Genomic DNA, 143,874 nt, shown 5'->3' with positions numbered 1-143,874 from the left:
CGAGTCCCATCGAAGAGAAAGTGGTTACCTCCAATACATTTTCCAATATCAATATCTTCCACATAATTACATATTCACATATGAGTTTTTTTTAATCTCGATATTTCTCCCTATGTCGATGGTTTCCTCGGTCCCTTCAATCTACATGCATTTGGGCATTCTACATCTCGAAAACCTCCCTATCTCGATTGTTTCTGATCATATTTGGTTCAGGATTCACTCTCCTTATGTCGATATGTTCAAATTTTTAGGCTACTAGACCATTATAGGACAATAACAAACACATCATCAAAGAAAACAACATTTTCTTTGTTGTTGTTTTTCATAGCAACGATGTCGTTGGTAGTCGTATAGAAGAGTCATGGTGGACTTTTCAGATTGGTACGCATGAGGAGGCATGTTTGCCAAACAGTTATCACGAATGTGACGATCGATAATACATTCTAAGCATTTCAGAAGAAATGAGGTCAGACTGATGGGTCTAAAATTCTTTGCTTATTAATACAATAGGTACGTCCTGCTGTACTTTTTCTCTGCTATCTCTTTCTGTCTTCTGAAAATTTTATTTTGGGAGATTAAATGAATCTACTCATTTAAATGAGTAAATTTACTTATTCTCCCAAAATGGGTAAATTTCTCAGCAGAGAGAAAGAGATAGCGAACAAAATGTACTTATTTATGAGTAAACGATTTTCTCCGGGTAATGTTTCTTGATCAAAAGAAGTGTAGGGGAAAGTATGGGGCAAGGCAGCCAACCTTGATTGTGACTTAGGTGAGCATTATATCTACATTATTATTACGAGCGATGGTCACTTGTTCTTAAAATACTGATTTAACTGATGATTTTACTGATGGTTTAGCTGGAATTCGAATTTTATTATAATTTTGTAGTTACATAATTAAATCTCCTTTTAGTTTCTGTTTTACATTTCGTGCCGATCTTCTGATTAGCTTAGATTGCTGATTATCTTCACTTCTATATAATTCTTGTTCGAACGGAGTGTTGTCTCCATAAATAAACGATTCCGCGGGGAATCCATAAAAATCCTCTCATCGTCAGAAACACCTTCTATCTCTGTTGGAGTTTCTCTGTACCGTCTCCTCTATAACATAGCGTTGAATCCTTGTTACAGAAATTTGGTTCTTTTCTTCTTTGCCAAATATTCCGATTGAAGGTTTGTGGTCGGTGTATATTATGAACTTCATATCAAAAAGAAATTTATGAAATTTCTTAACCGCACAAACTACCGCCAAAGCTTCAAGGTGAAGAATGGGATATTTCTTTTGCGCCTCGTTAAGACTAAAAGATGTAAAGCAAACTAGAAATACTAGAATAAGAGATCGGCGAAGACGCCATCTTGTTTCCAATCGAACCGTCAAAAGCGATTCCAATTCGACTTGTTTACTTTTTGCTTCCATAAGAAGCAAGCAAAAAGTTCAAGTGCTGCCAGTATTATTTTGACGATTTCATGCATTTTCATACGTTGCCATTTCTACAGTTTTTCACTCCGCCGGTCTCTGGTTATAGGGTTGCTAAAGCAAACCGGTCTTTCTTCTGTATCCACTAGATGCGACATCACTCCGCCTAATCCGTAACTCGACGCATCCGTTGGGTCGTTGGGTCGAAATACTCTAACAAACATGGTCGAAGGAGATAACTCTTACAGTGCAAAAAAGTTTGTTGACATTGGTCTGTCCATGTAAATTTCACGTTCTTCCTCAACAAAGCATAAAGACACTGGATACGAGACGACAGATTGGGAATACATTTTGAATAAAAATTTAATAGTCCTAAAAAAGCTTTAAGTTCTGACACGTTTTGTGGAGCTTTCGCCTCACTTATTGTTTCTATTTTTTCAGGACAAGAAAGTAAACCTTTATCTGTTAGTATGTGTCCAAGGTAGGGAAGTTCCTTCACACAAAAAAATACACTTTTTTAAATTAACTTCGATGTTAGCTCCAGCTAATCTTTTCAAAACTAAATAGAGTTTTCTTTTACAATCTTCCAAATCAAAACCCGAAATTAACACGTCGTCTAAGTAACAAGAAACATTTTCCAGGTCGTGTAAAATTTGATCCATAACTTTTTGAAATATAGATACGCTTGACGACGCCCCTTGTGGCAATCGGTTGTAAATATATAAACCTTTTATTGTATTTATTACCATGAACTTTTTGGAAGCTTGGGACAACAAAAGCTGCGTATAAGCACCGTCTAAATCGAGTGAGCAGAAAACTTTGGATCCCGAAAGAGAGGCAAAAAGGTCCTGAGCTACCGGTAATGGGTACGTATTAGGAATAATCACCTTGTTGATCGAAACTTTGCAATCGATTACTAATCGAATGCTTTGATCCTTTTTCATCACGATTTCAACCGGTGACGCCCACTCACTGGTATCTATAGGTGTTATTACCCCATCTCTCTCTAACGAATCTAAATGCTCAATAACATTATCCCTCAATCTCAATGGTACTCCATATGCTTTTTTAAAAATCGGCCTATCCTTTTTCAAAACCAAATCTCGCTTAACTTTTCAAAAGGACCTAAGTAACATTTTTTTCATGAATTAATTTGAATAGCGCAATCAACAGAACAACATGAAAGCTTTTGATTGCGGTACTCAAATTAATTCATGACAAAAATGTTACTTAGGTCCTTTTGAAAAGTTAAGCGAGAAATCTTTTTTATACCCAACTATTGGAGTTGAAAAATCCCCATCAAATACAGTTGAAAACTTACTTTTCAACTCGTCAGTTAAATTTTCGGCGTCAAGTTTATGAACTCTCAAGGGATTAGAAAATATGTTCCTCCATCCAACATAAAAACAGTCCAACCAGGTGCGTCCCATCAGTGGTATGAAATCGTTGTCGCATCTGAGCACTATCATATACAGCTGTTGTTTATTTCCTTTCAAATAAACCGAAACGCTCAATCTCCCAAGAATCTTAAACCTTTTGCCATCAATCACTGCCAGCTTTTTGTTGCAAGGTAAAAGTGTACAACTCCTAAAACTTCTTGCAAAAAGTTCTTCTGAAACGACGGTCGCTGCTGAGCCGCAGTCTATCTCCATAGTTAAAGTGCTTTTCTCGACCAAAACGTCAACAAGGCAAGCCTCATTGATACTTTTTTTTGGAGAACCCAGAAATTTAATATCTGCCTGATGTATTCCTCTACCATGCAATTTATAACGCACAAATATAACGGTCTCTCTGAGTCATACCTCCGGTCAATGTATGTTCCTAACTTATTTCTAGGCGAAAAGGATACACTACCATGACTGCTTCTACTTCTACCACGATATCTTTGCTTAGAGCGAGATCTAACTTCCTTTCTACCCAAACGCGCTACTAACGACATGTTGTGATCATCATCGTCCTTCAAAACACTAGTACGGTTACTAGAAATCTCATGATTTAGAATGAGCTTCTCAGCTCTAGCAGCAGATAAATCATCTTCGTCGCATAATCGTTTCTGTATATCTCGGTTATACACTCCAATCACCAGAAGATCACGAATAGCCCTATCCTTAAAAGTTCCAAAACCACATTGTTCTGCTAAAACTGCGATAACAAAATCCTCTGAGTTCTCATTTCTACCCTGTCTTCTGCTCCAGAATTTGTAGCTGTGTATAACTTCTGAATCGCATTTATCAAACCTTTTCTTCAACGCATCCGTGATCTGCTGATATGATAAGTTTTTAACATCTTGACCGGGAAAAAGTTTTTTGATCTCAGAGAAAACTGTTACACCACACACGGCTAAAAAGGAAGTTTTGTATTTATCTTCCGGCACATTGGTGATTGTGGTCGACGATCGCAAAATCTAATCGCCGCGCCGTAAACAGACTGCACTGCACACTAGAGGCAACGATGTATTCGTGAGTTATTCAATCTCGTTTGAACGGTTTGAAGGTCGGCGAAGGCAAGTGACTTGGCGCGTAGCTGCAGTTACTTTACGTGATGATGTTGGTGTTGGTACAGACTTGGGGTTCGGCTAGATGAGGGTAGTTCACCGTATGTCAATATTCGAAACCTCCCTTTCTCTGGTGCTTTCTAAGGTGCCCGCCAGAGTAAACGCGACGTGCGATGCGACGCGACGCGACAGTGCAATTTGACAGCCTGTTGATAATGATTGTTATTCTTTTACGTGAGTCGCGTCGCGTCGCATCGCTCGTCGTTTACTCTGGCTTCGCCCTAAGGCGACACTAACACTCACACATCCAGTGCCTTTATGGAGCACTGAGCGAAGCGGATGAACTCAGCGGTGTGAAATAGCTGGGCGATGAACTTCGGAGTCTCACAGTTCACAAAATGGAGTAGTATCGCTTTAAATGCACAAAGACAAAAGAAACAAAAGGTAAAAAAAATGAACACTACGCTTAATAGTAACACACTTTTCTCTTTACAAATCTTTTTATATAATAAATTTCTCTCATTATTTCTTCACAATTTGCTGTTAAATACATAAAAACGTGGGATGCCACATTTCCGAGCGCATCAAAAGATATTCTTATGGGCCGAACACAATGGATACGTTTGCGTGCGTTTTGACAGTTTTCTCATGGGAAAACTGTCAAAACGCACGCAAACGTATCAATTGTGTTTGGCCCATTACCAAAAACCTTGTCACAAAGCAATACTTATACAAAATTCTAACAAAAGCGGATGACAATGCTTTTACACAATAAAACTTTCTCAGAAGAAATCTCCTAACTTTTCCCAGGTTAAAATGGCACTAAACTTTTCACAATGTAGGGTGAAATTATTTCAGCACTAAATAGGTACAATTCCACTCGCGAAACTTTACTTTAATATCGTACTTTTCCTCGTCGCCACTTGATTTATCCACAAAAAGGAATCGAACAAGGCGGACAGGCGCGAACAGTAAACCGTGATATTGAAGAGGGGCTTGAAACACGTCTAGCTTGGATCTTGCACTGCCATAAACTGAATTGTATTTCTGATCGAGCGCCACTCATAACGTTAATATTCCTCTTTTATCTCTCATACTGATTGGCTCTCTTCTGAGCTTTAATTCTCTTCAGCATTTGTATACAACATAATATACAAGTGCGATAGTTTTGTTTTCTTGTTGCTTGTTATGATTCGAAGAGGGTTTTGCCTCTCTTTTATCGTTGTTCGTTATCTATTGAGAGCGATTTCTGCAAACCCTGGCCAACTGTAATAGGAACAAAGTTATCTCCAAAGATCATCAAATTAGTTTCTGTCTGAATCAGAGATGATTTATACAAGGGATATGGTTTTAATCGTAAAAAAAGTTTTAGGCAAATTCAGATATTGTCCTGTAGTAGGCTAGATCCTAAAATGAGCTCTACCACCACCCTACGCAGCCATTCACCCAAGTTGAAGAGAAGTGGACAGTGGAATAGAAGTCGGTGCCGTGGACATCAGAACCCCGCCGTTTTTGGAATAAGAATACACAATGATAGTAATATCCCTCATCGTGAGAGGATTGTGAACCTTCCAAGTCTTAGCAACTCCTGGCTGATGAAGCTAGGGAGCACCACTAGGAGTTTTAGGTACCAGACAAAGGCTCGCAACGCGCACTGTACAGGGTCGTTTCTGTTGGGCGATCTCTGGATAAATCCTAATCAATTAGGTGGACTGACTTACCACTTACCTTTCGATATCGGCGAACAATGGATAAGGGAACAAAAACACCAATGCTAAATTTCTGTTTAGTTATTAAAGAGCTACTATAAATTGACTTGTAGTAACATTGTGGGAGTTTATTTAATTAACAAATCGTACTAGCACGAAAAATTGATTATTCTAGGTTTAGTATACTTGCGCAAATCATTAATTGGGGACACTTTTCACTGTTGCGGCCGGTGCTTGTTGGTCGGCATGGATGTGATGCACTGGGACGGACTTTGACGGCGGGAACTAATGGCACCGACTTGGGTACCGGCGTGGTGATGCTGAAGACACGTGGTTCAACTTTCCGGCGGCAACTCTGACCGTGTATCGGTGGGCCTGGCGTTTCACTGATTCTGCAGGCCCGGGGAGCGGTACCTTGTGCACTGTTTTCGCGAATGTTTTCTGATCGGGTGGGAACGAAGCAAATTGGTCGGAAACAAGCAGTATTTTAGGCGGTCACTTCACTAGCGTCTTTTGCTACTAGTCCCGATACACACTATGGTGGAACCTTACTGGGTAATGTTCACATCCACTTCGGATGCACTCGCGACGTACGACGTACGATTTTGTTCTTTCGGACCGCAAAAACGTCGTTTACTGCCACACAGATGCCACCTGATCGACCGGATTAGAAAATTCACTAAGTTTCCGATCACTTGATCCTTAGGATCGTTATTAACTAACGGACTACCGAAACGCGTGTTCAGAAAACTTGACTATCTGAAAAGTCGCTGCCGCAATCGTCGCTCCTCTGGGCTGGTTTCAAAGATACAAGAGAGCCACATCTGGGCTCCCAACCTTTTTATACAATCCCGATTCCTCATTCTATCCTATTTCGTTGGTGATCTTCATTCACCGCCCCAGTATGATGAAACCGCTGCGACGATGCTTGCATTCCGGATCATTACGGGGGGTTACAAATTTTTGTTTTGTGTCGGTTTGAATTTGAATTTCTTGCATGCAAGTCGTTTTATTTTATCATTTTAGATTAGATTATTGATTTTAATTGGTTTATAGAAATAAATTTAAGTTTTATATAAATAAGTTTAAAACAAAATAACAATTTTTTTATAAACTGAATAACATTTTAAATACATTGAATTTTTAACAAAAACTAACAAACTCATAGAACAAAATATCAAGTCGATGTTCGCCGATAAAGGTTTCATTGTAACCTACAAACGGTTGGTTACAAGAAGCAAGCCGTCCCGTATTTGGAAGCCCACATAAGCTGTCGTGCACCGTTCTCGACTGAAACTGGCATCGCACCCGCCGAAGGCCAATCCATCACCGACATTTTCGACTCGAAAGCTACGACGGACACCCAAGCCATCCCGGAAGACAGTGAGACGCCATCGCTAGTCGTCAGCGTTCTGGGACAAGCCACTATTGAAGGAGAGGAAGAAAGGGAAGGAGCTGTGGAAAGAAGACAGGGCCTCGAAGAAAAAGATCAGATTAGTAGATAAGAAAGTGGGGAAGAGAAGAAACGGAAGAAGTGGTAGAAAGAGGAAGAGAGGGAGGAGAGATAGGCCGAATAAAGTGTACTGTCCTGTTTTATATTGTGGTTTTTCTATTTCGATTGCGAGAATTACCTGTCCGCAAGTTATTAGAGGTGAGCGTGCCGACCCTGAGGCCATTTGATTCAGGGAGTCTCTGTATTGTTCAAGGGATACTTAACCATTAATTACAAAATCACCATGGAATACGACATTTTCAAACGAAACATCATTTGAACATAATCCATAGAAGTCAAGGAACGTGTCACCGGCTCTAAATAAATTTAAATATTTTTAATATAATTTTTGTTCCTCGCTCGTCTTGCCCCGAGGGGGTGCCCATGTCGCCCCATATGATAATTATACTGCCACTAACCGCAAGTCAAGTACATCTGTATATGGAGCCCCATATACAGATGTGCTCGACTTGCGGTTAGCGACAGTAATAGGCATCATAAAAACACCTTTTTAAAGCCAGTTTATAAGATACTGAAACGGCATTAATCAATGTTTATTGATACTTATGTCAAAGGCAGGTCAACATAAAGATGGTTCATGGACAAATTAGCAAAATTTGAAGGAGTTTCACTATTCTACAAAGATTACCGCTTAGGATGGCCATCTTGCCCCACTTTCCCCTAGTTGCCATTTGGCTCGCTTTTTTGGCGAATTGGAAATCCTTGGATCTCGCAAGAATTTTAATTAATCGACTGACTTCTCTCAATTTGGAAACATTAGCACAAACACGCTTAAAATCAATAACACAGAGATATGTTTTCTTCACACAAAACGGACCTAATTTACAATGTTATGAAAACTCATATGTGAATATGTACGTTATGTGGAAGATATTGATTTGGAAAATGTATTGGAGGTAACCACTTTCCCTTCGATGGGACTCGAACCCATGACCCTACAGTACGCTAGACTGGTGCTTTAACCAACTAAGCTACGAAGGACCTCCGTCGGCCTTCGCAACCTAGCGGCTACTGAACGAGCTCGAGATTCCTAAATTGGACGCATAGTCAAATCACTCGCAATCCATTTCTCAAGCCAATACTTCCACATGTGTATTGTACACGTCCACATTAGAGGAGCGTGAGTATTTAGAATGTCTGGCGGCTATACACATTCTTCATCAGCAACGGTACTGATCAAGTGAGGTTGTGTAAGCTATTTACCAGTCGGTCGTCAAGCTCAGACCCGACCGCATGTGTATAGCCGCCAGACATTCTAAATACTCACGCTCCTCTAATGTGGACGTGTACAATACACATGTGGAAGTATTGGCTTGAGAAATGGATTGCGAGTGATTTGACTATGCGTCCAATTTGGGAATCTCGAGCTCGTTCAGTAGCCGCTAGGTTGCGACGGCCGACGGAGGTCCTTCGTAGCTTAGTTGGTTAAAGCACCAGTCTAGCGTACTGTAGGGTCATGGGTTCGAGTCCCATCGGAGGGAAAGTGGTTACCTCCAATACATTTTCCAAATCAATATCTTCCACAAAACGTACATATTCACATATGAGTTTTCATAACATTGTAAATTAACGTCCAAGTCGGGTGGTTTAATCCCCGGAAATAGGCAATTACCTTTGATTGAACTGACGGACCTAATGCAGAACATCCCCTAGATGAGCGACAGTTACACAGCCACAAAAATAACTCGTGTGGTTTTATTGAAGCTTGGATTTCAATATTTTCAACAGTATTTAGTGATTTTAAGCGTGAAGGTTCCCCAGGTTCGCTCAGCTCTCTCTCTCTCTCTCTCTCTCTCTCTCTCTCTCTCTCTCTCTCTCTCTCTCTCTCTCTCTCTCTCTCTCTCTCTCTCTCCTTCTCTCTCTTTCTTTCTCACTATCTTCATCGCTACATCTACTTTGATTATTTAAATACTACTTCGCAGACCTACCTTACCTTGCGTTTTAGAAATCCCTATTCAACTAAATAGGGTCTTTACATAAGGTTCGTTTAATTTACTTTATTATTGTTATTTTTTACTAAGGAATAAGTTCATCACCTTTTAACACAGAGTTGAGAGAAAGAGAGAGAGAGAGAAAGAGAGGGGGATAGGGATTCATTCATGAGCTAACATGACTTTTTTTGTGCCCGAGGCTGGCTCGTCTCCAGCTAATATGACTGATTAAGGGGCAAGCCAGAGTAAACGCGACTCACGTTAAGGTATATCAATTATTTTCAATGAACTGTCAAATTGTACTGCAGCGTCTACTCTGGCTTCCCCCCAATATTCATGACTCATGACTAATGAGCAGGTTGAAGTCCCTCGAAATTACTCCCATTCTGCTCGTTCTTTTTTGTTCTTGAGTTCTTGAGCGACTTCAACCTGCTCACTACACAGGACTATAATAGTGCTGTCCAATGAGCAGTTCGAAGTAGCTCCCATGGACATGATAGGGTCCATTGGTTAACAAAAAAGAACGAGCATGATGGGAACAACTTCGAGCTGCTCATTGGACAGCACTAATGTAACGTACTCCACAGGTTCTCTGGGCATTACATGAGAAGGACATCAAATTTACAAAATACGATATCGATGTCGCCAACGACGAACACTTTTCCGAGTGGTTTCTCGAGCTGAACCCCCGGGGCGAGTTACCGGTGTTGCAGAAAGGTCTACTCATTGTACCAGGCTCGAACCGAATCTTGGACTATTTAGAAGAGAACTTTCAGAACAGTAAGTGAAAGTGCATAAATGCACATTCAGATAAGCTTAACATTGACATTTCTTATTCTTCAGCTAAACCTCTGAAATTACCATGGAACACGGGTACGAACATACGGAATCTCAAAAACACCCTGGATAAATTACCCATAGGCGTCATAACGATGGGTTCGTTCCTACATCCGAGGACGGTCGTGACTCCTAAATCTCCCTTTGTACAACCGGTCCGGTACACTATTTTGGAACGGGACGAAACTGTTAGTAGCCGCTTGAGAGGCTACGCAAAAACGTTTCCAGCATTCGGGGAGGTTCTACATAGGAAGGCTGACTTCCACGACCGTAAACGGCTGGTGCTCACCAATGAGCAATACTTTTTAGAGCTGCTGGATATCTTGGATGCTGTTTTGACAGACGCCGAAACCGAACTGGTAAATTTGGATGACGACACCACGTGGATCGCAGGTGCAGATCTCAGTTTGGCCGATATTTCTTTGGGATGTTTGTTGTACCGCCTATACGTACTGGGCTTGGAGGATCGCTTCTGGACTGGTGGTAAGAAACCGCAACTGGAGAAGTACTTCAACCGAATTTTGGCCGCGGAGAACTTCCAGCACACTTTGCCCACGAAGACGTCACTGCTCAAAACAATCTGGTTGAACACACCATCCACGTACAAAGCCGGTATAGCAGCCTTCTCATTCTCGTCTATGATCATAGGGTCGACTCTGCTCAAGAGATAAGGATTTCTTTCGTTTCAAACACTGTTGAACAACGATTTTATAAACTTTGGTAGATTTATTATAAACCGTCTTAATATTAACCGCTCAAAAATAGCCGATCACCAAATGTCATAATTTTCACATTATATTAAATCGATGGTTATTAACTTTTAAAATCGTGCTCGTTTTATTTTTCTTTTATGTCTAAGTAGGTATAATAAGAAAGTAATAATTATGATGAATCTCGTAGTCTTTTGAAATGAAAATATTTCGCGTAACTTTTATTCGAGGAACCACTGAATAACTAACTACAAATAAGTTTCGAAACGCAAAAAAAAATCAAAGCATGTGACTTATTTCGAACGTGTAAATTTTGATGTCATTTTTGACGAACGTATGCCAAACCATCGCTCTTGAACCGAATCGCGACTGAATCACACCCAGAAAAGTGGACTATGTGTTTGTACACATCATCGTGGTAAAAGCGTTGAACGATCGGATAACACACGGGGTTTAGGTACTTTTAATCAGTTTTTCCATAGAACAGCTTTGAAAATGTTCTAACAATTATTAATTTGATATTATTTGGATATTTTTTATGAACATACATGCTTGAAGAGAAAAACGAAGTTCTTCGAAACATTCACCTAATTGTTTTATCAAATGATGTCTTACAAATTCTTATTGACAACAGGGATTCCCTAAAAAATAAAACAATCTGTTCAACAGATCATAATTTCGAATCCGATACGCGCAAGTGGGTGGCATAAGCTAATTTCGACAAGTTGATTCGAACACAAAACAATGATTGTGTTGTTAATCAGCTATTAGGGCATCGAAATACCATTAGCAATAGTATACACTATGTATTTGAAATAAGAAAGATAGCACCTATGATTTCTTTTTAAACATTTTGATTTGATGACCCTAAACCATCTAATTTATATTAACTTCAAATTATATTCAATAAATAAAGCAAATAAAAACTATAACAAAAGAAACATAAACAACAAAACAGTAAAATGCCTTAATCTGTGCTCGATTAGACCTATGCTATGTTCAATCAATTAGTTTGTATAAATTGTATGAAGGAAAACTCCTCAACCTTTTATTTCGATTATTTTGATGCGTTCACTAATAAATATTAGGTCACAGTTCATTGATGATGTTTGTTAAGCAAGGAATTAGGCAGTTCTGGTCTTTTTCGTAAAAAAATTCTAGTTGTAGTTATACTCGTAGTAGATAATAGTAGATTTAGTACTAAATGACTGTTAAATATCTTGGCTGTGCATATGCACAGCACATGTTTCGAAATGGACAACTGATATGAAATTTGCAAAAAGGATCCACGTGTCTTGGACTCGAACACTATCTAGATAGGCGTGATAAACCCTACACAACAAGACCACTTGAGGTCACTCCTGACAGAATCCAAGTTTCAAAGTGCTCGCGTTTTCGGGGGCACACCACTCGATACGGAAGCAACGCACAACTGTCATTTTTATTTTTTCACGCATGCTGCAACGCAGCAAAGCTGAATCAACCAAAATGACAGTTGACCGCCGCCTCCGTATCGAGTGGTGTGCCCCCGAAAACGCGAGCACTTTGAAACTTGGATTCTGTCAGGAGTGACCTTAAAGGTCAACCTACACCCACATTGTTTATTATCGAGAACTTCACACACTATGCCCCAAGCAACGGGCTGGGCTGATTTGTGTAGACTATAGAGTGTGAATCAATCATACTCTGCTATGCCAAAGACTTGCTTGGCCAAAGCACTTGATGAGTGTGACTGTTCTACGCAGCAGTCGCGATGTACTCAGACGACTAAAGACGGTGGAAGACGAACACTTATGGATATACAACAGTAAAGCTCATGTGACGACTGATGATTGGACAAATCAAGCCTTCGAAAGATATTTAATTTGTAAAAAACAGCTAACAGTGGTGAAGCTTGGTACTCGAATTCTGATGACTTTTCCGCAAACGTGACCTTGTTTGGTCGCATAAGGCGAACCCTCAATGCCCCAGAACAAAAACATTTTAATTAAACTTTTCAACATGGATTTATAAAAATAGTTCAAAATCTGTATGCCAACGGCAAGCAATAACGAAAATTCCAGTCTTTTTTGCTATCAAACAAAAATGCTGGGGTCAAACAGTGGGGAAAAATGGGTCACCTTTGAATTCTACAATTATTATTGTTTTTTTCACGATATTTAATTACACACAGATAGATAGGAGGGCTACAAAATGGTGTGTCGATATCAAGGAAAGAGCGTCCAACATAGCTCTGGTCTCCACAAGTTCCTATCTTACGCGTGAGAAGGTACGCCACGAGCGTCTGTTCACCAGAAGGTGCGCCTATAACAGCGTCTGCCTGGTACCCAGCGATTAACGAAACGCTGTATCGTGCCAGCTATACCTAAGGTGGCAGGCCCACTAGCACGATGTAGGTAACGCGACCCCGGTAAGGTAGCTTACTGAAGCCTCTCAAATACCACGAAAAATGAAGATAGAAGAAAAAGAGAACGTTATTTTTGGCTGTAGTGACCACCCTATCGACACATACTGGCTGCTGGTCCAGCCAGGCCAATAGAAAAAATAAAGTTTTAGTGGTTTTGATTTATTACTGACTGAACGCACGCGTACCTTTTGTGAACTTCTATATCACACACCCGTCTTTTGGGTCTAGTTACGCGTGCATGTCTGTCTGGTTGTAACCACTAATGACAGACATAACATTGGCCACCGGCCCGGCAACGAAATAAGGACTATGATTTGAAAACCACGGTATGTACCCGACAGAATAAGCTTTCCTCTATCAATGAAGGGAATTCTTTATTTAATGAACGTTTCAATTTGTCTGTGGTTTTAACCTTGTCAGATCTAAAGTGCGTTAAATTAGGGTACTTCACGGTACATGTTTATTCATAAAATGTACGAGAAAGGCAAAAATATTCTAAACCGCAACAAACCATCTTGAAATTTGAAATAGAGATAAAATCTCTTGCGGAAACACTCACATTCATTTCATTTATTTAGTCTACATCTAAACAGATAACACTGAATCAACAATTTGATGCCACAATACACGGTTCGAGGCCGCATCTCTCCATCCACGAATACGCCCCACGATCGCTAAGTCGTTTTGCACCTGGTCTGCCCATCTCGCTCGCTACGCTCCACACCGTCTCGAACCTGCCGGATCGGAAGCGAACACCATCTTTGCAGGGTTGCTGTCCGGCATTCTTGCAACATGTCCTGCCCATCGTACCCTTCCGGCTTTAGCTACCTTCTGGATACTGGGCGAGCTCGTGGTTCATTCTTCGCCGCCACACACCGTCTTCTTGCACACCGCCAAAGATGGTCCTAATCACCCGTCTCTCGAATACTCCGAGTGCTTGCAAGTCCTCCTCGAGCATTGGCCATGTTTCATGTCCGTAGAGGACAACCGGTCTTATTAGCGTCTTGTAATGACACATTTGGTGCGGTGGCGAATCTTCTTTGACCGCAGTTTCTTCTGGAGCCCGTAATAGGCCCGACTTCCACAGATGATGCGCCTTCGTATTTCACGACTAACATTGTTATCAGCCGTTAGCAAGGATCCGAGGTAGACGAATTCTTCGACCACCTCGTAGGTATCCCCGTCTATCGTAACACTGCTTCCCAAGCGGGCCCTGTCGCGCTCGGTTAGGCCCACAAGCATGTACTTTGTCTTTGACGCATTCACCACCAGTCCAACTTTTGTTGCTTCACGTTTCAGGCGGGTGTACAGTTCTCCCACCTATGCAAATGTTCTACCGACAATGTCCATGTCTTCCGCGAAACAAATAAATTGACTGGATCTGTTGAAAATCGTACCCCGGCTCCCCGTATGATACCTTCTAGCGCAATGTTGAACAACAGGCACGAAAGTCTATCACCTTGTCTTAGTCCCCGGCGCTATTCGAACGAACTGGAGTGTTCGCCCGAAACCTTCACAAAGTTTTGCACACCATCCACCGTTGCTTTGATCAGTCTGGTAAGCTTCCCAGAGAAGCTGTTCTCGTCCATAATGTTCCATAGCTCTACGCGGTCTATACTGTCGTTTGCCACTTTGAAATCAACGAACAGATGGTGCGTTGGGACCTGGTATTCACGGCATTTTTGAAGGATTTGCCGTACAGTAAAGATCTGGTCCGTTGTCGAGCGGCCATCAACGAAGCCGGCTTGATAACTTCCCATGAACTCATTCACTAATGGTGACAGACGACGGAAGATGATCTGGGATATCACTTTGTAGGCGGCATTAAGGATGGTGATCGCTCGAAAGTTCTCACACTCCAGCTTATCGCCTTTCTTGTAGATGGGGCATATATAACCCTTTCCTTCCACTCCTCCGGTAGCTGTTCAGTTTCCCAGATTCTGACTATCAGTTTGTGCAGGCAAGTGGCTAGCTTTTCCGGGCCCATCTTGATGAGCTCAGCTCCGATACCATCCTTACCAGCTGCTTTATTGGTATTTAGCTGTTGGATGGCATCCTTAACTTCCCTCAAGGTGGGGGCTGGTTGGCTTCCATCGTCCGTTAAACTGACGTAGTCATCTCCTCCGCTGCCTTGACTTTCACTGCCTGTACTCTCAGCGCCATTCAAATGTTCCTCGTAGTGCTGCTTCCACCTTTCGATCACCACACGTTCGTCCGTCAAGATGCTCCCATCCTTATCCCAGCACATTTCGGCTCGCGGCACGAAGCCTTTGCGGGATGCGTTGAGCTTCTGGTAGAACTTGCGTGTTTCTTGAGAACGGCACAGCTGTTCCATCTCCTCACACTCCGCTTCTTCCAGGCGGCGTTTCTTCTCCTGAAAAAGGCGGGTCTGCTGTCTCCGCTTCCGTCTATAACGTTCCACGTCCTGCCGGGTACCTTGCTGCAGCGCGACCGCCCGCGCTGCGTCCTTCTCCTCCAGAATCTGTCTGCACTCTTCGTCGAACCAATCGTTCCGTCGACTTCGTCCCATATACCCGACGTTGTTCTTCGCTGCGTCGTTAATGGCTGCTTTCACTGTATTCCAGCAGACCTCAAGAGTGGCCCCATCGAGCTCACCCTCTTCCGGCAGCGCTGCCTCGAGACACTGCGCGTATGTAGTGGCGACATCCGGTTGCTTCAGTTGCTCTAGGTCGTAGCGCGGCGGTTGTCGGTACCGAACATTGTTGATGACGGATAGTTTTGGGCTCAGTTTCACCATCACCAGATAGTGGTCAGAGTCGATGTTAGCGCCACGATATGTCCTGACGTCGATAATGTCGGAGAAGTGCCGTCCATCAATCAGAACGTGGTCGATTTGTGATGCTGTCTGCAGTGGTGATCTCCAGGTGTACCGATACGGAAGGCTGTGTTGGAAGTAGGTGCTGCGAATGGCCATATTCTTGGAGGCGGCGATCTTAGTCGTAGGAGGTTTTCGTTCGTCAGTCGGTGAGCGCTGAACTTATCAATAGTCGATCTAAACTCCTCCTCTTGGCCAACCTGAGCGTTCAAATCTCCTATGATAATTTTGACGTCGTGGCTTGGGCAGCTGTCGTACTCACGTTCCAGCTGCGCGTAGAATGCGTCCTTATCATCATCAGTGCTTCCGGAGTGTGGGCTATGGACGTTGATTATGCTGAAGTTGAAGAACCGGCCTTTGATCCTCAACCCGCACATTCTTTCATTGATCGGCCACCACCCGATCACGCGCCTTTGCATATCGGCCATCACTATGAAAGCTGTTCCCTGCTCGTGTGTGTTGCCGCAGCTCTGGTAGATGGTATGATTACCTCTAAACGTTCGCACCATTGATCCCTTCCAACAAACCTCCTGCAGCGCTACGATGGCGAATCCACGATCCTTGAGCACATCGGCGAGTATGCGTGCGGAAACACTCACGTTGCTGAATTTTCTTTCCAATAAGCAGAATTTAGTGGGTTGAACAGTACAATGTACATGTAGAGGACCAGGGGGCATTATGAACACCCGGGACAGATTGGACACCCCCAATATTCTTGTTAATTCAATCATTTTTCTACTTTCAATGCAGCGAACTATATAATCCTTTCATAAACAACTAATTTATAGCGTAGAAGTCATTGTTTTATTTTCTTAGCGCATAAATTTGACAAAAAAGTTAGAATGTCTTAAAATTATAAGTCCCACCTCCCCAATAAGCTTTACATTACCATAGAAGATGATTTCTCAATTATTGGTCATCCCATAGCAAAACTCTGTTATTTACAGTGCTCTGGCATGCATTTGTGACAAGTTTCCTTGATTTTTACAAAATTTCCAACAGTTTTTAAATATCTTCACCTGTTGGGGCAAGTAACAAGTTGCCCAAGTAACCATTAAGCAGTCAAAATCGGCCTTATTTTGGTTCCATAGTCGCATTAAAAACCAGGTCGACAGTTCATGAACACTCTATCTGGGGTAGAACTGACACCTTAAAAATTAAAAACATAACCTCAAACTCATCGAACTAGGCTTTCGTATCGTGTTATTTCCGTGTTATCATGGTGCGGAATTATGAATCGCTATAAAAGTTCTAGTACATGACAGATATACCATAGAAGTCGCTGAAAGTGCAACAAAAAAGGAAGTGTTTTGTATAGATTTGGCAATCTCGTTGGCAAGTTGATCGGTACAACTTATTGGAAGGATTGGCGATGCCAGTATAGGGTGGACAAGAGCATGCATAGATTATACAATGCTTAGAGCAGAGACGATTGGGAAGGGTCTTGCAATTAGTGTGAGGATCCATATAAAAAATCATATGCTTCATACAAAAAGTTCGACATACATGTATGAGGCCGGCTGAAAGTGGCAATTTTTTCGTTACATAATCAATCTTCTTCTATTCACCATGGAATTAAAATAGAAAACGACCATATATGACCTCGCTTAAGAAGAGGGAAATAGATTTTCGGATGTTGATGATCCAAACACAATTTTAGGTGTCTCATACAAAAACATGACAGGAAGATGAACAATTGTGTAATATTTTTGTTGGATGATCCATAAAATAGGTTACGATGGCATACAATCACGAGTAAGATAATTTTCTTCATATTTTATAAGGGTGTCCATTCCCGAGAGTTATGAAAAATTAACTATTACAAAATCGTCCTATTTGATTGAAATTGCTTTATTTTCAATACGATTCAAAACAGAACTGGTAGTTAACGAGTAGTAGTATCATGTAATTGCTAGAAATCGAGTTATATTCAATTTAAATCACTTAATATTGATAAAAAACATTAGGGTGTCCATATATTGCCCCTTTTTCCGGCAACGAAACAGTCATTGTCATACGAGAAATTAAAATGTGCATATCTTCACATTTAGGTGTCTATTACTTTTTTTTCCTTTTTTCCCTTACTAGCCGTTTGTTTATACCAAACTCAAAATTGATAAAAATCAAGATAAAAATGGTTGATGTACAACGGTTCATATGAAGGTTTACAACGATAAAAATTATCGTGTGACGAGTAGGCATAGTAGGCTAAGGTTTGAGCCATATACCCTAAACAGTTATTCCATGATTTGGTCGAGGTTCTGCCAAATCGCACCAAGCACCTTAAAAAAAATACCAATTTTTCTGTCCAAGCTTTCGTTTAGCAGATTAATTGATCACAAATCGTATAAGATATCGCTCTGATCCATAACTGAAGATATTCTACAACAAATGTATATATGAATTGTTATGAAATGAAAATTTCTTTTACAAACAAAATATCACAAGACTAAAGCCGCTTGGTGCGGGTTGGCTGAACCCCGAGCATTTATAATAGCTCGGAAAGCTATTTTCCGTAAAATTGTTATTCGAAGACTTTTCAACTCAACAGAGTATAATAAAACCTGGCTGCTCAATATATATATTAGTTTTATTATTGATATGAAAATTATCAAAAAACTCATCCATTCTTATTTGACCTCAACTCCCACGATAAAACAAATCGGTTGCAAAATAAAGACCAGAATATGCCTTGTAATCGAGTAGCGACTAAATTTAGACTCATTAAATAATTGTCAAGCTATTGCCTTATAAGTTTCTAACGAACAATTATACAAATCTCAATCAAACCTACTGCGGTGTACATTCCCTTGAAATCGAGTATAGGGAGGACTGTTCACCTCGCCGAATGCTGATCCCAATCGCCCCGCATTCAAATTACTCACATAAGATGTCGTTGGCGCTGTGGAGGAAGATTGTCCCGGGCTTCCGGCGGTGTCGACCGGTGATCCGAGCCCGGCAGCCGATGCACTGGCGTTCTGCTGCTGTCTCGCTGTGTACAGTGGCATTCCCATGAACTTGGGGATGTCCTGCGTTTGGGAAGTATTCGGTTGCAGCAAGCTAGCTCTTCTCCGGAGGCCAATCTCGGCCGACTTTGCTGCCGACTGATAGTTGAACATTCCCTTACCAACCGGGTCGGGAAGTAGCGATGATGCAGGATACCATGCGCGGTACGTAATGAACCACGTCAGAATTGCGATTATGCCACTAAGAACCTTTTCTACCATTCTGTGATAGTAAAGCATGGTGCCGACAAGCATAATGTCCCAAAGGAGCTGCAACATGGTCATCCCCACAAACAACAATCGAATCGTAGGAGTGAATCTTGTGTAAAAGTATTTCAACGCCTTTAAATCATCGTCCTTAAGGTTCTTCAACGGATTCGTGGTTTGTGTGCTGTCTTGCTTTGTACGATTGTGCTCTTCATTTCTGAGGTGCTCTTTGATACTCTCCCAGCCAATAATAGATCGTGCCTCTTCCATAAGAATTAAGCTGGAGTAAATTAAAATAAAAGCATGACCAGAAATATCAAACCCATTCCAAAGATGTCCTGCCTTGAGGCAACCAGATTTTGAGTCAAATCCTCGAACACTACAGCGGCCATAAGACGATTCGATCAAGTTGAACAGTTTGGTCCATACAAACCAAAATCCGGTGGCTATTCCCAATCGGGGGAGATGATTCCGTACCAGTCTCTGATGATTCCCACAACACACCGTCACGGAGGTCATGGCCAGGAAAGGCAACGAGAATAACAATGTCCATGCCCATCCCATTTTGACAAAGTACACATTGAATAAATTGTCCGATCTTGCTAAATACGTTTTAGGGTACGGCAAGAAATCTCCAACCAGTGACACGAAGAATAAGCTCCCCAGATATAGCGGCACTTTGAGGTTCGTGTCGAAGAAAATAACTTTTTTACAGACGTGCAGAACCATCATTGTGAGAACTTCTTGAATCGATGTTGGCGTTGCCGTTGGTCGGGTGCCTTTAGCCTCGGCTCTAGCCGTTGTGTCGTTTATTCCCGGTCGAAAGTTCATGTTCGGACGCTGGGATGCGGCCCCCATTTGTGAGTGTAGCGGCTTCCTCTTGGTTGCCATTTGTTATTCGCGTGTTCTGCAATGAAAGGTGAAAACAAAGAACGTTGAGCTAGAATATGCGTATCAACTTTGTCATGCTCAGCTTGTGGTACGAACAACCTTTATTGGACTATTCTGCCGTGAATCACATATCTGTCCCATATTTGCTGGGTTTCCTATTCATATGGGACAAATATGCGATTCACGGCAGTATTCTGATTACAAGTTTTTCACATAATATACTGCCGTGAATCGCATATTTGTCCCATATTAATAGGAAACCCAGCAAAGATGGGACAGATATGCGATTCACGGCAGTATACTGCCGTCATACCCATATTTGTCCCATGTTTGCTGGGATTCCCTATATACATGGGAAAGTGATGCGTATAACGGCAATATAGAGTAACAAAGTAAATCTAATTCTAACATCACTGGAAATAGTGTAGGTATATGACGTTTCATATCAATCAATCTGAAACCTGGTCCCAACATTTTAATTTTTGAATTTTAGTTAGCAAAGCCTCATTGGGACAAATTTAAGGGCAAACAGTTATACAACAAAACCTGCTAAAGCCGTAATTTCCCTTATGTGAAATCCAATAATACATTATTCTGTATTTGTTGTTACGATTTTCTGATTTATTTTAATCGCTTGTGATTTTTGAGTTTATTTTTCTACCGGTATTATTAAAAATTCTAATCATGCAATTTCGAAGAATAACGAAAGCCTAAATATGAGTACCTATAGCATATTACACGCCGGCAGCGTTGACATCGTACTTTGTTCAACTTTCTTTCAACTCAAGTGAGTGGAATGGAGGTGTTTCGACATTTATAATTCAAGTAACTTGTTGAATTTACTTGAACCTCCTGAGTTAAAAAAAAAAGCCAATAACATCTTATTTGAATGCATATTAAAACTAATGAACCCAAAAAAATGCTTTACTATGATACATTTACCCCTTACTTCAAATAGAGAAAGCACTACTCCCGCGACGTAAAGTACAAAAATGGCATAAAATTGATTATGAAAATTTCTAATCGAAAAGGAAATTCGCGCGATGATTAAAAATAAACATCAGGCCTCCTGAGCCCGTGTTAGAAAGAGAAAGGATGAGGATCCAGCTGGTTGAAGATGTTCCAAAAATAAAAACGCAACGATGACGACGAATGGCTATCAGGAAGTCCTATTTGGTGCGAAAAGTATGGTACTTACATCACTTTGTTGACGCGTTCAGGCAAAGGTCAGGGCTTATTTGCACTTAATTAATGTAACTTCAAACTAATCGCTTTGTGTAGTGATGGTGAAATGTATGAATGTTTAAAATCAGTCTATCATTTCACAGAATTAATAATCGCAACACAATTTCATTCATGAGACTGACTGACTGACGTAAATCCCGAATCGCTCTCGGTCTCGCTCACCAGTCACCATCCACCCTATCCACATCATCCACATCAAATTTTATTAACAATCAGGCACAGGAATGCTATATCTCGAACGACGTATGATTACGGCCGAAAAGAGAACAACACGGTTACTGGCTAAAACCCATTAATGGGTAAAAAAGTATACATTTTTCGATGGTCCATTAATCTGTCAAAATAGGGGTAAATTTTTAAACTGACAAATGGGTGAAAAAATACCCATATTCAAATCTTGTTTGGAGAGAAAAAATGTATATTTTTTTACCCATTAATGGGTGAAAAAATAGTTGTAACCATTTCTTCATCTGTACTCCCGTTTTTTTACTGCTAGGGAAATTAAATCAACGAACTCACGTTAAATGTAAGCAAAGATAACTGGAAGGAACTTATAGTCATCTTTGATGTAAGTAAACGACTACAGACTACAGTCTTTTAAATACGATTTATCGTTATTACTAAAAATTCTTAATTGCTCCAAGGTCTTCGGGTGCGGAATTCCAGAGAAAAATAGAATCGACCATCTTATATTTCTGCCTGACGATTCCGTAATAGGAGAAATGGTAAGTCTTTGAAATAAATATGTGAACAGTGCTTTAGATTCATTAGAATTTCGTTACAGGTAAATCGTGGGGTAATTAATCCATGAAGGACTTGGTCCAGAGAAGCCTGAAAACCACCTGAAATGCGGACCACTAATGGAAGAAATCATTCGGAGACTAACCGTTACCATCTAAGAAGATTTCATTAAGCGTTATTTGCATGCGGGGCACATAATTAGGTGTACATAGTAGATATATTTGGTGAATAAAAATGTGTTTTTGTTGATTTCGTTTTTGTTTTCATGTTTAAGAATCTGCAAATAATCTGTATCAAAGCAAACGCAATTTCATTGCCGGAAAAAGGGTATTTATTTACCCATTTTGCAAGAATTTGAGCTTGTCCCGATGGGTAAAATAATACCCATCTTCTGACAGAAACATGACTTACCCATTAATGGGTAAACCGGTTTTACTCATTAAATGAGTAGTGGCGGTTTTGGCGAAAATGGGTGCCATAGTACCCATTAATGGGTTTTAGCCAGTAACCGTGAATGCCGTATGAGAAAAAGATTCTCACAAAACTCTTGTAAAGTAAAGACACTAGTGCTGTCCAATGAGCAGCTCGAAGTAGCTCGAAGTTGTTCCCGTCCTGCTCGTTCTTTTTTGTCAACAAACGGGCATGAGCGTGACAGGAACAACTTCGAGCTACTTCGAGCTGCTCATTGGACAGCATTACTATAAACAAAGACGGGAAATGTTCCAATTGGAATTCCAAATTTACTGTCAGTGCCATTCCTATCGAGCAAGAGACCTGTAATTCCAAAATATCGTGCGCAACATTTGGCAAGGGTTCATTTGAATCAGCACGAATAAATATGTTTGTATTATTATTTGAATATTTTTTGATGGATTTAGGTGAAAAAGTGTTCGTATGTGGTTGAAAATCAATTAAACATGTTTATAGTGAGTTGTGGCTTTTTATTGGGTGGTTGAACACGATACAAATAAAATATTTTTGAATTATGAAATTCGTATAGACCAAGTGGAAAATATATCCAGCATCAGCAGTGTTGCGCACGCACAGTTGCCTGGTGATTTATTTGTTCAGGGATCAGACTTCCCGTCTTTGTATATAGTGTCTTTATTGTAAAGTGCAAAAGGCGCAAAGGCAAAAAAGTATATTAGAAATCTCGATTAACTTTTCATAAGGACCTAAGTAACATTTACCATGAAATAATTTTAATATTGCAATCAACAGACTAACATGAAAGCTTTTGATTGCAGTGCTCAAACTAATGTATGAATTAGTTGCATTCATGCATGAAAAAATGCATGCATATATCGTTGGTAAAATAAAGAAAACGTTGGTAAAATTAAGAAAAATAGATAATGATTTTCAGTAGAAAGTAAAAGCATTGACGAATACATGGTACGAATGCCACCAGTGTGTCATTAGTATTACACCTCGGGAAAATTTTCCGCCGGAAATTGGTCCCCATGTATTTTAAAGGGGGCCGGGTTTTTGATTTTCCGTGCCCAAATCCCGAAAACATCGCATACGCAAAAACACATGGGGAAAAAATCCGCGTACCAAATTCCCGAGGTGTGAGCCTAGGCTAAATTATTTAAAATGCACGGGACCAAAATCCGGCGGAAAATTTTCCCGAGGTGTAAGGTGGCCTTTAAATTACATGGGAGACCAAATCCTATAGGACACGTTTTCCGAACTGTAAACTAGCCTTTACACTGAAGAAAAAGCTACCAGATTGAACATTTTGCATCTAATTTAAACATTTTAGCATTCAATAATACTAAATTTTCCTAACTTTTAAAATAAGCTTAGAAAATGTAAAAATTACAACTTTTTTTGGTTCTGTGATGAAAATAATGTTACTTAGGTCCTTTCGAAATGTCAAGCGAGAAATCTTAATAAGGGTCTATTCAAATATTACGGTTGGGGGTTGGGGGGTTGTTTGATTGTTGTTACGTTTTGTTACGCAAAATATAGGGGGTGGGGGTCTTTAGAAATATTGCTTCGGGCTTAGATAAATAATATATTATTAATCTGCTTCGGGTAACAAATTATTTGCATAGAGAAAAAATATTTAGAAAAATTCAAAAAAATATTCTTTATCTTTTAAAAAGCATGAAATATACAATAGATAATAATTTATTGCACCGCAAATTCTACACTGACAAAAATCCAATCATATCCATTATGTGTGGGACACATAAATTTTGACTATAGCATTTCCCACATAACGGCTATGTGAATTCGCTTAGCATATATGTGGAAACACACATATCCGTTATTAACTAATAACATTTATGTGGATTCTCCTACAGCGGGTGGTTATTAACGCACACATAAAATTTATTTGCATTTTTTTTTAGATTTTTGCCAATAAAAATGTGTGGATTTTTATTAGTTTACCAAAATCAGGATCTTTAAAAAAATAGCATTTGTTAATTACGCGGGGGGTTCTTTAAAACAACGTTTTCCGCGTTACGTCTCGCCTAACTTTTCAAAAGGACCTAAGTAACATTTTTTTCATGAATTAATTTGAATACAGCAATCAATAGCTTTCATGTTGTTCTGTTGATTGCGCTATAGACGAATCCAAGTAAAAATAAGAAGAAGACACACGACGGTGTTAACTTTGACAGATCCTACAGCACAGCATAGGAAGTTCATTTTAAAATTCTTATAATAAATTCTAAACAAAATGTAATTAAAATCTGATTGAAGTATGATACGGAAAAAGTTCCAAACTATATATCAAGACAAAATTTTCAAAACGACTTATCTGCTTTTGTAAACAAAGATTCAAACGACGATTTGACGAATCTGATAGCTCTCCCACGCAAACCAACACCATCAATAGGTAGGTGAAGGTTTCCGCTACCTGTTAATGGTGTTGGTTTGCGTGGGAAAGCTATCAGATTTGTCTAATCGTCCTTTGAATCTTTGTTTACAAAAGCAGATAAGTCGTTTTGAAAATTTTGTCTTGATATGATAGATATATTTTTGGAAAATATTCAAAAAATTGAGATAAGCTTCCGAATATGTAATTCAGAACTTTTTCCGTATCGTACATCAATCAGATTTTAATTACATTTTGTCTAGAATTTATTATAAGCATTTTAAAATGATCTTCCTATGCCGTGCTGTAGGATCTGTCAAAGTTAACACCGTCGTGTGTCTTCTTCTTATTTTTACTTGGATTCGCCTATTAAAATTTATTCATGAAAAAATGTTACTTAGGTCCTTTTGAAAAGTTAAGCGAGAAATTTTTTATACGTGTCGTTTCGCGAGGGATAAGAATTTTATAAATATTATTCGTATCAAAATCCCACTCCAGAATGACGTTTCATCAAATGAAAGTTGCAAATGTGACAACCAATGAAGATTTTTCGTTTTATCCTTTCCACTGTACGCTGGAAATTGCTTGGCTGCGTGTCTAGTTTTATCGGTGAATTTTCCTGGTTTTTATCGTGAAAACTTCATTTCCGGGTGCAAAAATGTATTCCAACGAAAACTACGCTGAAGAGGTAAGTAAAGGTTATATTTTCACTATCATTATGTTTAGATTTAGTACATTTTCCCAATGTTTATCAGTTACGAGCGGAACATAACCTGAATTTCAAATTTTAGGGCTATGACGACTACGGATACGACAATGGAATGGTCGAGGATGGAATGTACGACCGGTCATACTATCCGATGCACGAAGACGTTAAGAAATTCTTGGTTTACTTCTGCAGCGTTATTAAGGGAGGCGTCGTATATGAAATCCAAAACTTGTATGAAAACACTTTCCCGAAACTAAGCGAGCAACACTTCGAGAAAAAGGCTTGGCCAAGCGAGGATGAAGTGGCTCATCTGGTCGATAATGATAGCTTGTTCATGATCCTGTATAAGGAACTATATTACCGCCATTTACATGCAAGAATTCAAGGTGGACCGTCGCTGGAGCAACGTTTGAGCTCGTTCTACAACTATTGCAACTTTTTCAATTACATTCTTCCTTCAAAGGAACCGGTCCAGCTGGAGCTGCCTGATATTTGGCTGTGGGAGCTGATTGATGAGTTTGTCTATCAATTTCAAAATTTCGCCCAATACCGTGCCAGATTGACCGATAAATCGGAGGAAGAAATGGACATGTTGCTAAATAACAGCAATAAGGTTTGGAACATTCTGTGCATTTTGAACGTTTTCCATTCTTTGGTTACAATGTCAAAGATAAAAGATCAACTTGAGGCCGCTGCGGCTGGCCGTGACCCGGAAGAGGTAGCTGGAGAATTCGGACGCCATTCGTTCTACAAAATGTTGGGCTACTTCAGCTTGGTTGGTCTATTACGCGTGCATTCGCTTCTAGGCGACTATCATCAGGCCATCAAGGTTTTGGAACCGATCGAGATTCATAAGAAGAGTCAATATTCGCATATTCCTGCTTGTCAAATTTCGACATCTTACTACGTTGGATTTGCATACATGATGATGAGACGCTATTCGGATGCCATCCGCACATTCTCGTCAATCCTGTTGTACATCCAACGTACCAAACAGTTGTACAGCGCTCGTTCTTACCAGAATGACCAAATTAACAAGCAAACTGATCAAATGTATCACTTGCTTGCGATTTGCTTAGTCCTTCACCCACAGTGCATTGACGAATCTATCCAGCAAGTTCTTCGTGAGAAAAACTATCACGACAATATGTACAAGATGCAGTGTGGCGATTTGGATACCTTCCGTAACTTCTTTGTGTTTGCATGTCCCAAATTCGTGTCTCCGGTACCACCACCATCCGATGCTCCGGTCGATGATTACGTGAAAGAAGCTTTGGAACATCAAACCAACGTCTTTATGGATGAAGTTCGCCAACAGCAGGAACTGCCCACGATTCGCTCATACTTGAAACTTTATACCACTCTACCCTTGTTGAAGCTTGCCTCATTTATGGATCATATTCCCCAGGACGAAATCGGGGAACAGAAAATCGAAAACTTGTTGACGCATTTGTTGTGCTTCAAGCACAAAATGAAAAACATTGTTTGGACTAAGGGTGCCAGTGGCCTGGAAGGAAAATTCCAGTCCGGTTCCGAGCTTGACTTTTACATCGATAAGGACATGATCCACATCGCCGACACCAAGGTATCGCACCGTTATGGAGACTTTTTCATTCGCAAGATTTTGAAATTTGAAGATTTGAACCGTCGTCTGCACAACTTGAAGTAAATAGCGTGAAATATTATTGAAACATAAGTGAATAAGTGGACGAATTGAGCAGAGTTGTATGCGGGAAGTTTCCTAAACCGCATTCAGTGTGACCAGAGGTAGTTCAGTAATATATCGATTGGATATTTGTAATCAATACTTATAACAGAACGGAGACAACAAATAAAATGATGGATTTCCTACGGGATAACAAGGGCTTTTATTAAAAAAAAAAAGAAAATCAACATTAAATTGATCTGTTTGCTACAAGACAAATGGATTTACACCATTACAAGAACTCATAATAGTGGTTGTGCTTTTCGCACGCGGTAAAGAAACATTCAACAGTGTTCGTCAAATAATAGACCTACATGTTATATCCGATTATACTAATGCAGGGATTGCAGAAATCGCTCTCAACAGATAACGAACAACGATTAAAAAACCCAGATTAATCCACCTAGCGTTGGTGGTGCCTTTCTCGCATTTAGCTAAGACACCAACCTTATATGGGGTTTATATGGTCCGATGTACCATTTTCTTCATAACTTTTAAATGCAATGACCGATCGTTATAAAATTCAATAGTGATCAACAAGGCTTTGTCCCCTGTCGAATGAAACTTGTTGCGAGAAAATCGGTTAAGGATTACTATACGAAAAGTTGTCTAATGTTTTTTATAGCTTTTGTGCACACACATACACACACACATACACACGGACAGACAGACATGTGTTCAGCTCGTCGAGCTGAGTCGATTGGTATATAATACTATGGGTCTCAGAGGCTTCTATAAAAAGTTCGTTTTCGGAGTGAAATGATAGCCTTTCGGTACAACTTAGTTGTACGAGAAAGGCAAAAAGCAAAAACCTCTTCGAATCATAACAAGTCATGAAAACAAAACTATTGCACTTGTATACAAGTTGAAAAAAAAAACTAATTCGGAAATGATGCTGGTATTCGTACCGAGATTCGTACACGCAAAAAAATGTTGCGGTCGAAACTGGCTATAGCCCCACCTAGAATCAAGTTAGCCCCCCTAGAATTCCTACGATTTTGCATGAGTATGGCACATGTCTAGCGCTCTGATCAAATATGGGCGTAACTGCATAATGAATTCTTATCATCTTGTGAGTTGAATATATTTTATCATGTTTTCTAACTTCGAAAAAAATTGGTATATCTTGGGTTAGGAATGCTAAACACGAAGGATATTACGCTCCCTTTATTCTCAGCCAAACGTATAATTGCTTAAGGTGAATTGCGTACGAATCTAATTTCTAAAGTAAATTACACTTTCGAAGGCACATAACGCCAAAACACAACTCGTTTTTCAGTACACACAAAAATCAGAGTCTATTATATCTAGACCAACATTTGAAAAGGGCGTAACAGCCAAAATTTATTCCTTCTGATTCTTCGTCTACACATACTGCTATATATGTGGACAAAGAATCAGAAGGAATAAATTTTGGCTGTTACGCCCTTTTCAAATGTTGGTCTAGATATATAGAGTTGCGCAAAGAGTGAAGCCAAATCTACCTATTGAACTGTCAAACCGTCTACCTATCGAGCAAAGTAAACAAATGCTTGTTGGTGAGGCGGAAGTATTGTTATCGCCTAATGATTATTATGGCGAATTAAAACGCATGAATTGAAATGTATTAAATTTGATCTAGAAACTAGCTTCAAAAAACATCAATACATTCCACAATAAAGTAGCAACAAGAAACTTACGTGTTTGCACTCTGTGGGTGACTAGGTTATCGAATTAAAAAGCTTTAGAAGTGAACGCTCCCGTGAAGTCACATGAAGGGTTGAACAAAAGTGAAAGTTGGCAACAGAATAACAAGAGCATCATTCAGAATAAGTTAAAGGAGATCCTCTTTGCGTAACTCTATATAATAGACTCTGACAAAAATGTTTTTTAGATGTGCTTATCATCTATACATTGACATTTGTGCTGCCAAAATGAGAAATGAGCCAAGGTGAGTGAGGACGGGCATGGTTACAGTCATTTTTGGACTCTGTCGAGATAAATGTTGGAGTTGGAACAGTATTTTCATGCTGATTCAATGCTGATTGAATAAATAATAGCAATAACAGATTAACAGAACAAATACTATAGCTGAGATTTTGATTGAATAGAGAAAATTCAAGTAAAATAATAAACTGCCTGTAACAGTAGACAATATGAGAAATACAATTGTTTAACTTGAGCAGGAGGCACAGGATGCATAGGTTACCGAAGAATTTCTAACAAATCTTGAGTTTTATTTATCAGCAAATCATCAACTCTTTAAGATTTTTCCCTCCCCTCGGATATGTGATCTTGCCACGATGGGTGGGCTTACGTCATTAGCACTGATATGGCAACCAAAGACATATCCTGTCGTGGTGGTATCACATGTTGACTATTTTTGTTTGGTGCCGCGTCACATATCTGGCATTGGCGCACTGATTTAACGCATGTGCATGTGATCCAACGGACATCGTTTCTTGGAGCCGTGAATGGTAGTGCAGTCAGGCAGAGGCCTTTTTCATCAGTGATAATGATGTGAGTTCTCTTCTTTTCGCAATTGGCGCTTTGATGTTGCATGAAGAAGAAGAAGCAGAAAGATGATAATCGAAAAAATCTCCACGGGGAAACCATACGGAGAAGTTTTTAAAACTCTTCTCAAAAATTCTAAAAGCAATTTAATTAAAAACGGTAAGCAGTACGGGGTTGGACTTTTCTTCTACTGTATAATAAACACAATATTTCTATTCGAAATTTTATTTTCTAATATTACACTTAAAACACAGTATAAGAAAAGTACAACCCCGTACTGCTTACCGTTTTTAATTAAATTGCTTTTAGAATTTTTGAGAAGAGTTTTAAAAACTTCTCCGTATGGTTTCCCGTGGAGATTTTTTCGATTATCATCTTTCTGCTTCTTCTTCTTCATGCAACATCAAAGCGCCAATTGAGATTCTCACGTCCGAATGTGTGAGTGGCGATAAAAGGAAAACAAACACTCCTAGATGGTGCTACTCAGCAAAGTTTGGGTAAAAATGAGTATATTTCCATATAATTTTTGACTTCTTCGCAACCATTGTGATGACTCGATCAATTTTGAGGTTACGAGCAGAAGGAAAACAAACATGTATTTACACATGCCGAATTGCACATCAGTGTGCGAGCGTTAAACGTCACTCATCTCTATACTTCTCGGGTACTTATTCAAAAGGACGTATGTGATTTTGTAAACAAAGATTCAAACGTTTATTTGTCCAATCTGATGGCACTCCCACGCAAACCAACACCACCAACAGGTAGCCGAAGCCTCCCCCTATCTGTTTATGGTTAGGGTCTGCGTGGGAGTGCTATCAGATCGGACGAATCGACGTTTGAATCTTTGTTTACAAAATCACATACGTCCTTTTGAATAAGTACCCGAGACTTTTCTGATGTTTCCCTGTGACGCTGAGTCGTAGCCACGCTTACATTTAGCTAGCTAGGCATTTATTGAAAAACAAAGTATTCAAGACATTCGTAGGGAATCGACTGCTGGATTCACTGAGTAGAAGTTTTTTCGAAACTAGGAACGTGGCGCCAGTTTTATTTTGTTATGCCTCACTTCGAAGTGCAATAATAAAAAACACCACACATTATAATGATGGTATATGAACAATCTTATGACGGCTTCATTCTCGATAATTTTTACTAATAAATAGGGAATAGACGTGATGGAGCTTTACTTTGCCATCGAAAAGTGAATCCTATAGCTGACCTTGATTAGAACTTTATAGATAATCATTGGAGGGCAGCAGGGACTATGTCCAAGGGCTTGACGATCCCTCCCCAGGCCCATTGGCGTAACTACAGGGGGGCTAGGGGGGGCTATAGCCCCACCTAGAACTAAATTAGCCCCCCCTAGAATTTTTGCCACTTTGCATGAATATTGTACTTATCTAGCTCTCTGATCATATATAGACTTAACTGCCAGGAATGAGTTCTCTTCATTCACATCTCTCTCTACGAAACACTGAATATATTTTAACAATTGTTATATCTTTGGATACACACTTAATTTTTTTTACCGGGATATCAGCAAAATGTTGAACTTTTACCGAAAATCGCACAGCCGTGCCCCAGCAAACATGTTTTTTGCCGAGATTTCTGTCAAAATTGCTGATAATCAGCAAATAATTTGCCGAAAATCAGCTAACAAACGCTATTTTTGCCAAAATATCAGTTATTTATTTTGCTGGCGCACGGCTGTGCGGATTTTTGCCGAGCTGCAGAAATAAAAACTGAGTGTGTAGGAATGTTAAACACGAAAAATAGTACGCTCCCTTGATTCTCCAGCGCCAGATATCATTACTTTAGGAAATTGGAGTAGGAACAGTGGTTCCATGCTGATGCAATGCTGATTGAATAAATATTAGAAGCAACAGACTTAGAAAACAAATAAAATTTATAAAATTTTGATTTGATAAAGAAAGTTCTAATGGCATACTGAACTGTCTGTATGGTCTTAATATTGACACAGCATAAATCGTTAGACAAATTGTTTAAGAAACACAGGATGCTTAACTTATCGGCATATTTCTTAAAAATCCTGATTTAAAATTGGTTTTCTCAGCAAGTATTTAATCTTTAAATATTTTAAAGTTTTCACAGAGTTTTGCGAGTATATTTAATTAAACCTAGCGTGTTCATAGTTCTTGAAGATGCATGGCCCTTCTGAAAGAATTATGAAAAGAATCCTTCCGAAAAAGTGAGAGCCAAATACTACGTATGTCTGTATCGATCCAGATATTTTGAAAGCATTTCTTTCTGTAGCTTTGAATGGTAATTTGTTGGATTTTTCTGCAATTTTCAGAAAATCAATTAAGAGATTCCAGAAAGGCACAGAACAGAACATAACATCTGAATTTTGAAAGAAATCATCACTTGATTATTACTAACGCCAACGTTTCTGCAGCGTTGCTCTCCGGCGAGCGTTGGTGATTCTGATACTGACGGAAACTTCCTTCAGTACCACGGGAATGCAACCGACGCCATTGTTTGCTATCAATCCTTTCTTTTCACAAAATGCTGGACCTGAAAAGAGTCGATTTTCAATCAACAATGCTTCTTTCGAATCACTCACAACAATCAAACATTAATCCGAAGCTTGCGTTAAAAATCCACTGCTGCTGCTGTCCGACGGCCACTCGATGATTTTCCGCTAAGACGCTAAGAATAAAAGTTCAGCACCGCCACTGATATCCCGAGACCGCAATCGACGCCTAAGAAGTACAGATTTTCTTTTCACAAAGCGCCTTTCTAATCACTGATAGAAGCGAAACAATAGTCTGAGCATTGCGTGGATATTTCTCTTGAGTACTGCTACTTTCGGCGACGGCCAGCGCATTCTAATCCAATCTTAAAGAGTTCGTCGATCGATTGATACCAAAATCTCGAAAATCGGTACTTTTCGTAAAGGTCTCAAATTTGAATATGCAGAATTACCTCCCTATCTTCGCAAAGGACGTAATCCTACGTCAAAAATTAGCCCCCCTAGAATTTTTTGTTAGTTACGCCACAGGCCATCTGCGAGTTGTGGGGCTTGCCTAGGATGTGGTGGGGTTTGACAGTGGGCCCTGTTAAACCTCTATAAAAAGCTGCATGTATCCGCAAGTAGGCTCCACCAAAGCGACCGTGTGCCGCTCAAAGCGCACAAGCCCAAGTCCTGGTGTTAGGTGGGACGCTAAACAGCCCTGACACGACGGCCCTCCGACGAGACAGGAGGTTTGCGCAGGCCCAATAAGCCGCCTAGAAAACCAATCATTACGAACAATATAAGAGATAATGCGACTCGATATAATCGGCAAAGACCTAGGCGACGAATACAGGATCACGATTGGAAGCTTGGAACATGGAATTGCAAGTCGCTAGGTTTCGCAGGTTGCGACAGGATGATCTACGATGAATTACATCCCCGCAACTTCGACGTCGTGGCGCTGCAGGAGATTTGCTGGACAGGACAGAAAGTGTGGAAAAGCGGGCATCGAGCGGCTACCTTCTACCAAAGCTGTGGCACCACCAACGAGCTGGGAACCGGCTTCATAGTGCTGGGTAAGATGCGCCAACGCGTGATTGGGTGGCAGCCAATCAACGCAAGGATGTGCAAGCTGAGGATTAAAGGCCGTTTCTTCAACTATAGCATCATCAACGTGCACTGCCCACACGAAGGGAGACCCGACGACGAGAAAGAAGCGTTCTACGCACAGCTGGAGCAGACATACGATGGATGCCCACTGCGGGACGTTAAAATCGTCATCGGTGACATGAACGCACAGGTAGGAAGGAGGAAATGTATAGACCGGTCATCGGACCGGATAGTCTGCACACCGTATCGAATGACAACGGCCAACGATGCATAAACTTCGCAGCCTCCCGCGGAATGGTAGTCCGAAGCACCTTCTTCCCCGCAAAATATCAACAAGGCCACATGGAGATCACCTAACCAAGAAACGGAAAACCAAATCGACCACGTTCTAATCGACGGTAAATTCTTCTCCGACATCACGAACGTCCGCACTTACCGCAGTGCGAATATTGAATCCGACCACTACCTCGTTGCAGTATGCCTGCGCTCAAAACTCGCGACGGTGTACAACACGCGTCGAAGTCGGACGCCGCGGCTTAACATTGGGCGGCTACAAGACGGTAGACTAGCCCAAGAATACGCGCAGCAGCTGGAAGTGGCACTTCCAACGGAAGAGCAGCTAGGCGCAGCATCTCTTGAAGATGGCTGGAGAGATATTCGATCCGCCATTGGTAGCACCGCAACCGCTGCAGTTGGCACGGTGCTCCCGGATCAGAGAAACGACTGGTATGACAGCGAATGTGAGCAGTTAGTGGAAGAGAAGAATGCAGCATGGGCGAGATTGCTGCAACACCGCACGAGGGCGAACGAGGCACGATATAAACAGGCGCGGAACAGACAAAACTCGATTTTCCGGAGGAAAAGCGCCAGCAGGAAGATCGAGACCGTGAAGAAACGGAGCAACTGTACCGCGCTAATAACACACGAAAGTTCTATGAGAAGTTAAACCGATCACGTAAGGGCCACGTGCCACAGCCCGATATGTGTAAGGACATAAACGGGAACCTTCTTACGAACGAGCGTGAGGTGATCCAAAGGTGGCGGCAGCACTACGAAGAACACCTGAATGGCGATGTGGCTGACGAAGATGGCGGTATGGTGATGGACCTGGGAGAACGCGCGCAGGACATAATTCTACCGGCTCCGGATCTCCAGGAAATCCAGGAGGAGATTGGCCGGCTCAAGAACAACAAAGCCCCTGGGGTTGACCAACTACCAGGAGAGCTATTTAAACACGGTGGTGAGGCACTGGCTAGAGCGCTGCACTGGGTAATTACCAAGATTTGGGAGGAGGAAGTTTTGCCGCAGGAGTGGATGGAAGGTGTCGTGTGTCCCATCTACAAAAGGGCGATAAGCTGGATTGTAGCAACTACCGCGCAATCACATTGCTGAACGCCGCCTACAAGGTACTCTCCCAAATTTTATGCCGTCGACTAGCACCAACTGCAAGGGAGTTCGTGGGGCAGTACCAGGCGGGTTTTATGGGCGAACGCTCCACCACGGACCAGGTGTTTGCCATTCGCCAAGTACTGCAGAAATGCCGCGAATACAACGTGCCCACACATCATCTATTCATCGACTTCAAAGCCGCATATGATACAATCGATCGGGACCAGCTATGGCAGCTAATGCACGAACACGGTTTTCCGGATAAACTGACACGGTTGATCAAAGCGACGATGGATCGGGTGATGTGCGTAGTTCGAGTTTCAGGGCATTCTCGAGTCCCTTCGAAACCCGCAGAGGGTTACGGCAAGGTGATGGTCTTTCGTGTTTGCTATTCAACATCGCTTTGGAAGGTGTAATACGAAGAGCAGGGATTAACACGAGTGGTACAATTTTCAATAAGTCCGTCCAGCTATTTGGTTTCGCCGACGACATAGATATTATGGCACGTAACTTTGAGAAGATGGAGGAAGCCTACATCAGACTGAAGAGGGAAGCCAAGCGGATCGGACTAGTCATCAACACGTCGAAGACGAAGTACATGATAGGAAGAGGTTCAGCCACCCACCGCGAGTTTGCATCGGTGGTGACGAAATCGAGGTGGTAGAAGAATTTGTGTACTTGGGCTCACTGATGACTGCCGAAAATGACACCAGTAGAGAAATTCGGAGACGCATAGTGGCTGGAAATCGTACGTACTTTGGACTCCGCAAGACGCTTCGATCGAATAGAGTTCGCCGCCGTACCAAACTGACAATCTACAAAACGCTAATTAGACCGGTAGTCCTCTACGGACACGAGACCTGGACGATGCTCGTGGAGGACCAACGCGCACTTGGAGTTTTCGAAAGGAAAGTGCTGCGTACCATCTATGGTGGAGTGCAGATGGCGGACGGTACGTGGAGGAGGCGAATGAACCACGAATTGTATCAGCTGTTGGGAGAACCATCCATCGTTCACACCGCGAAAATCGGACGACTGCACGCAAGAAAAATGACCCCTTAAATGTATGTGTAATATCTCATACTTTTCTAAAAAAAAGCCTTTTCATTAAATTCATTTCATTCTAATGATTACCCTACATCCGACACATACCTTTTATTTGACAAACAACTGAATTATATGATTAATTGAAAGTTCCCCAGGCATTCGCCGACCACCTCAACGACCAACAGAAATTCTCATCAAGTTGGTGAAAAATGGCGTCCAAAATTTTCATTTGAGGGCGTGTGTAGACTAAGTGGTTCCGCGTCTCATTTTTCTTTCAAATTGGTAAGTCATTTTAATAAAAAAATCGTAACTAAGTACGGTTATAGTGTAAATTTGCAATTATAGGTGCCATCTCGAGTGCCATCGTTTGAATCTCCTGTACCGGTGTGTACTCCTGCTCCAACAAACAAAACATTCAGTTTTTCATCGTTTTTCAACCCAGCTGAGGCCAGTATCGATGCATACAACCGTAAGCCTCATCGTTGAGATCCAGCAGCGTCTGAAAGCCAAACAAACCGGTACATCACAGAGAGCCGGAAGGAATTGAACAGCCCATTCAATAACTGCAGGCAATGATAATATCCCAGAGTTCGATTGTCAAGGAAGCACCATTTTCCAACAGTTTTTTTTCGCAAAATACATTGCTTTATCCGTCTGATGACTGGTGTCTATGTAATCTAGTACAGTTTACTCCAAAAACCAAACAAATGAAGCAACTATCTCAAATACAAACAAACATTTCAGCAACAAATTATTTATCATTGATCACATTTGTTTAATTAAAAAGAAAAAACATGCAATAATAATCAAGAATAAAAACGAAAATCCATCGATTAGAATCATTTTCCCTACGCATATACTCCATAAACTGAACTTTTCAAAAGTATGTGTCAACTTTATAGATTCCATTTTGTAAACTCATGTATTTAATGAAAATGCATACTGGCGATAAGTCATTTATATCACACATACTTATTATGAGTACAACCCCATTGCAAAAATCCATGTGGGTTGGCAAATGAATTGAATGATCTTTTTTTCTTGAGTGTGCGATGGGCCGGGCACGTAGCCAGAATGTCGGACAGTAACCCGGTGAAAATGGTTCTCGACAACGATCCGACGGGCACAAGAAGGCGAGGTGCGCAGCGGGCAAGGTGGATCGATCAGGTGGAAGATGACTTGCGGACCCTCCGTAGACTGCGTGGTTGGCGACGTGTAGCCATGGACCGAGCCGAATGGAGAAGACTCTTATATACCGCACAGGCCACTTCGGCCTTAGTCTGAATAAATAATAAATAAATAAGATAATCACCGTAAATAAACAACGATAAAGCTACTTGTTAGAACAGTTTAAAGTTATTGGTAACCTTAACAATAAAATGATAACAGAATAAACTAAATTCTTTAACAGTTTCCACTTAGACATGATATATATTACATTGAGTTTGTAGTGTCGACACAGCTGACGAACATTGACAGAACCATGACTTAGGTAAATAAAGTGATTTGACGAACGTATACCCTACACCCAGAACAAACAAAATTAATTAATTTTCATTCTGTATAAATAAAAGTTATAAAATAGAACACTAATACGCAATATTTTTTTATATTTTTTTAATGTGGTCACATAAAGCTAACACACTAAATAACTTATACTTAGAATATATGACTTTTTCAAACCTTTTCAAACGTTGTATTAGAGTTTTTGAAATTATCATTTTAACCTCATTGATTAGTTGGCATTCAATTACATTTTGCATTAGTGACGAGTCGATTCCAAATTCGAACCTCACTTCACCCCATCCTTATCCTACCCCATGGCGTTCAAGTGGTCTGCAAGGACTCTTCTGCCATTACCCTCTCTATTATCGGCCTTGGATTGACTTGCGCTCTCATTGCCCCACCAAACGCTGCAAAATGAAAATGAAATCATCAACTCTTTAAGATTTTTATGGTTACATTGCGAGTATTTTTAAAATGTGCCTATGACCGCTAGCATTCCAACAAAGGGTTATGTTGCATGTTGCATGGCATTTCTAAAAGGATTGTCAAGAGAAACATTTCGATATTGTGATAGCTGAGTACAACGTATCGTATGCATGTAATAGCAGACATTTTGAAGGCATTTCTTCCTGCAGATTTCTCTGGTAAAGTTTTCAAGCGATGTTGCTGCTATTTCCCAAATTTCCATTTATCTTGATAATTCGAAAAAAAATTCCATAATCCTTGAAAACCGAAAAAAGCTCGGTAAACCCTGAAATTTCAAGGAGAAGTAACTAAAATGTAAGAAGACAGGACACACAGGACGTACAGGACACATAACACCCAGTGGACCAGTGGAGAATTTTTCGATCACGAAAAGTTTCCTCCCTACCGGGGGGAATCGAACCCATATTCCCTAGCACATGCGTCTATACGATTGACGTCGCTAACCGCACAGCCATGAAGCCCACAATAACTTGAAATTATTTCTAATGGACATGTAAAACTCGAAAGTCTTATGTATCTAAAGCTCTTAAGTTTTTCACGTATCAAAGTTATTGGGAATCCCACGACATTTTTAAATTTTTATGTCAGAGCTGTTCAAGTCGTCACTGGATGTATTGTGAGGGAGGAGAGTAGGCCTTGATTTAGCTAAGACGTGTTTTTTTCGGTGCTTGTCATTTTTTTTCGAATATTTCCAACTTTTTAGGAATTATTGTATCAAGGTTTGCAGTCAGGAACTCAACTTGCCGAAGATTCAGAATGCGATGTTTATTGCCTAGTTGAAGTGTGTGAACATGCTACCCATAGATATTATTGGGTTTACGACCGTGTGATTCAATAGTACGGACTTTTCCCGAAGGATACTATCAATTTCAAGTCAGTGAAATGAAAACTAAATATGATAAATAAGTGAAGGAAGAAAAATGTCCACTCAAATTATATTTGTTACGTCGATGTGCTGGATTTGGGCTGTTCAGATGTTTCCAAGAAAATGATTTTAATGGATTTTATGATCTGAATGGCATACAGATTCAGTACTGAAAAACTGAAGTCTTTAAGCGAAGCATAACTTATTGTAAGAGCTGCACATATGGTGAGTCCGTTCCATGATTACAATTTATGAAAACGATTTTACTAAATACACGCTAGGATCAAATATGTATGACATGGATGTTTATCCGTAGTACAAATCAAAAATTCCACACACACGCGCACGCACACGCAAAATAAACATAAATTAACTAAATTTGTGTGGCTGTGCATTCTTATTTAACCTCAAATTGAAATAAAATTTCCGATTTCTACATAATGTTGTTGAAAAGCAGTGATTATCTTCATATTTTCAATTTCAATCCCACTTCTTTTCTTCTTTCCATTCGTTAAAAATAATGACGCGGGCGCTTAATCCAAAATTCAAATGAACAATCGCTCACTTTGAGCAATTGATTGTTTATTCTCGCGAAGGATGAACAATTGAACAATATAAGGAAATGCTAATACTGTTGTATAGAAGTTGCATAGGTCACATCACTTTCCATGGTGAATCCCGATCTATGTTACTAATTACCCCACCTAACTAACAAAACTTCCTTCCCGTGGTAATTGTGGAGATGCAGAGGTATTCTCGGTCTCTAGTAGCAACAATAACCACACACTAACATTCCCTCCCTTTCCCAACTGACTGTAAGGACTTGGCCGGCGCCGTTATTGATCAACATTCGCGAGCTGCTGAAACGTGCACTTCGAGAATAGATGGTAAATCCCAACCACTATTCACTTGGATCGAAGTGCAATTTGCACCAGTTCCGATCAATCACGGAATAGCAACCATTGATATGTACAGTCAGTCTAAGCTAAGCTAAGCTAACAGAGCTGTTCAAGTCGTCACTGGATGTATTGAAATAGCTGTTTGGTAGGCCAACTTGCTTGCGGACAGTTGAACAAAAACAATAACTTTTTTGTGTTTGACTGTAAGAATAGAAAAAAGTTAGCCCCCCTAGAATTTTTCCTTAGTTACGCCAATGGGTAAGACGTGCGGCTACAAAGCAAGACCATGCTGAGGGTGGCTGGGTTCGATTCCCGGTGCCGGTCTAGGCAATTTTCGGATTGGAAATTGTCTCGACTTCCCTGGGCATAAGAGTATCATCGTGTTAGCCTCATAATATACGAATGCAAAAAGGGTAACTTGGCTTAGAAACCTCGCAGTTAATAACTGTGGAAGTGCTTAATGAACACTAAGCTGCGAGGCGGCTCTGTCCCAGTGTGGGGATGTAATGCCAATAAAAAGAAGAAGAAGAATGTTTGGGGTGAAGTTGATAAAGACAGCTCTACTAAAATCATTATGACCTAGCCGTCAAAATACAATAGGTTATTTGTATGAATGTTGAGTTTACTACGAAAAGAAGTCTACGAAGTCAATATTTGAAACGATAATAGCGTCATTTATGACTATCTCTCTCTTTCTTCCACAAAATACATTTTCATGATTATAATCGAAAAACTCAGATTTTCTACCTAGCGGTAACATTACTTAAACGGATAATATTGTTGACTACCGTTTCATAAAAAATAGGCACTTTTGACTGACACATCAAATGATCATCTTCGCCCCCCAATGATCATTTTCCCCCCATTTGACGGTATTCATAACTGTTTAATATACGCATGCTGTAGCGTGTGGTTGGTACTCGGATTCTGATGGCTTTTCCGCAAAACTTGACCTTTAAGTGTTCTTGTTGTGTAGGGGTTATCACGCCTATCTAGAGAGTAGGAGGTTGAGGGTTCAAGTCCCTCCAAGACACGTGGATTCTTTTTCGCAAATTTCATCTAAATTTGTATATTTCGAAACATGTGCTGTGCATATGCACAGCCAAGATATTTAACAAAAAAATAGTTATCGCACGGCCGAGTTGCCGAATAATATGCAATTAATAATAAATCTAATGCTTTAGGTTCGTATCTCAGATATATCTCCGGAACCCAATTTCTGATTACAAAAAAAAAAATAATGCGTTGAATGGCAAAGCCATTGCTTATTTCGTTTAAAGATGAAAGCGTGCAAATCGGTTCACAGTCGGCAGAGATCTTGATATGACATTATTTTGCACTTAATGTTTGTATTTCTCAAATATCCCTGAAGTTAAATGTCCCACACACACTCACACACCCTAATCCCAAGGCCAGGGGAGTGAAATAATGAGTTAGGCCTTTAACGGAGCCTGTGGGGTATCTGGGCACCCTCCACAGTAATTGTCCCTTACCGCGTCATGCTGGGCTCTGGCGTGGTGGACCTCTTTTCCCGAGCAACTCGTGGGACCAAAATGGAAAACCAAGTCAAATATTCAATTAGTGGTAGTAGTGTAGGCGACAACCCCTTCGCAAGAGGTGGGTTGTTCAGGTCTCCGCCTAGGAGGTCAGAGACAATAGTCGGCAGCTCGGTGCGCAGCGCCAGCGTGGGTCACTTAACCTTCTCCCCGGCTACGCCGGTAGTGGTTATGGACGGCCCATGGCTTGCGAAGGCGATGAACTGCAAACGCGATGGGCTTTCGGCCTTCGAGGTGGCGACGAAACAGCTGGACGCCATCATCGACTTTGCGTCGTCGAAGCATAATATCAGCAAGGACCTCAAGGGGAGCTTGCTGAAACTTCGAAAGTCGATGTTGGACGCCAAGCTGGAGAAGCCGGTCGGGATGGCCAAGTGCGAACCCGTGAAATCTGTGGAGTCGAGGTCTACCCAGACTGAGGCTAAAGTATTCGAGGGTACGTCGAGGGTGACTGCTCCAACGGAGCAGACACAAAAACGGGGGAGACAGTCTCCAGGGGATGAGCTCGCTGGGGGCCGCTCCAAAGCGCGGAGGGTTACTACCCCAAACAAGGATAGTGGGGCTGGGAAGCTGAACCCCGGCCAGGTACCTCCAAAACCGGGAGAGCACCAGACCAGGGAAATAGAGGGGGATGATGCCTCCTGGACCCTGGTCAAGAACAAGAGGAAACCGAAGACGTCAAGGGCCGAAAAGAAGGCCTAGGCGAATGAGGGTAGCAAGAAGTCTAGGGTAGGCGCCAATCGTTCCCTAGTCATCACGACGGACGACGCTAAGTACTCGGACGTCTTGAAGGCGATGAGGAGTGACGTCAAGTTCGGTGAACTCGGCGCCGACGTACGTCGAATAAGACGTACCCGGATGGGCAAGATGATCCTCGAGCTGAAGCGGGGCGTCTCGCAAAAGGGCGCCGCCTGCAAGAAGTTGGCGGAGGAAGTCCTAGGCGAGACGGTCAAGGTGAGGGCACTCACGACAGAGGTGAGTCTAAGGGTTAAAGAAGTCGAAGAGCTCGTCACGGCACTGCGGCGAAAGCGTGAAGTGGAGACGCCCACCGCAGCCGTTCGGCTACGGAAAGGTCCGACAGGGACGCAGGTAGCATTGGTTCGGCTATCTGCAGCAGACGCCTCCAAGGTAGTCAAGTTAGGGAGCGTCAAGGTGGGATGGTCGGTGTGCCCTGTGGGCATATACGAGCAACCCGAAGTTCTTTCAAGTGCCTGGAACCGGGGCACAAGCAATGGGACTGCAAAGGCCCTGACAGAAGCAATCTCTGCCGAAGCTGCGGATTGGAGGGACATAAGGCACAATGCTGCACGAACCCTCCCAATTGTTTGATTTGTTCCAGCAAAGCTGTGAACAGCAAGCACCCATGGGGGGTTCGAAGTGCCCTGCGTTTAAGCGTGCTGCAAAATCACAGTGCAGGTAATGCAGCTGGCTTGCTCGGCCTCGCTCGAGTGTTTGGTGTGCGCAGGTTTAGAGGAAACGGCGGAACACGTGTTGTTCGTGTGCCCACGTTTTCGCGCAATGCGTGACCACATGCTTGCCACATGTGGTCTGGACACTACCCCGGACAACCTAGTTCGGAGGATGTGTAAAGATGAAGTTGGTTGGAACACCGTTTTATCGGCTATCGCCCAAATCGTCTCGGAGCTACACAGAAGGTGGTGCGGGGACTCAAGGATGGCTAGTTCAGGCGCAAATAAGAGGAGATCCAAGGGTCCGGAGTCGGCTCCATGGGTCATACCGGTGGTCATGCCCTGTGGTCGAACTCGATCCTTTTATCGAACAAGTGGCCGCGTGAAGAACAACATGGTATCGTCGCTTTCGCGGCGTCGGTCAACCGGGCGGGTTCCGAGCCCGAGGATGGAAAGGGGTCCTCGTCAAGGCTGGGGCAGGCGTAGACACCGCGTCGGCAAGTCCCTCTGTGTGTTGGCGAATAGCCCTATCGCAGAGAGGTCAATCATCATTCTTGATACCAGCCGTGCAGAGGGAAGCATGCGCGAAGTCGACCCTTCCCACCTTCCGAGGACATAGGGCGTGGTAACGCCACCTGGAAAGCCGGCAATGCGCTGGCACGATACCATGGTGTTCTTCTAAAAAAGCGAGTCACGATTTTCGATGCTGCAAGGACACGCAGCTAACCTCGAGGGTGCGTTGTGCACTGGCCCCCCTTTGAAGCATTACTTTCTGGTTGTACCAAAGGGATGATGGGCTTGGTGTCAATAGCGGGTCGGGGATGTAGTCCTGCCTCCCTCGTTTGCTGTTGGAGGTGGTCCCTAACCCCGCACTTCCTGGACAACCCAGGATGTCTGTTGAGCAGATTCCCCTTCCATTGCTTAGGAAGAAAAAAAACACACACATACACCGTTTGGGGAGACCTTTGTGGATGAATATCGAAGCGGTTTTCGAGAAGCATGATTAACAACGAACCAGATGTTTTACTCTGCGACAATTCCTTGGTATTTACATTCCGGGAATACAACTTGGGGACTCATCATCTGTTTGTGGACTTTAAGGCAGAGTCTTCTTCTTCAATGGCTCTACATTCCAACTGGAACCTGGCCTGCTTTTCAACTTCCTAGACCTGACCGATAATCGAACTCGCCATCTCGGATTGACAATCCTACGCCTTTGTTCGTGTTGCGATGGCTTTTTGTCTGGTGCGAAAGAAACTCGTTTGAGAGCAGTGCTCATTTTACGCAGCTTCAAAGCTAGAATTTATTCATTATTTAAAAAAAAAATAAACAAGTGACATAATTCATGAAAGAATTTCGATTCAATATTCACACAACAGACTTCTCACAACTATAAACTTATTCCAATCTAAATTGACCGCCTCTATATGGAAGCATATGGCATTGCCAGTGTTACCGGTTTCGCGAAACTTATCAGCTCATCTTAACAGTTCACAAGGCTACTGGAGGCCAAGGAGCTGTACTTTACTAATGTGGCGCAGATCAGCGTTGCGTGCCACTAGTTGTCTCTTTTACTCTCCCGCTGATTTTATGTAAACGTGACGTCACGCAACGCTGATCTGCGCCACCTAAGTAAAGTCTAGCTCGTTGACTGGAGACCCCGTCAATGCAGGCAGCATATGACTCAGTAAAACGGAACGAACCGTGGCATATAATACTAGAATATGATGATATGGAAATGCTAATATCATCTTCCAAACTTAGACGCACATGTTTATGATAGAATTAGAGGCGAAAGTATAGAATTGATAGTTCCGTTAGGATACTGCAGGCATGAAGAATGTTTTTATAGAAGTCGATTTGAAAGCGAGCGGAGGGCAATATTTGTGATGGCACATATCACACGACCTTCCTTCTGCCAAGCTCCCGTATGAAGGGGGAGGGAAGAATATCAGTGTGGAAGCTGATATATCTCCACTGGCAAAAGGAAGGTGGTTTGATTTGCTCATATGCCATCGCGTGCGGAAGGATTTTCTATCGACGAGTGCTGTCTCCAAATTTCTAATATGACATCAGCATTTAGTCGAATAGGATTTATATTGCACAGTTCTGTTTTCTCATTGCGTCCTAGAATATGGATTGCCGGCATAGCCGGCGCTCTCTAATCATTCTAATCTGTTATTCAGCATAGCTCTGGAAGGTCCAATTCGTGCAAAGAAACTGAACTATTATCAACAAATCTTACATGCTCCTTGGTTTTGCAGATGACATCGGCATCATTGGTGTAGATAACAGAGCAGTGGAAGAGGCTTTCGTGACTTTTAAACGCGAGACTGAAAGAATAGGGCTGATAATAAACATTGTCAAAACTAAGTACATGGTGGATGGCAGAGAACGGGGCAGTCCAAACGATGTTCATCCCGAGGTAGCAATGGAAGCGATTTGAGGTTGTCAACGATTTCATATATCTTGGGAATACTCGTTTCATGTGAGAGTGAGACTGTGAGACAAAACTGAGTTTGAGAGTAAAATACTGCGTTCTATACCTGGCGGCATGGTGGAAAATAGTGGAAAATGGCGCAGACGCTTGAATCACGAGTTGAACCATTGCTTTCGTATTGAGTGGTGTGCCCTTGGAAAAGCGAAAGAATTTAGTTTTGTATTCCGGGAGCCTTGTCCTTAAACGTTCAAAATTTACGTAAGGATTTTCTTTCAAATTAAACCAACTAATCTGCACTTCACAGTACTGTATTGAAAAACTAAACGCAACTTTGTTGCCGCCATTCACAAAGAAAAAAACGGAAGAATTATAATCTGAATTAAAAACCTTGCTCTTCAATTATATGGTGCCCCTTGTTACTTACGATTGAGCTTATTTCGTAGCAATAAATTAATCTTTTTCAGCATACGGTAGTCTGTTTTGGACAGCCGTCCATTTCTGATTCTGCTGGATATCCGTTCAAATTTTTCCGTAATGGCAGCATTATTCAACATTTGGACCATGTGTCTGCTCTCCTCCACGAGCATCCCGACGTGTTGCATTTTTTTCGTAATGTGTTTCTTCTGATGTATTGGTGCGGTGTTGAGAAGCGGGTTCACCATCAATCGGTTTGAATCCTCATAGGATTGATCATCAAAGTTGACAGGACTTCGCGCTAAATCGATCAATTGATCCGAAGTATTCAGAATCAGGTCCTCATCTATGGTGCTATTAATTTGGGATGTATTACCGTCGACTTCGAAGTCCAAATCTTTGGATAGATTGAACGAATCATTCGCAGGCTTCTGAACCATTAACTTAGGCAAATTCAGTTGCTCTCGTGTGATTTTGTTGAGCTTCCTATTCTTGCGTAACATATCGAACTCATTTATAATATCCTCATAATTCGCATGGTCAAAAGAAGTGAAAATGTACCGAATGTGTTGGTTGATCTCGTCACGGAAATCAGATGATGCATTCGCTTCAGCCGTATTCTGTAGTTCGTTCAAGTTGTTCTGCAGTTTTGTTAGATGTTCGCGACCTGCTCGCAAACCGTACTGTCCAAACAGAATGATGTTCAAAGTTCGCCTAATTTTATCGCAAGTTTTGGCGTTTGCGCCTTGCCCTTCAAAATGCTGATACCGCTTAAAAAGTACTTTCGCATTTTCGTAAGGTCGTGTAAGTAGCAACAGATGGTCTGTGATAAAGCGGATTATTTTTTCGGTTGCTTTCGGTACATTATTGATGAGTTTCAATTGCTCATTCTGGTGTGAAGCATTGTTCAGAAATTTGACCAGTTCATTGTGAAAGTTGTCCTGATCAGCAGACTGTCCGTTTGCCAATAGAACGTTACCCACCGTTTGGAACAAAATGCTGACCTTAAGGGAAAACTTCGATGACGCATCTTTAAGGAACGCAGCGCCAATTGGCCCTAACAGGATTTTGGCATGGGGCTTGGTGAGGAAAATTTTGGCATCGGTAAACTGTTGTACAGTTGCCGCCGTATTGATTGACGTTTCAGTCGAAACCAAAGGTATGAAATCCGGCATGGGCTCTGACGGCTGAGGTAGGTTGGCAGATTCGTCTTCATAGAACTCAGAAAAACTGTAATTCGAATCTTCATTAGTTGGTTTAGTTTGGTTACCATTGATATTACTCTGTGGTGAATCTTCTTTGCCCTGAGCACTGAAACCTGTTGAATCATCATCGATAACGACTGTTTCATCTGTGAAGGTGTTGATATTTCGACCAACTTCAGTATTTTTTTGCTTCCTTGCTTCTTTTCGCAGCTTTCGACTAAGTTTTTCCGCTTTTCGCTTTTTTTCTTCTACGATTCCAACCGATTTCGCAAACCGGTAGTAAAAACTTTTCTCATTAGCAGCGAAGGATTCATCGAAATTGAGCTGATAGTGGGTCAGATTGCTAAATAGATTAAATTTTGCTCCATTGTTCAGACTCTGCTGCTGAACGCGCTCGTTCATTTGATACACCGGTTGATAGCTTTTGATTTCCGTTGTGGGGACCAATTGGCCGAAAATTCTCAGCGCAGCGTTGCACATGTGCGCTTGATGCCCAGCTCGGGAACAAATGCAACAATGCTTGGCATTCGGATTGCGGACGTACTGCTGCACCAGGGGCTTATTGTCCTCGGTCTATTTCGCATCCGGATACAGTGCCGGTTTGAATGTTTTCCGAAATTGAGGGAAAAAGAAAGTTATCTATAAACGATGAAATATGTTTTCGAAAAATTGTCACTAACGAGAACACAGGGTCCGGTAATGCTGGCGTGGCGGTTGCGTTCAATGGTATCACATGTTTATCACAAAAAAAGGTCGACTTGTTAGTTTTCATGTGCAGGTTTCAGAATAGTAGTACTACTATCACACGGTCGCATATGCTCCTGGGATTTCAAACGAGATCGATCTAATTGGAATCGATCGCAGGGCAGTAATGGAGGCTTTTGTCCCTCTGAACAGGGAGATGGCTAAAAATGCCTAACCATTAACTCTACCAAGACGAAAGAAATGGTTGTGGGTAGTGCGAAAAGTGCTGCGTACAATACTCAGTGGGAAACTATAAAATGGTGTGTCGCGCAGACACATGGATCACTAGCTGCGTGTACAAAGAAGAAAATATTGTAAAGCTTATAAAATACGACAGATTTCAGTGGATTTCAGTTGGCTGGTCACTAAGTGCGAATGTCGAAAGAAAGAATAGCGAAAACAATATTCAACAGAGAACCAGAATCTAACCTGAGTTCGAAAAGAAACTGGAAAAACCAAAAATTAATTTAGAAATTTCGATCATACCTCTATTGTAGATCAATTTATCAAGTAGGTACATATTAAATCGGATTGCGTACCTATTGCACCGCTAAGCATTGAATGCAGAAAACTAACAAAAGCAACATCAGATACTTACCTTACTTTTGCTACAACTTAAACTAATTACCACCAACCATTGTTTCCACGCAATCACCACCGTAAAAACCTTCAACCCCTGCATTGCTATCGCCGGCAACAACCTTTCTGTATCTTGGCCAGACCAAATGGTCAACCGAGTGGTTTGCTTCTTGAGTTCACAACAAGCATTGCTTTCGCTCCTAGATCAAATTGAGAGAGATACCCACTAACTGGGAATGATAGGACAAATACTTACCGTTGAATGGTATCGGCGCCACTTGTCCGGACAGTTCCGATGACCGTGGCCTCGTATGCCACATAAATGGCATGTAATGTTCTGCTCGCGGGAACACGACTGGCAACCACGTAGAAAATTTCTGGTTTTCTCACCACACTATCGGAAGAATTGTGCGTAACGAGATATACAAAATGAAAACGAATCGAGTATTGCACTGCTTACCTTAAGGCATAACGTATTTGGGCATCGAACCTCCTGGTGACCTGCGAGTCCGCACATGTAGCAGGTTTTCGGTTTGGGGGGATTGCGACACTTGTAGCGCATATGGCCACGTTCCCCACAATTATTGCAAATTATCTCCTTCTTGGGTGGATCAGGATATTTGTCCTTGTGCACGATTGGCCAATACTTGTTAGCTCCTGTATGAAATTGAAATATAACATCATTTGTTTTTTATAATCAATTTTGGGACGTGGGGGAAAGTGGAGTAAGTTCATCAACACCGATTGCAGCATAAGTAAGCATCATTATTCACATTATTATCACGAGGGAAGATTCACTGCAACGTTAAAGAGTAATGAAATTGGAAAAATCCTTTTCAAACCTAATTGACCCTTAAAATGTTCTTTAGAAGTTGGCAGGGATTGCAGATATCGCCATGAAAGCAAAACTATCGCACTTGTATAATACAAGTTGGAAACAAACTGATTCGGATAGGCGGCCCCCACCGAGGGCGTTTGATAAAACGCTTTGTTCTCGCTCATTTTATGTTGGGGACCATATTTTTTTCGCGCAGTTGTGTAAAACAAGTTGAAATGCATCATCAGAACCGGTGCCTCCCGCAATTGGGGCTTATCAAAAGAAGTTTATCATGGGTTGTAACCCCCGAATCAGTTCATTATCGTAACAGCTACCGAAAAACGTCTCTCACGGTATGCTACCTATCGAGAGTGTATAAAGACATGATAAGTGGGCTCCGCCAAAGCGACCGTGTGCCGCTTAAAGCGCACAAGCCCAAGTCCTAGTGTTAGGTGGGACGCTGAACAGCCCTGACACGACGGCCCTCCGACGAGACAGGAGGTTTGTGCAGGCCCAATAAGCCGCCTTTAAAAACAACCATTACGAACGACATACACGGGTAGATCAAACTAGGTACCCAAATTTTTAGTTGTTTTCGATCTGGCATCTCTGGCATCTCTTTAATTCCATCCTTTGATGTCAGAAACTTCTTCTTCTTCTTATTGGCATTACATCCCCTCACTGGGACAGAGCCGCCTCGCAGCTTAGTGTTCATTAAGCACTTCCGCAGTTATTAACTGCGAGGTTTCTAAGCCAGGTTACCATTTTTGCATTCATATATCATGAGGCTAGCACGATGATACTTTTATGCCCAGGAAATTCGAGACAATTTCCAATCCAAAAATTGCTTAGACCGGCACCGGGAATCGAACCCAGCCACCCTCAGCATGGTCTTGCTTTGTAGCCGCGCGTCTTACCGCACGGCTAAGGAGGGCCCCCTGTCAGAAACAGAGAAAGAAAACCACCCAACGATAGCAGTTTGATTGGGGAAGCCAACGCTAGGTTAAAGGGGTTGAACTCAAATTTAGGTGGTTTAAACCTATTTGAACTTGACATTAGGTGGAAACAACTTAATATTTAGATACTTTTTCACACTAGATCAAACGGAAACTACTCAAATCCGAGTTGGACCATTCAACTCAAAATTGGCTTCCCCCACCAACGGTCCAAATTAAGTGAAATGAACTTAATTTTGAGTTGTTTGAACTTTATTTTGGGTTGTCTGATCTAACCGTGTAGAAGATAATACGACGGAAATCTGCTGGACAGGACAGAAAGTGTGGAAAAGCGGGCAGCGAGCAACTACCTTCTACCAAAGCTGTGGCACCACCGAGCCGAGAACCGGCTTCATAGTGCTGGGAAAGAAGCGCCAACGCATGATTGGGTGGCAGGCAATCAACGCAAGGATGTGCAAGCTGAGGATAAAAGGCCAATTATTTAACTATATCATCATCAACGTGCACAGCCCACACGAAGGGAGACCCGACGATGAGAAAGAAGCGTTCTATGCACAGCTGGAGCAGACATACGATGGATGCCCACTGCGGGACGTCAAAATCGTCATCGGTAACATGAACGCTCAGGTAAGAAGGGAGGAAATGTATAGACCGGTCATTGGACCGGATAGTCTGCATACCGTATCGAACGACAACGGCCAACGATGCATAAACTTTGCAGCCTCCCGCGGAATGGTAGTCCGAAGCACTTTCTTCCCCCGCAAGAAATATCCACAAGGCCACATGGAAATCACCTAATAAAGTAACGGAAAACCAAATCCATCAATTCAGCTGTTATTGGTCGATGGTACAGCAGCAGTGCCTTTCTCAGCTTTGTTCTCTCCGAGGCAGCTAAGTTGGTTGCGACGAGACGGACGCATGGAGAAAACAGAACTGTGCAATAAAAATCCTATTCGACTAGATGCTGATGTCATATGTCGATAGAAAATCCTTCCGCACGCGATGGCACATGAGCGAATCAAACCACCTTCCTTTTTCCAGTGGAGATATGTCAGCTTCCACACTGATATTCTTCCCTCCCCCTTCATACGGGAGTTTGGCAAGAGGGAGGGTCGTGCGATATGTGCCATCACAAATATTGCCCCCCGCTCGCTTTCAATTCGACTTCTATAAAAACATTCTTCATGCCTGCCGTATCCTAACGGAACTATCAATTCTATACTTTTGCCTCTAATTCTATCATAAACATGTACGTCTAAATTTGGAAGATGATATTAGCATTTCCATATCATAGTTTATAATTCGTTGAAAAAAGACGACAAAGATATACTTTTTCCCATTGGTAATAATTATTTTGAATCTCATGTGTCAGATTACGACGTGATTAGCGTGAAAATGCTTTGCCTTTCTTGTATATTTGGTTTTGACGAAATTGCTTGGGAGAAATGATGCAAAACAATTTTTTTTCACTTACAATGCGTTTTCCAACTAGGACTCTTCGCTAAAAAAATGTAACGTGCCTTGTTTTGATTTGTTTTACGTAAAACCTATTTTTTAAATCTTTTATTTATTTTTGTTGTTGCATGGCAGTGGCAAAAAACATTCTCCGAACAGTCCGTTGTCTGCGGAATCCCATTAGCCCCGCCCCTTCATTAATCGTTATGAGTGCATAGGGGAAGAGGTGGTAAAATGAACAGTTGGCTATATTTATATTAAAACACTATTTAGGCGTATGTTAATCATGCACACGTTTTCCTCGAAATAAAATAAGGTACCGTGCTGTGCCCTTATTCCGTTCACCTAAGACAATGCACTATGTCTAAAAGCTCTAAAAAATAGCCGTTTAGTATTTTGGAGCTGCAATTTCGCTACATAGTGTCATTTTCTATATACAATTGAAAATAAAATATGTTGGGTTGCATCCATAGACTTAGTCTCCACTAGTGAAAACAAAATTGACCAATAATGTGGTCCTAATTCCAATCATCTGAAATGGCATTGTTCCTAATTCCGTTCATTCGTGTTCCTAATTCCAATCACCCGAAAAACATTTGATTTCTTGGAGATGCTAATACCAGGCATCATTTTTCTCATAAATCCATCCATCCAAAAACAGCCAAGTTGACTGTTTTTTCGTTTGTTTCACTTACCATTCGAGATATATTCAACATGAACATTGATGCTAGCTGCCCAGTTGCATTAGGTACCACATAAAAGGACAGATACAATACCTTATCGGAGTTTTACACCTTATCCTCAACGTAGTTTTGACTAGAGCCTGGATACTAGGCCTTTAATTCTGACCTGAACCTTCCAAAATAATGTCTCTGTTTGTTTGGAATTGTTCGTACCACTGTTTCGTTCAATTTGAATATTCTTTAAAAATTCGGTTCTTTAAAATACCGGATAACCCTACTTCTACGAAGTATTCACGGATTTTGGTAAAACATAACCTTATTTGCAGCTCAGAGAGGGCAGTGTTTTTTTAATAGAAATTCGCCAAGAAATTTCCGGATAAAGCTTTTAAACAAGAACGGATTGTGCTGTTTAAAACTGTCCGTATTCTCCGGAAACCATTGTCCATTGTCATTGTCGAGCATTCACTTTATAAATCATCATTAAATCATTAACTGAAAAAACTGTATTTTCCCGGCACGAGTTGAAAAAGGTCTCGAGTAGAGTCGTTAACGGAATTCCTTTCGGTCTGCCTGCTTGCGGGATAGAATTTCAAATGTTCACCATTCATATGGCTTCATATACGATATACCTTTTCTTGCTAATAGATTATATTCTCAAAGACGGAATTTTTGGAATCCATCCTCTAAACCCAATGAACGGAATAAGGAACGAGTAGATTTAGATGTACCCTTATTCCGGTCAAGATATTTTTCACTTTTCAGCATTTTCTATCGGGAAAATACAGGCAACAATTTGGTAATACGTTATAATGTTACCTGTTTTGTCTTGTTATGCTGTGTGTTTGAAATCCAGGGCAAATTTCCACTTGAAAATGCTTAAATATTACAGGGCTGGTAGCGATAAATGCCGTTCAAAATAGTGACTTAGTGACCAACGATGACGAAAAAAGTGACCAAATAGTGACTTTCAGAAGCAGAAAAAGTGACCAAATAGTGACTTTTGTATGAAGTACTAACCAGGTACTGAGCTGAGTTGCATTCGTATTGTTCATGTGTAACTCGTAGTAGATCAGAAACTAAGGATATCATGTTTTTTCAAATCCTTATTAGAATGCTATCAGAAATCAAGAGAAGACAAAAATTACAATATCATGAGGTTTACTTCTGCTGGCCGTGTGCATCTTCATCGTAACTAGGGAGAGGATGGATCTTAGCAGGGGGCAACTGACTTGGCGACACCATCATAAATACCACAGAGTTGAATATCGAGGAAGGTATTCGTTGGGACATCCAGAAGCATATTGCTAGCCCCCATGGTAAACCTTATTCCGTAACACACAGGAGCAGGTAACGAGTTACAAGTTGTTACAGTAAACCATGCTTATAATTTCAACAACGATTTTGAAGTTCTACAGCATTGTGGTAATAAAGTTTAACATAAGCTCGAAGTTTTTCGTGAAACTGCAGTTCGTGTATGAAAAAGACAGAATGAAGTATAACAAATTTTGCGCTGTCTTTTACTATCGATCAAAAAATATTGTCTCGTCAAAATATATTCCTAAAATTTTTACCATATATAGATGATTCAGCTGCAAGACAGTATGAAAAAGTGCTAGAACGATGTTTTGGATTGGGTTTTCGCTAATTTTTATGTAGTTAGACGTATGAACATTCGTTTCGGCACGTTGAAAAATTAACACGGTTTTTCGGCAAAAAAGAAATAAAAAGATCTAATCAATTACTAGACAGAGAATTATTTAGAATCACAAAACTTATGAATCTTTATAAGGAAAAATTGTTGAAAAAAACTTAAAGAATCCAAAATTAGGATGACATCTTTAAAATACGATTTTTATTAATGAAAAATAACATTTTTAATTGAAACAAGTTTATAGAGTCCATTTGCCATTTGTTTTTTCGAGACCCTAATCTCGGTTTCATTAAAAACATTAACTCATATATAACATGAATTTCACCGAACCTAAGTTTCAAGTTTCGTAAAATGTGATACAAAATCTTGAATTTGATGCAGAAATTGCTTTGGAAAACTCTGAAATTTTTTCAAAAATTTCAGCGGTAGTTGATTTTTTGTGGAAAACCTCGTGAAAATTTCTAGGATTTTTTTTCAGAAATTGTGCAGAAAATACTTCAATCAGCAAAAAAAACTTCCGGAAATTCTTTCATAGCATAAATTCAGGGCAGAATATTTTGTAGACATTCCTGCTGTCTTTCAGGAATTTCCGCGGAAACTGCACGTCAATTACTATAAAAACTTCTCCGCGAATCCCTGAAAAAAATCTCCTTCAAATACAAGCGGATTTTTTCATGAATTCTGGTAGAAATCTTTTTGAGAATTCCTTCAGATATTGTTCCTAAGAAAAACCTTCCGAAAATTATTTCCCAAATTCAAGGCGGAATTTTTACGGGATTTTACATAAAGATTTATGCGGTCATCGCTACAGAAATTTCAGTGAAAGTTCCTCTAAGAGAAACAAAGTTAGGAAGATTCTTATAAAGCGAAGGTGAATTTTTCTCTAGATACAGGAAACTTACCCAACTTAGGAAGTAGTGCGCTGGCTTCGCCTAAAGATGCGCTAAACAACGCATCAATTAGTTTGACAGATAAAACTTCGGAAGAAAGTTCGGTTCGGAAGTCCCTATGTTCGAATTCTAATGTGGTGCTACGCCGACAATATCATGCTGTGTGATTCGTCGTAGAGGGGTTAATCAATCAGAAACTAAGAAATATCTCGAAATTATGTCAAAATTGTCGTGACAAAAATGGATATTCAGAAACGATAAAAATGACAACAAGTGAAGTTCTTACCCTTAAAATGCTTGTTAAACGAGTGCTCAAGAGTATAATTCATTCCAAAATGGCTTGGAATCCGCATCAAATCCGCGAGAATAGCAAAAACCGCGAAAATCGCGAAATCCTCGTAGTCGTAACAATCCTGCACTCAGCTTCGCTGAGTGGTCTGTCTGTGTGTCTCTCGAACCCGCAGTCCATGGTTCGAACCCACTCTGCCTTTCATAAGACGGCCTTGGAGCAATTTTTCAAACTTTATATATTTTGCTAACAGATTTACTTTTGATTTGGTTGATGATAATGGTAGATACAAATGATTTTTATTTTGAACTTTTTTTTTGCAAATGGTGGTGCGAAAATAGTGACTTTAGTGACCATTTTCCGAAAAATAGTGACTTTAGTGACTTTTAGATGCAAATAGTGACTTTTTAGTGACTAGGCTCAAAATAGTGACCAAGTCACTAAAAAGTGACTTGCTACCAGTCCTGATATTATGACAGACGTTCTTAGCAAGTGGGTTAATATGAAAACAGTCAAAATGGCGCTCGTAGTGGCAACCAACAAATTTTGTTTAAATTTTCACTATTAATCGCTAAAAATGATGCTGGTTTTCATTTCATTTCATGTACACATAACCATAGAAAAGTACAAGGATATTTTTCTGTTGTTTTTAGACAAAAACTCTTTATTATTTATCATTTTATCTTGCGTGAACGGAATTAGGCGCTGATTGGAATAAGGGCACAGCACGGTACCTGAGCTAATATTTTGGTTTTGAGACCGAACGAATAGCTATTACTATCCAAAATATCAAACGAGCCCGTAAAAATAGGGTCTGATGTAATTTTTAACCATTTTTTCCGCAAGCTTTAATTCTAAATAAATTCATAATAACATTGATTCAAACCTGTTCTAACCACAGCGACAAATAGGACAACGCTAGAGATGTCGCAAATTAATCGATTATTTCGATTAATCGATTCATCGTTGTGATAATCGATTAATTTTGAATCGATTATTACCCAACGATTAATCGATTCAATAATCGAGATGAATCATGAGTAATCGATTAGTTACTGATCGATTAATCAGAATTTTACGACATCATAAGGATGTCGAAAATTAATTGATTATTTCGATTAATCGATTCATCGTTGTGATAATCGATTAATTTTGAATCGATTACTATACAATGATTAATCGATTCAATAATCGACTAGAATCAAGAGTAATCGATTAGTAACTAATCGATTAATCGGGATTTTACGACATCTCTAGGACAACCTTTATCACAAGGCACGTATGGGGGTAAAATGAACACTTGTATCAAACTTTCACAAATTTATGATAAAAGTTGTGCAATTGTGAAGCGGAAGTTGAAGAAACAAACCATATCAAATAACCAAGATAAAATTTTGAATACAATGTAAATTTAATTTGAAAATAACTGATATTTCAAAACTTTTTTTCTTCTTTTTAGCATATTGATAATTAAGAGCTTTACAAAAGTTATACCAGATTTTTCAAAAGGCTCTCATATTCTTAACTAGTTATATATACAGTGTTAGAGTTAAAAAAAGAAAATTAAATGTTTCAAAAGGGTTTTAGAAGCGATGTTCATTTTACCACCAGGCAGTGTTCATATTACCTGCACTATTTTTGTACATACGAAATTTCGATGAAAAACTATATAAAACAATGTTTATTAGCGAAAAAAATGTTCTGTGCAATAAGAATATGAGTTAAATTGCTGAACCAAGTGGTAAAACTAGCAAATTATCCTCGTTTTATGATTAAATTCAACGCAAGTCCTTAACGAGTTCATTTTACCACCTGTTCCCCTATTATATTTACATCCATATCAGATCACAAAGGGGCGGGCTAACTGGCTTAATTTATTGAATACAACAAAGCTGCTGTCCGGCGCACGCGAGCCTTTTTGATCGGGATTCCACAAAGAGCGGTTCGACATTTGATGCAGCGGAGCGAACACAGCAGCACGAAGGCGTGGGTAGCAGTGGCAATGCCTCCAAATGGTGGAGGCTTAGCGAAAAATAATCGAGTGGCGGTTGGACAGTTTCAAAGCAAGGTGACGACAAGCGTTTGGATGCAGTTAGTTATTCATTTTAACAAATTTATTGCATCATCTCCCTCCGACACATGCTTGTGATTCTGCTACCGAAGAGCACCTTTCTGTCGTCGCCAAATGTTACATTTTGCACTTAGAAGAAAATTATCGAATCTACCTTCCCTTGTGTAAAATAATGGTGCATATATTTTCAATAATGCGACTTTTCATTCACCAACAGCAAAAAATCAAAATATAGTGAGAAAATTTTACTTTACTGCTATTTACTGATGACCATTCGATCAAACTCATTGCAACATCTCCCTTCAATGTGCGCTTGCTATTCTAATACTAAAGGGCAACTTTCTAACGTCGCCAAACAATTAAGTTTTGCATTTCGAAAGAGAAAGAGACACAAACTATGATGACAAATACCATCCATTTCGTATAGCTACGTAGTCCTACGTCACTTTTGCGTACAACCCGATTAGGCTGCACCTTTGAGTTTTGCACCTTTCTTAATATTTTCGATACCAATGCTAATTTATCCCCTTATTATCTGGTCACGACAACAATAAATTCCCAAATTTTGTAGGTAAATATATTCAGGGTTGTTACGAAGATCCTGAAATATTTTCCGCACCAAATTCGCGCCGACTAAAATCAAATCCGCGCCATTTCCGCGAGACATGAAATCCATTCCGCGCCAAATCCGCGCGATCCAGATCTAAATTCTAAGCAAATACACGTTAAATGACCAATTTATTGAGCGTCTTCTCTTCAAGTTCTTTTTTTACAATAGAAGGCCGATACAAATATTTAAAATCTATTTTGTCTCCCCCCCTCGGATTTTTTTTGCCAAAAAATAATAGTTTGAGGGGGCAACAAAATAAAATTCGGATAATTTTGAGGATTTTCAAAACATTCTTTAACAAATCCGAGGAGTTTTTGTTTTTTTTTTTCATTTTAATATTTATTTTTTACTAGCAGACCCGACGAACTTCGTTACGCCTAAAATTTATTAATAATTAATTTCAAAATTCTCTGATTAGTTCTCGAGTTATCCAGAAATTTCTATTTCATTTGTATAGAGGCCCTTCTTTCCAAAGCGGGGAGGGGTCTCGAACCATCTTAAGAACCATCCCCGGCCCAAAAAACCTCCGCATACAAATTTTCACGCCGATCGGTTCAGTAGTTTCCGAGTCTATAAGGTTCAGACAGACAGAAATTCATTTTTATATATATAGAAGAAGAAGAAGAAGAAGATTATCCCCCCTTGACCTTTCGGAGACCAGTAGGATAAAAAGTTAATTAACTATTTGTAACGGCCACCTGATAACAAGGTTCTATACTATTCCCCAGAAAACCGTTCCCCAGAAAACCCCCCAAACCATATAGAGTAAACGCAACGTGTGATGCGACGCGACGTGCGATGCGACGCGACGCGACTCAGGCAAAGGAATAACAATTATTATCAATGAACTGTCACGTCGCGTTGCATCGCATGGTCACGGCTATTCTGGCTTAGCATAGTTATAGTATATGGTCATGTCTATTCTAGCTTCACCCCAAAACAGAAAAAAAAAATATTTTAAAGCTCGCCTTGATTGAGGAAACAAATAGGGACCCACGCATTTGCCCGGAATAAGGCAATTAAGTCGATGATTCCTTCTTTTAAAACACATATTTCCCCAAATAGGGCAAATAAGCCTTTAATAAAAATTAAAAAATTAAAAATTAGTAAATAATTCATTCTATAAAGGCACGAATTAGCCCGAAATAAGGTTAACGAATGATTCCTTCTTTTAAAATACGCATTTGCTCGGAAAAAGGCAAATGAGTGATACATTCTTTTGACTCACACATTTTTCTAAAATGCGCCTTCTTTAAAATCACGCGTTTGCACGGAGTATAGCAAACAAGTGGATGATGCCTTCTTTTGAAATATGATTTTACCCGCAATAATAAAAATCCACAGGTTCATTGGATAAAATTAAATTATATTTAAAATACTGTCGTTACACGCATAACTGTCTTATGTAAATAGTAATCCCTTGGGACAAATAAACGTATGATGGCAGCATAGGAGAATCCACATAAAGGTGACCATATGCATTTGCCATCATAATTTAACGCTTCTAGAAAAGCACTAACTTTGCTCAAACTTACCTTTTACAGCACGCGTTTAGTGTCTTATTGTAGATTCTAAATTTGTTCCTGTAAAGTTCTCTTATACAGGCTTATACCAATTAAGAGCGACCATTCATGTCATTTGAAAAACGGCGAAAATAATAAGGCCCTTTGGTTTAGGCTTATAACAGGTGGCAACTCAAAAAGTTGGAATGACTTCAATACTTTTCTATCAAAATAATAATGCTTTCACAAAAATATGACACACACTTTTACGTATTGTATTTTGTATTGTAGTATTGCGGTGTGCTTTGATTTTATCAAGCGAACCAAGATCATGGGAAAAGTACACGGTCAGACATTTTATGCGTGAAAATGTTTCGAAAACTGTCATAGCATTTTTTGGTCATTGTATGCAAAGATGATTGCAAATTAAAAATCACGAAGCAACTCATAAGCAGGATCAGAAGTACCATTCCAAAAATCGATGTGGTAGAGCCAGCGGTCATGAGCAGCACGGCGAAACCATGGACCATATTCTAATATTCGTTGGTTCAAGTTTGAAGACCAAGGACAACTATTTGTATAACATAATATATTATATCAGATTGAGCTCTACTTCTTTGTAGTTTTCTTCCCGAGCCATTTTTTCCATTCCAGTTTTTTTGTTGTCAAAATCTTTTTTCTTCATTGCAAGAATCTTTTAAAGGTATGAAAAAAAATTCTGGGATATGGTTCGTTCCGGGGTATGGTTTTCTGGGGAATGGTACATTCTGGAAAATGGTTTTCTGGGAAATGGTACATTCTGGGGAGCGGTTTTCTGGGGAACGGTTTTCTGGGGAATGGTTTTCTGGGGAATGGTTTTCTGGGGTATGGTTTTCTGGGGAATGTTATAGAATCGATAACAAATATGATTTTAAACTGTTTGTATCAAAATGCTAATAGGACTAATAAAACCGCAGTAAGTATTACAACAATTCTAAATGACCTTATTCACCGCTAGAAGTACTGAATCTAAGGGAACAAGAACTAAACTAAACAGTCAAAACTATTTGTATAAGCACCGCTTTTTGGATTAGATGATGGCTTTGGCATGTTTTGTTCTGTTATTGTCAGGATTTTTTTGTTGATCAATATTTATAAAATTCGACACAAGGTACGTTGATATACCGTCGTCGGGGGTGACAATGGGTCAAATGGAGGTGAGAATGGGTCACTGTTTCAAGTACTTAGAATGCTTGTAGAATAGATTGAATGTATCTGAGGGCAAGAAGACTAAAATTTAAGAGACCTTTTTGAACGATTTTGCTATCCGACCTCCAGGCTGCCGGTGAGTACAAATGAATGTTAAGGCCAGATTTGATCATAGTTGATTAAAGATAAACGTGGCAAATATTAAAAAATCTGTCCAAACCGCATTTTCTTTTGAAGTAATTAATTATGCTTTGTTGTAGTTATTGATCACAAGACAAACTTGCGTAGATATTAAGGAATTAGACAATGAAGCTCCGTTTTTTTTAAACAAAACTCCTAGAAAATAAATATTTGAATTCGTATCAAGAAACAAATAATACAAAATCTAACACAGCTGCATAAGGGGCCCTCCTTAGCCGTGCGGTAAGACGCGCGGCTACAAAGCAAGACCATGCTGAGGGTGGCTGGGTTCGATTCCCGGTGCCGGTCTAGGCAATTTTCGGATTGGAAATTGCCTCGACTTCCCTGGGCATAAAAGTATCATTGTGTTTGCCTCATGATATACGAATGCAAAAATGGTAACCTGGCTTAGAAACCTCGCAGTTAATAACTGTGGAAGTGCTTAATGAACACTAAGCTAAGCTTCGAGGCGGCTCTGTCCCAGTGTGGGGATGTAATGCCAATAAGAAAAAATAGTTGCTCAAGCTCCGTTGATTTTTAAGTCAGAATCAAACGTAAATTCCTTCAAAAATTCCAGAGGAATATTTTTAGAAATTTTAGAAGAAATTTCTTTGGAAATACGGCAGTATAATTTGCGTAAACTCCAACAGAAATTAATCCGTTATTTCTTCTTTAATTCTTGTAACAAGCTTTTCTAGAAGTTCAAGTAGAATTTTTTTTTGACCATTCTTACTGGAATTTAATTTAAAACTCCGAGAACTCCTGTAGAAATTTATTTTACGTGCGCAGATTCATCCCAGAAATTTCTGCGGGTTATCCTCCGGAAATTCTCCCGGCAATTTTTTATGGAAACGTTTGCAGAAATCCAACTGCCCTTGGATCTGCTGAAGTGCAGAAGTTGATCCAAATTGTCTGTGGAAATTCTTCCGTGAACATCTGTGGGAATTCCTCCGAGTCTTCTTACAAAAATTCCCCTGGGAAATTATTTTGTGATTCATTTGGGAATTTTGTCGTGAGCTCAAATAAATACTCCACAAATAACCTGCGGAATATCTTCAGAGCTTACTTGCAGAAATCCCTTCATGAATTCCTACGGAAATCGCTTTAGAAATTCTTGCAGAAATTGATTTGTGACTTTAATGCTGCAGAAATCCTCTTTACGCTGTGGAAATTTATTTGCAAGTAGAGATGTCGCAAATTAATCGATTACTTCGATTAATCGATTCATCGTTGTGATAATCGATTATTACCCAACGATTAATCGATTCAAAAATCGAGAGGAATCGTGAGTAATCGATTAGTTACTAATCGATAAATCAGAATTTTACGACATCATAAGGATGTCGAAAATTAATTGATTATTTCGATTAATCGATTCATCGTTGTGATAATCGATTAATTTTGAATCGATTACTATACAATGATTAATCGATTCAATAATCGACAAGAATCAAGAGTAATCGATTAGTAACTAATCGATTAATCGGGATTTTACGACATCTCTATTTGCAAGGAATTTATACAAGGATCATCATAGGGACCTTGTCGAAATTTCTTTAGGAAGTTTCATCGTTTTCTGTTAGTAATCCTGTAAAATACCATCGGAGTTAACCGAAAATATCATAAAAAACCCGTCAGAGCCCAGAAATAACTTTTGAGAATCATCTTCTAATTTTTGATCGACTTTCTGCGGAAAAACTTATTAAAATGAGGCATCTGTATTGAATCACAGACAGGGAATCAATATTCGAGCAACCCCTAACAATATACTCTTTGTCATCAACAGAGTTTGTTACTGACAAACGCACCTAGCGACAAACCTTTATCAGAACCCGAACACAATCTTGCATGCTCTGATATTTCGGAAAGTACGATACAAAATTATGTAATCATTGTTCGATTCTCGAATATTTCCATAAAACCAGAAACTGTGATAGCATAAAACTGAAATTTGCTCTAGCAATAATGCAAAATAACGGGATGAAAAGTTAGCAACAAGATTGTCTTCTTTTTTGTTGCTGACAAAAATTTTCAGATCTTTGTCATTATTATCTCCGACAAAAACAAAGCTTTGTCGTTGGTTCTCTTTTGTCGCTTGTTTCGCATGCGTATTCTAAAAAAAATGATTCCCTGGTCGCAGAACATTTTTATGTTTTAAATTATTGTATAAACCTTTATTCGTACTAGAACTAGATGAATGTTACAAAGGAAATTTAAAATGTTCCAATATTATGAAAGAATTCCTGGCGACTTTTGAAGAATGATATGCTGATTCATCGTAAAAGAAACAACCAATCAGAAACTGCCAAATATCTTGGTATTACGAAGAAATTGACAAGATGAAAATGGGTGTTCATGTCCTTCAATATACATGGTTTGTGTGCGTCGTGTTTTAGAATGGATTAAAAATGACAACAAGTGGCGTATCTCATAACATTTGTTTAAATAATGCTTGAGTGTGTAATGCATGCCATTAAATACGGACTTGGACATATCCAAAAAATAGTGTTAATAACCTTGAAACGTAAATTTGTTCTCAACAACATTTGCTAATGAAAATAAAGCCCATATATATAGACAGAAAACTAATTTTCAAATTAATTTCCTTGGATTTTTTCCTACAAATTTGCACCACAAACTAAATCCGCGCCAAATCTGCGCGAAACCCTCAAATCGTTATGTAATCCGCGCCAAATCCGCGAAAACCGGGAAATCCGCGTAGTCGTAACAACCCGGTATATTAATAACAGTAAATGAAAAAAAAAAAAAAATGTTTTAGGGTCAAAGTGTGCAGAGTTAGGAGCAGCGTAGAATAAGGGCGCTCACGTTATTTCCAAATTCTTGGCCCAATTCTTTTCAAAATCATAGGAATTTTCTAGGAATTTCCTAAGGCGTTCTTTCAAAATTCTTAGCGAAAATTCTGTCCAAGTTGACGCAATTCTCTTGAAATTCATGGCAGAATTCTCTTGAGTATTTTTTTCCCAAAATCATTTGCGCAGTTCCCTCAAAATTCTTGGCGCAACTCTCTCGAAGTTCCTAGAGGAACTCTCTTGGAATTCCAGGAGAAATTCTTGGCTTATTTCTCTCGGAGTTTACGGCGCCACTCTCTCGAAATCCTTGGAGGAATTCTAGGAGGAGTCTTTCAAAATCCTTAACGTTACACTCGAAATTCTTGGATGTTCCACAAGAGACAAAGCTTAGGGTGGCGATCTTGCCCCACTTTGACCGATTAACTAAAAAGTAATAAACACATACGTACATTACATAAAAAGTAAAACTTACGTGGCATATTGAACAACACAGTCGAAATGTTGAAATCTTCACAATTCCAGGAATCGTTGTAAAATTTTCGCATCTCGTCATTCCAGCTGCATTCTGGATCATCATTCATCTGCTGTATCTCAGCAGGTATATCATCACCACGCTTTTCCCGAGAAGTTCCTGGTTGGGACTGATCACGCGTTTGTTCAACCAAATTGACCACCGGGGTCGGCTTCGTGACCACTGTTTGCGTCGAAGTGTTGCTACTTTCTGGAGGTATGGCTAAAACTGATGATTCTGGAGCCCTAAACTCAACCTGTGGCAAATTGGTTTGAGCTTCCGGCTTCTCTTGTACAACCATATGAGCTTCCATCGATTGATCAGTTGAGACGTCTTGCTGGGCGGCAGACGGTTGCTCCGTATTTATGGGATTTTCTGCGATGTCCAGAAAAGAGCCTAACTCCTCTTCAGAACTTTCCTCTTCGTTTTCGGAAATTGCCTGCACGATATCGGTCAGCATGGAGGCAAAGTCTTCATCCGAATAGTGTTCGGAGTCTTGTTTGTGTCGTTTCTTTCGACGCTTCAATAGGGTTTTAGTACCGGTGCTTGTGTCAGATTGATAGGATTTGGATCGCTTTGAATGAGAAGAGGCATTCCCGTCATCGCTTTCATTGGACAAATCAATGCTGGGACGTTTATCGGTCGATTTGGATTTTTTAGAAGTAGTGGCTGCACAAATATTGTCTTCTTCATTACATTTATGCGGTTTAGTAGCCAGAGTCGAACAGTTATTAGAAGTTTCCTCTTCGTTCTCCGAAATCGCCTGCACGATATCGGTCAACATGGAAGCAAAATCTTCATCCGAGTAGTGCTCGGAGTCTTGCTTATGGCATTTCTTTCGACGCTTCATGATGCTTTTAGTGCTGGTATCTGATTGATAGGATTTGGACCGCTTCGAATGAGACGAGACATTTCCACCATCGCTTTCATTGGACGAATCACTGCTTGGGCGTTTATCTGTCGATTTAGACTTTTTAGATGTTGTAGCCGCATAAATGCTGTCCTCTTCAATACATTTAGCTGGTTTAGTAACAACAGACGATTTTTTGGTAACCAATGTTTGCTTGGGAGTTGAGCACAGCTGCGGGACACCAATCTTTCGACCACCAAGGGTTTGAATCTGTTTCAAGCCGTTCCGTTTATCGGGATCAGTTGTATCACTACTAGTAGCTACTGTACAATCCGATGATATCGAAGGTGCTCGCCCTTGACGAGAAACATCCTCGAAGCCTGTACGTTCACCAGAAAGCAAAGATCCGACCGTGTGAGGGGCTGTGCAGTCCAACTCTTCATCGTTATTGATTCCCTCAATGAAACTATCATTTATTCTGTTTCGATCACTTTGACCTAAAAAGTCGTCGGACATAATCGAACTATTCGACGGACTAATGCAGCGCGGCGAATTGATTTTTTTAATTGACTTCTTCTTTTTCTTTGATTTGGGATGTGTAAAATTATCTTTGGCCCCATCATCTTCGCTATCCTCAATGCATACCAAAGGTGGAGGAGCTGAAGGTATTAAAACTACTTCATCCGGATCTGAGTCTTCGATCAAATCTTCCAGTTGAGCATCCTTTTGTTTATTCTCCTGTTTTATCGGGTCTGGAGAAACATATTCGCCTTCTTCTTCAGAGGAAGTATCAAGATCAATCGTTGCCACTAGACGTTGTTCGCCCGTTTCTGATCTTTGCCGGCTTTTTACAGCTTTACTCTTTTTTTTCCTAATCTTCTTAAGCTGATCCATCTTCCGATGACGACTGCCACTTGGATTATTAGATTGTTTACCGTCATTTGGAGAATGTTTTCTTCGTTTTTGTTTAGGTTCTTGTGGATGATCCGTGTTGCTGCCTCCGCTAACCGAATCTCCTCTCATAGAATTAATAATCGATTGATATGGTGTAAAGACTTTTTTTACCTGACCAGTTCCATTATTCTCCACACTTTTCACTTCAGCTGGTCCTGTTTTCTTGGGTTTGTTTATACCAGGGTAAGATAGGGTTTGTTGTTGAAGGGAATCCCAATATCGTTTGATTTTCGAAGAGGCAGTGACTGCGGTACGTCGAGCATTATTAATGACTGATTTATCCGTCACCAATCGGACCGGAATAGGAATAGTGGGGGCTTCCGCTTTTGAAGAATTCGACGAAACGGCCGTTACATTCATTGACGGTAGTGAACTAATTTCGTTTCGCGAGTCAGATCCTTCTGTTGCATGGTGAATGCGAGAATATAAGCGTTCCTCTAAATCTGCCAATTCGTGTTCGCTTAAATCCTTGATCCGGAAAAAAGAAACTTACGTCAATTTTTTTACTAGAACACGATACAATCGCTACTTTTTGCAACATCACTTACCATCTTCAGCTATTAACCAGAATAAATTGTTGTACGAAATAAGGAATCATAGAACGATATTCATAAAAACACAGGACCAAAATTCAATTACTGGTGGAACCACGAGGAAATTACGATTCCATCCATGTTACCAAAAACAGAGGACTCGGCCACCATGGTGCGCGAAGCAAACGAAAGATCTCGAGAAGAAAAAAACTGAAATTGAAACGTCAAATTAGTCGACATACACGCTAAATTGAAACTATTCATAAATAATTTTTATAGCAAAAGTCTTTTTTTTTTCTTTGAACAAGGGTAAACGGAAAATACACGGTCGTTTACGAAAACCCATTAATGGGTGAAAAAACCCCCATTTTCGCTAGAAGTGTCTCTCCCCATTTAATGGGTAAATCCGATTTACCCATTAATGGGTAAAAGCAGTTTATGTCAGAAAATGGGTTTTTATTCACCCATTGTAAAAGCACCGGATTTTCACAAAATGGGTAAAAATTTACCCATTTTTGAGGTTATGTAGCAGTTTGGTAGACCGTGTTTGTGGTATTCCTGGTAATTAATAAATGAAAACAAAAAAATTAAAAAATAATGTTATATATTTTTATTAACGTAATTGTTGATCTCGTTGTCAATATACGTTCAGCATTCCCGTCACACGTGCATTTTCGTTTCGGCCTAGCCATATACCACACCGTAAGTCGGTCAGGAGCCCTCCTTAGCCGTGCGGTAAGACGCGCGGCTACAAAGCAAGACCATTCCGAGGGTGGCTGGGTTCGATTCCCGGTGCCGGTCTAGACAATTTTTGGATTGGACATTGTCTCGACTTCCTTGTGCATAAAAGTATCATCGTGTTAGCCTCATAATAAGAAGAAGTCGGTCCCCGACTGAGAAGCTTTGCTGGAAGAAAAAAAATCCTTCAATAACGGAGGCATGTTAAAAATGAGTTTAAAAGTTTAGAATTGCTTACCCTTCAGCTTTTTGTATGACGTTCGTGTGCGTTTCGGAGCTTCTTTCGGAGCTCCTACGTTTTCCATGAACACAAAACTAGTTTTAAAATCGACGATCCGGACCTGAAAGCATTTTTTCCGCATTAAATTACTGTTGTACAACAATTAATTGTATACAATTACCTAACTTGTGTCGTTCCGATAGTGTCGAATAGTTCCAATATTATAAACTGTTCCTATTAGTTATATTATTTATTATTTTTTATTATTTAAGAACTGAAAGAAGCCATACTTCCACCACGATGCGCTTTGTTTTTAAACTATTTTTTCACCCATTAATGGTTATATTTTTACCCTTTTTGATGTATTAGGTTCCTTTTGATGGGTATTTTTTACCCTTTGCATGATTGAGAAATTCCCCATTTTATGACAGACAGGAATGCTATTTGAAAATGGGTGTTTTTTTACCCATCGATGGGTTTTCGCAAACAACCGTGTAAAATAATTTGTACACTGCCAAAAATATCTATACACACTTATTTACAGTTTGCTTGTTCGGTAATATTTTTTACCGAATTGTATTGTAAATCTCAATCAAATACTGAAAACTCGGTAGTTTTATCAAATTTCACTGATAATCAGTAATTATTTTGAAAAAATACTGAAGTACTGTTCTAGTTTGTACTGAGTTATCGGTAAAAGTGAATCTTCACTGACTTAAGCCAAAAGTCAGTAAATGCGATTACCGAGTTTTCTGTATTTTTTATTGTTGTACCGAAAGATTTTGCAAAATCTAATGTCAGAAATTTGTCCCGCGTATTTTGCATTATCATCTCAACCACTTCGTTCTATATTCTGAAAAGAACATCTGCAGCACTAACGTTTTATTAGGCAAAAACATTCGGACGCAAATCAAGACGAGGATAAAGAAGCTGCTATAGTGAGCTGAGGCCAAGACTGAGGACGTGTTTTTGACTAACTTGCTATTGAAATAAGAGAGCAAGAACTGGTGTTCCCGCAAAATTCATGCAAATGTAGCGATAATTTGTTAACCTTCCAGCTTCCAGACAGAAAAATTGCGATGAACATGTTTCATGCAAAAATTTCCCAGCCCTCAAAGCTTAATCAACACCCGCCAAATCTCTTGAGCCTGAGCAGCGTCAAAATCACAATGGGTGCAGATCGAAAACATTTCAAAGATTTATCCGAGGCCAGGTCCGAAACGTTTAGGCATGCAAGCTTGCTAATTTGAAACTCAAATGCGTCCACTGACACTTTTATCAAAGATAATGATCAAAATTAGTTTGGAATGAAACATTTAAATTATTTAGATTTTTAAAAACATCTAAAAATAAATTTACTGAAGATTTCGGTAAACCACAGTAAACAAATAAATTACCGAAAAAGACGGCAATAAAATTTGCTGACTATATCAGTAATTCTTGACATTTCAAGCATTTACAACTTTACTGACTCATCAGTAAAAATGTTTTTACCGAGTAAAGTCAGCTGTTCAAAAACTCTATGAAACTCTGTTCAAAAACTAATTGAAACTTACTGTGTATAAGGTCACTCCGGACGGAAACCAAGATTAAAAGTATTCGCGTTTTCGGGGGCACACCACTCGATTCAGAGGCGGCGCACAACTGTCATTTTTGTTGATTTAGCTTTGCTGCGTTGCAGCATGCGTGAAATAATAAAAATGACAGTTGTGCGTTGCTTCCGTATCGAGTGGTGTGCCCCTGAAAACGCGAGCACTTTTAATATTGGATTCCGTCAGGAGTGACCATAAGATATATGTGTCGCCGTTATAAATTTTTGCAATAGCTCCACCCTAATCTGGGTGGTGCGAATAGAATCGATTTGGTTGTCAAACTGAAGCCAAACTTTTCTATTGTGCCGGAGCTAAACATTGAAGATTGTGGTTATGTTCGTTTCAGATCCTATAGTGAGAACCCGCATAATCATGGACCATACGTAGACCGCATATGTTATAATTGAGGAGAATAAGTGTTATTGTAGCGATGGTCTCACTAATAATAGTTAACTATAAATGGACACTCTTATATACTGTTTCAACAGTAGCTTAGATGGTAAACGGTCAAACGACCATATGAGTAATAGGCGGTTAAGTATAATTAACATTTAAATCCGGTCGTTTTTTCGAACAAAATTTTCGATGTACCATACATCAGTTGGGAGATGTACAATTGAAGAACTATATAATTACACATCAACAGAATGTTATGTATTAACTGTAAGTGTTGATGTAGGATTGATATGGTGAATCAAGCTTAAAATTGTATGCTAACAATGAAGTGAATAGTGACAATATATCTTATAACGCATATGTAATTTTGACTGCATGGTATGTCGTTTTTCATTATGCGGGAAGTATTGTTATTATTTGGGAAAAAAATTAAAATTAAACTTAGATTGAGTTTTTTATTCTTTGTAACAAATATTTTCATATTATATTTCGAGTGGAAAATTAGTAGGAATGCAATTAAAAAGCACTCGTTATTGTCAGATTTCCTGGATATGATTCACTGCGCGGTGTTTGTAATGTTCCTAAATGGGTATTTGCACAAAACTTCACGCGGCGAATGACTGTCGAAAGGTACGGCCGCGCCAAACGATACACCGCAATGCTATTCACCCATAAGAATCAAGTAAACGGGGTGCAGAAAGTGCAGTGGTACCTTTCATCAAATATTATATATTAACAATATAGCCCACTCTTGCGTAAAACAGGCGAACGCTGATTCAAGCGCTACGGCGGATGGCGGTCGAACTACTTTGTTATAGTCGTCGCGGTAAGCGCGTCGACACGCGTCAATACTTTGATGTTACAAATAACGCGGCGCATAGACGCGTCATACATTGTCATTAAAGATTTCGAGCTCCTTCCCCTTTTTTGGATGCACGCACAAACATGAATTCTGTTGTAAACGTATGACTTTACACGAGGCATAGAATCAGAAAATTACGTTGAAATACGAAAACCATGCTGTTTCCTATTCCTTATTCGGCACAGTTGGGAAAGTTACGGATAAAATTATCTCTCGTTCGAAAGAAACAACGAGAAAACTGAGAAGTTTTTTTATGGTTCGGTTTTCGGGTGTGGGTCTGAGTCACAGATTTTATAATTCGATTTGAACAAACAGGCAAAAACACAATAATTGTGGACTAAAGCTGATTACCGAAATAAATCAAACGAGGTTGAATTAATTATAGACTTTTATTTGAAGAAACAATCAAAATAAAAAAGGAGAAATGTTAATGATATTGATGATGCAGCACGCACAGGTGGTTCAGGATGGTTTAAAGTCGGCATGTGGAAACGGCAGTTGATATTTATTTCGATCATCAAAATAGTCCTGAAAATGATGGCCTAAACAGTGTCCGTTGCACCGGAAACGTCTTTCAAGTTGCCGCCGACTTGAGTGGCGAATAGAGCTTGAGTCCATGACTGCGAGGTCAAATTGTCAGACGAAAAATAGAGCCGGAACCCAGTGGCGCAGATTAGATGGACGCATGATCGACGGATCAATGGTCTACAGCGGCGGAGTAAAAACATCTGAATCCAGTGGATGGCGCAGATACACGATGTCAGGCAAAGTGTAGATTACTTTCACTCCCGGCGTAAAAAAAATGCTTATAATTGGTGTTTTGGCTTCTGGAACCACTATTCGAATTTTGTGTGGGTACGCTAAGTCTTAGCTGTAGATCGGTATCGTCTGCAATGAGTAGGTCCTGTCCTTCGTGGTCACACACTAATTGCCCCTGTTTCTTCGTCGTTGTTTTATCACATTTTTTGACATTTGATAAACAACTAAAAAGCAATGTTACCTGTATCGTTTTTTAAAGAAATGGTTAGACTTTTCACCACTAGTTAGCGCTATTCTCAGGAAAAAATATTCGCTAATTACTTGTACGGGATATTTAAGAGTGGACTATCTTGTACTTTACTATCTTTGCTTTCATGAAGGGTTCGCCGCGTGCAATTTTGAGAAAATCAGGCAATACTAATTTTCACGAGAAACAACAGCTGATTGGAGCCAGAATGTATGTAAACCATCGTAAAGTCATGTAGAGTCTCGCGCATTTGTGCGCCCCCATGCAGCGTGGAAAGAGAAATTCTAAGAGCGGGAAATTTTTGACAGCCAAGCAACTGCAAAATAATTTTGCTTATGGAATTGATTTCAAAACATCCCTCTACTCGCTTGAGAGCAAAAAAGCGGATCTATCCGCAGTACCCAGACCCTAATATAATCGATATATAACCACACATAAATTAAATAATTGCTAATTCAAGACCACACATAAAGATTATTTGGATATATATTTTATTAGTAGTTCACGTGGAGAATGGTTATGTGTGCGCTGATATACATCATAAGTTAAATCTATGGATTTTTGCCAATAAATATGTGTGGATTTTTAGTAGTGTAGAACAATTGATTCAAGACAAAATTTTCAAAACGACTTATCTGCTTTTTTAAACAAAGATTCAAACGACGATTTGACGAATCTGATAGCTCTCCCACGCAAACCAACACCATGAACAAGTAGCGGAATCCTTCCCCTACCTATTTTGATCGTTTTGATATCGAGTGCCATTAGTCTCAATAAATTTATGCTTGCACTCTTGTTCGTAAAAAGATAGCTTAGGGATTTGTTGTTGTTTTTCAAGTATTTGAAAACAACTCACTAATCACTGTATGATGAAGTGGAGAGCTATTTGCATACTTATCTTCTCTCTTCTCTGGAATCTCATCCGTCATATTTTACTTATACATATACCCTCATGTCTATTTCTAGAGCAGACAGGAAATCTTAAATACAAAATACAATTGATTATGCCGGCCGTTGCTGAACTAAATCAGCACCAATCAGTGAGGACGGTGCGAGCGAGGAGGCGCTATAGTTCAATCACTTCCGACACTGAAGTTCATGATGATTATTTCCGCAAATATCCAAAAGACGTTGATAAATATCATTTTGAAGCGCCTTTCGGACGATATGAACATTTTCACCTCTTCCCCTCCGGTTAATTCGGCATCTTCATTCAAAAAGGGCGCTTCTTCCGTCGCTGGTGGCTAATGTGTGCGCACCAATGCAATCCTGTGCCATTTAATGTAAGGATAGAATACGCTGCTGCCATTGGACTTCTTCACAAAAGCAATATCGTCCTTTTGAAACATTGGAGCCGAACTGGTAAAAATTAGAATTTCTTCTATTTGTTTCTTTCTTTTGACATAAGTCTATTGTTTATGTTCGAACAGTGCTGCCAAACTTTTTCGTTTTATCAGTACTTCCGTCAATCACCAATTGTGGCACGTTGCGTACACCGTGGCGCAAAAATTTAAATGAACACAATTTGAATTGTGCTCAGCGACCCACCCCTTGATTATTTCTCATGTGATTTTATTGTCAAAATTCCATTACATTCAATAGTGAATAGTATGTTTTAAATGGTGTTGTTACAATAAAATTTATGATATTTTAATATTTTTCATCCGGGAACCGCTACGTAGGTATCGAGCCGTACACCTGCGCCTTTATAACGCCAATGACAATGTTTCTCTAACAAGAAATATAAATATGTAACCAATGATTTTTTTTAAATTGCATTCAATAAAGTTTTATTGTTCACAACATTTTGCACAAAAATAGTATATATGTATCTATGGTAAAATTCCTTATCGTATCCGTATCAACATAGCGCAGGTCTTCATCAATATCGGTGTCTCATCGCTTAACAATATTTTATTCTACAATACTTAATCCAAACTAAATAAATAAACGAACTTAAGAGGACACTGGTGCTGAAGTGTTTGTTGTTGATGCATCGGTAACAGTAGATGCCGAGTCGGTTGGCAGCGATTCCGTGATCGCCAACCAAGGCAACCTCTTCTGTAACTCCACTCTATACCTTGGGTGACTGATGGCGTAAACGTATGGATCTAAGCAGGCGACGAATTTACAGGCACACGCAGGAAACATAGTTACTCCTGGTGTCAGCAAACTCTTGTCTCCAAAGGCACCAATTAGGGCTAGTACGGCATATGGCGTCCAGGAAGCAACGAATAAGAAACATACCGTTATGGCGGCCTTCGCTATTCGCACTTCTACCGAAGTATTGGCCTGGTTTTGATTTGATCGCAGTGAGTCCACATTCATCTTCTTCGCCTGCTCACGAAGAGCTTTCTCGTGATTCACAACATGACTTACTATTTGACTGTAGTAGTATATAATCAGGCTCATTGGAAGAACATAACTGAAAGTGAAAATTGTCCCGACAAACATTCGATTGTCGAACGTGTTGGTTAGATAGTCGAAAGTACATGATGTCAGGTAACCCTCTGGAATCAAATGGAAAATGAAGTTGTTAGTATGTTGGTAAGAATTAAGTCTAAGAAGTTTCAATATACTTTTTTTCCAATGTGATATAATAATGAAGTAGAATTTCGCCTTATTGAAAACGATTTACTGTATTGTTGTTACTTTTTATGTGAAATAGGTATTACTGCTACTATTGTGGATTTACTCGGTATCAATATTTATCAGATTACTTTTACAGTTACTCCACAGAGAAACAGACGTCTCACTTAGAACAAAATGCAATCAAAACCATCATTACGTAAGCATTATCGCTCAGTGCTAACTACACTGTGTTTGGGCAAGCGGCATCAAGATGGCGGTAGTGTGGAAACGTCAAACACAAGTAAATCCGATCCCGATGGAAGCGCCATGGTGAACGCTGGAACATGTGCTTAGTGAAACCACAGAGAACCGACGTTCATCTTGAATCGTACAGTTGTGTAAAACTTTGTACTGGTCATTTGAAAGTATGTCGTTATGCCCTCGTTGCGCGGTGCTAGTGTGCTGAGAATTTTGGTAAAAATTTGCCCCGATTTGCCACTAGATGGTAGCATCACCTTGTTTACGTAGCTCAAGGCAACGCCATTGCTAGGTGAGATTGAGCTTGTATGTCGGGTAGTCTGCGTCGGCGGCACTGAGGAGTTTTCAAGAGGTTTTCAACAAAATTTTGCATTAGCCTCCATGTCTGTTCTCTGTGGTGAAACGTCTGTCCAAGTAGCCATGAAGCTAAATGGTTGTAAAAATATAGCCTTGAAAGTAGAACAGGGCACTTATAAAAACGAATTAATGGTTCATTACATTGGCATGTGAGGCCCTCCTTAGCCTGGCGGTAAGATACGCAGCTACAAAGCAAGGTCATGCTAAGGGTGGCTGGGTTCGATTCCCGGTACCGGTCTTGACAATTTTCGGTTTGGAAATTGTCTCGTCTCGACTGTCTGGGCATAAAAGCAACTTAAGGTTGGGTTCTCACATTTTACTGCCCTTGTTAAGTATATAATATTGTCGATGCCAAAACGTGTATGAACTTGTCGCAACTACGTTGCTCGCAAAGTCTCTTAATTCTCATGTATACATAGATGAGACAGTGTGCCATGAGCTACAAAAGCTCACGTAGCACCGATTCAGTGCGACGAGAAAACCTAGAGCGCGCATAAAATAACTGAGTGAGCGTGTCTCAATGTACGTCTCATGCGCTAGCAATGCATAGCTGGCGTTACTTAGGCGACGATATTATTGAATGAAAATTTCCCGCCCAAGCTGTTTTACGCACTTTCGCTGTTGTTTGCAAAGGTTTGCCATGGCAAACAGCGCATGAGCTGATCGCATTGAGATGTCTAAATGCGACTCATCAATGTTAATGTGAGGTATTGTCGCGCTTATCTTTTTTTAGATTTTCGCGGCGGTCTTACTCTCGTAGGCTCGATTGCGAAAGTAGACGTCAAGATAGCCGCCGTGTTGAAAGATAGGGAGAATTTTCCCGCTCAAAACAAAACCACGTGCTTTTCGTCAAATGACAGCTGTGTTCGATTGTATTAGTGAGAAGCAACCGAAGTCGCTGAGTACATCGAGAGTGTTTATCATGATAAGAGCATACGGTGGATAAAATTTTCATTGAGTCGTTGCTCAATCTCATCCTTTTTTGTACGCATGCATGATGTCTGGTTGCTCGACTGAAACGTCGCTGGTCGCTGATGGCGACCTTTTTCAGTTAGTGCCCCAGCGATGCAGGCAAATTCAATGCGTCGCTGCAGCACCAAACTGGAAAGCACTCGCTGGTTGAGCGACGCGACGGTCCAGCGATAACTAAGCGAGAAAGGTAAAAGGGAGGGAGATGCATGAGAAAAAAAAGTATCTAAAATTAGGTCCTTTTTTCTAACCGTTTAGTTCCAGAAAAGTAATTCCCGCATAATTATTTACCGTTCTTCGTCCAGTTACAAATATAACATGAACATAGTTGATATCGTTACCCATTAACATTAAGTTTTTCGAACAATACATATCTATGGTAAAACAATTAGCTCAACCTTAACCAATGAGTTTACAGGTTTACAGCCTACGAACCATAATCAATAATTTTCCACTATAATTTTCAAAGATGGATCTTAGCAATCGGTGACTCTGAAATTTTTGCTAAAAATATTAAGCTGTCATTATTATATTTGCGTTCGAGAATGTTTTTAAAACTTGATTTGATATTTCATTAATATAATTATATTTTAATAATTTCATTTTTACTTCTTTTAGGTGGCTATGAAAATATAAGTTTGCAGGCGTTTGAGGTACAGTTTTGGAACAATTGCAATTGAACGTCCCTATTTGATTCATATATGTGTAATACACGCGCGTTCCACATCATTATGATATATTATTTATAACGTTACAACAGTTCACAGCATATGTCAAATTTGATTCACCCCTTGTAAATTTATAGAGCTTGCTGACGTTTGATCATCTTTCTCTTGTACGCGCACAGAATGGATAGGATTTGTTTTCATCGGGAAACGCTTCGGAAGCGTTTCCCGATGAAAACAAATCCTATCCCCTCCGTGCGCGTGCAAGAGAAAGATGATTAACGTTAGCAAGCCTTATAGGCGAATTCGAGAAGAATCCAGTGGTAGAGAGCGCTGCGAGAGTTTTGGAGAAAAGTCGTCAGAAGCGATTATTTACATACAAAATCAAATTTTTTTCGTAAAATTTACTTCACTTTTTGGTATATGGTCGCATGTTTTCCGATTTTTAGCTTTCACAAATGGTTGGATTAACCAGAAAACGCGAAAATCGTATTTCCTCCGTATGCTGCCAATGCTCTTTCTTGGCCAACGACACTTTTTTCGTGGTTCTTGTGACGACCACCAGATGTCGAAATGATCGATGAGCTTTACTCAAATTCGCCTGGCGAATTCGAGAAGAATCCAGTGGTAGAGAGCGCTGCGAGAGTTTGGGAGAAAAGTCGTCAGAAGCGATTATTTACATTCAAAATCAAATTTTCTTGGTAAAATTTACTTCACTTTTTGGTATATGGTCGCATGCTCGGTCGCATGTTTTCCACTTCCACTTGCAGTCTTTAAGCAACTGTTGAAGGCGAATCCCACCCAAATAAGACGCGAATAAAAAATCCGGGAATTCTTAACCTAGATAGTGCGGTGGAGGCACTGCAAGAGATGTGCTGTTTAATCGAAAAATCATTTGCAAGCTCCCACCGGATGGAAGCTCATTCCAAAGAAAACAAAATTTTCTTCCAATTTGCGACTATTTCAGCTTTCATAACTGGTTGGATTAACCAGAAAACGCGAAAATCGTACTTCCTCCGTATGCTGCCAATGCTCTTTTCTGGCCGACACTTTTTTCGTGGTTCTTGTGACGACCACCAGATGTCGAAATGATCGATGAGCTTTACTCAAATTCGCCTATAGCAAGCGTAAAAAGCTGGATAGTACGATTATGGTCCAGTACCATTGGCATTATGGTTCAACGTGGAACGTAAACCGTTCTAATAATGGTACGGCTATCGTTTGGATTTTTGCGGGTTTCACTCAAATTTAGGGTTATTGGCCCAAACTACGGTTTAGAGCAGGCTACTGACATCCTATTGTTTAGCCCATCGCCAGATCGTAGCCAGGATGTCCTGGGCTATAATATTTTTTCATACTGCGTTTCAATGATGACAGCGGTCTATGTCTATTGATGATGATGACACCACGCTTGTCACCGGGTCGGTTTAGAGTGAAAACAATTGTGATGGTGAAATTTCGGAGCTGTCAAATTTTTTATGGGGAAGGCAGTTTTGGATAGTTTTGCTTTTCAGTGTTTATGGCTATCTCCTCCTGTCAGTCATCACTTTCATCAGTCGAATCGAACACAAGTTTAGTGAAGGTGATTGTGAGGAAAAACACACAAAGTGCAGTAACTCCGCAAACATCGAATTAAAAGAAAAATACTTTTCAATCAGATTGCTGCGGTGACGAGAAGTAGGTACCAATTTGAAAAATGTATTGTAGCGTTCCGGATTGCAAAGCGATTTTTCATTAGTTTTACAGGACTTTGCACAGTGATTATTGCTGCAATGGAAAACCGATAGGAAGGACGATTAATTTATGGCCCCTGTGTGGAATGATCTAACACAACACTGACAGTAGCGTTTTCACCCAAAAGAGGGAGGTGGCGGAGCACCAGCAGCTAAGCAAAGTAATTACTTTTTAATCAAATTTACTTTTGATTGCTCCTCGGTTTTCTTGCGTTGAAGTGATTTGGGCACTTTTTGGGGTAAAAAGTAGCTTTCGGTGAAATCTTTTGGACAGCAAAGAAGAAAATGTCGAACAAAATAAACAACCCCAAAAGGCGAGAAGTGACTGGTTCGTCTTCATCGAACTCCTCAATTTCATCGGTGGGCGCCGGAGACAGCGGAATTTCTGCAGATTTGGCTTCATTGTTCGAGTGTCCCGTGTGTTTCGATTACGTTTTACCGCCGATTCTGCAGTGCCAAAGTGGCCATTTGGTGTGCACCAGTTGCCGTTCTAAATTGACCTGTTGTCCCACATGTCGAGGATCCCTTGGCAACATTCGCAATCTTGCCATGGAGAAGGTGGCCTCGAATGTGAAGTTTCCCTGCAAACATTCGAATCACGGTTGTACTGTATCGCTGGTCTACACCGAGAAGGCAGATCACGAGGAAGCTTGTGAGTTTCGTCCGTATCTTTGTCCTTGCCCTGGAGCATCCTGCAAGTGGCAGGGATCACTGGACTACGTCATGCCACATCTGATGATGTCCCACAAAAGCATTACTACATTACAAGGTGAAGACATTGTATTTCTCGCGACGGATATCAATCTGCCGGGTGCGGTTGATTGGGTCATGATGCAATCCTGTTTTGGTCACCACTTTATGCTGGTGTTGGAGAAGCAGGAAAAATACGATGGGCATCAGCAATTTTATGCGATTGTCCAGTTGATTGGATCTCGTAAGGAAGCGGAGAACTTTGCCTACCGATTGGAACTGAATGGAAACCGGCGTCGATTGACATGGGAAGCCATGCCGAGATCCATTCACGAGGGTGTGGCAAGTGCGATCCTCAATTCAGATTGTTTGGTATTCGATACCTCAATTGCACAGTTATTCGCGGACAACGGAAATCTTGGAATTAATGTGACAATTTCCGTAGTTTAAAGAAGATTCCGGGGTCTCTTGGTTTTTGTTGACCAACATACTACTTTAATCTTTAATATGGACATTAAATTAATTTATCAGCCGTAAAATCATGCATGCACATTTATTACAAGAATCTCGAAAAAAAAAACGTTATTGTGGTATTGAAAAACATTATCGATCACGAAGCTTTGTCCTTAAATAATCTTTTTGTTTAAATCACCAACACTTTGGACATTTAATTCCCAGTCAAAACAGGCATCACGAAGAAAAACAGTTTGCCTTGATTATTTTCAAATTATGCGAAATTACATTGACATAATTGACTAACAAAAATGATAGGAGCAAGTTATGTCGCAGTTGAGCTGTAATGCTATGAGAAAAAGATGAATTTTCATTATAATATTGACTATTTAGTACATATATGCAGTTCAGTATCGATAGGTTTTATCGACAAATCAACGCGTTTAAGATTCCACCCTTTAATTGAATCTATGCGTACACAGAGCAGAAAATGTGTCCCATGATAAAATAGAGACAGTGCGAATCAAATACGATAAAGCAGTTTTTTTTTTCGGACGCGTGCATAGTAGCTGGTAGTGTCAAGATGTAAAATTTTCAGTCAGTAAACAAATTTTATTGGAGTAATCGATGATATGTATCGAGTTGTTTTTGGTCCGAAATTCCATTGCAGCAAAAGTTCGCTTGTAAGTAAGTAGGAGAGGTGGGTGTAAAATGGACAGGGTTCCGTTTGAACTAAATTGTTACAAATTTTGCACTCTCTCAAGTGGAACTTATTGCTTGTTTCAAATTATGAGTATGACATGTTTTACTACATTTAAATAATGAAAACTATTCTGTTTATGACCGATTTAAGGTAAACTATGGCTGAAATGGCATGGTAATGTAATTTAAAATGTGCAGTATTTAAGCTTTCAAAACTGAAATCGCCAAAATTAATCCGTATGATTCTCAAGGATCTAAAACTTAATCTAGGGGGCGTGGGGGTAATTTTGCCAATAGGATAATCTGACCAACTGCTTATTTTTATTAATAATGTTCAAGTTTTCATAATTGAAAGTTTACACTATATTACTTTTACCCTGTTACGTAATTTCAGAAAGCCATCCCAAAAAAAATCGTTTTTATTGGTAATAAAATTACTATGGAAGACTCGTTTCAAAAAATGGTCAATTTATTATAAAATTATTGTTAAATACTTTTTTTTATTTTACAAAAATAACACAAAATTTGTGTTAATGTTTGTGTTAATGATTAAATGCTTCTCAATCGGGGTAAAATGAGCAATATCCATAGTAATAAATGCCTCTTTTATAAAAATAGACTCCATACAATAATGTCATCCCTACTTGAATGATCATAATAATTTAGTCAATAATTTTGTAATAACTAGCCAAATTAAAATTATTTTTCAAAGTGTACGTTATAACGGGGAAAATGTTATACTAGCAACCCTATGACCAGAGACCGGCGGAGTGAAAAACTGTCGAAATGGCAACGTATGAAAATGCATGAAATCGTGAAAATAATACTGGCAGCACTTGAACTTTTTGCTTGCTTCTTATGCAACGTACACACCAGTCAAGCAGTTTGACGAACATTGACTCCGCCCCAAGAAAACGCTTCGGTTGCTGCTTTGTTTGAACGTGTGTGAAGTTGTTCGAACAACCATTTGACAGTTGGCGGCTCGGTTGGAAAAAATTAAAACGGTTTGATTTTGGTTTGAGTTGTCGGGGGTGGAGTCAAGGTTCGCCGAACATGTTTGAGCATTTGTATCGAAGTTGCACAAACCCCAATATATTTTTTGATGGTTGGTGCTCAAGTTGACGCTTCGGTATCACACACGATGTTGTTAGTCGAATAAATTGATTGTTCGTGCCGCTGTTGGTAAAACTTTATGGATGTTTGAATAAACGAGAGGTGGAGTCAATATTGGTCAAACTGCTTGACCGTGTGTACGTTTCATTACGGATGCAAAAAGTAAATAAGTCGAAATGGAACCGCTTTTGACGGTTCGATTGGAAACAAGATGGCATCTTCGCCGATCTCTTATTCTAGTATTACTACCGAGTGACATTATATCGAGTGTACGTTCTATCGGGGGTACGTCATATCGAAGATTATCTGTGCCAGCTGATTTGCGGTGGCCGAAAGAGGTTCTTTATACTAAGGACACACCTGTGGTACTTGTACCATGGTACAAGAGGACAAGAAAATTATTCCAAGACTATCTTTGATAAAGACAATAATTGGTATGGTACTCATTTCAAGATTATTGTACCATGGTACTTATACCACCATTGTGTCATTAGTATTAAATCATAATAATTATTAGGTTCTAAAATGATGAATTGATATTCGATTCTCTTTCAGGAAACGATAAAGCTAATAATCCTGAATGCGTCAGATTTTTTTTCCCGACTGAGGCTCTGTCTCATTTCCCGAATCAAATTTAATTTTACTTAAAACTGACAGTTCGAAAATTTGAAAATCACCCGCCCATAAGAATGGCTGCGTGCTACCCAGCAATTCCAATAAGACATCGATCGAGAATGATTCGATATCTGTCAAAAGTAATCCTGCTCATCCAGCAGGGTTATTCGATAATTATTGAACTGTCACTTTTAAGTTTAATTTGAGTTTAATCATCCAATTGAGACAGACCCTGAGAAGCTGAAAGCAACATTGTTTGATTCAACATTTTTAGTCTTGCTTGACGTACGGAATAAAGTGGTATAATATGATTTCAAACGCACTAGCACCAGTCTAGCGTTACCTTCAATACAATTTTCGAAATAAATTTTGCACCTACAGTGAATAAGAAAACCGATTTTTCAAACAAATATTTCGACGACACAAACCGTTATTTTACCCTTCCTTCGGAAGTGTCTATAATTTCACTTTGTATGCGTTACGCAGGTGTGTTACGTATTGATCTATCAAGAAATCTCGTGAATTATGAAATAAAATGTATGGTATTTTAAACAAATACACTTGAATATTGAAAATATAATTATAACAAATGATATAATATGGAAATATATTGCGCTTTTTGCACTTTATAAGAGTTCTGCGAGATTTTTTTTCTCACAGTCATCTTTTTCTCACACTCAATACACTCAAAAAAGTTTGATTTTCCGTGTATAATATTTGAGTGTGAGTGCCCAATCTGAAAACAAATAGACGTCAAATCATGGCGGGAATCGATTTAGTGTACACGCTTACATGTGACTAACGAATAAAGGGTTATAATTGGGTAAATTTCAGTAACAAAAATCGATCAACCCGAAATGAGAGTGAGTGTGAGAAAAAGAAGCGGGCAAATCACAATCTACACATAATACTAAGGACACACCTGTGGTACTTGTACCATGGTACAAGAGGACAAGAAAATTATTCCAAGACTATCTTTGATAAAGACAATAATCGATACGGTACTCATTTCAAGATTCTTGTACCATGGTACTTATACCACCAGTGTGTCATTAGTATAACTCTTCAAATTGGTGAAATCGGCAATACCTATTTTTCTGATTTGTTTCAAAGAAACAAATCATTTTAACTGAGGTGCATTTAGAAAATCTTCTCAGAAAAGCAAAAACGTAAAAATTGAAAGGGATTACAAAAATTTCTTCAGTGGAAGCTAGATAGCAAATGTGAGCATGTTTTGAGACACTAATCGACCACTTATATGCATGTATATGTGTGCGTATGTGTGCAAATTCTGTAATTTACTACCATGTAAATCTCACTCATTTTTAAGGTATTAAGCAAGATTAGTTTCCAAAATTAGGCATCCATAAGGTGAAACATATATTATTATTGAACGCTATTGAGTTTCGCTCAGATCAATGACTGATTTAGTTAGCTCTGGATTAATTAATATCGAGGTCTCTAGAAATTACGAGTACAATATATGCTACCAGCATTACGATAGTAACTAACCATGTCTCAATAGCTATTCAATCCGACAAGCGCCTCATGGATAGGCAGCATGAAGTACAGTGCATTATCATTCGTTGTGTTGTTACTCAACCCATGAAATCCGCCTTTGGGTAGGCAATTATTTTGTCACTTTCGCGGTAAATCGCCGTGGGAAGTTGAGTAGTTTTATCTCGTTTTAAATACTGAAGTCTAGAAATATTTCCTTATAACTAAGGAAGGGTCAAAATCTCACTGTAGGTGGATTAATCTGGGTTTTCAAACAAATAACCGCAAAGTAAAAACCAAAGGCAAAAGATTTGATAGATGCGCCTTTGTAACATACGGCGTAAAGGTGAATTACTATGCGCAACGGGTAATTTAAATCAGGATCAATCATACTTACCAGGAACGAAGCGTCCCCAAATTTCCAACAACGGCAGAACGGCCCATGGGATGGTGTAGGACCATACAAGAATTGTGATAAATATGGCTTTAGTATGAGTGAGTTTTCCTTCGAATGGTCGAGCGATGGTATTATATCTGTGTGATATGGAAAAAAATACAGTTACTGTCCGTTTGCAATAAAAGTAATATTATCATTAAATCATTAAATTATGTCGTTTTCGGTTTTAAACCTGAGTCAGGTCCGACCCCGATTCTGAAAAACCGAACGAAAAACGAATCGGGATCGAGTCAGTATGATGGTATTAGTGAGAACTCAATCACTATCACCTGTTTTGTTTTCAATTCGCAGTTTTATCAGCTGGCAGAAACAGACATATTTTATCTATTGAATTTTGTTATTAGTGTTATTTTTTTCTTGTTTTATGAATTATGGGGGAAATCAGACGTTTCTTCTGTTAATTGTTTAATGACTAAAATTACTATTAATCCATCAATAAATTAATGTGATTAGGAGCTTGTGATGAATGACGACGGCAATGTGGATTGCCGTGAAAGAATTTATGCCAATCCGTGTTTCCCGATAAACTGTTATGCTGATTCTATATAACTTTTTGGGTAACAGTGACTGTGTTACAGTAAATTTGAATTATCAATTATGTCATTGAAATGGAACAGTACAAGAAAATATGGAAACACTTTGTAAAAAATCCAATACAACATTTATTGAGATTTGGCCTTTTATTTTAAAACAAAGAATCAAATCGTACAAGAGTTGAACAGCATTATTTTTTGCTATTTGCATTTTTTTTTGCTATTTTTCTCCCAAGAAGAGGGGACCCTTTGGGATAAATTGCGATTTCGTCAAAACTGCAAAAACCAAATATACAAGAGAGGCAAATAATTTTTCACTACATAATCTAAACAGGAGATTCAACATAATCAATATCAATGGGATAAAATATGTCTTTGTCGGTTTTTAACGAATTACAACTAAAAACCTTTCTTCCACTAAAAAAATATGCTCAATTCGTATAAAAACTGTTCCTAAATAAACATTCGAATTTATTTATAAATAAATCATTTATAAATAAATACAATTAATTTGTTGATGGCAATATAGTTGTCAAAGTCTTAAAATGGTTAAAGCCAGGGTTAATACATTATGTTTATATTCTTCAAATCCGTAACCTTGAACAAATTATGCACAGATTGCAATAATGAATAAAATAATGGTATGAACATTTTGGTATAAATAACTTCATAGCGGCAGATACTCTGGTACGCTATTTTCCCATTGATAGAGAAATTATACCTAAAGCATATGTTCGAATACACAACGTAATAGTGAATAAATAGCAGCTACCTTCTCGTCACTGCATTTTATAAATCACATTTTCAACCAAATTTTCAGCCCTCATTTTGTTTATAGTGAAGCTATCATCTGAGTTAATCAGCGAAAAATATGTCGATATCTGAATCCGATTCACCATCAGAGAAACTTGAAGACAGCACAAAATTAAAATAATCCATTTTTGCGTGGAAGAGCAACAAAATTGATAAATTTAACAAATGAAACAAACAAAATCAAATACCCATCCGTGTCTTTTACGTTTTCATTTTCCTTTAGCGTAAACATAAACACCAGTTTGACAGTTTGTGTTTGAATGTATTGGTGAACCTAGGTTGGATCTCGATAAATCGGCAGAGCGAACCTCATTCATTTTGGGTCGGATCTGGTGCGGATCGCGATCCAACCTGAACGAATAACCGAACGTTTTGACAGCTGTTAGAGCGGATCCGATGCAGAACTAGGTTCGACCCAGCAATAACCGAAAACGACATTAATATTATCACAAGTCGAGCCATTTTATATAAGAAATCCCACTACATCCTGATTGATACACACACTTTAAGCTCAAATTGTACCTTACTTGACTTGTTGCATGACAAGCCAGATAGGGGCATACTCTGTTATAGGCATAAGCACGTCAGCTATAAGGGAAGATCCATTAATCGCGTAACGCAAAATTTTTCATACATACATTTTCATTTTTTTGTATGGAGCATCAACAAATTCTCGCTTAACTTTTCAAAAGGACCTAAGTAACATTTTTTTCATGATTTAATTTGAATAGCGCAATCAACAGAACAACATGAAATCTATTGATTGCAGTGTTCAAATTAATTCATGAAAAAAATGTTACTTAGGTCCTTTTGAAAAGTTAAGCGAGAATTGTGTGTGTATCGTCACACATCAGACCTCACCCCTTTGTTTCCTAAATACATTAGGCATAATAGATGCTGGGCATAAAAAACGCCAAAGAACAGTTCATCCCTTGCCGCCTCGCAGCTTAGTGTTCTTTAAGCACTTCCACAGTTATTAACTGCAAGGTTACCTAAGTCAAGTTACCATTTTTGCATTCGTATATCATGAGGCTAATATGATGATACTTTTATGCCCAAGGAAGTTGAGAAAATATCCAACCTGAAAATTTCCTAGTCCGGAAATCGAATCCAGCCACCTTCAGTATGGTCGCACGGTTAAAGGAGGCCCCTTCTGACCGCCTGGAACACGATAATCTGTGACGCAATGGAGTTCCGGATGAAATCGTCGGCCTTATCAAAGTGCAGTCGAATTCGCTTTTACGAACAAAGTCCTGCATAACGAAGCATGTCTGACCCCATTCGGGTAACAGAGTCTCTACAGCCTAAATTTTTCTTTTCGCTCAAAATCACTATTTTGCTTTCTAAAATCGATCTAAACACGATTTTGGCATTTTAAATTCGCTAATGCATCTTGATTTTTTTGACTTTTGACTTTCGAGTTTTTCATCTAATAATTTGATCTAGTTCATTCAAAGTTAATTGCCTATATTCCGGGTATTGAGCCACCCGGAGTGGTTAATGTATTGGAGGGTAACCACTTCCTTCGATGGGGTTTGATCCCACTAAACTTGTACGCTAGACAGGTGCTTTTCCTTATTTTATCTAATAAATTGAATTTATTTATCTTTTTTTATTTTTCGACATATTTAGAGTTTGAAAATTCTCATTCAATGCTGACTTACTGCATTTTTTAAATTTACAGTTTTTTTTTCGTATAGGGAGCTGGTAAATATTTTAAAAGTGAGTTCTTTCCGAAAGCCAAAAAAAAGCTTGGTTCAGAAAACCAAAAAAATCTCGGTTCGTAAATCCAAACAAGTCCTTTCTCTGGGTTTCCGAACGAAATTATATGGGATTCTGGAGGAATTATTTTATATGTCTGAACAACATTCTTTTTGGGCTTTGAATACAAAGTTCTCTTGGGTTTCCGAACGGAACCTTGTTGAGCAGTTGAACGAAATTATTTTGGGCTTTACATTCAAACGGATTCCTTTTAGACTTTCGAAAGGAATACTTTTGTGATTCCGAGTGGAGTCGAGATGTTGTTTCTCATTATTTATAAGGGATATCGTTTTGGGATTCCGAAGTCCTAAAAGGTTCCGTTTAGAAGTCAAAAGTATTTTATTCGAAAGCACAAAAAGAGTTTCGCTCGGAAGCCCAAACAAGTTTGGAAGACCCAAGGTTCTCCGTTTGTAAACCGTTGTCCGTTCCGTTCTTTGAGTTTCCAAACGAATTTGTTCCTTCTGTGCCTCTCCTTCGAACAGAATTCTTTCAAACTCTACAACGGATTTTCAATTGGGAAATTGCGTAAATATTATCAATTTATGCTAAATGTAACAATATACATATTGATAAGAACATTATTCAAAGCGTTTTACTTGAATATCTTCACTTGTCATAAGACGAGATAGTATTTTTCTATTTCACTTGATTGTAACTTTACAGTAACTTCAAGAATACGTATTTCAACAGCAACCTTACTTTTCTTCAGTATTCCGTGCTTGACTCGGCTAAGTCTTACACCGACTTTTTGATTATTGAAACCTCGATATTCTACGTTGCCAAAACTGTATGGTTTTTGAATAATTTTCTAATTCCTGTACCTTCTAAACTCCATATAGGCAAATACAGACATTTAGCTGAGACTGGTGCAGACTTATAAGAATTGTATCTGCATCAGGGAACAGGGAATCAATTTTATTTGGATGCGCTTGCGAAACCAACGACAAAGCTTTGTTTTTGTCGGAGATAATAAATAATAGTGCTGTCCAATGAGCAGCTCGAAGTAGCTCGAAGTTGTTCCCGTCCTGTTCGTTCTTTTTTGTCAACAAATGGGCAGGAGCAGGACAAAGAGAAACTTCGAGCTACTTCAAGCTCTCATTGGACAGCACTATTGATTCTCTGATCTGCATCCCTGATGAGCGTTCACTTTACCACGGACCATGTGTTCGCCGTCACCAGACGTTGCAGAAATGCCGCGATTGCAAATCATTTACTTATCGACTTCAAAACCGCAGATGAAAGATTAAATCGAGATTAGATATGGCAGGTAAGACACGCACATGGATTTTCAGATAAACTGTCACGTTTGGGCAACGCGACGAGAGATCTGATGTTGTACGCATTCGAACCTGAAAACAACACCCACAAAGAAATCCGAAGAGGAATTGTGGCAGAAAATTTTATATGCTTGGGTACAAAACTACTGACCGTACAAAACTACTGACTATCTACAAAACGCTCATTTACACCGGTAGTCTTTTACGAATACGAGACCCCGTCAATTCTCGTGGGGAACCAACGCAACGGGTCTAAACAAACGAAAAATTCTTGATCTATGGCCGATGAATACCGCACACTGAAGAGTGCATTAACTGTCTTCACTGCCATTGGTTACCACTCTGCAGTAGAGTCTTACCGTACCGCGTGGCTTCGGAGTTGACTGAAGAACGTGTGAGATTTTTTTGGGCACAAACAAACATTAGAGTCGATGCATACAAACACTGACACTATGGGCTTAAAAATTATGGCCAAAATTCTTTTCTATATAATGCACGAAGATAACAGCATCATGGCTTGGTGGATTAACCAGGGTTTTTCTAGTTCTATTTCTTTTAATATTATTTTACCTTTTGTTACCAAGATCGCTTGTATAACTCTACGACTTATTTCTAAAATATTATGTAACAGCCATACTGCGACATTTTCCAAAAACTTCGCTTTCTCGAAATCGAGTTGTGAAAACATTAAGTATTTAATGATTCTATCATAAATGATATTTGTTTACCTATCGTATGCGATACATGCGTTCGTTGCTCCAGCACCAATACCTGTAAATTAGGAATATATCATTAATTAAAAATATTTAAATTATACTGTAATCATTACACTAAAGTAGGTTTCTGCTAAATCGAAAAAATATCGTGTCAAAAACACGTAAATTCTTTTTACAATGTTGTGAAAACTCATATGTGAATATATACATTATGTGGAAGATATTGATTTGGAAAATGTATTGGAGGTAACCACTTTCCCTTCGATGGGACTCGAACCCATGACCCTAGTTGGTTAACCAACTAAGCTACGAAGGACCTCTGTCGGCTTTCGCAACCTAGCGGCTACTGAACGAGCTCGAGATTCGACTATGCGACTATGCGACTATTGGGATTCTCGAGCTCGCACCAGTAGCCGCTAGGTTGAGAAGGCCGACGGAGGTCCTTCGTAGCTTAGTTGGTTAAAGCACCAGTCTAGCGTACTGTAGGTTCATGAGTTCGAGTCCCATCGAAGGGAAAGTGGTTACCTCCAATACTTTTTCCAAATCAATATATTACACATAATGTACATATTCACATATGATTTTTCACAACATTGTAAATTAATGTCCAAGTCGGGTGGTTTAATCCCCGGACATAGGCAATTAACTTTGATTGAACGTAAATTCTGTATGAAGCATAAGAATCGTGTAAATCACTTTATGGCATCAAAAGTTCGTTTTCTGAGTGAAATGATAGCAAATGATAGCAAGGCAAAAATTATATTTTACGTGTATTTGCCTAATTCGCGCGGATTTGGCGCGGAATGGATTTCATGTCGCGCGGAAATGGCGCGGATTTGGCGCGAAAGAAATTTCAGTGTCTCCGTAACAACCCTGTATGGATCGTAACGCTCTGCCTGACCCCTCCCTCCCCCTATAGCCTTACGTAATTTTAGAAAGGCCCCTGAGGAAGTGGTTACCTCCAATATTTTCAAACACAAAAATCTTGCACATGTTGTACATATGCACAAATCGAGTTTCAGACATAGTAATGGCAATTATTTTTGCCATTCTCGTACAACAAAGTTGTATCGAATGGCTATATGATTGCTCCAAAAAAGAACTTTTGATAGAAGGCCTGGAGACCCATAGTGTTATATACTAGTAATACTAGAATAAGAGATCGGCGAAGACGCCATCTTGTTTTCAATCGAACCGTCAAAAGCGGTTCCATTTCCACTTGTTTACTTTTTGCATCCATAAGAAGCAAGCAAAAAGTGCTGCCAGTATTATTTTCACGATTTCATGCAATTTCATACGTTGCCATTTCGACAGTTTTTCACTCCGCCGGTCTCTGGTTATAGGGTTGCTATTATATACCTATCGACTCAGCTCGACAAACTGAGGTGATGTGTGCGGTGTGTACAATTTTTGTAGACACACTTTTTGGGGGCTGCGAAATTGTGAGTTGACATCTGGGAAGCTCTGGTCCTCACAAGTTCCAATCTCACACTTCCACGGGTCTTCCGATGACAATCGACCGCCAGCTAAGGGTTTTGTACTTAGCTGGTAGTTCAGCCTGGGCACTGTTGTCCTTCTGACATCAGCTAGAGTGAGTGGGTGCGACCAAGGGGACCATCGTCCCTTACCCCTAATCCCAAGGCGTTTAAGCAACCCGTGCCGAGGGGATGCATGGCCAGGGGGGTGAAATAATGAACTAGGCCTTTAACGGAGCCTGTGGGGTACCTGGGCACCCTCCACAGTAATTGTCCCTTACCGCGTCATGCTGGGCTCTGGCGTGGTGGATCTCTTTTCCCGAGCAACTCGTGGGACCAAAATGGAAAACCAAGTCAATTCTTCAATTAGTGGTAGTAATGTAAGTGACAACACCTTCGCAAGAGGTGGGTTGTTCAGGTCTCCGGCTAGGAGGCCAGAGGCAATAGTCGGCAGCTCGGTGCGCAGCGCCAGCGTGGGTCACTTAACCTTCTCCACGGCTATGTCAGTAGAGGTTATCGACGGCCCATGGCATGTGGAGGCGATGAACCGCAAACGCGATGGGCTTTCGGCCTTCGAGGTGGCGACGGAACAGCTGGACGCCATCATCGACTTTGCGTCATCGAAGCATAATATCAGTAAGGACCTCAAGAGGAGCTTGCTGAAACTTCGAAAGTCGATGTTGGACGCCAATCTGGAGAGGGCGGTCAGGACGGCCAAGTGTAAACCCGTGAAATCCGTGGAGTCGAGGTCTACCCAACTAACATTTTTGGTGCTAAAAGCTTCAACTTCTAGCCTTTGGCTGTATAATATTTGAATAAAAGCAGCCAATGCTGAATAAAAGAAAAGCCTCCACAAATAATCCCTTAAACTTCAACTCGACTATTACCCAAATACCTATCAGCTAGTCAGTGTGCCGAATATATTCAATCTTTTATCGTTTATGCAGCTTTCACATAGTCATAAAACAGCTCTGTCTGAATTAGCAACAAAGCTTATCGGTTAAGAGCTCATGTATGTAACTGAGTTGCTTGTTAGCAACTTCCCATATTACGGTGAGTAGCATTCACAATGAAAAACGTTTTTGCTGTTGTTATAGCACTAACAATATAGCGTAATGGCGCTATAAATGAACTAACGAAGCTTTTAGGCAACTTCTGTACCTTTGAAGATTACACAACGTTTAAGTAAACCTATTACTGCTTCTTTTAATAGCATATCAGTATGGAACGTCAAAACCGCTATGTTTACATTTGATTTTTGTTGCCGGAGCTGTGTATGAGCTATTGATTTCTGTAATGCAGCTATAAAGATATTCACCTGCTCTTATAGCAACTGACAAAGCGCTGTCATTAATGCTAGCAGATAGCGTAAGAAAACAAGCCATTTAGAAGCGATATTTCTGTTGACGGCTACTGTTAAACGATTAGCAGCACAGTAGCATCTATACAGGTCGAGAAAATGTTGCCTAAAAACAATTTCAGGGATTGATGATGGATAAAAGTTAGCCAACAGAACATACTGATAGATGTTTGAATAATGGTTGAATTAATGCTGAAAGCATAATTTTTAAGCTTATGTGCTGAAAGCAGCATGTAGGTCTCTTTCTAACGTTTATACAGCATGAATCTGAAAATAGCGTTAGTAAAACAACCTATAGGGTATGCGAAGAAGCACATCCATAATTTTCTTTGTTATTTACATATGTCAAAGTGACGGTGAAGACAGAGCAGCGGCCATTGAATCAGGAGATCAGGAGTTCGAATCTAGGTAGCAACAAAATTGATATTTGAGTTTTCACAAAAAAAAACATTGAATAAACTCCCGAAATTTACTCTCCTCTCAAATAATATTTAATCAAATTGAATTCAGTGGCTGTATAAAACTTATTTAACAGATTCAAAAAATCTGAATAAGCGCCATTGAAGCGTATTATATTACTAAATGGTTTAGTAAAGATTTAGAAAAAACTGTGTAACATGCTGTAAAGTAGTTGTGCAGACACGTCAAAAACAGCTGAATAGATTCGCCAGATTTGCTGGTAAAAGCATTGAATAGAAGTTCTTGATCATATGTATAGCACACATATTCAGCTTTAAGCCGTATAGACGAGTTGACATAACATTTACATTGACATTAAATGTTAGTTGGGTACCCAGACTGAGGCCCAAGGATTCGCGGACTCGGGCAAGGTTGAATCCACCGAGGAAAGACGGTGGTAAGGGGTTACGGCAGGGCTGAGAGCTCTCAGCCGCACCAGACCAGGGAAATAGAGGGGGATGACGCCTCCTGGACCCTGGTCAAGAACAAGAGGGAACCGAAGACGTCAAGGGCTGAAGGCGAATAAGGGTAGCAAGAAGTCTAGGGTAGGCGCCAATCGCTCCAGGGGCGATGCCCTAGTCATCAAAACGGACGAGGGTAAGTACTCGGACGTCTTGAAGGCGATGAGGAGTGACGTCAAGCTCGGTGAACTCGGTGCCGACGTACGTCGAATAAGACGTACCCGGATGGGCGAGATGATCCTCGAGCTGAAGCGGGGCGTCTCGCAAAAGGGCGCCGCCTACCAGAAGTTGGCGGAGGAAGTTCTAGGCGAGACGGTCAAGGTGAGGGAACTCACGACGGAGGTGAATCTAAGGGTTAAAGACCTGGACGAGATCACCGAAGTCGAAGAGCTCATCACGGCACTGCGGCGACAGTGTGAAGTGGAGACGCACAGCAGCCGTTCGGCTACGGAAAGGTCCGGCAGGGACGCAGGTAGCATTGGTTCGGCTATCTGCAGCGGACGCCTCCAAGGTAGTCAAGTAAGGGAGCGTCAAGGTGGGATGGTCGGTATGCCCTGTGGGCATATACGAGCAACCCGAAGTTTGCTTCAAGTGCCTGGAACCGGGGCACTGCAAAGGTTCTGACAGAAGCAATCTCTGCCGACGCTGCGGATTGGAGGGACATAAGGCACAATGCTGCATGAACCTTCCCAATTGTTTGATTTGTTCCAGCAAAGCTGTGAACAGCAAGCACCCCATGGGGGGTTCGAAGTGCCCGGCGTTTAAGCGTGCTGCAAAATCACAGTGCAGGTAACGCAGCTGGCTTGCTCGGCCACGCCCGAGTGTTTGGTGTGCGCAGGTTTAGAGGAAACGGCGGAACACGTGTTGTTCGTGTGCCCACGTTTTCGCGCAATGCGTGACCACATGCTTGCCACATGTGGTCTGGACACTACCCCGGACAACCTAGTTCGGAGGATGTGTAAAGATGAAGTTGGCTGGAACGCCGTTTTATCGGCTATCGCCCAAATCGTCTCGGAGCTACACAGAAGGTGGCGCGTGGACTCAAGGATGGCTAGTTCAGGTGCAAATAAAAGGTGGTCCAAGGGATCGGAGTCGGCTTCATGGGTCATACCGGTGGTCATGCTCTGTGGTCGAACCCGCGCGAAGAACAACATGGTATCGTCGCTTTCGCGGCGTTGGTCAACCGGGCGGGTTCCGAGTCCGAGGACGGAAAGGGGTCCTCGTCAAGGCTGGGGCAGGCGTAGGCACCGCGTCGGCAAGTTCCTCTGTGTGTTGACGAATAGACCCTATCGCAGAGAGGTCAATTTGGGGTGCACGCGGCATCATCATTCTTGATACCAGTCGTGCAGAGGGAAGCAGGCGCGAAGTAGAAAGCCGGCAATGCGCTGGCACGATACCATGGTGTTCTTCTAAAAAAGCGAGTCACGATGTTCGGTGCTGCAAGGACACGCAGCTAACCTCGAGGGTGCGTTGTGCACTGGCCCCCCTTTGAAGCATTACTTTCTGGTTGTACCGAAGGGACTATGGGCTCCCTTGTTTGCTGTTGGAGGTGATCCCTAACCCCGCACTTCCTGGACAACCCAGGATGTCTGTTGAGCAGATTCCCTCTCCATTAGGAAGAAGAAAAAAAAAGACACACTTTTTGGAACTTAGCATTATCCAATTTACTCGCAACAAGTTGCATTCGATGGAGGATGCAGTCCCATTGCTTGTTATTGAAATTTTGTTCGATAGGACATTGCATTTTGGAATTATTGAAAAATTATTGTTTTTTCCCGAGTGTCCCACTTTGGAAAAAAATTCAAACCCGTATTTTTTAAAAATGGTGGCAATGCATTTTAATCAACGCAAAAACATGCAAAATGATCGAAAAAATGTGATCTATTCCCCTATAGAGCATTTTTGACCTTTCTAATGAGCTTTTTAAATGTATTTTATAATACACGAGAAAGGCATCATTACGGATGGGTAGATTAATCTGGCTTTTTTGTTGAATTTCGATATTGTGGCTTCTCCGAGTACTTCCACTTTACTGTTGTTGTTCGGCACCGAGCAGCGAAATGACCAAACGGTTTGCACTTGATACACTCTTTGCTTCGTACGGGACATTTTGGGTGATTCGCGAAATAGTCCCGTTTTCGCACCTCATACATTCTTTGTTAGGAACGTTCCAAATTTTGTTGATATTTCTTTCATTCATACTATAGGTTCGAATGTTCGAAGATTTAATACGTGTATCACCAATAGGGCCCTTCTTAGCTGTGTGGTAAGATGCGCGGCTACAAAGCAAGACCGCTGAGGGTGGCTGGGTTCGATTCTCGGTGCCGGTCTAGACAATTTTCGGATTGGAAATTGTCTCGACTTCCCTGGGCATAAAAGTATCATCGTGTTAGACTCATGGTATATGAATGCAGCAATGGTAACTTGGCTTAGAAACCAGTTAATAACTGTGTAAGTGCTCAATCAGGGGGAGAAGGCGGAGCACTGAAGCCCTACCCCGACATGTGCGACATCTAGATTTGGTTCTAAAATGTAAACAACAGTGTTAATTCTCTACCACTTTTTTGTTATGGCGAGGCAATTTTTATGCGTACTTTTGTTTTCGATATTTTATCAAACCTAACCATTCAATCATCATCATTATGGCGACTCGAAAAATAATTTATTTGCAGTAACTAACCGAATATAAATATGCACGCATTAACGATTGCGCCCTAACACCGGTTCTAATCTTCGATGCAGAGTACACGAACTTTGTTCGCCAGTGACAGGCGTATGAGGCCCTTGTGCTCAATGAACACTGCTGCGAGGCGATTACCTATGTGCGAAACGAAACTGAACCCCGAAAACATGTATTTTGAAGAGGAGTATATTTATGAAATAAGCAAACATATCCACTGCCTACCAGCGGGAATCGAACCAACACCTCCTACGCTAGACGGATGCTTTACCACTATGGTACGGTAAACCTCATTCTACCGTCATTGAGTTACCCATAGATATGATTCTACGACAAGTAGCGGATTAATCACACTCATCCATAATATCTCTTCTAAAACACATCCTTTTTGTTTTGGCCTACAGTAGCTATTGTAGATCACCATCAACATTTGCACCTTCCAACTTTCATTGAATTGTTTCAACAACAAATTTGAACAATTTTGTGGTTCATTATACTGCTAATATAATCATTTTTGTGTTTAAATAGTTAAACTATTGATAACAATCAAATAACAATTAAGAACTTTTTTTTCGTTTTCTACTAGGGTAACCGTACCCTTAGTGGAGGTAGCACCAGTAGTGGAGGTAGTGGGTTTCAGTTGATGCGTCGTGCTTTAAATATCCTGTTAAATGCAACTTATCTTAAAATTTCGCTTGAAAAACTATTGAAAACAATGATTTTCCTTAACAAAATTGACTCACTTGCACCTATAGTGGTGCAACTGTACCAATAGTGGCAAGTCTCATAAGAAACCAACGCATAGCACCACTATAGGAACCAAAATTATTTTTTATCGCCACTAAAGGAACAGTGTACCCTGGGAGCTGCGGATAGAGTCAAAACGATTGTCAAAAAATCTCCAAAGCAAGCTGTCAAAAAGTATCTATCGCATCGAGAGAGTTTTTGAGCATTCTGAGCGCAGTCGAGAGAGTACACGTGTAAATCAACTCATACTAATTATAGTTAATTTCTAACAAAACTCAATTATTTGGTGTCATTTCAAACCTATCGAGAAGTTTTAATAAGTGAACAGCATGATTGAATTTTACACTCAGCGAACTGGACTATCGAAATTCATAACTGGCGCCTTATGAATCCTCGACAGATTATTCCACCAACAGTGCTTCTTATACGCAGTTACCTTTCCGAGTATTCAAGCGTCGATGGGCGTGTGGTCTACATACTGGCCTCCCGACCCCGACGTCCATGGTTCGAACCCAGTCTGCCGCACTCATCTTTTTTTTAATGAAAATCATCGTTCATAAGGCAACATATTGAAATTCATACCGATTCCTTGTGGCAAATTTTCATAAGGCGTTTGATTGAAAATCATACGTCCATTTTCCTCAGTGTACGATCGGTACAATAATTTATGCAAAGCAGTAAATCGACGAAATCTTTGAAATAAATTTCTAAAGGATAAACATAATGAAAATTCAATGTGAGAAAATTGTAGCGTGTACATTGAACACTGAGAGGAAATTTGCGGGTGTCAAGCAAAATATCTTGAAAATAAGAATCGAACGAGTCCGCAGCTCCCAGAGTGTACCCATAGTGGTGCAAGCAATATTTGATAATTGTTGATGTTAAATGACATCTATCTCATTTTTGTTAGCAAATTTATTAGTTTATCTATTGACTAAGATATTAAAGCAGTGCATTTCCCATAATTATCAATTTAAAAAAAAATCTTTTGTGGATCTACTAATACCTCCACTATTGGTACCGTTACCCTATGGCTATGTCAAATAACTTTGGTTCTTAAATTTTTATCAAAGGTAATTCCTATTGAAATCTTTGAAAAAAGTCGTGGGAAACAAAGGGTTAATAATTGAAAACTTCTCCGAGCTTTTCATGCATGAATTTGAATTTGTATATCCATTCCAATAGGCCTACAATTAAAAATGTCCTTCCCGTTGAATTTATTTGTACGAAAAAATATCAATCTTGATTGATCCAATACTAGCATAGATTAGATACATAGATAGATAGACTTACCGGATAATGAACCCATGAAGGCGAAAATTTGACACCCTAAGTGTCCTGTCGTGAAGCCTTTGGTAAAAGAGTTATAAATAAAGATGGGAGTTTTCAGCATCATCATGAAGTCGCAAATCGCCAGATTCACCACGAATACGTTAGAAGGTGTCCTTAGCGACTTCGCACTGAAACGCAAACATGACACATGTATGAGCACCACGATACACTGGAAATGTAGTTACAATTCTTACGAAGAAAACACCCAGATGACCAGCCCATTCCCAATCAGGGCAAACACCATGAAGGCCACGTATAGCAACCCGAGCAGGTAGTGTAACGAGGCTTCGGTTTCCGGATACTTGAGCCAATGCTCCGGAATATGAGGTAAGTCTTCGGGGGCCACGTTCCATCCTAGGTAACGCGTTTCGGCAGACAACCGCGCCTCCGGTCGCAGCACTGTCGTAAAATTTTCACTCAAATGCTCTAGGAAATGCATTTTGATCGAATGAGGTTGTAGGTAAATCCGAAGGAGTAAACCGTGGGAAATCCAACACTATCACGCCGAAACACACCCACGCTTGTCCAGTATCCAAAACACCGTCCTAGACACTTTCACGGTGCCTACTGACAAATATTTCTTCCGTTTGAAGGGTCTTTTATACCGCTATCGGTTTTATAATTGAGTACTGCCGAATTGATTCAAATGCGATTAGTTATTTTGATCGGATTATTCAGTCCTTTATCGGTTCTCGATTCTGTTGAAACTTAGCCCTAAAGTGCCTATTTGTATAATTTAATTAAAAGGATACAAATCAGGGCTAATCTGTTGAGTAATTTGAAATTTTCAATTTCTATGTTCTAGATTTACATTCCAATTGGAACTGGCACAATTTTGGTCTCCAGATATGCCCATTTATTCAAGTGATACAAGCACACAGTAGAACATGCAAATGTGCTGTACGCTCAGGTTAATCGAGTCGTTTCAATTAGTAATTATAATGGCCATGCTTTGCAGCATGTCCAGCAGGAAAAGCTGTAGAAGACCTCGTTGGGTATTGGAATAACGTACACTAAGGGAATTTGTGCAACAGGTTGATTGAGTAATGAAAGTAAGACCAACGATAGGTAGAACTCGAACGGGCATCGCGAAGGATTAGAAAGTGATCCGTAGCGAATTGATTTGAATGAAACACCTGCCTGAGTGATGGAGAATCCGTACAAGTTAATCATTGAAGTTTGTTTCGTTCGCTATAAATATCAAGGCTCTACAATAATTATGTCATACAAATAAAACTATAAAGCTAACCTTATCATCTCACATGAGCATGAGCATGATGACCGTGCATTTCGTAGTTGCTACTCCGTGATTGAACAGAACAATCGTAATTGCACAAGAAACCAATGGATGGAAGCATGGGATTTACAGGGTTGTTACGACTACGCGGATTTCGCGATTTTCGCCATTTTCGCGGTTTTCTCGGATTTGGCGCGGATTTACATAGTGATTTTAGGGTTTCGTTATTTTCGGATAACTCCGATGGTATTTGTATAGTATAACCAACAGACCTTATGAGGATCCTTGCATTAATTCCTTGTAAATAAATTTCCAAATTACAGCATTTAAAATTCGAAAAATAAATGAAATTTTTGAAAGAAAATCCGCGGAATTTCTTGGAGCGGTGACAGCAGGAATTACTTGAAAAATACCCAAGAATGCCGTCTTGAATATTTAAAAAAAAAATCAGGAAGGTTATAAAGATAATCCCAGGAATTTCTGTAAAAAGTCCACAAAATAACACTGGGAGTTTTTCCGCAGGAAGTCAACAATCAATTTCTACAACAATCCCTGTAGCGATTCTCGCAGGAATTCATAAAGGGACTTCTGTAAATAGGCACTAATTTTTGCTGGAGTTTACGTATTTTTTATGGCAAATTCCGAAAGAAATTTCTGCTGAAATTTATGAAAATATTCTTCTGGATTTTCCGAAAAAAAAACTGCAACGGAGCTTGAGCAACTATGTTAGATTTTGTTCTATTTGTTTCTTGATACGAATTCAAATAATAGTTTTACAGAAGTTTTGTTTAAAAAAGGAGCTGCATTATCTAATCCCTTAATATCTACGCAAGTTTGTCTTGTGATCAATAATAACAACAAAGTTGCATTATTTATTACTTCAGAAGAAGTTACGGTTTTTGGAGATTTTTTATTATTTGCCTAGTTTATCTATAATCAATTATGATCAAATACATTCTTTGTATATCAGTTCATCTTGTGCCGAATTGTATAAAGCTTGATCAACAAAATATCCACTTACAATAACAGAACGAAACATGCTAAAATCATCATCTCATCTAAAAGGCAATGCTTATTGGAATAGTTTTGACATCAGTACTTCTAGTGGTGAATAGGGCCATCTAGAAATGTAGTATTATGAACCGATTTTCTTAGTCCTATTTTTAATTTGGAATAAACATATGTAAAGTTGCAGTTTAAAATTATATTTGAAATCAGTAATATTATAGAAAACAACTTTGAGAGAAGAGAATTGTGATAACAAAATTGATATTTCACGTGTATTTGCTCAGAATTTAATTGTGGATCGCATGGATTTGGCGCGGAATGGATTTCATGTCGCGCGGAAATGGCGCGGATTTGATTTTAATCGGCGCGGATTTGGCGCGGAAAATATTTCAGGATCTCCGTAACAACCATGGATTTACTCTCCAATCTCAATGTGCACAGTCCGAGAGCTCTAGTTTTGTCGGTCGATAACGGTGATGGCTTGGCTACGTCCTCACGGTCTATCGGGATGGGAAGGAATTGATGATGCAATCACTCGTCCACTGCAAGCCGAGAACACCACTCCACTCGCCAAGAGTTTATGCGGAGTTTTATTGGAATCTGGGGGTTAAGTTCTACGGCAGAGATTTGTCTTGGTTAACGGGTTGGCAATGTGATTTTAATTAAAGAGTGGGGTTACTCTAATTGGATGCCGAAACGAGCTTTTTGACTTTCTCGTATACAAAGTATACGTAGGCCTGGAGACCCATAGTGTTATATACCGATCAACTCAGTTCGAAGAATTGAGGTGAGGTGTGTGTGTATGTCCGTGCACAAAACCTGTTAAAAAATATCCTTTTCATATATAGGTCTAAAAATTATATACATACCAGGGTTCATAATGCTCACTAAATTTCAGGAGCACAGGATAAGGGCCGATGCCCACGTAGCGGTTTTTCAACGCCACGTGCACGCAGCGTTAAAATAACGCTGGTGTGCATCGGCGTGGTGACGCTGCGTTACCGCTTTTTCCCGGTGCACACCTGCGTCTTTTTGACGCCACGTGCACTCTGCGTTGAAATGACGCTACGTGGGTATCGAGCCTAAACAAGGAAAACAGATTCACCCTGGGATTGAAAAACGCTTGCTTTGGTCTCATCGAACAGAAAAGTCAAAAACCTGTACTTTAAATACAGCTACGTAGTTCAACGTCACCTTTGCGTTCAACCCTATTGGGCTTTGAGCTTTGAGTTTTTCATATAAATAAATCATTCTTTCAATGAATCTTCTTCTTCTTATTGGCATTACATCCCCACACTGAGACAGAGCCGCCTCGCAGCTTAGTGTTCATTAAGCACTTCCACAGTTATTAACTGTGAGGTTCCTAAGCCAGGTTACCATTTTTGCATTCGTATATCATGAGGCTAACACGATGATACTTTTATGCCCAGGGAAGTCGAGACAATTTCCAATTCGAAAATTGCCTAGACCGGCACCAGGAATCGAACCCAGCCACCCTCAGCATGGTCTTGCATTGTAGCCGCGCGTCTTACCGCACGGCTAAGGAGGGTCCCTCTTTCAATGAATATTGAATGAAAATAAGTATTACACAAGTGTCCAAGGGCTTGACGAACCCTCCCCAGGCCATCTGTGAGTTGTGGGGCTTGCCTAGGATGTGGTGGGGTTTGACAGTGGGCCCTGTTAAATTCCTATAAAAAGCTCCATGTATCCGCAAGTAGGCCCCACCAAAGCGACCGTGTGCCGCTCAAAGCGCACAAGCCCAAGTCCTGGTGTTAGGTGGGACGCTAAACAGCCCTGACACGGCGGCCCTCCGACGAGACAGGAGGTTTGCGCAGGCCCAATGAGCCGCCTGGAAAACCAATGATTACGAACAATATAAGAGATAATGCGACTTGATATAATCGGCAAAGACCTAGGCGACGAATAAAGGATCACGATTGGAAGCTTGGAACATGGAACTGCAAGTCGCTAGGTTTCGCAGGTTGCGACAGGAGGAATTTGCAAGCTGAGGATTAAAGGCAGTTTCTTCAACTATAGCATCATCAACGTGCACTGCCCACACGAAGGGAGACCCGACGACGAGAAAGAAGCGTTCTACGCACAGCTGGAGCAGACATACGATGGATGCCCACTTCGGGACGTCAAAATCGTCATCGGTGACATGAACGCGCAGCTAGGAAGGGAGGAAATGTATAGACCGGTCATCGAACCGGATAGTCTGCATACCGTATCGAATGACAACGGCCAACGATGCATAAACTTCGCAGCCTTCCGCGGAATGGTAGTCCGAAGCACCTTCTTTCCCCGCAAAAATATCCACAAGGCCACATGGAGATCACCTAACCAAGAAACGGAAAACCAAATCGACCACTTTCTAATCGACGGTGAATTCTTCTCCGACATTACGAACGTCCGCACTTACCGCAGTGCGAATATTGAATCCGACCACTACCTCGTTGCAGTATGCCTGCGTTCAAAACTCTCGACGGTGTACAACACGCGTCGAAGTCGGACGTCGCGGCTTAACATTGGGCGGCTACAAGACGGTAGACTAGCCCAAGAATACGCGCAGCAGCTGGAAGTGGCGGAAGAGCAGCTAGGCGTAGCACCTCTTGAAGGTGGCTGGAGAGATATTCGAACCGCCATTGGTAGCACCGCAACCGCTGCACTTGGCACGGATCAGAGAAACGAATGACGGCGAATGTGAGTAGTTAGTAGAAAAGAAGAATGCAGTATGGGCGAGATTGCTGCAACATCGCACGAGGGCGAACGAGGCACGATATAAACAGGCGCGGAATAGACAAAACTCGATTTTCCGGAGGAAAAAGCGCCAGCACGAAGATCGAGACCGTGAAGAGACGGGGCAACTGTCCCGCTTATAACACACGAAAGTTTCATGAGAAGTTGAAGCGTTCACGTAAGGGCCACGTGCCACAGCCTGGTATGTGTAAGGACATAAACGGGAACCTTCTTACGAACGAGCGTGAGGTGATCCAAAGGTGGCGGTAGCACTACGAAGAGCACCGGAATGGCGATGTGGCAGACGAAGATGACGGTATGGTGATGCACCTAAGAGAACGCGCGCAGGACATAATTTTACCGGCTCCGGATCCCCAGGATCAGGATAACAGGAGGAGATTGGCCGGCTGAAGAACAACAAAGCCCCTGGGGTTGACCAACTACCAGGAGAGCTATTTAAACACGGTGGTGAGGCACTGGCTAGAGCGCTGCACTGGGTCATTACCAGGATTTGGGAGGAGGTAGTTTCGCCGCAAGAGTGATTGGAAGGTGTCGTGTGTCTCATCTACAAAAAGGGCGATAAGCTGGATTGTAGCAACTACCGCGCAATCACATTGCTGAACGCCTTGTTATTCTGTTGCCAACTTTCATTTTTGTTCAACCCTTCAAGTGACTTCACGGGAGCGTTCACTTCTAAAGTTTTTTAATTCGATAACCTAGTCACCCACAGAGTGCAAACACGTGAGTTTCTTGATACTACTTTATTGCGGAATGTATTGATGTTTTTTTGAAGCTGTTTCTAGATCAAATCTAATACATTTCAATTCATGCGTTTTAATTCGCCATAATAATCATTAGGCGATAGCAATACTTCCGCCTTACCAACAAGCATTTGTTTACTTTGTTCGATAGGTAGACGGTTTGACAGTTCAATAGGTAGATTTGGCTTCACTCTTTGCGCAACTCTATAAATAATAGACTCTGACCGCGATGAAGTTTCTTGTTTTACTTTATAAATACTCAAGACCGGAACATTTTAAAACGTTTGACATCGTGGTAACTATTTTAATCACGTGAAACAAAACATCCGAACACTTTTCTGGTTGCACTAAGTACAAGAATCCATGCATTAGCATTAGCATTGTTACGGTGTAATTCGTAGATTGGACACTAGTGATACTCATGTTTTACTTTTGAGATCCTTATCTAGAATGCTATCAGAAATCAAGAAGGGGAGTGGTCCTTGATTCCAGTCTTAAACAAAAATAACAAAAGCATGAGGATTACTACTCCTGGCCACGCCCATCTTCACCGTAACTAGGGAGAGGAAGGAAGTGTTGATGTTGTACTTACTTAACGAGAGGCCACCGACTTAGCGACACCCTCATAAGTACCACGGAGTTGGATAATGAGGAAGGTGTTCGTTGAGTCAGGATTTGCCTGTAGCTGGCAATGTAACCGTGGTAGATCTTACCCCGTATCACACCACGTAAAGGTGTCTACCCAACATTACGGGCCATTGCGCTAAGTGTACAAGAATCCATGCCACGGAAAGTCACATCCATTGCTAGTTCATTATAAGTCACTTATTGAGTGAGATACAATGAACGTCCTCTTCGTTCTACTCCAAGATGGTATTTATGTTCTATAAAATAAAAGCACGGGATAAAATAAAATTCCTAATAAGTGACTTTAAAACTTACATGACGATTTTTTCTTCGGCCGTTGTCTAGAATCAATCAAGTATTTTCTTCATTTTTTCCAACACGTGATTTGTAACGTTTGACAAGTGTACTTCTCCGAAACTCGGTAAAGTGAATAGTTTATCGATGAAGATCGCAAAACATATTACCGAATCTCAGTAGTACATTTATGTAGCTGATTTTCGGTAATTAAATTTTAAATATTTCGGTGAAACAATTTTTTTTGACGACATTACGGTTAAAAGAGTAATTCGGTAATTTTACCGAAAAGAAATCTGGATTTTAAGTGTGTTGATCGAGTTTCTGTGAATGAGAAGCTCTGCGCTTTTTTGCTACAACAGCTCTACGTTGCTCTTTCTTTGTTCGCTTTCATTTTCTTCTGCGCTGCTTTGCGAAATAAATAGCTTCCTTCGGAATCCAGAGTTTCACTGCTTACATCCTCAACCCATCAAACCGACTAAAAGATTCTGTCTCAGTGTGTGAAGAATCGAGATATAGTGCCCACACATTCAGGTACTTTTCGTTCTGATTATGAGAATCGAACCCATAAAAATCACCTTCCGAACTATCACTATCACTACTCAGTTCACTACCGTTGAGTTTAATTGCATCGAGGGCAGACACGCAAAAGAATGCGTTCCCGAATTCGTAAACCAACAAAAAATACATGTTTTAATTCATGGATTCGGTAACCCCAGTCACGTTTCCAGAAAACGTGACTATGCTCCCGAATCCGTGACTGTTGTTCACGAAAAAATACACCGTGAACTTGTTAGTTCACGAATTTATGAACGCTTTTTTGTGTGGACATTTTTCACGATATGCAACGAAAGTCAACCTTGTGCTTTCAAAATATAACGTGTCATCATGGTGGAATTTGATTTTCCACGAATAATAGTAATCGAATAATAGGATTAGTATGCGAGTATTTTTGGTACCTCAAATAAAGTACCCGAATAAGCAGTCCCATTTATTATGAAAACTCATATGTGAATATGTACGTTATGTGGAAGATATTGATTTGGCAAATGTATTGGAGGTAACCACTATCTCGAACCACCACTCGAACTCATGACCCTACAGTACGCTAGACTGGTGTTTTAACCAACTAAGCTACGAAGGACCTCCGTCGGCCTTCGCAACCTAGCGGCTGCTGAACGAGCTCGAGATTCCCAAATTGGACGCATAGTCAAATCACTCTCAATCCATTTTCTCAAGCCAATACTTCCACATGTGTATTGTTCACGTCCACATTAGAGGAGCGTGAGTATTTAAAATGTCTGGCGGCTATACACAGCCGACGGAGGTCATTCGTTGCTTAGTTGGTTAAAGCACCAGTCTAGCGTACTGTAGGGTCATGGGTTCGAGTCCCATCGAAGGGAAAGTGGTTACCTCCAATACATTTTCCAAATCAATATCTTCCACATAACGTACATATTCACATATGAGTTTTCATAACATTGTAAATTAACGTCCAAGTCGGGTGGTTTAATCCCCGGAAATAGGCAATTATCTTTGATTGAACAGTCCCATTTAGTTTTATCTTTGGTAATTGAAAAACAAGTTATCTATTAATATTTTAATTTTAGGCGATAAATCTTCTTCTTCTTCTTATTGGCATTACATCCCCACACTGGGACAGAGCCGCATCGCAGCTTAGTGTTCATTAAGCACTTCCACAGTTATTAACTGCGAGGTTTCTAAGCCAGGTTACCATTTTTGCATTCGTATATCATGAGGCTAACACGATGATACTTTTATGCCCAGGGAAGTCGAGACAATTTCCAATCCGAAAATTGCCTAGACCGGCACCGGGAATCGAACCCAGCCACCCTCAGCATGGTCTTGCTTTGTAGCCGCGCGTCTTACCGCACGGCTAAGGAGGGCCCTAAATAGGGAGGAGGTGAGGGAGGCGATAAATATATATGGTAAAGGGAAGGTTCTGAAGGATATCGGAAGGGTGATTAAATTCAAACATAGTTTTCCCGAATGCGAGTACCGGCAGTGGAAGTTATTTCATGAAAATCATTATTGTTTGCGGTATCATTTAAGGAAATAAAGAGAATGACTAAAATTTTCTATTTTTTCGGGATGACAAAATCTGATCGAAAACGTTTTAAAATCGGGGAGTGACAAAATCTGGTCAACACTGTATATCGGATTCATTTCGTTTTTATAATATTTTTTAGTGTCAAGTCTTTAGTCGGGATCCTATAATGAGAGATATGCAAATACTTTTCCAGACGATTTAGCAACGCTGTTACTTTTGTTAGCAAACGCTTCCAGCACGCTTCCAGCCGCAGCGCAAAATGTTGAAGCTTGTATATGGCTTTGCATTTGATAATAATTTGGAATATGTTTGTGCACTGACAGTGTTCAAATAAGCATTATCACTAAAATAAAAGTGCAATACAAATGGACAAAACACGATACATAAACTAGATTACTTCTACTCGCGAAAGTAAAACAAATTGTTTATTCGATGAAACTTTTCTTAAAATCTATCTCAATACCTCTCAACCTCGTCTCAATCTGCAACAATAACAACGTTCATTTGGCTCACGTTTTGACAGTTCTCAATGCTCGATTGGCTTACAGTGGCCGCTTTCGCATATCTCTCATTATAGGATTCCTAGTCTTTAGTTGGACTACAACAGTGATCCCCAAAGTACGGCCCGCGGGTCGCATGTGGCCCTCCAAGCCTTTTCCTGCAGGCTCACGAAGGTTTTTCTGAGAACATACTTCATATGGCCTATTGATAAGATAAGCTTTATGTGACAGGAAAAGCTTTTTAATATTCCCAGTATCTCGATGTACTCGTGAACATGTCAAGTTCACATCACTATGATGTTGAAGCACGATTTATGTATCGCGGATAGTTTTATGTGGTTTTATCATTATAATTCATGAAATAATAACTTCATACGTAGATGATAACAAATATAACTCGATATTATCGCCCGGGTCATGATAATAATAAATTTGTATTTAATCGCAGATTTAAGGTGACACGGGAAGCACTAACAATCATCAAATCGTCATCATTTTCATCATTGAATGCTTAACTTTTTTTCTACAACAAATATGATTTTGAAAAAGTATCACCGACGCGTGCTTACTCGCAATCTATATGCTGATACATTAACAGTTATATCAAACAACTAAAAACCGAAATACGCCGCCTCAAATTTGCGAGGTGATAATTCTAAAAAGAGACGAAATATAGTGCTTCCCCGAGTCACTTTAAAAGAACTCAAGGTTGAACTACAGGTAAAAATAATGATGTTATACACTGCTCCGTAATAAGAATGCTTTTATTTTTCAAAATAAGTTAGGTTTTGGCGAAAATGAATTGAAATTTGGTGGATTATTACTTCCAGAAAATACGTTGAATATCATCAATGGATTCTGTTCAGAATACCATTAGAATTCTTTTTAGAATCGCAAACAGATTCTGTTCAGAACCTTCAATCGTATTCTGTTCAGAATGTCAAACAGGATCCTAAACGGACACAATTTGGAATGTCAAACAAATTCCGAAAGGATTCTGCCCCGAATCTCGACCGGAATTCCGTTCAGAATAGCGAATAAATTCTCTTCAGAATCCCAAACGGATTCTGTTTAAAATTCTGATCCGATTCAGTTCAGATTCCCGAACGAATTCTGTTCAGAATTCGAGATGGATTGTGTTTATAATTTCGAACAAAAAATACTCAGAATCTATAGTGGATACTGCTCAGAATCCCAATTGAGATTCTCATGTCCGAATGTGTGAGTGACGATAAAAGGAAAACAAACACTCCTAGATGGTGCAACTCAGCAAAGATTGGGTAAAAATGAGTATATTTCCATATATTTTTTTACTCTTTTGAAATCATTGTGATGACCCGATCATTTTTGAGGTTATGAGCAGAAGGAAAACAAACATGTTTTTACACATGACGAATTGCACATTAGTGTGCGAGCGCTAAACGTCACTCATCTCTATAGAGTTATTACTTACTTACTTATGGATCCTGTACACCTCCGGTGGTGCAAAGGGCCGACTTGAAAGATCTCCATCCTGAGCGATGCCCGGCTATCGCTTTAACCTGTTGCCAGGTTAGATTTCGGTCGACTTCTTTTATTTCTTTATTGAGGCTTCGCCGCCATGAGCCTCTGGGTCTGCCTCTGCTGCGATGTCCCGCTGGGTTCCAGTCTAATGCTTGCTTACAGATTTCTTTTCCGCCCCTACGTAGAGTGTGGCCGACCCAGCCCCACTTCCGATCCCGAATTTCTGTTGCTATCGGCCTCTGGTGACAACGACGATGGAGCTCGTTGTTTGAGATCCAGTTGTGAGGCCACCAGGCCCGAATTATATACCGCAGGCATCTGTTAATGAACACCTGCAGCCGTTGAGTGTTCTCCACTGATACACACCATGTTTCGCTGGCGTATAACAGCACAGATTTCACGTTAGAGTTGAAAATTCGTATTTTGGTGCGTTCACTTATCTGCCTGTTTTTCCCGATATTTCTTAAACTCGCAAAAGCAGCCCTTGCTTTCTTGATCCGTGCGCCTATGTCGATCTTGGTACCGCCGTCTGACGCCATTTGGCTACCAAGATATTGGAAGCTTTCAACATTCTCCACTGGTTGCCCGGCTACTGTGAAACTGGAAGGAGTCACCGTATTTACATCCAACGATTTGGTTTTGTTGACGTTGATGACTAAACCTGCCGAGGAGGAGCGATCGGCAAGGTCGTTGAGCTTACTCTGCATATCAGAGCGCCGTTGCGCGAGTAGTGCAACGTCATCCGCCAATTCGAAGTCGTTTAGGTGCTCCATGGTTATAGGCTGCCATAACAGCCCGCGGTTTGGTTCACGGTCAATCGCATCTACCAGAATCTCATCGATTACGATGAGGAACAGTAACGGTGATAGAATACATCCTTGCCTCACACCAGCTACGACCCGGATAGGGTCGGACAGGACCCCATTGTGCAGCACTCTACACGAAAAGGCCTCGTACTGTGCCTCGATGAGGCCGATGATTTTCTCAGGAACCCCCTTGCGTCTCAGGGCGCACCTATTCTCGTGATTGAGACGGTCGAAAGCTTTTTCGTAGTCAATGAATACCAAGTAAAGGGACTCTTGGAATTCGTTGACTTGCTCCAAAATGATGCGGAGCGTGACAATATGGTCCACACAGGATCTTCCGGCACGGAATCCGGCTTGCTGCCGCCGGAGAGTCGCATCGATCTTCTCCTGAATCCGGGCTAGGATAATTTTGCACAGAACTTTGAGAACGGTACACAGCAACATAATGCCTCGCCAGTTATCGCATACAGTCAGGTCACCCTTTTGGGCACCTTCACTAAGATACCTTGCATCCAGTCGACCGGGAAAGTTGCGGTGTCCTAGATATTACGAAATAAACGATGCAGTAGTTGTGCGGATGTCATGGGGTCAGCTTTGAGCATCTCGGCTGATATGCGGTCGACCCCTGGGGCTTTATTCGATTTCATGCTTTGGATGGCTGTTTGAATCTCTAGCAGTGATGGAGCTTCGGTATTGACACGTGTAATACGTCGGATCCTAGGCAGATCATGCCGAGGTGGTGATGGCCTGGTTGGCACTTGAAAAAGTTGTTCGAAGTGCTCGAACCAGCGTTTCGGCTGGTCAGTTGGGTCGGTCAATAACTGATCATTCGCGTCTTTCACAGGCATCGTTGCATTCATCTTCGCCCCGCTTAAGCGTCGTGAGATATCGTAGAGGAGGCGAATGTCCCCGGTTGCGGCGGCTCTCTCTCCTTCGTCGGCCAGAGAGTCTGCCCACGCTCGCTTGTCCCGTCGACATGAGCGTTTTACTTCCTTCTCAAGAGCCGTGTATCGTTGACGGGCTAAGACTTTGGCTCCTCTCGTTTTCGATCGCTCTATCGGGGCTTTGGCTTCTCTTCGCTCCTCTATCTTCCTCCAGGTCTCATCGGTGATCCATTGTTTTCTCTGGGTGCGTAGTTCACCCAGATTGTTCTCGCTGGTGGCGATGAAGGCATTCTTGATGCCGGTCCATTGGTCTTCCACGCTGCCACCTTCCGGAATATCTGCAGCACGCGTCTCCAGTTCTTCAACGAAGGACCGTTTCACCGTGGCATCTTCCAGTCGGCGTGTGTTGAATCGTCGTCCAACTCTTTCCTCCTGCCGACGAATCCGCGCAATGCGCAGGCGTATTTCGCCGATGAGGAGGTGATGATCAGACGCGATATCGGCACTACGTTTATTCCGTACATCAAGAAGGCTCCGTTTCCATTTTCGGCTGATGCAGATGTGGTCGATTTGATTTTCTGTAAAGCCGTCACGGAGACCCACGTGACCTTGTGAACCGGTCGATGGGGGAAGAGCGATCCCCGATCACCATGTCGTTATTACCACAAAATTCTGCGAACAGCTCTCCGTTTTCACTCATTTCTCCGAGACCATGGCGTCCCATAATGCGCTCATGGTTCGAGTTGTCGGATCCGATCTTCGCATTGAAGTCGCCCAAACAGATCTTGATATCACCCTTCGGAATTCTATCTACGACGGCATTGAATTGTCTGTATGTAGAAGTTCTCTTTGTCTTGCAGATCAGCAGCATCGGTTGGCGCATAACATTGGATTATAGTAAGGTTTCGGACCCGTGTTCTAAATCTGGCAACGATTATCCTTTCACTTATAGGTTCCCACTTCATAAGCGCAGAGTGTGCCTGAGCGCTTAGTAGGAAGCCAACTCCGCGATGCCGGGGAGCGTGTTCACCTCGTAAACCAGAGTATAGCAGAACTTGTCCCGACGGCGTTCTGTGTTCTCCAAAGTTTGGCCAACGGACTTCACTCAGTCCCAGGATCTCAAGCTTCATGCGGCGTGCCTCATTGGCAAGGTGTGCCAATTTACCCTGCTGGGCTAGGGTTAAAACGTTCCATGTTCCTATTCGTGTCCGTTGTTTCGCGCTAAGAGTCGTCGCCGTAAAATCAGTCCGTATTCTTTCATTATCGGATTCTCGAACAAATTGATGTTTCGGGAACAGTAGGTTGTTGGCCCAAGGTTCCCTATCTAACGGGATGAAGCTGCCATCTTAGGTATAGCTTTCGGGGAATAGCATTTCATACTCAGCCGCTGGATGCCAGAACAGACGCTGTTGGAGCCGCACCTCCTTGGTGAATAGACGCTCGATCAGTCGGATCAAATTTGTTTATAGTCCCACCCAACACCCGGACTAGGCTAGTGCGCTTTGAGCGGCACACGGTCGCTTTTTATAGAAGTTCAACCGAGCCCACTGTCGAACCCCACCAACTCTTAGGCAGACCCCACAGGACGCACCCTCTCACTCTAGCTGATGTCAGAAGGACAACAGTGCCCAGAGCTGCACTACCAGCTAAGTACGCAACCCTTAGCTGGCGGTCAATTGTCATCGGAAGACCCGTGGAAGCGTGAGTATTGGAACTTGTGAGGACCAGAGCTATGTTAGGCGCCCTTCCCGGATGTCAACTCACCATTTCGCAGCCCTCTAGAGTTATAGTGAATAAAAAACCTCGAGCATGAATAACATAAGATCAAAATTACAGAATCGATTACATAATTTATTGAAGTACATAATTTATTCAAAAAAGATTCACAGGAATCAAATATTTTGTTCAAATATTCGATATATCTACTGTTAATTTGAATATAAACTGAAAAACAAATCTTGCAAATATACTGCGGCCCGCTCCAACAGCTTAAAACTTCTGTGCGGCCCTTGATAGTGAGCATGCTGGGGACCCCTGGACTATAGTTTAACCACATACAAACAGACGTAACAGCGCCTCTAGTTGTGAAACGCACATCTATCAAATTCAAATTAATCGTTGAAGTCATGGTCGATGGTAATTTCTCTATAGTGTTAAGTCTGTTTATCTGGGGTTTAACCCCAGGTTTAACCACGTTGAACAGTGTGTGAGGTTATTTAGAGAGAAAAAGACATAAGGGTTGCTGACGTTCAATCACCTTTCTCTTTCAAGCGCATTGAAAAGATGTGGTTTGTTTTCATCGGGAAACGTTTCCCGATGAAAACAAACCCTATCCTTCGTAGGCGCTTGAAAGAGAGAGGTGATTGAACGTCAGCAACCTCTATAGGGGAAAAGACGGCTTTGGCAGGTTTTGTTCTATTATTGGCAGGGGGGTTTTTGTCGACCGAATTTTATAAAATTCAGCCGCAATATTAGTTGATATGCAAAGAATGTTTAGGCCAAATTTGAGCATTATCAGTCATAAAAAAAACCCTGACAAAAATAGAACAAAACCTGCTAAAGCCGTCTTTCCCCCTACTAACCGAGCTTGTGTCAAGCGTGGTGTCATCATCTACAATAGACATAGCCCGCTGTCATCACTAAAAAGCAATATGAAAAAAATAGTGCCCGGGACATCCTGGCTACGATCTGGCGATGGGCTAAACAATAGGATGTCAGTAGCCCGATACTAGCAGTAAAATTAAGGAGTATCCATCTTGCCCCGGCTGGCGATCTCGCCCCGTCCTCCCCTACTTATGACCACAGTAGAACATGAGTGTATTATAAATTTATGTTGCTATAGTGTATGTGTATGTTTTGTACTTCAAAGAGATACCTTTCTTGAATAAGAGCACTTAGGGTAAAGTGACCTATAGTGGACCCCCAACCAATAGTGGACACTCCAGCCATTTTTGCATTATTATTGCACAATGTCAACATTTTGCTATGAAGTTCTATCGGGAAAACCTACCTTACAGTCCTATGATTTGATTACATGCATTGGAAATGCTATGGAAACTCAAATTAGATGATTTTTTACAATTCTATAAAAAATAAACACGAGAGTGTCCATTATAGAAATATTTTGGGGGGTCCATAATAGGGAAGAAGAACGTCCCGAAACCGGACATGAAAATCAAATGAAGTGTCGACTATATATAGCAATTTCCTATTATGGACCCCCAGGGGGTCTACTATAGGGCGAATTCAGTTAGACTTTAAAATGTTAATTTCAACGAATAACGTCGTGTATTTGGGTGTTTTATGTATGTATCGTGAAGAGGGGATGCAGAGCTTGTTGTTAGATATCAAGCAGAGTTAATATGTTGAACATTTCTAAGCCTTATGACAGGAAGAGTAAAATTTCGCTACTAGGGGGTCCACTATTGGGCATTTTACCCTATATGCTGCTTCTATGCAACAATGTACGTTACACGCTTGTTTGCAATTTTCACTATACGTTCCCGTTTTTTCTCCGTTCTTGGTTCGATTGTATTGTTATTAGCATTAAAACTCACGCAGGGCAGGCAGGCAGTAACTGTAGGTATGTGACCGTTTGTAAATAAACTAAAATATCCTACTGGAAAGGTATTAATAAAAACAATTTTCTTTTAATTTTCAGATAGCGCTTTAAAAATGGATAATATTGAAGCTTTATTGGAGAAGCAAGTATGCTTGATTCAACGAATGGAAACATTTTTCGAGCTTCAGGCATGTAAGCCGGATATTGTTCCCGATGTCAACGAACTCAACGCACAGTTACTCCACTCAAAAAATGGATTTGACCAGGCAAAACATTCTTTAACCAAATTTCGCCAACAGCTTGCTACTAAATATGTAGAAGTCATTAGAAAAATGCAACGGAATCAGCTACTTATAATTGACTTGATGGAGAAGGTGGGTGAGAAGGAAAATATAAAACACGTCCTGCAGGAACAGAACGGACAAATGAAACCAATCGGATCCACCAAAACAGCAACGACAGATAAGATGTTATTGTCCGAATATCAGAAATCGCCATTCGTGGCGAAAATGAAGCCTCGATGCCTTTCGTTTCTGGATTTCAACTTCAATATCAATCACGAAGAGTTTGAACAAATTCCTAAGTATATGCGAGGCCGAGAGAACCTGGACGAACTGATGGCATTCATGCAAACGGTTATTGTTCCATGCTTTGAGGAAAAGTATACCTTGCTGTACAAGAATAAGAAGGCGGTGACCAACCAGCAGGATCTGGCGCTATGGAAGATTTTCAATCAACAGCAAACGGCATTCCCAAGTATGTACCTTAATTATAGTAAGACCAAATAGGTTGTATGTTTCGATCTGAGACATTTCGATCATGAAACGTTTCTTAGAGTATAATCAATACACTGCCTTATGGCATAATATTTACGATTTATTGAAAATTCAAACAAAAAAATCTCTTTTATTGTTTTAGAACAATTTAAGGATAGATGTTAAACTGATTTTCAACATATTAGGGAATATTTAGTCTGAATTTGATCTATGTGGCGATAACGGTCCATAGAAGCGAAATATTATATTATTTATAAGCGTCGCATTGTAAGTAGCAGAATAAGCCCTTGTAAAATTACGACGACGGTGTTGAACTTAATCTGTAGATAAAAAAAAACACCTTAATAAAGATTAAAAAAAAAAATTACGACGAATCGTCTGTCGGGGTCAGTTGGGATACTGCAATTTCTCATTTTCTATGGGAGATGTCACGGATGTTCTGTTCACATATCTACCCCTTTCAATATCTATAGAAACGTGAAGGATGAATGGCATGCTACAAAAATCTCAAAAAAATATTTGTTCCGTGACAGGGCATGAACGTGTGCAATATCTGCTTTATGTTTGTGTTTATTACCACTTTCAACTCAATGAATTAAAGGAACATGATTAATTTTATCGACTAGTCACTATTCTTTGCATATAAACTATTGAAATAATTTAGAAATTTTAATTTTAAAATAAAGCACAACATCCTTTGTACCTCCCCTCGGATATGTGATCTTGCCACGATGGGTGGGCTTACGACATTAGCACTGATATGGCAACCAAAGACATATCCTGTCGTGGTGGTATCATATGTTGATAATTTTTGTTTAATGCCGCGTTACATATCTGGCATTGACGCACTAATTTAGGGCATTTGCATGATCCAACGGACATCGTGTCTTGGAGCCTTGAATGGTAGTGCAGTCAGACAGAGGCCTTTTTCATCAGTGATAATAATGTGAGTTCTCTTCTTTTCGGCAATACTTTTCTGATGCGTTCCCTGTGACGATGAGTCGTAGCCACGCTTATATTTAGCTAGCTAGGCATTTTATTGATAAACAATGTATTCAAGACATTCATAGGGAATTGACTACTGGATTCTCACTGAGTAGAAGTTTTTTTTTTAAACTAGGAACGTGGTGCCAGTCTTATTTTATTATGTCTCACTTTGTATAGCCATAATAAAAAATACCACACATTATAATGATGGTATATGAACAATCTTATAACGGCTTCATTTTCAATAATTTTTACTAATAGTAGGGAATAGGCGTCATGAAGCTTTACTTTGCCACCTAAAAGTGAAAAAAAAAACCAACTTAATCCACCGAGTAGTGATACTGCCTTTCTCGCATTTAGCCAGGACACCAACCTTATATGAAGATAGTGCAGTTCGATGTATTATTTCTTAATAACTTTTAAACGCAACAGTCGATCGTAATAAAATTCAATAGTAATCAACTAGGCTTTACCACCGTTCGAATCAAACTTGTTGCGAGAAAATCGGTTAAGGATTACTATATGAAAAGTTGTCTAATGTTTTTCATAGCTTTTGTGCACATACATACACACAGACAGACAGGCATTTGATCAGATTGCGGATTTTTTTGCCGCTTAGGATTGCTATGATCGGGATGGGTTTTTGAAAGTTGACAAGTGATTATGCCGGAAGAACTAGTCTACTTTGACCAAATGAACACCGGACTGTGGGAATCAGCTAACATAATCCTCTTGAAAACTTTCAGGAATGTGGTTTGGTCAGTCAAGTCAGTCACATAGGACAAAGTCTAGTTAAAATGTAAATTTGAATATGTCAGTATTATTTGTATGTACGTTAAGCGTTAATTATTTATTGAGTTATTTCTATAATTGTGAGTTGTGTCATTAATGTAAAACACACCTTATCTTCTATATTTTAGATCTGTTATTGTCACTGTGTTGTTGTCGGTTGTCTGTTAAGTTTCAACTTAAATGTCTTATATAACTTCGTCTTATTAGTGTTTTAGTCATTGTTAGATACAGTGTGTATACTACAAAAGGATCTTCCCTCCCCCTTCATACGGGAGCTTGGCAGAAGGAAGGCGTGCGATATGTGCCATCACAAATATTGCCCTCCGCTCGCTTTCAAATCGACTTCTATATAAAAACATTCTTCATGCCTGCCGTATCCTAACGGAACTATCAATTCTATACTTTCGCCTCTAATGCTATCATGAACATGTACGTCCAAGTTTGGAAGATGATATTAGCATTTCCATATCATTACAAAAGGATTGTTAAGTATTGCCTTACAAATCCTGTGTCAAATTCCTCTATCTATCAATATCTGCTTTCTCCTTTTATCAAATTCTATTTTCTCTTTTATAGCTCAATCTCTACTTTTTTCTTTTGTCTTTCTTCTAGGTCAGAATTTCAATTTAATATTTTTCTTTCTAATAGTAAAGTAAACAATTTCTCAAACACAACAAAAAAATCCTATCTAAATACCTAAATCTATATTTCATTCATTTTTTCATTTCTATTTTTTTTTATTCCTACGGTTTTTTCTTAATTGATTTCTGGTTTACTAGGTATTATGTTAAGACTTATCATCAGAACCAATGCAATGTTTATGTAGGAAATATTCATTGTTATGGAGAAACATAAATTCAGATTCCTATCATTAAGCTATTTTCTATTCATTTAATTGTATCGAAATTACCATTTTGAATTTTCCAACCTGATGCAAATCCTGATAAGTCTAAATAGTTCTCCACTCCTAATTGATTTGAAATTTGAATGTCTCTAAAATAGAAGACTAATCTATTGCGATTCATGATTCTCAATTTCAATCTATATTACGATTGTACGACATTTCGCGGTAAAACATTCCGTGGTGTACCAGTTCGCGGTCTACCACTTCGCGTTCAGTATCATATCGCGGTTTATATTATTTGGCGGTATACCATTCCGCGGTTAGTACTATTTCGCGGTGAACTTTTTCGCGGTTAATACTAATTCGCAGGTTTAATTTCACTAATGTTACAAATAGTTCAATAATGTGTTCTTTAGCTTTGAAAAGCCTCAAAATTCACTTAGGGTAATTCGCCAAATGTTGAACGGCTAATTTCTTCGCCTATTGTGCATTTCTTATAGAACTTCAAAAATAGGCGACAAAATTAGCCGTTCAACAATTGTCGGTTTCCCCTAATCATTGTGTAAGTAAATAATCATTGAGTTTACACCAGACCAGTATAAATTCAAATCCCAAAAAAATATTGTGGGCAAAACATATTTGCAAATACGACTATGTAAAGAAGGCGAAACAACACATGTGCACTTCGCCTTATACCGTGCAAATGCGAACATTTAAAAAGGGCAAACCAACAGCTTTCACATTCTACCGGGTAAATGCAAATATTTAAAGAAAGCAAAACATAACATTTTACTTTCTACCGGGCAAATGAGAATATTTAAAGAAGGCGAAACAACAGATTTTGCCTTATACCGGGCAAATGCAAACATTTGGAGAAAGCAAAACAACACAGTTTGCCTAATACCGGGCAAATGCAAATATTTAAAGAAGGCAAAACATCACAATTTACCTTATACCGGGCAAATGCGAACATTTAAAGAAGGCAGCACATGATATTTCGTCTAATATCGGCTAACATTTAAGGAAGATACATTTTGCCTTATGAATAATTTCCGTCTTCTGAGTTCTACCTAAATATCATACCTTTTTAAGCTATTAAGACAGCGAGCTTTATCATATGATATAGTGCATCTTGATGGCAAAGTTCACACATCTAATTATCATATTTACAATAATGTATATGTCTCTTGGAAATAACATAAAATAATGCGTAAAAAAAAGAAACATGCTAGAAAGGAAAACACAATGAAAAAAACGGCCATATAAAGAAGAGGGAATTAAGAGTTGGTAGAAAAGAAAGAAAGGGGCCCTCCTTAGCCGTGCGGTAAGACGCGCGGCTACAAAGCAATACCATGCTGAGGGTGGCTGGGTTCGATTCCCGGTGCCGGTCTAGGCAATTTTCGGATTGGAAATTGTCTCGACTTCCCTGGGCATAAACGTATCATCGTGTTAGCCTCATGATATACGAATGTAAAAATGGTAGCCTAGCTAAGAAACCTCGCAGTTAATAGCTGTGCAAGTGCTATATGAACACTAAGCTGCGAGACGGCTCTGTCCCAGTGTGGGGATGTAATGCCAAGAAGAAGAAGAAGAAAAGAACTATGTATTAAAAGTACAAAAAAAGTTAAAAAGATAAGTTAAGCTTAAATACCGCGGAACGGAGCGCCGCGAAATTATATATTCCGCAAAAAGGAATACCGCCAAATTGTATAAACCGCGAAACAGATTACCGCCAAATGATACAGACCGCGAAATGGTACACCGCGAAATAGTTTACCGCGGAATTACAACCTATCATATCCTACCTGTGGCCACGCGTTGGCTTCGCTACTTCCAGTTGACGAGAAATTGGTTAATTTCCCGACCCCTTGGAAAGTGCTAATGAGCCCTAGCGGATCCTCCATGTAAAGAGCTATACCTGATAAGTATGCCGGGACATACGATCAGGGGCTCAGTCTGCAAAGCAGCCGATCCACTGTGAATCGTTAGAGTTGCACTGAAGTGCTCCAGTTGTGATATGATACACAGATGAATATTATCTTCAGTGCCGTCAACCCCCGTGGCCTTGGCTAGCCTTTAAATACTTGCGGAAGTATTTAAAACTATAAACTATGAAACGGATTGTCCCAATGCGATGGGGAACATAATGCCAATAACAAAGATAAAGCTACTTGTGTAAATAGGCGATCAGGTCGTAGTTGGGAATCTATAATAAATTAATTCATAAGTTACCTGTTGATAGGTTGCAGATATGATGGCGATGAAATTAGAAAAAATAGTCTAACTATAGTCCTCCATTATGTTCATTTGATTCTGTCCAATGGTTCCAATGTTCTAAGTGTCTTCCGAGAATTTTTATATTTTTTAAGATGAACTTGTATTACGCTCAAGTCGTAAGCCAGAATGTGGTGTGCAGCAAACATTTTTTTTTTTTCGAAAATTCATTTGTCTTCAAATTGGGTAATACAATAAGGTTTGATGTTTGTTATGCACATACACTGGTGGAAAAAATATAAAGACAAGCTCGTTTTCCATACAAAATGGCCTTGTTGGGAGGAATCGAGTTTCCGATCCTTGAACATGATGAAAATAGGAGGAAAGACGGCTTTGGCAGGTTTTATTCTATTATTGGCAGGGGGATTTTTGTCGACCAAATTTTATGAAATTTGGCCACAATATTCTTTGATATGCATAGAATGTTTAGGCCAAATTTGAGCCTAGTCAGTCATAAAAAACCCCCTGCCAATAATAGAACAAAACCTGCCAAAGCCGTCATTCCCTATATGAAAATCATGCTTGTCTTTATATTTATTTCCGGCGGTATATTTCACTTAATTTCAACTCTCATTTTGTTTCTAATAATTCAAAAAAATCATTATTTTTGCTTCTAATTTCAGACATAAAATTTGTCACCCAAGGAGACATCGCCCGAAAGATGGGACGATTGATCGATAAAAAGATCAACGTCAAGTTGCAGATGTTGCGCCATTTACACATTCTCCAGGAAACCAGGAATGAGGGTACCGTCTATTATCTTTGGTGTCGCGATTGTTGATTGAACTTCTCATACCATGCTTTCGTTAATTCCGTTTGTTTTCTTAAGGTTGTATAAATATATGTTTATTTTATTCTATGACACTGCCCCGAATGTCACCCCAATATTTTTTTTACACGGTTGGTATTCTTTAATTTCCCGGTCAACCTGATTTTTCACAGCTTTTTAAATACCACCTGAATTTTCTTTGATTTTTTGTGAATTTTTTCATGGGGTTAACTCATAGTTTCATCAACGCTGAAGGTCGTAATCAACTAAAACCCACCCGTGTAAAAAAAGAACCGGGTGTAACCCGAACGCCAGTACCCCGAAAGGATATTGTCCCGAATAACTTATTATCCCGAATGGTCACTACCCCGAATTTGTCAAAAAAAATAAAATAAAAAAAACGTACTCACTTTTTCCCTCACTTTTAGATTGCGTTTCAATAATAAAGTTGAAAATAGAAACTAATCAGTCGAAAATAACATTTCGATCGTGTGACTTTAATTTGCCACCAAAATCTATGCAACATATTTCAAAAAATCCAAAATAATTTAAAGAAAAATCACATGGTAATTAATATGCATTGATATTTCTCTCTTACTTTTCAAATTATCCAAGCTAGGCCTCAATCCCAGGTTAATAAAATGGATTGAATCATATTTGACTGGCAGAACCCAGAGAGTAAGATTTGATGGATGTTTGTCAAAACAAGTTAAGGTTACATCTGGAGTACCACAAGGATCCCACCTTGGTCCATTGTTATTCATCTTATTCGTCAACGATGTGAATCATGTTTTGAATTACCTGAATGTTTCAATTTACGCAGATGACATGGATCTCTTTGTCGGAATGCGTAAGCGATCTGGTCTACTAATGTTTGAAAATGAAAGCAACGGTTTTGATAAATATGGTGAGAAAGATCTGTTACAACTGAATATAAAAAGTGCCATTCAATCTCGTTTACAAGAAAGATCAATACGGCACAAGAACAAATATACATAGGTCAGAAAACAGTTGAAAGATGCAAACTAATTAGAGATTTAGGTATCATTCTGGACTCCAAATTATCGTTTATAGATCACTATAATAATATTATCTATAAAGCAAGCAACATGCTTAGTTTTATCAAAAGATTCAGTTATAATTTCAATGATCCTTACACAATCAAAACTTTGTACGTTGCACATGTTAGGCCTCATTTAGAATACTGCAGTGTAGTTTGGGCTCCGTATCATGAAACACATGTAAACCGCATAGAATCAGTTCGGAAACAATTTTTCTTTTTGTGCTCCGAAAACTAGGGTGGACGTCTCTACCATTGCCTCCTTATGAATCACGGTGTTTATTAATTAACCTAGAAGAACTCAAAAAACGCAGGGAATTCTCAATGATAGCTTTCATGAACGATATTATCACACAAAGAGTGGATAGTAGTGAAATTTTGGCAAATATTATTTTTACGCCCCTATCCGTCCACTTAGAAATAGAAGTCTATTTTATATCAATAATCAAAGAACAAACTATGGCAGAAATGGCCCAATAAATAGAATGATGACATGTTATAATGCACATTGTGAAACAATTGATGTAACGATGAGTAAAACTAATCTAAAAAAAGTGTTCTTCTCTAGACAAGTTAGGTAATGACTGAAGTACACATAAACTAGATAATAAGTATTTATTGTACAAAGTATAATTGGTCTACATTTGATTGACGGCAAATAAATAAATAAATAAATAAACATTCAGGATGAGTAAAAATTTGAGAAAATGTAAATCGTGTAAAAACAGAATGAGGCATTCACTCTTTCGCATTATTCCGGGCAAGCGCGTGCTTTAAAAGAAGGTGTCATTTTCTTCCTCACTTTATTCCGGGCTTATGCGTGCTTTTAAAGGAGACATTAACGTTTCCGCATTATTCCGGGCAAGTGCGTGCTTTAAAAGAAGGTGTCATTTACTCCCCCACTTTATTCCGGGCAGATGTGAAGGAAGCATTCTCTTATTTATTTGGAGGTGATCGGGGCAATATGGGCCACCTGAGGAAATCGTTTCGAAAAGCGCTGGAAAGCTCAAAACAACACCGTTCAAATGTAGTTGACTTATACTAGAGAATTTTACCTTTCATATTACGTCGATGAATGACGAAAAATGCGTTTGGAAATTGTTGGAATGCACTTTTGAAAATGTATTGATTTCAATGTGTGTTCCCAACTATAGGGGCAATATGAGCCACCATTTGGGGCAGTATGAGCCACCCTTCCAAAACCTTTATTTAGGCGAAAAAAGTATCGTAATATGGAAGAAAAGATCATATAACTTTTACATGATAAAACTTGTCAATAAGCTCAAAATGAGGGTGGCTCATATTGCCCCGTATGTTCATATTGCCCCTACTGCCCCTATTATCAGACTACGGCCGGAGTGGTCTGTGCAATACATAAAAGTCTTCTCCATTCAGCTCGGTCCATGGCTGCACTTCGCCAACCACACACCTGCACACCGTATCGAATGACAACGGCCAACGATGCATAAACTTCGCAGCCTCCCGCGGAATGGTAGTCCGAAGCACCTTCTTTCCCCGCAAAAATATCCACAAGGCCACATGGAGATCACCTAACCAAGAAACGGAAAACCAAATCGACCACTTTCTAATCGACGGTAAATTCTTCTCCGACATCACGAACGTCCGCACTTACCGCAGTGCGAATATTGAATCCGACCACTACCTCGTTGCAGTATGCCTGCGCTCAAAACTCTCGACGGTGTACAACACGCGTCGAAGTCGGACTTAACATTGGGCGGCTACAAGACGGTAGAGTAGCCCAAGAATACGCGCAGCAGCTGGAAGTGGCACTCCCAACGGAAGAGCAGCTAGGCGCAGCGTCTCTTGAAGATGGCTGGAGAGATATTCGATCCGCCATTGGTAGCACCGCTACCGCTGCACTTGGCACGGTTCCCCCCGGATCAGAGAAACGACTGGTATGACGGCGAATGTGAGCAGTTAGTAGAAGAGAAGAATACAGCATGGGCGAGATTGCTGCAACACCGCACGAGGGCGAACGAGGCACGATATAAACAGGCGCGGAACAGACAAAACTCGATTTTCCGGAGGAAAAAGCGTCCGCAGGAAGATCGAGACCGTGAAGAGACGGAGCAAGTGTACCGCGCTAATAACCCACGGAAGTTCTATGAGAAGAACCGTTCACGTAAGGGCCACGTGCCACAGCCTGATATGTGTAAGGACAACCTTCTTACGAACGAGCGTGAGGTGATCCAAAGGTGGCGGCAGCACTACGAAGAGCACCTGAATGGCGATGTGGCAGACGAAGATGGCGGTATGGTGATGAACCTGGGGGAACGCGCGCAGGACATAATTCTACCGGCTCCGGATCTCTAGGAAATCCAGGAGGAGATTGGCCGGCTGAAGAACAACAAAGCCCCTGGGGTTGACCAACTACCAGGAGAGCTATTTAAACACGGTAGTAGAGCACTGGCTAGAGGGCTGCACTGGGTCATTACCAAGATTTGGGAGGAGGAAGTTTTGCCGCAGGAGTGGATGGAAGGTGTCGTGTGTCCCATCTACAAAAAGGGCGATAAGCTGGATTGTAGCAACTACCTAGCAACACATTGCTGAACGCCGCCTACAAGGTACTCTCCCAAATTTTATGCCGTCGATTAGCACCAATTGCAAGGGAGTTCGTGGGGCAGTACCAGGTGGGTTTTATGGGCGAACGCTCCACCACGGACCAGGTGTTCGCCATTCGCCAAGTACTGCAGAAATGCCGCGAATACAACGTGCCCACACATCATCTATTCATCGACTTCGAAGCCGCATATGATACAATCGATCGGGACCAGCTATGGCAGTTAATGCACGAACACGGATTTCCGAATAAAGTGACACGGTTGATCAAAGCGACGATGGATCGGGTGATGTGCGTAGTTCGAGTTTCAGGGACATTCTCGAGTCCCTTCGAAACCCGCAGAGGGTTACGGCAAGGTGATGGTCTTTCGTGTCTGCTATTCAACATCGCTTTGGAAGGGGTAATACGGAGAGCAAGGATTAACACGAGTGGTACAATTTTCAATAAGTCCGTCCAGCTATTTGGCTTCGCCGACGACATAGATATTATGGCACGTAACTTTGAGAAGATGGAGGAAGCCTGCATCAGACTGAAGAGGGAAGTCACGCGGATCGGACTAGTCATCAACACGTCGAAGACGAAGTACATGATAGAAAGAGGTTCAAGAGAAGACAATGTGAGCCACTCACCACGAGTTTTCATCGGTGGTGACGAAATCGAGGTGGTAGAAGAATTTGTGTACTTGGGCTCACTGGTGACTGACACGAGACCTGGACGATGCTCGTGGAGGACCAACGCGCACTAGAAGTTTTCGAAAGGAAAGTGCTGCGTACCATCTATGGTGGGGTGCAGATGGCGGACGGTACGTGGAGGAGGCGAATGAACCACGAGTTGCATCAGCTGTTGGGAGAACCATCCATCGTTCACACCGCGAAAATCGGACGACTGCGGTGGGCCGGGCACGTAGCCAGAATGTCGGACAATAACCCGGTGAAAATGGTTCTCGACAACGATGCGACGGGCACAAGAAGGCGAGGTGCGCAGCGGGCAAGGTGGATCGATCAGATGGAAGATGAGTTGCGGACCCTACGTAGACTGCGTGGTTTGCGACGTGTAGCCATGGACCGAGCCGAATGGAGAAGACTCTTATATACCGCACAGGCCACTTCGGCCTTGATCGGACAAGCGGCGGGTCAAATGCGGCTATAATGATCATTTACGGACTGCATATATTTTTTTCTGAATGAAACGAGCAAATTTATCTTAAATCTACACCATCCTTCTCATTTAAACTGATCCACAGTTTTTAAATATGAGATTTTTTGTCATTTTACAGATGGTCTTCAAATAAAGTTAGGTACCTAGGATTTGATTTAGAGATGGGCAAAACAGCTCATTGCAGTGAGCGGATCTGATCCGTTCAGCTCATTGAAAAGAGTCAGCTCCTTGGATCAGCTCTTCAGTTCTTTAGTGCTACATATATTAAAACATAATTGTTAATATTAATTGTTCAAAAATTTGAAAAATTTATGTCATTCATTAATTTATTCATTCATTCATCATTCATCTATTTACCTCACTTTGAAATTTTTAAAATGTTAAGCTACTGTGAGGTAATAATTTCTATTGAAAAGCCGACAATTTTAAACTAATAACATTTATTACGCCTTTCTGACCGTAACATTTTCTCTGATTATATCCAGGAAATTTCCCGAAGGTTAATTTGATGAGCGAATTCTAGTACATCTCTCTAATATTTCATTATTATTGCATATTAAACAATTATATATTTTTATATAAAAATGCCATCAGGGCACCCGATTGAAGTGATTTGGGTAGGAAGAGTAGGATTGACAACATTTTGTGGATAAAGGACAAACTCAATATGAAAAATGAAAGCTAGATTGTTCGAACTTCTTCTGGAAGAAGATTATCTATTCATCCCGTGGATTTTGCAAAAGTGTCTCTACTTATGGAACCACCAAACCCATTGTGGCCCTTCTAACGGGACTTTGATCAAATACAAATAATAATATCAAGATCATCAAATCTTTTGTCATGTTGTTATGACCAGTCCTAAAGGCATGTACATTGCTACAATAGATGGTAGTAGCATCACCATCATCATCATTATGAGATTTCTATACGTTTTCCTGGCCATTTGGTTCTGGAAGCCTCAGAGAAATAGCGGTCAAAACTAAGATCAAACTATTCGACATGCTTATTTAAGTTGAAAAGAATATTTTTTGTTTGCTCAACATTTCTCAAAATATCTTCACCATAGGTTTTTTTTTAACTATGTAGTTGGTTTGTTATTAATTGGCCCTGTAGCTAATAATTTAGTAACAAAACAAACAACAAATTTAGTAACTAAATAAAATTGTTCTTTTTCTTATACCGTAACCGGACCAACCCGGATAGCCGCACGCTACGGCGCTGGTCACCCGGTCAGGTACCCATATAAGGTGTAGAGTATTAACTGAATTCAGTTCCTCAATTTGAGTAAAAAGACTTCACTATTCCATTTACTTCTATAGTGGTAATGCACAAACCCACCATCAATGTTAGATAGTCGTCTGCAAATCCATGGGTAACAAAACCGCCATTATTAAGTAGTCGCAATAGCGTATCTGCAACAAGATTCCATAAAAGTGGAGATAATACTCCCCCACTAGCTCATATTGCCCCGTATGTTCATATACTACTGCCACTATAGTTTATCGCTTTTTGATTATGCTGTCACCTTTGACCAATTCATATTTTGCGTCAACCATAATTTTTAACCATTAGGATTCCATATTATTGTAATGTTTAAAGCAAAATAAATCAAATAACTTATACTTAACAGTTCCATTTGTACTGCTATCTTCAAAGAACTTCCATCGTATTACATCTGCATCTTGTCCAAACTTGCTTCAACCAGTTTCGTGTTGGTTTGACTTTTGTTTTTCTGTGGAGCAGGCTTCTCCTTTGAGGATTTCTTTTCTGGCTTTTTGGCCACAATATGTGCGTGCAGATCTTGGAATTTTTTATCCGATTTTTCACGTTTGTCCTGCACATTAATCTGCAATAGATATTTGTTAATAAGTAAATTCGGTAAACCATTAAATCAATCATGTGTAGAATAACCTTTTTAAGTTTTGATGTTACTTCTTTCGCTTTTTTCACATTACTTTTCTTTCCCTGATTAACGGCAAATACATTCTTAACTTTCTTGGCGGTCTGCTTCTGTTGGTTGCGATTTTTGATGTTTCGTTTGCCCATTATTGGAATCTTCTGCGCCTGTAATAAACATAGAAAAGACATTATTAGATATCTTGGCAGTATTTAATAAAAAGTTACATTTTCGTTTAACATCCTGCTGGACATCATCTGATGTCGATCGTTTCAGCTTTTTACCATTCGAGCATAAAATTTCTTGCGTCAAATAGAACGTAACTCGCATCATATCCTTATTAGGTGCCACATTTCTAACGAATGCGATTTCTTTTAAGTTGTCCCTCAACGGAATGCCCATATTTTTCTCCACCAAATCTCTGGCTAGGGTTTTGTTATCGTCAACTCCTTTTGCGAAGCAATAAACATGCACTAATGGAAAGTGCTTTAGTTCGATTGTTCCGCTGCCTAGTAAGGCCACAAAGTTTTCTAAATGTTCTACAGCAAGTGCCGGAAGGTTCATTATAATATGAATTTTTCCTGCGAATGTATTATTTTTGTTTTTTTGAACAATTAACGTTTTTATCTCGTCTTGGATAAAGTCTATACCATTTTTGTTGAAGCATGTAATTCGGCTTTGAACCTTATTTTTTGTGCTGTTATGTATCAAAGCCTTGTATGAATCGGGATTCAAGTCATTAGCCAAAACCATGCATCCTTTTTTAGCTGCTGGAATACTGAAAGGCCCTACGCCTGCATACACATCGAGAAGGCAATCCTCTTTATTCAACATTTCAACTACACGCCCATGCTCCGTCGACAGTCTTGAGTTCCAATATACCTTTGAAAAATCAAATTCAAAAAAGCATCCATTTTCCTTCAACGAAACTTGATAGTCTTCATCTCCGCAAAGCAGTTCCATTTGAAAGTTTCGGTAAGTGTTATCTATCGTGACCAGCTTGTTGACTACCGTCCGGCAGCCAACGACTTTATCCATGACAACCTGGCCAATAAGTATTTTGTATGGTAATAAATGATCCTTCAGGTTCAAGTGTATCACATGGCCAACTCTGGAAAACGCCGTCATAGCCTCTTTGTCCTCCGGCAAAACTGCTTTTAATATCTCGTCGTATTTCCAATTATCATATCCAAGGTTCATCTCCTCCCAAACCAGATTGCTTTTGCTCAAACCCTTATCTTCAAGGCTAGCCTCTTGCAGGTCTTCCCATGATTTTACTCCCAGAGGATGCAGCGTTATTTTGCGCTCGGCGGAATTTACCGGCTTGTATTTTTCAACCTTCAGTAAAAGCTTTTTCACAGATGAACATATTTGATTGAAATCTAATTCACGGGGAACCACTAGCTGTGGAACGGTGACACGTTTATCAAAAGCACTCTTGTCCAGCACCGTCATTCCACGGACAGCAGCTGGTGGAATAAGATCCGCGCAGGACATGTTCCGAAAATAATGCCGCCAGCGAGCAGCTAACAGCTCTGGAGTTCTAGATAGAGATTCACTCAACAATCTGTGGAGAAGCATTCAAAATGTTTAATCTTTTGTTTACCTTGTCAGACTGAAAGTACTTTTTTAGTTTATTGAATTTTACAAGACGAATATTGAAAATTGATGCAAAAATTAATCGAAATTCCCCAGATCGAAAGTAACCGCGCCGCGTGGACACGTTGTTGATGTTTTTTTTGTGTTTTTTTTATGTTTTGTTTACCAACAGAAAAACGATAAAAACGATAAGAGACTGCTACTTATAACCCAGGGTGGCCAGATTATATTTTGATAAATCTGTACACGGACAGATAAATCAACCCAAACTTTGAGTTCAATAAGTCATTTTATGAGACAGATATCGAACAGCTGACCGAAATTTTGAGTGAACGGCTCGGTCTTTGTTTTGGTAAATTTGCATGCAAACCATCATCATTTCGTCATCATCATCATCATTTCATTCCATTTTCGCAAATGTTCTTTGTAAAATGTAAATATTAGTGTTTGGTCTCCTGTCATTTGAGCTTTCTTTAAAATGGCTTATATACCCCAATATAGAAAACACAGACGTAGTCCTACGTCAAAAGGTAAAGGAATTTGTTTTTGGATTTACTAGTTAAACAACAATCTATTTGATTTTTCGCGAATAAAATGTGAAAAAAGTGTTTTTGCTTTGTGATAAATAAAAGCTAATAATCGTGCAAGAGCTTGAACTTTTTCATGGGCTGCCGTAATCTAACAAGATTTTTTCTGATTGGAAAATCTCACGGTTTTCACTTCGCCAGACGTGGCCAGACTTTATATCTAGTGAATGTGTGAAGCCCCAAACACAATGTTAGCAGAACGGCAACAGAAACGGCAAATCTGTCAGAAAATATATGCACGGAAGCTTTGAGATACCCACACGAAAAAAATCTTTATAACGAATGTATTTGGCAAAACATATATATTTTTGCCATTGTATATATATAGTTGCCATTTCTGCATGAAATATATACCTAAATGCAATGAAAGCTATGCGCCACTGCATAACATAATCATAACATGAAACTTATACATTTCATGTCAATTGCTCATACACAGAGCAAAAAAAAGTTGGGATTTCTACATTTTCTACATTTCATTTCAAGAGTAAGGAAAAATTGGTATTTTTGAGTGCTATAATGTTTGAATTGAATGCAAAATGTTTGATCTGAATGCTTTTTTCCCAGTGTAAAATTGTTGTTTTCACAGTTAGAACAATCAAAACAAAATTTGTAAAATATTCAAAGTTACTCCCATTTTTATTCTTTCTGGCAACCACGACAACAACTAAAAAAATTAACTGGCAGCCCATGACGATCTGTCAAGTCAGAAATTTGGGATGTTTGTTTATCAAGTTGCACCGCAAAGACCAACACGAGAAATTCAGTCGCCCTTTTGCCGACCGGTCTTCATGCATAATCAAGCATTTTGTGCGATAACGTAAACTAGGAGGACGAGCTCGTTGCTACGTTGAAAATTTCGTAAGTTTGAGGCCATTAACGATATTTAAATGTGAAATTTAATGTTACTCTTGTGTTTTCAGAACGAGTCGAAATCCGACACTACCTCGTCGCACTCAAAAGAACCGGATTATGATGCTACGCTGGAAACGGACCGCGGCAAGCGTTAAATTTTTTTGCTGAAACATACGGAGATTTTGTCCAACTCTTGATCCTATTTCATGCTGTTGACCCCTGCAAAGGAATCATCAAGCAGCCCACCAGCCAATGTGAAGGGCAAACCGAAGAAAGTAGGCGACCGAGGAGAGAAGCAACCCGCCGCGAGCACCATCAGTGGCGACCCGGGAGGGTGAGTAATTTTAATTTTGGTTTTGTACGAAATGCCAACGGCGTATTCAGAGCCCAACCCAACAAGGGGGTTGTAATTCCACTACAGTTTTCTATAAATTTGCACTTGCCAAAAAAACTGAATTTATTTTTTTTGCGTTTTAAGGGGAAAACATTGTTTTTTTTTACATTATTCAACAGTTTGAACTTTTATTATGTTCAGTTGATCAAAATTTTTGCATAGCACGATTTTTTAAATTTTCATGCTTGGGGTTCTTTCACAAATTACGTAACGCTGAAGGGGGAGGGAGGGAGTCAAGCCGTGCATTACGGTCCATACAAAAATATTAAACCTTCCTTACAAAAAGTGTTACGTAGAGGAGGGTGGGGGTCCAAAATCACTAAATTTAGCGTTACATAATTTTGGAAAGAACCCTTGTTCAGTCTTAATTCTTTGAATTCATTCAGAATGTAAGAAAAATAATTTGAATCTTTAATATTTGTTTGCAGCCATCGCCATCGAAAGACGAAACAGGACCAACAACCCATACCTGTTTTATGATGCTGAGTCTTTTCCACCATGCACTACCGATTATGATTTGTTGGAGAACAGCGGAAAAATGGTCATTTTGGAAAACTTGTTGATCAAACTTCAGAGCTGGTCTTCAGTCAGATGACATATTGGATATTTTGGAATATTACTGCTACTGGCGTGGCTATCAGTACTGTCTTCTGGACGGTCGAACCCCCTACGATTGGAACCCTCATATGAATTTACAGGCTATGGATCGTGCTTACAGAATTGGACGGAAGAAACAGGTCCGTGTGTTCCATCTTATCACTGAAAACACCGTCGAAGAGAAGATCGTTGAACGTGCGGAAATCAAGCTCAAACTGCATAAACGGGTCATTAAATAACGGCGTTTAGTGGACAACAAAACCAATGGAGTCAACAAGGATGAAATGTTGAATACCATTCGATTCGGTGGTGCCAATCACGTCTTCCAGTCCAAGGTGACATCAACCGTATTCTGCAGAAAGATGAAGAAAATCCGCAGGCAAACTGCCAAATTGGATAAAATGGGCGAATCTTTACCAATCTTCACTGCGTAGTTTTACCTTGGACACTAAAAACCTCAAAACTAGTTCTGTCCATCAGTTCGCAGGAGAGGATTATCGTGAGCAACAAAAACTGCACGCTCAAGGCTCCTGGATTGAACCACCAAAATGCGAGCGTTAAGCCAACTATGCCGTTGAACTTCAAAGAGGTTCTCCGGGTGGTCGAAACCAAAGTACCCCGGCCTCCGAAGCAACCAATCTTTCAGAACTTCCAGTTTTTCCCATCCTGGCTGTTCGAGCTGTTCGACCAGGAAATCTACCATTATTGTAAAGCGGTCAACTACAAGGTCCCCAAGAACCCGGACCTGGGCATGGAAGCAACTAAGGTCCACCGAGAGGAACAGCGTAAGATCGACAAAGCGGACCCGCACAGCGATGAGGAGCTATTCAAGAAAGTATCGCTGCTTACACAAGGCTTCACCATCTAGAACAAACGAGACTTCAATCAATTTCATCAAGGCCAACGAATTGAAAACATTTCCAATGCATGATTAGGGGTTTCAAATAATCTGAATAATGGCAATGAATGATTTTTATTAGAGATAAAACAATAAAAGTATAAGGTTCATATATATTTCTTTCCTGTTGGGAATACTTTTATACTTCAATTTGTAATCTTAAAAATCAATTTTAAATTCGAAATAGGTATACCTATATATATATATATATGTTTGTGTTTCTTCTTGTTTCTGATATAATAAAAATAAAAATTTTACATGCCACTCCGCTAGAAGCTTGACCGATTTTTCTTGGCACATGCTGCTCCGCGTGGTGGCCCAAATAAGGACAGGGATGATTTTTCGTGCGGTGTCTTCTGCACTCTCATAGTTCTCCTGTTGTGGTATGCAAGCAGCAAGCAAGATCAGTCCGTCGGTAGTTCGAACCACATACTTGAAGGTAACTCAAACCATGTCGCACTTTCTGGCTTTGAGGTTATATACTATAACGGGTCATTTAGCTCAAGCGTAACGATTTTTTGCTCCATCAGAAATGTTTCCAGGTCTAGTAAACATGTCCCGACACCTACCGCACGGCCGTGTTGTTCGTGAACCGGCGACACCGCCACCGACGAGCCTTCATTGTAATCGCCGCCAGGCAAAACATCAGGAAATTAGCTCTTGATGCTGAAAAATAACAAAGTTGGTTACAATAAATATAATGATGCGACTAAATATGATATTACCTGTTTTCTTGGTTCTTATGCTTGTTTTAATGAGAACTATATAAAAACAACAAAAGTTAAACATTTTCTTCACAGCAATTTGGCTGCAGGATGGATATTACTGACGGCTTCTTTTCCATATCACAACCTAATCAAAAATATAAGTTTCGCTTAATACATTTTTGCCATTAGACGAAACTTATACTTTTCATTCAATTCGATAATAATCAATATACACACTCTAGATGAGAATCATTCAGTTTTATTATGGGAATCATATAATGGAAAATAAAAAACATATTTATGAGATGTGTTATTGTTGATAACATAAATTGAACTTAATAAATAAAATAATTGAATTTTTTTACGTGCATTAATGGGTATTTTCGCACCATTTTCAAACAAAAGCGGCATAACTCATTTAATGGGTAAATCGCGTTTACTCATTAATGAGTATATGCACTGAACTTCATAAAATGGGTAAATTTTACACCTGATCCCAAATTGAAAAATGAGTAAAAAAACTCCCATTTATTGTAAATAGAAACATTGAGGTTATGATTTTAAGAATATTAATAGAAACAAAATATTTAAATTTTATTTAACTAAATTTTATTGTTATTTTTCGTATTCCTTAACCGCAACACTTTTATCGAACAGATTACCCGGAAAGCTTTGTGAAAAAAAACTGCAACCAGCGGCTGTTTCAGTTGCAGCATTTGTTTCGTTGGGATTCCTGTGATAACTTTTCTTGTTATTTTCTTCGGACATGGAAACTGGGTATGGAAGCTCGGATGGAAGCGTCATTAGGAAGATTGCACTGTTTTCTAGTGGTGGCGAAAGAAGCTGTAATATTCACTAATCTGAGTAGATATCTGCATCGTTTGGAACCATATATAAACAACCGTCGAGCGACATTTCTGGAAGGTGCTAGACCTCCAGCTGATGACGAGGATCCGCATCTAAGGACATCTATTTTTAAAACGCGTACCGATGAAGCCTGTAAACATACATTGTGTGATAAGCATCGATAAAAGATATTTTAGTTACTAGATAAAGATTGTCGCTTCGGTTCCCTTTGTTCTGCTTCCGAAACATGTGTGGTACATACCTGTCAAATCGTATGGATTTTCCTTCTTTGACATTTAGCTCCCCTATCCTCGCCAGCAAAAGATGTTCCGGACAGCGACGACAGCGACAATCTTTATCTAGTAACTAAAATATCTTTTGCATCGATAAATAAGCGCTTCACAGATTTCCAAACTTACCATTTTTGACTTTGCCTCTTAGACTTGAATTCTACAATCATGATTTTTCCCAAACTGGTATGGTTAATGTTGACCCATTATTTCCACAAGAATCAAAACCCGAACATCCCAGCAAGGAAGGTTACTCTAACTTTAGCATAATGTGCATCTATCCTGTTAGATAGTTACACTAACATTCTCACTAACGGTTAGGGTAAAGTGAGGCTAAAGTTACGCTAGTATGACACACTTTTGTTATACTAATGACACACTGGTGGTATTCGTACCATGGTACAAGTTGTACCACTAGTGTGTCACCTTGTACCATGCTGGTACAACGTGGAAAACCATGGTACAATATGTACTAGGGTATATAACCGTGGTACTTGTACCACCAATGTGTCTTTAGTATTAGGTATGTTTATGATTGGTGCATAATTTCCTCTAACCTGTTACACTCACGTTACATCAACGTTAGATATGTTTTGCTTTGGGCGGTTAGGTAGTTGTTAGGGTAGTTTCGGGTGGGATTTCATGCTCTTTTATTTACATCTAGCTGTCATCCGAGCAAAAAGTGCATGTATTGGCGCGAAATAAATCTAACCAACACAAGTGCATTTTTGCTCCGAATGACAGCTGGATACAAATAAAACTGAATAATTAGAAGAATAATTTAATTTATGTTGAAATCGTGTATTTAAAGTTCAATTTTAATTTTCATTGTGCTGCTTAATTTGTTTGCTAAAGTGCGTGCGCGAAAACGTGATGAGAAAAAAAAGAGATGCACCAAAATGTCGACCGCAACGATCCGTATCCGCCGGTTCATGACCAAGCATCTGCTGAGTCGTAAACATATGATCTCCGACATCCTGCATCCGGATATGGCTTGGGTCCCGAAGAAGGAAATCCGTGACAAGTTGGCAGCCATGCACAAAACCACTCCCGATGTAGTGTTCGTGTTCGGATTCCAGCTTTGTGATGGTAAGTCGACCGGCTTTGTGCTGATCTGCTACATACCAAGAAGTACCAAGAACCCAAGCACCGATCGGGACGCCGAGAGGAAGATGATCCGCAATGAACGCAAGAACCGTATGAAGGTGTGCTGTACCAAGAAGGCCAAGGTCGGATAGGCAGTATAGAAGTAAGCGAGTTGCTTGGAGTTGTGTTTACACTCCGTCGAATTAAATGGAAATATAAAGCTCTTAATCTAAATTAAATTTATGATTCTATTTTTATCAAGAAATTGTTCCAGGGAACCTTCCTTGAATTCTCCTGGGACTACATCGTGTCTTCCTGTAGGGATGCTTCTACACAGAAAGAAAAATCATTCATCAAATCAAAAAATACGTTGGTTAAAATAAAAAGTTGCGTTGGTTCTTTTTCGTAGAGAGTTCCGTATGCTTATGAAAAAAGTACAAACACTTTTGTTACATCCATGTTTCAAAAGTGGTTTGTGGCTCTGAAAAAAAAGTACAAAACTTTTAAAATAATATGGTGGAACTGTCAAATCAAAATAGTCGCATTTGGCTGTTACTGTTACTGAATTAAAAGTTTATTATTTTTAATTTGAAATTAAGATTTATTTTCCCCTAAAAAGTTTTTCCCATTCCTCTATTCATGATTTCTTTTGGAATTTAAATAAATTTATTTTAAAATTTGTTTCATTTTACGTATATTTTAAACTTATTATTTACTAAACTTGGGTTGGTTTGAATCCTCACACATCACAAGATGTCCTCGAAAGGTCGTGTTGATCATCTTCTAGGCTTCAACAAGTGACTCCAGCCACTTTTGGAGTTGAATTTTTTAACAAAACAGTGTTTCTGCCAGTCAAAATGCCGATCCGAATCTGTAAGAAAAAAAGAAAGTCTCGTATAAGGATCGTCATGATGTATCCTGATTTAAATCAGTACCCAACTCCTTTCACGCTACATATGCGCCGGAATTGGGTGCCGATGTTCTGTGGTAAGAATCAGTACACACTGATACCCGGTACCGAGCCGGTACTGAACCATTTCGAAAAAATAAAAAAATATTACTTACCTGTTGATTCCATCATAAATATAAGTTTCACACAATAATAATCAATTACTATCCACCACACAATCGGAAGCAATGTCCGTGGCGGCTGGCTTCATCGTCCTCACTGCTGTTTTGTTTTTATTGTCGTTGTCACGAGAAGGATAGATGAGATAAATAGCATGACGTCTTCTTTCCTTTTCGTTTGGTGTGTTGACAGTAAAACAATTTTAATGTTGAATGTGTGAACTTTTAATTTATCATTAGGAACCGAGGAAAAATAACTTTCAAATGAAAAAGATATTTTCAATGAGGCTAATTTAATTTTTAATTTTAAGAAAACTTAGCACTTTTCAAGAAGAAAGTGCAAAACATTCTGTTAAACCATGTTTGTTTTTTGTGTGTATGATTGGGGAATCAATTTAGAAATCTCTTCGTAGGTTTGTATAAAGATTTCATCGTGAATTTCTACGAGATTCTCTCGGTAATTCTTCTGCAAATCACTTTATAAAATCCTTTAACAATTCCATTGTTTTCTCTTCAAGAACTTCTTGCATGATTTAAACAGAAATACCTCTGGTAGTTCCTTCAAGCAAAGATCCCACAATTCCGGTTGTACTCTAAAAAATCCTAGACCTTAGCTCGAGTGTTAAGAAATTCTTTTGGGAATTCTTTCAGGAGTTCCGCCAGAAGTACCTCCGAAAATTCACCTGGGAATTCCTCCAGAAGCTCCTCTGCGAATTCTTCTAGGAGTTCCTCTGTAAATTCATCTAGGAGTATGATAATTTCTCCAGGGGACCCACTGCTCCAGCAGCTCATCTAATTCTCCCAGAAACACATTTGAGAAGTTCCTCACGAAATTCCTCCAGGAGCTCTTCTGGGAATTCTTCCAGGAGTTCTTCTGATAATTAATCCTCCTGAAAATTGCCCCAGAAGCTTATTTGGAAATTCCTCCAGGAGTTACTCTAAGGATTGCTCCGAAAATTCAGCTGGGAATTCCTCCAGAAGTTCCTCTGCGATTTCTTCCAGGAGTTCCTCTGTAAATTCATCTAGGAATTAATAAGTTAATTTCTCCAGGGACCCACTGCGCCAGCAGCTCATCTAGAAATTCTCCCTAGTTTGGGAAACAAAGTCAGAAACTAGTTTGGGAATTCCAGGAGTACCTCTAGAAATTTATCTGGGGGTTTCCTTTAGATATTAATGGGGGAATTCCACCAGGAGCTCCTATGGGCATTCCTTCAGGCGGTTCCAGAACTTCCTCTAGGAGTTTTTATAGGAATTCCTCTAGCAATTCCACTGGAAACTGCTCTGAAAATTCTTCCAGGAGTTCCACGGGAATTTCTGCAGGAGTTTCTTTGGGAATTGCTCCAGGAGTTACTCTGAAAAATCTTTCAGAAGTTCCACTGGGAGTTCGACCAGAAGTTTCTCTGGGAATTTCACCGGAAATTTATCAGGGAATTCCTCCAATAGTTCTTCTGGCAATTGCTGAAGAAACTCATTTGGGAATTCCTCCATGAGTTTCTCCAAAAGTTACTAAAAGAAATTCCTGCATGAGTCTTTCTGGGAACTACTTCAGAAGTTACTCTGACAAAATTCTTCCAGGGAGTAGTAGTAAAATTCTTTCTCTGGGAGTTACGCTAGAAGTTCTTCTGATAATTCTTCCAGGAGATTCTGTGGGAGTTGCTCTAGAGTCTTATTTGGGAATTTCATTAGGAGTTCCTCTAGAAATTTATTTGGAAGTTCCTCCAGAAAATAATCTGAGAATTCTTCCAGGAATTACTCTGAAAATTATTCCAGGAATTCCTCTAAGTGTTCCTCGAGAAATTCCTCCAAAAGTTCCTGTGGAAATTGCTTCAAGAGTTCCTCTGAGAATTTCTTCAGAAGTTTATATAGGTATTCCTCCAGTAGTTACTCTGAAAATTCTTCCAAGAGTGCCTCTGGGAGTTCCGCTAGGAGTTCCACCAGAAATTTATCTGGAAATTCCTTCAGGAGTTCCTCTGGGAATTGGACCAGGAACTCATTTGAGAATTACTCCAGGAGTTCCCCTAGAAATGTGTCTGGGAATTCCTCCAGAAATACATCGAGGAATTCCTCCATGAGTTCCTGTACAAATTCCTCCAAAAGTTACTCAGGGAATTCCTCCATGAGTATCTGTGTGACTTCCTTCAGGAATTGTGAGAAAAATACTTCTGTGAATTCCTCCAGAAGCTTCTATAAAAATTCTTCCAGAAGTTTCTCTGTTTATACCACCAGGAGTTCTGCTGGAAATTTCCTCAGGAGTTCCTCTGGAAATTCTTTCGGAAGTTTCTCTGGGAGTTCCTCAGGGAATTCTTCCAGAAGTTTCTCCGATTATTCCTCCCGGAGTTTTGCTGGGAATTCTTCCAAAAATTTCTCTAAAATTTCCTCCAGGAGTATCAGTGAGAATTCTTAGAGAAGTTCCACTGGGAATTCTTCCAGAAGTTCCTCTAGGATTTTCTTTAGCAGATGCTTTGGGAATTCCGCCAGGAGATCCTAAGGAAATTCCACTAGGAGATCGCCAGGAGATATTTTTTAGAATTCTTTCGAAAGTTTTTTTTGAGAATACCTCCACGAGTATTACTGGGAATTCCTCCAGGAGGTTCTCTGATTATTCCTCCAGAAGTTCCGCTGGGAATTCTTTCGGAAGTTTCTCTGGGAACTCTCTAGGAATTCCCCCAAGAGTTCTTCTGGGAATTCTTGCAGAAGTATCTCTGATTATTCCTCCAGGAGTTCTGCTGGGAACTCCCACAGGAGTTCCTATGGCAATTCTTTCGGAAGTTTCTCTGGGAATTCCTCCAGGAGTTCCTCTGAGAATTCCTCCAGGAGCTTCTCTGATTATTCCGTCAGAATTTCCGCTGGGGATTCTCCCAATAGTTCCTCTGGGAAATCTTTCAGAAGATTCTCTGATAATTCCTTCAGGAGTTCCACTGAGAATTCCCTTAGGAGTTTCTCTGGAAATTACACCAGGGGTTTTTCCGAGAATTCCTCCAGGAGTTCCTCTGGGAATTCTTCCCGAAGTTTCCTTAATTATTCCTCCAGGAGTTTTGGTGGGAATTCTTACAGGAGTTCCTCTGGAAATTCATTCAGTTTTTCTGGGAATTCCTCCAGGAGTTCCACTAAGAATTCCCCTAGGAGTTTCTCTGTGAATTCCACCAGGAGTTCTGCTGGAAATTTCCCTAGGAGTTCCTCTTGAAATTCTCTCGGAAATTTCTCTGGGAGTTCCTCAGGAAATTTTTCCAGAAGTTTCTCTGATTATTCTTTCAGGAGTTCCCCTGGGAATTCTTTCAAAAATTTCTATAAGAATTCCTCCAGGAGTATCACTGGGAATTCTTCGAGGAACTCCACTGGGAATTCTTCCAGAAGTTCCTCTAAGATTTTCTCCACCAGATGCTTTGGGAATTTTGCCAGGAGGTCCTAAGGGAATTCTTCCAGGTGATATTTTGAGAGATTTATCGGAAGTTTCTTACAGGAGTTCCTTTGGGAATTACTCCAGGAGGTTCTCTGATTATTCCTCCAAGTGTTCCGCTGGGAATTCCCAGAGGAGTTCCTCTGAGAATTCTTTCGGAAGTTTCTCTGGGAACTCTGGGAACTTGGAATTCCCCCAAGAGTTCTTCTGGGAGTTCTTCCAGAAGTATCTTTGATTCTTCCTCCAGGAGTTCTGCTGGGAACTTCCTCAAGAGTTCCTCTGGAAATTCTTTCGGAAGTTTCTCTGGGAATTCTTTAGGGGTTCCTCTGGGTATTCCTCCAAGAGCTTCTCTGATTATTCCTCCAGAAGATCCGCTGGGAATTCCCCCAGGAGTTCTTCTGGGAATTCTTCCAGAAGTTATTCTGAGAACTCCTCCAGGAGTTCTTCTTAGAATTCCCCCAGGAGTTTCCCTGGGAATTCCACCAGGAGTTTCACTGAGAATTATTCGAAGAGTTCCACTGTGAATTCGTCAAAAATTCCTCTAGGAATTCCACCAGTGACTCCTCTGGAATTTCCTCCATCACATGCTTTGGGAATCCCGCCAGGAGATCCGCAAAGAATTATTCCAGGAGATCTTCTGAAAATTCTTTCGGAAGTTTCGCAGGTAATACCTCCATTTCCGGAGGAATTCCTGGAGGATTTCCGGAGGAATTCCTGGAGCATTCCGGAGGAATTCCTGGAGGAACTTCCGGAGGAATTTCTAGAAGAACTTCCGAAGCAATTCCTGGAGGAACTTCCGGAGGAATTCCTGGAGGAACTTCCGAAGGAATTCCTGGAGAAACTTACGGAGGAATTCCTGGAGGAACTTTCGGAGGAATTCCGGGAGGAACTTCCGGAGGAATTCCTGGAGGAGCTTCCGAAGGGATTCCTAGAGGAACTTCCGAAGGAATTCCTAGAGGAACTTCCGAAGGAATTCCTAGAGGAACTTCCGAAGGAATTCCTAGAGAAACCTCCGAAGAAATTCCTAGAGGAACTTCCGGAGGAATTCCTAGAGGAACTTCCGGAGGAATTCCTAGAGGGACTTCTGGAGGAATTCCTGGAGGAACTTCCGGAGGAATTCCTGGAGGAACTTCCGGAAGAATTTCTGGAGGAACTTCCGGAGGAATTCCTGGAGGAACATCCGGAGGAATTCTTGGAGGAACTTCCGGAGGAATTTCTGGAGGAACTTCCGGAGGGATTCCTGGAGGATCTTCCGGAGGAATTCCTGGAGGAACTTCCGGAGGAATTCCTGGAGGAGCTTTGGGAGGAATTCCTAGAGGAACTTCCGAAGGAATTTCTAGAGGAACTTCCGAAGGAATTCCTAGAGGAAATTCCTAAAGAATTCCTAGTGGAAATTCCGAGGGAATTCACAGAGGAAATTCCGAGGGAATTCACAGAGAAATTTCCGGAGGAATTTCTGGAGGAACTTGTGAAGGAATTCCCAGAGGAAATTGTGAAGGAATTCCTAGAGGAACTTCCGGAGGAATTACTAGAGGAACTTCCGAAGGAATTCCTGGAGGAACTTCCGAAGGAATTCCTGGAGGAACTTCCGAAAGAAGGAATTCTTGGAGGATCCTCCGAAGGAATTCCTAGAGGCACTTCCGAAGGAATTCCTAGAGGAACTTCCGAAGGAATTCCTAGAAAAAATTCCGAAGGAATTCCTAGAGGAATTTCCTAGAGGAATTTCCTAGAGGAATTTCCTAGGGAATTCCTAGAGGAACTTCCGAAGGAATTCCTGGAGGAACTTCCGAAGGAATTCCTGGAGGAACTTCCGAAGGAATTGCTGAACTTCTGAAAATTAAAATTAAATTAAAATTAAATTAAAATTAAATTAAAATTAAATTAAAATTAAATTAAAATTAAATTAAAATTAAATTAAAATTAAATTAAAATTAAATTAAAATTAAATTAAAATTAAATTAAAATTAAATTAAAATTAAATTAAAATTAAATTAAAATTAAATTAAAATTAAATTAAAATTAAATTAAAATTAAATTAAAATTAAATTAAAATTAAATTAAAATTAAATTAAAATTAAATTAAAATTAAATTAAAATTAAATTAAAATTAAATTAAAATTAAATTAAAATTAAATTAAAATTAAATTAAAATTAAATTAAAATTAAATTAAAATTAAATTAAAATTAAATTAAAATTAAATTAAAATTAAATTAAAATTAAATTAAAATTAAATTAAAATTAAATTAAAATTAAATTAAAATTAAATTAAAATTAAATTAAAATTAAATTAAAATTAAATTAAAATTAAATTAAAATTAAATTAAAATTAAATTAAAATTAAATTAAAATTAAATTAAAATTAAATTAAAATTAAATTAAAATTAAATTAAAATTAAATTAAAATTAAATTAAAATTAAATTAAAATTAAATTAAAATTAAATTAAAATTAAATTAAAATTAAATTAAAATTAAATTAAAATTAAATTAAAATTAAATTAAAATTAAATTAAAATTAAAATTAAAATTAAATTAAAATTAAATTAAAATTAAATTAAAATTAAATTAAAATTAAATTAAAATTAAATTAAAATTAAATTAAAATTAAATTAAAATTAAATTAAAATTAAATTAAAATTAAATTAAAATTAAATTAAAATTAAATTAAAATTAAATTAAAATTAAATTAAAATTAAATTAAAATTAAATTAAAATTAAATTAAAATTAAATTAAAATTAAATTAAAATTAAATTAAAATTAAATTAAAATTAAATTAAAATTAAATTAAAATTAAATTAAAATTAAATTAAAATTAAATTAAAATTAAATTAAAATTAAATTAAAATTAAATTAAAATTAAATTAAAATTAAATTAAAATTAAATTAAAATTAAATTAAAATTAAATTAAAATTAAATTAAAATTAAATTAAAATTAAATTAAAATTAAATTAAAATTAAATTAAAATTAAATTAAAATTAAATTAAAATTAAATTAAAGTTATACCTACTGAATTGAATTAAAACTAAATAAACTTCTAAGGCACAACATGCTTCAAGTCATCTTCAGCCAGTGCAAAATCCTTGCGCTGGTACCGTTAAGAACTGTTTTGTGCGACTGAAATTGTGCCAATGTGTGGTTGCAACACACATTGCATTTTAAGACGTGTAGAAAGGCTTCTGTCCAACGACCTGAGATCCTTCCCATCCAACAACAAAACTGCTAACTAAACTAAAACTTTCCTGCGTATCTAGGGTGTATCCAACTTCCGGTACTGTTTTTTCGTCAGTCAGCTCGTCGCCAGAATCGTGGTTTCTCAGGTTCCAAACAGCGTAACCTAGAAAATAAAAAAGAATTCCAGCTTGAGACAACATACCATGTAATTACACACCAAAAATCACAGGAATAAATCTTGGAAATCATGGAGTAAATCACAGAGGAATTCCTAAGTGTTGCCTGTAATTGCTTATCTGTCCCATATAAATAGGAAACTCAGCAAACATGGGACAGATATGCGATTACAGGCAGTGTAGATAAGGTTAATGAATGATCTCAATCCTCTTCAATCAATTCACACAAAGCCACCACTTACCGGAATGGATTTGTATTCTTTTCCAACTTTTCCACTTCGGTGCACTGACGCTGTTCGTCGCATTGCTTTCGCTCCTGTCCTCCGAGGTGCGGTCCGGCGAGGATGCAGTGCGATACACGGGACCACTGTGGCCGTATAACATCGGACTCGTTTCCGCCTTGCGATCATCCAGCTTCCGTATCAGCACATCGTCAGCATCGCGATCGATTTCCTTCAAGATGTCCGCTGTTTTCATCTCTCGCAACTTGATATGCGACAGAGACCACACTTTGATGGATGAATCGGAAAAGCCTATGGCAATAAGACTGGAGTCTTCGCAAATCTCTGCGCTGTTGAGATAAAAAAAAAAGTTTTATCAACCGATTCAGAATTGTACTTCAATAAGTAGTACTGACAGTAAAAGCACAATGCATCAAATTGGGGGCCAGCTGCGAAAATGGCGAGTATTTTCAATGTTTTAAATGCATATGATTAACAATCTATCATTTCTATTTTCTTTTCTTTAATTTGTTAATAATTTCAGAACCGAATTTTTAAAGGACAAATAGCTTCTTGATTAAAATCTAACAATTAAAATGTTACATTTTCATCAATCAAACTTACCAAGTAACTGTATAATTCGCGTTAAGCAGCGTGTACATGCAGATGGGCGGCAAACAGTCTGGTCCCAGATTGACCCTCTTGGAAGCCTCCCTCAGGGCCTTAATCTTTTCCACCTTGTCTACGTCCTTCAACTTGGGCAAAGGAATTTGATCCTGCGGCGGTGCATTGGGATCGGATTTCGATTTCTTCGAAAACAGATGATCCTTTTTTGGCCTCTCCTTTTTAGGCTTATCTGGAGCATTCGGATCCATGTCGTTATCTTCTTCAGGGGGAGTTTGAACTAGGGTCTGAACATCCGGTTCCTTCAACAAGCCATAGTAAACCTTCACTTTGTTGACGAGTGTTTTGGCCTCGCCAATCATCACACCGGAAGTGGCATCACACTGGGCCTACGAGCAACTCCATCGTACAGGTCGGAGAACAGATGTTTGTTTGTACAGATGAGTGTCATGTACGAATTTTCGTAAATATCCGGATCACCTTCATTTTTGTAAGCAGCTAATACACTGTTCACGTCCGCCTCCCCAGCAGCATATTCCGGAATATCCGACAAACAAGCTTCTCTCTTTAGAATGTCTTCCGTTCCCTACAAGCCATAAACAGACGTAAACAATCAAGTTTGGAGTTTCATTTCTAATCTAACATCGTCTAGCCACTTTCACGAGTTACTGAAAATAAATCACCAACAAACATTCTCGCTCGGCTTCTTCACCGTATGTTCGCTTCCGCCTCTTGCAGGGCTAAAACAATTCCAGAAGGTAGTACACTTTCCCTAGCTATTCGGACCAAATCTTACCACTTTATTGATGATGGTAGCCTTGCTGAGTGTTTAATAATTCTGTTGAGATGATCGGGAACGGGAACCGCGAGAAACAAACACTTGAAAACTGTTTTTTTTTAACGCTCGTGTAGTCAGATGCCGGCCGGCAGAGAAAATTGAAAAGAACTGTCAAAGTAGAATAGAAAATTAGAATCAGCATAAAATCATAAAAATGGTTATGTTTTTGAGCCGTAGCATAAATAACATACCCTAACCAGTGTCTAACATCTCACAGATTGGTTGCTGGGATGGGAGAAAAATACCCTTTTTTGTTTACAAAAAATGTACCCGTTTTTTGACATCTCGGAATTGAATAAAAAAATGGGTACTTGATGCCCATTTAATGGGTAATTTCAAATGTCCGTGATGGACTAACTCAAGACAAAATTTTCAAAACGACTTATCTGCTTTTGTAAACAAAAATTCAAACGACGATTTGACGAATCTGATAGCACTCCCACGCGAATGGTATTGGTTTGCGTTTGAATCTTTGTTTACAAAAGCAGATAAGTCGTTTTGAAAATTTTGTCTTGAACTGTCAAATTTGCCGTTGCCGTCGCCGTTCCGCTGACATTGTGTTTGAGCCTTGAGTGGCGATAAAAAGAAAACAGACACTCCTAGATGGTGCAACTCAGCAAAGCTTGGGTTTAAAATGAGTATATTTCCATATATTTTTTGATTCATTTGCAATCATTGTGACGACCCAAGGGAGCGTCCACAAATTACGTAACGCTTAGAGGGGGGAGGGGGGTTGAGTGAAGTGTGACGGTCCATACAAAAATTTCAGATGTTTCATACAAAAAGTGTGACATAGGGGGGAGGGGGGGTTGAAAATGCCCAATTTTTGCGTTACGTAATTAATGGATCTTCCCCAATCAATTTTGAGGTTATGAGCAGAAGGAAAACAAACATGTATTTACACATGCCGAATTGTACATTAGTGTGCGAGCGATAAACGTCACTCATCTCATATAGACCAGTGCATCATGACGTAGGTTGACAGTTCACAGAGTTTTTTCCCGGGACTTAGCCTCCGGCGCAGCTTCCGATAAAATTGTTTCGTCATTTTATTCGCGTGTAGATGTCTTTTGCGATTGATTTCATGCTGAATGCAAAGAATAACACTTAAATATTCGGATCA

The 143,874-nt window shown here is 39.9% G+C and overlaps 10 protein-coding genes, 1 long non-coding RNA gene and 1 pseudogene across 19 annotated transcripts in view; 6 read left to right on the top strand and 6 right to left on the bottom strand.

Annotated features, from left to right (window-relative positions):
* Positions 1 to 12,023, top strand: part of LOC134211160 (ganglioside-induced differentiation-associated protein 1) — an 18,431-nt gene extending 6,408 nt beyond the window's left edge. The window contains exons 2-3 of the mRNA XM_062687802.1: positions 9,654 to 9,846; positions 9,910 to 12,023. Coding sequence (XP_062543786.1) covers positions 9,654 to 9,846; positions 9,910 to 10,574 — 858 coding nt within the window. The 3' untranslated portion in view covers positions 10,575 to 12,023. The remainder of the gene's footprint in view (positions 1 to 9,653; positions 9,847 to 9,909) is intronic.
* Positions 12,024 to 18,425: 6,402 nt separating this feature from the next.
* Positions 18,426 to 21,360, bottom strand: LOC134211159 (acyl-coenzyme A diphosphatase FITM2). 3 transcript variants are annotated; one of them, XM_062687801.1, is made up of 3 exons: positions 20,909 to 21,020; positions 20,684 to 20,811; positions 18,426 to 19,975 (listed from the first exon to the last, which is right to left on the bottom strand). In XM_062687801.1, exon 3 carries the CDS (start codon positions 19,957 to 19,959, stop codon positions 18,637 to 18,639), a length of 1,323 nt encoding a protein of 440 aa, XP_062543785.1. In that variant the 5' UTR covers positions 19,960 to 19,975; positions 20,684 to 20,811; positions 20,909 to 21,020; the 3' UTR covers positions 18,426 to 18,636. The 3 variants fall into 3 exon arrangements, with proteins under 3 accessions (XP_062543785.1, XP_062543783.1, XP_062543784.1); XM_062687799.1 differs by lacking the exons at positions 20,684 to 20,811; positions 20,909 to 21,020 and adding an exon at positions 21,158 to 21,360; XM_062687800.1 differs by lacking the exon at positions 20,684 to 20,811 and having other exon boundaries at positions 20,909 to 21,055.
* A 3,941-nt stretch (positions 21,361 to 25,301) lies between these two features.
* On the top strand, positions 25,302 to 27,343 carry LOC134211158 (eukaryotic translation initiation factor 3 subunit L). Its single transcript, XM_062687798.1, has 2 exons — positions 25,302 to 25,460; positions 25,564 to 27,343. The coding sequence occupies exons 1-2, from the start codon at positions 25,431 to 25,433 to the stop codon at positions 27,148 to 27,150; spliced, it is 1,617 nt and encodes a 538-aa protein (XP_062543782.1). The 5' UTR covers positions 25,302 to 25,430; the 3' UTR covers positions 27,151 to 27,343.
* A 17,814-nt stretch (positions 27,344 to 45,157) lies between these two features.
* On the bottom strand, positions 45,158 to 65,961 carry LOC134211154 (uncharacterized). Its single transcript, XM_062687795.1, has 5 exons — positions 65,773 to 65,961; positions 63,382 to 65,692; positions 48,268 to 48,464; positions 48,064 to 48,201; positions 45,158 to 47,057 (listed from the first exon to the last, which is right to left on the bottom strand). Exons 1-5 carry the CDS (start codon positions 65,773 to 65,775, stop codon positions 45,282 to 45,284), a joined length of 4,425 nt encoding a protein of 1,474 aa, XP_062543779.1. The 5' UTR covers positions 65,776 to 65,961; the 3' UTR covers positions 45,158 to 45,281.
* A 432-nt stretch (positions 65,962 to 66,393) lies between these two features.
* On the bottom strand, positions 66,394 to 67,025 carry LOC134215463 (uncharacterized). Its single transcript, XR_009980176.1, has 3 exons — positions 66,897 to 67,025; positions 66,734 to 66,836; positions 66,394 to 66,663 (listed from the first exon to the last, which is right to left on the bottom strand). It is a non-coding gene; the product is annotated as an uncharacterized LOC134215463 (long non-coding RNA).
* Positions 67,026 to 72,333: 5,308 nt separating this feature from the next.
* On the bottom strand, positions 72,334 to 96,849 carry LOC134211156 (opsin, ultraviolet-sensitive-like). Its single transcript, XM_062687796.1, has 5 exons — positions 96,460 to 96,849; positions 96,227 to 96,393; positions 87,764 to 87,806; positions 82,592 to 82,728; positions 72,334 to 73,081 (listed from the first exon to the last, which is right to left on the bottom strand). The coding sequence occupies exons 1-5, from the start codon at positions 96,702 to 96,704 to the stop codon at positions 72,528 to 72,530; spliced, it is 1,146 nt and encodes a 381-aa protein (XP_062543780.1). The 5' UTR covers positions 96,705 to 96,849; the 3' UTR covers positions 72,334 to 72,527.
* On the top strand, positions 76,914 to 78,898 carry LOC134211157 (E3 ubiquitin-protein ligase sina). Its single transcript, XM_062687797.1, has 2 exons — positions 76,914 to 77,068; positions 77,130 to 78,898. The coding sequence occupies exon 2, from the start codon at positions 77,410 to 77,412 to the stop codon at positions 78,262 to 78,264; it is 855 nt and encodes a 284-aa protein (XP_062543781.1). The 5' UTR covers positions 76,914 to 77,068; positions 77,130 to 77,409; the 3' UTR covers positions 78,265 to 78,898.
* Positions 96,850 to 112,143: 15,294 nt separating the features above from the next.
* On the top strand, positions 112,144 to 119,515 carry LOC134211152 (spindle and kinetochore-associated protein 1-like). Its single transcript, XM_062687794.1, has 3 exons — positions 112,144 to 112,278; positions 112,357 to 113,013; positions 118,554 to 119,515. The coding sequence occupies exons 1-3, from the start codon at positions 112,158 to 112,160 to the stop codon at positions 118,709 to 118,711; spliced, it is 936 nt and encodes a 311-aa protein (XP_062543778.1). The 5' UTR covers positions 112,144 to 112,157; the 3' UTR covers positions 118,712 to 119,515.
* A 5,538-nt stretch (positions 119,516 to 125,053) lies between these two features.
* LOC134211149 (tRNA (guanine(37)-N1)-methyltransferase) lies at positions 125,054 to 127,169 on the bottom strand. 5 transcript variants are annotated; one of them, XR_009978946.1, is made up of 5 exons: positions 127,021 to 127,169; positions 126,046 to 126,962; positions 125,680 to 125,976; positions 125,410 to 125,562; positions 125,208 to 125,344 (listed from the first exon to the last, which is right to left on the bottom strand). XR_009978946.1 is itself a non-coding variant. In XM_062687791.1 (3 exons), the coding sequence occupies exons 1-3, from the start codon at positions 126,974 to 126,976 to the stop codon at positions 125,168 to 125,170; spliced, it is 1,680 nt and encodes a 559-aa protein (XP_062543775.1). In that variant the 3' UTR covers positions 125,054 to 125,167. The 5 variants fall into 5 exon arrangements, 1 of the variants encoding a protein (XP_062543775.1); XR_009978944.1 differs by having other exon boundaries at positions 125,623 to 125,976; positions 127,021 to 127,168; XR_009978945.1 differs by having other exon boundaries at positions 125,623 to 125,976; positions 126,046 to 126,938; positions 127,002 to 127,152.
* Positions 127,170 to 128,271: 1,102 nt separating this feature from the next.
* On the top strand, positions 128,272 to 130,900 carry LOC134209369 (chromatin-remodeling complex ATPase chain Iswi-like; annotated as a pseudogene).
* Positions 130,901 to 132,824: 1,924 nt separating this feature from the next.
* LOC134215462 (small ribosomal subunit protein eS24-like) lies at positions 132,825 to 133,580 on the top strand. Its single transcript, XM_062694650.1, has one exon. It carries the CDS (start codon positions 133,068 to 133,070, stop codon positions 133,404 to 133,406), a length of 339 nt encoding a protein of 112 aa, XP_062550634.1. The 5' UTR covers positions 132,825 to 133,067; the 3' UTR covers positions 133,407 to 133,580.
* Positions 133,581 to 140,765: 7,185 nt separating this feature from the next.
* Positions 140,766 to 142,941, bottom strand: LOC134215461 (transcription initiation factor TFIID subunit 5-like). 3 transcript variants are annotated; one of them, XM_062694649.1, is made up of 5 exons: positions 142,710 to 142,941; positions 142,557 to 142,653; positions 141,914 to 142,499; positions 141,311 to 141,639; positions 140,766 to 141,055 (listed from the first exon to the last, which is right to left on the bottom strand). In XM_062694649.1, the coding sequence occupies exons 3-5, from the start codon at positions 142,273 to 142,275 to the stop codon at positions 140,877 to 140,879; spliced, it is 870 nt and encodes a 289-aa protein (XP_062550633.1). In that variant the 5' UTR covers positions 142,276 to 142,499; positions 142,557 to 142,653; positions 142,710 to 142,941; the 3' UTR covers positions 140,766 to 140,876. The 3 variants fall into 3 exon arrangements, with proteins under 3 accessions (XP_062550633.1, XP_062550632.1, XP_062550631.1); XM_062694648.1 differs by having other exon boundaries at positions 141,914 to 142,653; XM_062694647.1 differs by having other exon boundaries at positions 141,914 to 142,941.
* Positions 142,942 to 143,874: the final 933 nt, after the last annotated feature.

The sequence above is a fragment of the Armigeres subalbatus genome, chromosome 2 (genome assembly GCF_024139115.2).
Source record: "Armigeres subalbatus isolate Guangzhou_Male chromosome 2, GZ_Asu_2, whole genome shotgun sequence".
Lineage (NCBI taxonomy): Eukaryota > Metazoa > Arthropoda > Insecta > Diptera > Culicidae > Armigeres > Armigeres subalbatus.
This window is presented reverse-complemented; position numbering and strand designations above follow the sequence as displayed.

What these genes read in the sequence shown, in the direction of transcription:
- LOC134211159 (XM_062687799.1), bottom strand. Translation starts at nt 19,959, where the DNA reads ATGGCAACCAAGAGGAAGCCGCTACACTCACAAATGGGGGCCGCATCC.
- LOC134211158 (XM_062687798.1), top strand. Translation starts at nt 25,431, where the DNA reads ATGTATTCCAACGAAAACTACGCTGAAGAG. An exon ending in ACGAAAACTACGCTGAAGAG is followed by an intron (nt 25,461 to 25,563) that starts GTAAGTAAAGGT and finishes TTCAAATTTTAG; the next exon opens with GGCTATGACGACTACGGATA.
- LOC134211154 (XM_062687795.1), bottom strand. An exon ending in TGTGTTGTTCAATATGCCAC is followed by an intron (nt 48,465 to 63,381) that starts GTAAGTTTTACT and finishes AATTTCATACAG; the next exon opens with GAGCTAACAAGTATTGGCCA. An exon ending in GGCGCCGATACCATTCAACG is followed by an intron (nt 47,058 to 48,063) that starts GTAAGTATTTGT and finishes GATGCGAAATAG; the next exon opens with ACCGAGGACAATAAGCCCCT.
- LOC134211157 (XM_062687797.1), top strand. Translation starts at nt 77,410, where the DNA reads ATGTCGAACAAAATAAACAACCCCAAAAGGCGAGAAGTGACTGGTTCG.
- LOC134211156 (XM_062687796.1), bottom strand. Translation starts at nt 96,704, where the DNA reads ATGCATTTCCTAGAGCATTTGAGTGAAAATTTTACGACAGTGCTGCGA. An exon ending in CTTCATGGGTTCATTATCCG is followed by an intron (nt 87,807 to 96,226) that starts GTAAGTCTATCT and finishes CCTAATTTACAG; the next exon opens with GTATTGGTGCTGGAGCAACG. An exon ending in TTGGGGACGCTTCGTTCCTG is followed by an intron (nt 73,082 to 82,591) that starts GTAAGTATGATT and finishes ATTTGATTCCAG; the next exon opens with AGGGTTACCTGACATCATGT.
- LOC134211152 (XM_062687794.1), top strand. Translation starts at nt 112,158, where the DNA reads ATGTACGTTACACGCTTGTTTGCAATTTTCACTATACGTTCCCGTTTT. An exon ending in CAGGCAGGCAGTAACTGTAG is followed by an intron (nt 112,279 to 112,356) that starts GTATGTGACCGT and finishes TTTAATTTTCAG; the next exon opens with ATAGCGCTTTAAAAATGGAT. An exon ending in ACAGCAAACGGCATTCCCAA is followed by an intron (nt 113,014 to 118,553) that starts GTATGTACCTTA and finishes TTCTAATTTCAG; the next exon opens with ACATAAAATTTGTCACCCAA.
- LOC134211149 (XM_062687791.1), bottom strand. Translation starts at nt 126,976, where the DNA reads ATGCTTCTCCACAGATTGTTGAGTGAATCTCTATCTAGAACTCCAGAG. An exon ending in ATGTTAAACGAAAATGTAAC is followed by an intron (nt 125,554 to 125,617) that starts TTTTTATTAAAT and finishes CAGGCGCAGAAG; the next exon opens with ATTCCAATAATGGGCAAACG. An exon ending in TAACATCAAAACTTAAAAAG is followed by an intron (nt 125,345 to 125,409) that starts GTTATTCTACAC and finishes TATCTATTGCAG; the next exon opens with ATTAATGTGCAGGACAAACG.
- LOC134215462 (XM_062694650.1), top strand. Translation starts at nt 133,068, where the DNA reads ATGTCGACCGCAACGATCCGTATCCGCCGGTTCATGACCAAGCATCTG.
- LOC134215461 (XM_062694647.1), bottom strand. Translation starts at nt 142,275, where the DNA reads ATGATTGGCGAGGCCAAAACACTCGTCAACAAAGTGAAGGTTTACTAT. An exon ending in GCGAATTATACAGTTACTTG is followed by an intron (nt 141,640 to 141,913) that starts GTAAGTTTGATT and finishes TTATCTCAACAG; the next exon opens with CGCAGAGATTTGCGAAGACT. An exon ending in AAGAATACAAATCCATTCCG is followed by an intron (nt 141,056 to 141,310) that starts GTAAGTGGTGGC and finishes TTTATTTTCTAG; the next exon opens with GTTACGCTGTTTGGAACCTG.